Below are 122,125 nucleotides of genomic sequence, written 5' to 3'. Positions count from 1 at the left end.
AGTTTGTACCTTCCTAAGTGCATTTGCATTTGTCCTTATTGAATTTCATCCTATTTATTTCAGACCATTTCTCCAGTTTGTCCAGATCATTTTGCATTTTAATCCTGTCCTCCAAAGCACTTGCAACCCTTCCCAGCTTGGTATCATCCATACACTTTATAAGTGTACTCTTTATGCCATTATCTAAATCATTGATGAAGATATTTAACAGAAACAGACCCCAGAATTGATCCCTGCAGACCCCAGTTGATATGCCCTTCCAGCTTATCAGTGGTTCACAGTCAACTACTCTCTGGGAATGTTTTCCCACCAGTTATGCACCCACCTTATAGTAGCTCCATCTAGGTTAGATTTTCCTAGTTTAGATCTGAGACGGTCAGGTAAAACAGTAACAAAACCCTTACCAAAGTCAAGATATACCACATCTACCTCTTCCCTCCCCATCCACATGGCTTGTTACCCTGTCAAAGAAAGGTATTAGGTTGGTCTGACATGATTTGTTCTTGACAAATCCATGCTGACTGTTATGTATTATTTTTTAGGTGTCTGCACATTGATTGCTTAATTATTTGCTCCATTATCTTTCCAGGTATTGAAGTTAAGCTGATTGGTCTGTAATTCCCTGGGTTGTCCTCATTTCCCTTTTTATAGATATAGTTACTCTATTTGCCCTTTTCTAGTCCTCTGGAATCTCACCTATCTTCCATAACTTTTTAAAGACAATTGCTAATGGCTCAGATATTTCCTCAGTCAGCTTCTTGATTATTCTAGGATGTATTTCATCAGGCCCTGGTGACTTGAAGACATCTAACTTGTCTAAAGTAATTTAAAAACTTGTTCTTTCCCTATTTTAGATCTGATCCTACCTCATTTTCACTAGCATGAATATTGGATTAGGCACTTCATGCTAAAGGATCAAAATAGTTAACAGCTGAAACTTCACCAGTACTCCTTGTGTCCCCAACCCTCAAGGAGAAACCATCTCTACAGTCAGGAACTGGAAGCTGGACCTCCCATTGGTGATAATTCAGCCAAGCCCTTCCCTGGCCCAATACCATATAAAACAGGGCCATTGTACAGGCACACCTCCATCCATGCTTTACTCTGCAGATGCCATTTGTGCAGCAGTGTTGGCTGCTGAGGGATGAGCCTCCGAGTCCCTCCGTGGAGGAAAGCTGTAGCAGCAGAGCCGCAAACACCACCAATTGTATAGAAACACATTTATCGGTGGGGAGGAGAGAAAAAGTATACATGGTACTGTGAAGGGAATACTCACTGCTGGCACTGCCCAGGGGTCAGGCAAGGGCATGGCAGACGTTTCTCTTCCCAGGCACTCCCCTTTTTATGGCTGCTCTGGCCCTGCAAAGATCTGCTCCTTCATCCAGGTCCTGTGTTCAAGTCCACCTCATTCAGAGTACATGTAAAGAGCCCAGCAATGGGATAGCCTTCTGGGTTAGGCAAGGGACCCTGGGCTTCACCTTGGGTCACAGTCTCATGATCTGCGCTCTTCTAGCTTCAGGGCCTTCCCTCAACTATATTCCCCACACCAATCTTAGGCTTCCATAGTCAACCATTCCTGAGGGTTTGGTAGGGAACCCAGTTCCAGTCCAGGGACCACTGGTAAGCAAATAAGTCCCACACCCTAGAGTGCAATGCAGCTGCCTCTCTGGATCACTTCCTCCCAACCTTCTCTCTTTCCAGTGGGTAAAGATCTTACAGAACTGAACACAAAGATAAACCTTCAGACAGCCACAGGACCCTTCTTTGTTGGCTTGGCAAAGTCACTACCACCAGGCTTCATGCAGCAAGAGCTCCTGTGGGACTCCTTCCCAGGAGTTCAGAGTGCAGGTCATCCCACCTCCATTCTTTACCATTACTGAACTCCTCAAGTCTGTGCAAGCTTTGCATGTGGAACAGGGTGGAGTCACCTGGAGCTGCTCTTTAATCCCTTCCTTTCCATAACAGGCACATTTTACTAGAATTTGACACAAGTGACTGACAAGGCTAACACAGGAGTAAAGCAAGCAAAAAAACAAACAAAAAAAAGCATCCCTCCCACTGGTCCAGTATGTGAGCAAGCAAAGATAAAGGTCACTGCTTACAGGTTTGAAAGGGACTCATTCACCTGCAGCCCATATGTAGTCAGGTCAATGTGGTCACCCCAATCCAGCCAAATCATGGACCTGGCAAATGGTTGCTTGGAATGTGTGCAGCCACACCTCCCTACAGGCATAATAGTATATACAGTGGCCTCGCCATTCTGCAACCTCCTAGACAAAGGGTGGAAAGCTTTTGAAACCCGATCATTACTTGGTAATCTCAAATGATACCATTTGAAACCACATGAGCATTTAAAAAAAAAAAACAAACCACTACCCGCAGGAAAGTCTTTAACTATGGGAAATGTAATCTTCCCCTAGCATTAAACCTCCTCAATCCCATTGTGCAGCTATACTAAATCCCAGGGCAAACATTTGCAATGCATTGCTTTGTACATATTTAAAGAATGCAGAAAAACAACAACAAGTGCATTTTTAAAATCTTAAAAATAGTGAAGTTCTTCAAAACACCTCCATTTACAGTCAAAGAGGAAAAACAAACAGAAGGAAAGCCAAATGATTTATTTGCACTGTTCTTCACCCCAGTCAAAGGTAGGGGAGAGGGAGGCCATATCTACACACAGGTTACTTTTTTACAGGTAAAGAAGGGGACACACCGTCAGAGGTGTGTGTTTAAAAAGGTAATGCAAACGTTAGCGAGATTAAATTCCATTACATCACCGGGAGCAGGTTATAGGAGAGAGTTCTCCGAGAACTAAAGAATGAAGTAACTAAATTTCTCACTACAGTCCTGATCCAGAACCAAGTTAAAACAGTGGAAAAGGGTTTTGGATCAGGCCTTTTACTATGTAATTTAGAAGGACTCAGAGGAAGGTGAAAATATAAATGCTCACTTTTAAAAGAGGAGCCAAGGTGAATTGTTGAATCATATAGACTTGTGAGCCTGACCTCAGCATTGGGAGAAATAATGCATTTCTAAGGCAGGTAGATGAGTATATTAGAATAGAGAAACAACCATAACATTTATGATGGCAAATCAAGTCTAAGCTATTAAAATTATTTTAAAAATAAATTAAAATAATGGATAAAGGAGAAATGTGAATATAATTTATTTAGACCTTCAAACTTTTGATAAAGTCCCTCTCAAGAGACTACATAGGAAACTTGATAACCAGGGGTGAGAGGTAAAGTCCTGTCATGAATTAAAAACTAGTTTGGAGAAAGAAGGAATAGATTACTAGTTCTCAGTATAGAAAGAGGTTATTAACCAAATGCCCCAATGATCAGTGTTGGAACCAATGTTCAGTATATTATTTCTGGTCTGCAAGTGATGATAAAGAGTGAGGTAATACAATTTGCTCAAGATACAGAATTATTTTGGTTTGTCAAAACTAGGCAGGATGACTAAGAGCACCAGAAGGATCTAAGAAAACTACTGTAAGTAGTTGGAAGACATAACTGTAAATGAAATTGTGGAGAAAGAGGTGATGCTCATTGGAAGGAACTTACTTGAACTACAGCACACTGAGTTCTGAATTAGCTGTACCTCTCAAGAAAGAGCTAAGTGTTACCATTTTCAATGAGCAGTCAACATCTGGCTCAGCAGATATCAAAGAAAGAGTGAGTGAAATGTGGAAATGTATAAAGAAGGGAATCATGAGTAAAAACCCCACATAGCACAATGTCATTCAATGCTCCCCTCTATTCTCCTCCTAGGAGAGAAACAGAGAACTGCTACAGAAAGAGTTTGAAACTAAAAGGCAATTCAGGAAAACATCCCTATTCATGAAAGCATTCAAGCACAGGCTTAAGTGCTTTCCTGAATCAAGGCCTATGAGTGCAGTTTCCCCCACTCCTTTCATTCCATCAACCCCTGCAATCACTTATTCCCTCCCTCCCAGCCCCCATTCATTCCATAACCACATTCACTGTCTCCTCTCTACCATTCCTCTCCTTCTCACCCATTCTTCCTTTCCAGACACTCTCCCTCACTTCTGAGAGAGACTTCACTTTGAAAGACACCTTGATTTAAACAGGCATGTAAAAAACATCCTAAAATTTTAAAAGCAGTTAAATTTCTACACAGAACAGATCTACAAATCAGACATTGTTGAATATAGTCAATTGACAATATGTCTGTAATCAGGAAGGTCATCTGAAGTGTTTCTAAATTATACACTTATAAAATGCATACTCTGTGTTCATTCTAGTTATGATTTACATATGAAATATACCCTGTATGCCTTAGCTCCTGCTTAAGTTTTTCTTTTGCCATTGCAAAACTGCCAAATTTATCCTAAGTGCAGAATTGGCTAAGCACAAAGTATGTGTGTGTATCCACGCACACACACACACACACAACTTCCAGAATGAAGGAAGAAAGAGGCATGGACAATCAGAAAAAAAACACACCTGAAATATTCTGGTTGAGATTCTGTGTGGTCTCCCCCAGTGCAGTTCAGGGAGAGGGTGCAGATAAAGGTGGCTTTAAACAGCTTTCTGCAGACAGGAGATGGAATCATACAGGGACAAATAAGTCCGCCAAATGGTAGTAAGGAAATCTTTAAGCAATGGATATAATGCTGCAACATTATACAGCCACAAAACTGTTTCTTCCCCTTCTATGATGGGTGTACAGTCCCGGTTACCATCTTTATATATTTATCCTCATAACCCCACTGTGAGGTCAGGAAGTGCTTTTGTCCCATTTTACAGGTGGGGAACTGAGCCACAGAGAGACTAAACCCCAGATCCTCAAAGATATTTAGATGGCTAACTCCCACTGCAATCAATGAGAGTTAGGCGCCTCTCTCATTGAGGATCTGGGCCACAGTGACTTGCTCAAGGGCACACAGGGAGTCTGTGGCAGAGCAAGAAATTGAACCCAGGTCTCTGTAGTCCCTGGCTAGTGCCCTAGACAATTCCACTCCATTGTTGCACATTAATCTCGTCCACTGAGGAAGAGTGAACCAATGAAGGAAAAACAGCATCCTCTCTCTGCTAAAATATTCTCCTTGAAAATGTGCTGGAAGAACTGAGTAGCCTGTGGAGGATTTTATCCAGAAAACAAAGATCTAATCCCTGTCTGAACAGCAATGATTTCCTCCAGTCTTCCAACCTAAAAGATCAAAGTCATTCACATGAGATAGCTTTGCTAACCCAGCATTAGTAAAAATAGCAACAAACTTTAAGGGAAGAAACCCCAGAAGGCAAGAGAAAAGTAAAAAACAATGCTCCTCTGAATGCCATGGGCCGTTGTGTTGTAGGGTCTCTTTTCAACCTGAGTACACGACATTGTAATCGTTTCCAGGCATTTAGAAGATTCTATTTTACAGGGTGCAAATTCCTGCTATACAACCCACTGTTATCCCGCTGAAATAAGTGTTTAAATCAGCACCCAGCAGGACAGAGGAAAGAAAAAGCAAAAGGAGAGTGTAAATGCAACAACAGAGCAGACTGCACGTGAAATGCTGCCACCCTAGCAACCTGATCAATCAACTCCTGTCTTCCTTTAGCCAATGTCAAACACAGTGAAGTGGATTTTAACCAGTAATAAACATTACAAAAAGAGTAATGTCCCAGCAGCCCCCCCGAGGACAGCCTACATACACTCAACTGTGCCCCCACATGGAAGTTGTCAAACTATTACTAGCTAAAAGGTTTTCCTCTGAAAGAGCCCAAGCAACAGTTCTGCAATGAGATCTTCATTTCATGGCTCCTCCCAGTTTTCAGTCATAATCTGATCGCACCCAAAGAACACCCCAAGCAATTGCCATGAGGAGTAGCTGGCGAGCTGCCGCCCTGCCAAGAACTTGCTAAAAGGTATTCTTTTTAGCCCAGTTTGGGCAGACAGAATAGACTGCAAACAGGCACAGAAGTAAAGAGCCTGCATATCAGTCTGTGGAAATTTTTTTAAAAAAAGTGACATGATTACCCTGACAAGCAGATGTGCCTATTGACCTACCTCGCACAGAAAATTCACCCGAGAGGCTTATCAACAAATGCATTAGAGACAGTGGACACTGGCTGAGGCCTTTATTAATCTTTAAAGCTACCTACATTGTGCTACAGTACTGTAACACAAGAGGTAAAAACTGGTACCGTTCCAAGAGTTCCGATCAACCCCAAGAAGCGCTTTTTCCAGATGTACTGAAAGGAGCTTAATGTTATGAAGTCTGCAAACAGTTAAATCATGTCGGATTAAAAACAATTTCTCAAAAATTGGATTTACAATGCAATAAGATGGATCACCTGGTGCTGCTGAGCGTGTACCTTTTTCTGCTTTAACAATTTGCTAGAGTTTAACGATAGCTTGTAATTGGAGCTGGGTAAAGAGTTAGGTCTCCAGTTCCTTAAATTACAGATCTCCTTTCTCTGGCAGCAGTGGAGAGGCAGCTCGTTCTCCTGAATACATTCCTGGAATACATAATAAGTCATTACCAATTATGTGCAAAGCTGTTTAGAGAACATACTGGACCAACCTTAGCTGTCAGAAGCTCTCGTTACACAGATGAGGAAAAACCAACTGATCATTCAGACGGGAATTACAAACCAGGGCCGGATAATTCTGGGTGCAGCAGCTCCTCCATTGCCAGTGCTTCACAGTCCTGAATCAGCATGGGCAGCTTTTGTAAATTCTGCAGCACCCGCTCTCTCTCTTGACCACTGGCCAGCTTGCCATGCTTTGTGTTCCAGGCTTTCCAAACCAGACAAGAACCCTGCTGCAGCCCATCTTTCAATCTGGTAAAATGGGCCCTACATGGAGCCTTTGGTACCTCTCCAGCAACAGGCTTCCCCAAAGTGGTTTCCTCTCTTATAAGGTCTGGTATAGCCTCATACTAGTCTCCCTGCTTAGGGTATTGTCAAGTTCCAGGATACCCCATTCCAGACCTTGCATGGCCTGAGTCAAGTAGATTTGTGAATAGTACATCCAGCTTACCACAAACAGTTGCATTTGCGGTTTCCCTACATCCCACCACTGTCTCAGAGACGCAAAGAAATGTTTCTGCTGTTGACAGTTCTCCCCCAAAGTGTGAACACTTCTGTGAAGCTGAAGTCCTTAATCATAACACTGACCTGCCAAGAGGGAGAAAGACCACTGACCTCTTATTTTCGGAAATACAGAACTGATCCAGTCTAGCCCCTGATATCTGACTGGAATTAGCTTTGAGCCACGAGTACTGCCAGGTGAGAGAACAACCACACATCAATCAAATAGGAAACAATTCTGTGCTGGACTACCAGTGTAGGGCTTCAGCATTTCTGCCTTAACTGCACTGATGCTCATGGTTTAGTCTCCTGGAGAACAACAGTATTCTCAAGGTCACTGCTAGATAAGACCCGTATATTGTGTGGGTTTTTTGCAAATTTGCACACCATCCCAACCCAGAGTACACTACTGGTCTCAATTTCTACCTGTAGGAGGCAGCTCTGTACAGCCTGCTGTAAGAAAAGGAACTATGATGAACAGAACTACCACCTGAGCACTCCCCTTAGAGTTGTGGCTCAATAATACCCTCTCTTTCCATTCTCTTACCTCATTACTCTGGTTTTCAGGATGCAAAGCTGTTTTCTTGCAAGAAAACACTGGCTCTTATTGTGTTAAAAATTCAAACAGCTTTGCCCTTTTGCATCTGTCCCTCCAGCCACTGCTGTTAAAGAAGCCAATATAACAGAGAATGGAAATCAGGATTTGGGGAGGGGGGGAAGACAAGAAAGGAGAAGTGAAAGAGACCAAGTCATTAACAGGTGCATTAATATACTGTTTAGCATGCAATCCAGCTTCTTTAAAAGAGAAGTATTTTGGGCATTCAGGACTGTCAGATGAAACCTCTTTTAGAATAAAAACACACATCACTATAAATTTGGGAAATAAAGCCTCAATCTCACTGTTTCTTCTTACCAAAGGCTGCAGACTGTCTCAAGGGCCTCAAATATCATAGCTTTATTAATGTTAGCGGTACTGATCAATTCTACTCACCAGGGTCCATCTCTGCTTGATCTACCAAGTACAAGTAATTGGTGTATACTAGGGAGCCCCTCCAGAAGAATTAATCCCACCAGATAATATTAAGAGAAACATTTTAAGATTAAGAGAAACATTAGACATTTATAGGAGTGAGTGAATCACCTCCAGTCACCCTAGCGAAGACCAAATGTACAAGAGCTCTCAGTCTTTACGCTTCACAATGAATCCTTATAACATTAGCACCACCACATCCACAATTCATTGGAGCTCTGCTTGCACAGTGAGGTCTGTCCATGCAGGACATTGGACAGGGTTGGGGTCAAAGCCTGAAATTCATAGGCCAACACTAAGAAATGAACCTTTGCTCCAACATGGGTAGTCAGATGTACTCCAGAAATGCAGAGGCAAAGAACAAAATCGATGAGACCTTGCTGCTGGCAGAGATATAAGTCAGGGCTGGTCTACACTACCGCTTAAGTGGATGTAACTTACGTCACTCAGGGTGTGTGAAAAAGACCCCTCCCGAGCAACGCAAGTTACAGCGACCTAAGTGCCGTCCACACAGGCACTACGTCGTCAGCAGATGCTCTCCCATCGGCATAGCATATCTTTACCAGACATTCTTCAGCGGTGCCGATGTAGCACCATAGTGTTGACTTGCCCTGAGTGCTCGGAGCAAGAATAGGCAAGGATCATAGTGTATGTTTAGAATACACTACAGAAGCACATAGCAGTGCTGTCAGGTTTTTAATAAAAACCAACAATCAGTGAACTAATTTCCTATGTGCATCCTTTGTTTTCGCAACTTTTTAATTGAGTCTGTAAAATTGGTGACCAGTCTGATTACTGACATAGCTCTCATCTGGTGCTCCAATTTCTATAAATTCATGAGGTTTACACATGGATTATAATATGCAATATGCAGAGCTGTGATAAGCCAAAGGCAGTAATAAACTAAAGATGAAAAGAACAATGTGTTATGGTACTGCTGAGTAATAAATACTGAAGTGCAGTGACAAGAGCATCCTCTAGATGCAACAGCTGTCACACAATCTTTTGACTTTTAGAAAAATGGGAAAGACAACACATACCTGGAAAGGCCAGTGTAAATAACCATATTTAACAATGTTTTACTTTCTCAAATGGCAAAACAAGTGGCTATGGATTTCTTTTCAAGAAAGATGTCTAAATTTTAGAAACATGTACTACACTTTGAAGTAAGCCCCCACAGATCTGCTTTGGTCCGGTTAGTGCAAACAAAATGAGAACTGATGTGGATTTGAAAGGTTTCATTTTAACTCCCACTCTCCACATAGGCTCCTAGCAGCTCCTAATGGAGCCCTCACCAATTTGCACCAGCTGAGGATCCGTCTGTCAGATGCCATAAACAAATGCTACAGCATGGGAGAATTTGGATATGCAGTGGATAATAGTAAAAGTTTCAGAGTTCCTAAGTGATTTAAGAGGCCCCCCCCCCAATTTTCAAAAGTGGCTTATCTGCTTTTTGAATTTTTTACTCCAAAACTTAATCCAGGAAAGGCAGAGAAGAGATGTTAGTAGGAAGAGAAAAAAACATTTGGGAAATATGTCAATATTCTTACCTCAAAAGTGATTAAGGGCATATGACTAAAAATCATGATGCCTCAGGCCATGCTTGAATCATCACTGTTCCTGGATGTACAGATTAGTACAGTAGCAAGGCATTCCTTTATGCATCTTCAGTGTAGCCCACTCTAGTGATTGTATTGCGAGTCGTGTAGTGATTAAGGAAAAAAACAAAAGTCCCAACTCCTGGATTCCTGTGATTATGTGAGAATCATCATTAATTAGAAAAATATGTTTCTAGTTCTTGTGATTGTGAACAAAACAATGAAGTTGTGACCCAAGACTGCCCAAAAGGCTCAAAAACTACAAGTAAAATGAAACCAAAAATGTGCTTTTTGTTGTTGTGGTTTTATCTCAATTTTTAAGTTGATCTCATGAGTGTGTATCTCCTGACTCACGATTTGTGAATGTTTAGGGTTGGTAATGCTGCATCTTCCAGTGGTCTGGAAGCTGCACTCCTGTTTAAGGAGGAGAAGGGCCTAGCCACTGTGGTGATGCTTTTGTCCTTCATGTTAGACTCCAGGTACTGCAACTGTTCCTACCTGATATTGAAGGAAACACAACGAGGCCGATACCTGAGGAGAGTAGCCAATGAGAATACACCACACCTAAGTTTAGAAAATCCCATTGCCTCCTTATCCGTTTCAAGAGATATTTCAGTGACCTAGTCTTAGGCCTTGCCTACACTAGAAAGGGCTTGCCAGAATAGCTGTGCCAGTATATCTATACTGGGGGGCAGGGGGGAAGAGTGCTTTTACCAGTGTAGCGTATACCAGTTCCCTGAGAAAAATAAGCTATATCAGCAAAAGCACTTTTTTGCCAGTATAACTGTCTACACCAGGGCTTTTGCCATTATAAAGATGTTGTCAAAAATGACATTATACCAGCAAAAATTACTAGTGAAAACTAGGCCTAACTCTATGCAGCCATTAATGCAGATTTTCAGCGTGGACCACATTTTAATATAGAGCTGGTCTCATTGATGCATTGTCTCTGAATTGTGATCACCTAGGCATGTACATGAAGAAGTAACATCAGGAAAGTATTTGGCTGTATTAAAAGAAGCTAAAAATACATCAATCTCCTGAAAATGAGGAGAACAGTATCTTGTGACCAGTCAGCTCCCCATGGGGCCTCAGTAAATGCTCCAAGGGCATCATTTGTAAATCTCTGCTTTAATGGATTGGGACCTAGTTACCTCAGACGTCATTATCAGCCATGACTGCCCAAAGCAGTCCCAAAGCTATTCATGGACAGTGCAACAAGAGACCCAAAGTTCAGATGATCAGGCTGGCAGGCAGCATTTGCATTGGCGGGACTCCAGGTGTAGAACTCCTTGCCAGAAGAGGCTTCCACTGATATCATCATTATAATTTTTACGCCCTTATCACAACTGCACCACAGATGCACAGCTGATGTCAGCTGGTGTAGCTCCCCTGAAACCAATGGAGTTATGTGGATTTACACCACTTGCAGCTCTGGCCCCATAGCCACAGTTCTGTCTGACTGTCCACCCACTTGTTTTGTAACATACCACAAAAATAAAATAAAGCCACCATCTCTTGGCCATTTATTTTCAGAGGTGTTCCTTTTCTGTCTAATTATAGGGAACAAGTTAATTGAGTCTTCAGTTCTACATGAAATATGCTAACTATAGCATCCTCTGAATAATTTCAGAGAAAATGATCAAGACTGAATAAGGGAACGAATGAATGCAGGAGAAAGACATTTGGCGCATACAGCTGTCTCAAGCCATTACGTAATCCCTCTAAGTCACCAGCATGAGTCAGTCTTTTCAGAAAGTTTGAAGGGTTTGGTAAATTGTTCTTAATGCTGAACTAAAGAACCAAAATAAAACAACAATCAAACAAACAGCCTGTTTGCCAATACACTTCAGTAGGACTGGTTTCCTTATATTGCATCCAGCATGTAAAACTAGTCAGTGAAAGTCAGTGGCTGAAGAGAAGGAAGAGTCAGTGCCTTAGAAGATGGGAGGGAATTTCAGACAGATGGGGAAGGAGAAGTAACACAGGAGTCCTTAACTGTGCATGTGACACGAAGAGCCCCTCTATTCACACCCTACTGCAGTAATATTTGTAAAAAAAATATGCCAGGGTTGGGCTTATGGGCTGCTGGTGGGGTCAGAGCGCTGGACCAAAGCTGCACAGCCACAAGACACCCTGGGTTACAAGGCAGATGGTGACTGAACCCTTTACCGGCTTGGGTAAACCCCAAAATGTCACACTGCAGCACAGGGAGGCAAAGGAGATTCAGGGTATATCTGCACACCAGACTATACCTGACTCACACAAAGGCAGACATGTATTAGCCAAGGCCGCCTCAGAGCATCCACACTGCAGAGTGGCATGTGCCTCATATCCTACATCCTCACATGCATTTAAGGGCTTTGAGTGTGGATGGTAAGGGGGTTTGGGCAAAAACACATGGCAAGCCTGCAGTGTAGATATACCCTAAGTTTGAACAGGATGTATAGATGTGGTAGTCAGAATGATAGGGTAGAGAAAGTCTCTGGTAAATTACACATGTGCCTTTTCACCCAGTGCTAGAGTAAGGAATCCTGGATACAGCTTAATATTAAATATTCATTCATAGAACAGGTACAACAAGGGCAGCAATCATGTTAGCTTCCCCACACTGCCTCCTGCTGATGTGTCACAATCCTGACCTAAGACCACCACCCCTGGGGAGGACAGGGCACTTGAGTCCTCGGGCACATCCAGTTTGTGGGCCTCACAGCTGAGACTGTAGATGAGGGTGCCAATGAGTGCGAGCTATGTTGATTTCTGCATATGAGCACCTGTCCACTAGGAACTGGACTGAGAACACATGTTAATTTCACATAGGCCAAACAGCTGTATCAAAGGACTGTATCATGAGCAGCCAGCAAATTGAAATGAATGGAAACCAAAAGGGGAGAATTCCAGTCCCTTCTCAGCCACCAAGGGCAGAGGCAGCAGGGAACTGCACCTTACACACAAACATCCCCCTCCCTCTCAGAACAAACTCAGCCTCCTGCATTTGCTTTGGGTAGAGTGCACAGTCTAAGAGTTGCCACTTTAAAGACTTCAGTACTGGGCCCTCAGGGGTGATTGTTTCAAAACATCCCAGTGATAAGAAATTAACACATTATTTTCTAATGAGGAGAGATCCAAAGTTGGGGCCTGTCAGCCGTGACATTACAAGAGTTACAAAGGCCCAGATCTTTACTTGTGGCTAGGCAATTTCACAGAGAAACTTCGGAGGGGGTTGGGATGCAGACTGGCATTAAATCATCTCTGCACTATCCAGATTTGGGCTTGCTGTGCACCAGGCTAGTTACCAAGGGGCTGTTTCAGCAATCAGGGATTGCTGAGGTACAGCAAAGCCCTGCTGAGGTGCCCGTTTCCCCATATCATGTCCCCAGTGCTAGCCACTGATCAATAGTGGGGGTGTGTGAATGTGGAATACTCCTGGGGCTAGCCATGTCAATTTAGTGTGCCTTTAGTGCAAAGGAGCCCTAAGGCAGGGGAGAATCGGGGTCAAAAAATCTCTCAACAACTGATTCCAGCTGCAAATCACAACCATTCTCATCTCATTATATTCTGCTCATCACTGTAGAGGAGAATGTCTGGAACATTTGGTTTAAGTTTCACAGTGGAGGTTGTGGAAAGTCAGGCAGGACTGTATATGTTCTGGACATTGGGTTTAGGAGATACACAGATAGACATATTGCTCCCTTTTGAAACTGGCCATTACCTTATGTCTAAACATTAATTGTGGTTGTCCAGGAGAAACTGAATCATAAATCTAATTCGGTGCTTAGGAAAACTAGTATGGCCTGCAGGCTGCTACCCACTGTTAAATTAGATTTTCAAGTTGTTTATTTCTGCATTGCAGAACTTGCATGGTCACTATCCTATTGCCAAAATAGAATTTCTATGTGTTTGGGTGTATGAAAGTAAGTATTCCTCAGAAATGAGTTTCTACATTGAATCTCCATATGGTAGGTGTCAAACATGGCCCTCATATGCCCCAGAATTTATAGGGTACATAGCAATGCACAGAAGGCAGGAATATCTTGCTAAGTTAGACCTGCCTCAGACCTTGATCTAGCCAAATAATTATGCCACTTGCACCACTGTACACACTTACAAAATTTGGCATGATATTCAATCTCTCTCAGAAGATGCTCTGACTGGAATAGAAGAGTGATTCAAGCAAAATGGAGGGGAAGGAGAAAGATTGTACATGCTTTCCCTGCATTAGGCCTGGCAAAAGGCATTCTTATCAGTTTGATGAGTACGGCACTAATTTCACTTCGTTGAGCCTAGACTGGAGCAGATCTGATATTTTCTCTAATGTGTCTTTTTGAGGAAACTTGACTTGGATTTGTGATGCCTCTGAACAAAAAGAGCGAAAGCTTTTCTTAAAATTCCTAATAGGAAAAAAAAGTTGACAAAGAAGGTACAACAGTTTTTAGAAGAATTTAAATATTCCCCTGTAGCAACATGACCTCAGACACCACGAACATTGTGTCAGTGCCTTGGAACTCACTCATGGGCAAGATACTGCTACCCTTATGCTGACTAATGCTTTACTCCATAAGTTGGCCCCAAATCAATGAGGCTACTCAGAGTAAGGTACTCCTCATTAGGAATGAGGATGGCCAAATCTCACCTTATAGATTCGCAAACCACTTGAAACAGCCACAGGTTGCTTGTGCCTCCTTCAGAGCCAGTAAAGGAGAGCATACCCCATCTCTGCTCAGTCTAAGATCACATAAACAGTGCCCAGATTAAGGCTGCCAATTTTCACACCCTCTAGCCCCTCTTCCCCCAAGATAGTCAGATGGGGCACACAGGAGTTGCCAAGGTCTCCCTACAGGCCCCACTCCCTTTGAGCACAGCTAGGACCATATACACTTGCATAATGGTGGAGAAAGCCACCTTTTGAACATGGGTTGCTAACATATGCACTGACCTGATGACTCAGAGGGAAGACTATGGAAGCAGTCAGGAGTGTTTTCCCTCCCAAAGCAATATTTGGTACCAAAAAACCCAAACCAAAACCGTAAGTTAAAAGCAGACAAGATCTCCCATCTAGGGCTTAAGCCAGAGCCTGGAGCCCTATCGTCCCGGGGTATTTTCCCTGTTTCCCAAGCAACAATTCTTAGATACCTTCCTTTAAGCACTTGTGCCAGGGCAGGGGGTGAAGCTGAGCTGGTATTAACCCACTGTTCACCAGAAACTTAGTAATGGCCCTGCATTGTGTAATACCCAAGAGTTTCTTAAATAATTTTAGATGACAATAAAAATAATGTCCACCAAGATCACCTCAGACATTACACATTATCAGGAGATATACCGCATCATACAAACTTTACACACACCTTTGTACTTAATGTCTCATTACTTACCACACTATAGGCCAGTATTATTAAACAGGGATAATGAGACAATACATCGTGTCATTTCCCCCTTCCCCCATGTTTTTCTCAAATCTTTCTAATGAGACTTTAATTACAGTAGACAATCGCTAATTTGTACCAATGGTTGGAAGATCCATTGACAATTACTAGATTTCTACAGGTTTCAGAGTGGTAGCCGTGTCAGTCTGTATCAGCAAAAACAACGAGGAGTCCTTGTGGCACCTTGGAGACTAACAAATTTATTTGGGCATAAGCTTTCGTGGGCTAGAACCCACTTCATCAGATGCATGAAAGGCTTTAATCCTATAGGGCAGTGGCTCTCAAACTGAGAGTCGTGACCCCATTTTAATGGGGTCACCAGGGCTGGCATTAGACTTGCTTGGTTCTGGGGCCAAAGCCCAAGTTCATGGGCTTCAGCCCTGGGTATGGGGATCAGGTTACAGGCCCCCTGCATGGGACTGAAGCCCTTGGGCTTTGGCTTTTGTCCCCCCACCTGGGGCGGTGAGGCCCAGGATTCAGTCCCCGCTCCTGGGGAGGTGTAGTAATTTTTGTTGTCAGAAGGGGGTTGTGGTGCAATGAAGTTTGAGAAACCCTGCTGTAGGGTGTTGTATACCTCAAGATACCCAGCATGCTCAATTTCCAGTGGAGAAAATGGAGTCAGGAGTGATCAGCCCCTCCAAGGAGTGATGAGGCAACTTAAGGATTAAACATGATACAAAAACAAACTGTATCAGCAAAATGTAAATTGTTCATTCATTTTAAGTGAATTATTTACTCTTGCAGTTCAGTGTGCCGGGAAGTATTCTCCTGTAGTATATTTTGCAGGAGTAGTGAAGCTTTAGTAATATTAGACTTCTCCATAGTAGTCAGCTATTCCATCTTTGCTGGCAGGCAGGGTGAGGCCACACGCATCTGAGAATGATCATATTGTCAGATGAGCAAAGTGAGAATTAGGCTCCAATCCTACAATTCATTGCCTGGGGGCATGAACTGTGCTGTGCCCATGCAGAATCCCTTTTCCTTCTATGGGGCTCTGTGAGGGTGTGGCAGGCCACCTGCCCACAGCAAACTGCAGGATCAGGGCCTCAGCGGAGAGCTGGTGCCCGTTGTTGCCACCACAATAAGAGGTCTCATACTGCAAGGAGCATCTCAAAAGCCCTTTACAACAGAAAAGAACAAGTACAATTCAAAAGCTCTATTTCAGTTTGATTTTCCTCTGTAAGCAGTGGGGGAATCTGTCAACTTTTCAGAATGAAAAATGAGGCTGATCTATATGGGGTTTAAAGCAGGTTGAATCAAGGGAAGAAAACAACCAATCAGCCATTAAGTCAGAGGTGTAGAATGCTGAATAAAACAAATGTTCAATAAAACAGAAATAGCTTACTGAGGCATTGTGGGATCTTCCTTCTTTGTGATTGTCAGCCTTAAATTCTTCATTCCCTTTGAACATTTATTCTTTTTTTCTCTCTATTTCTTCAGGGAAAAAGCCTTACCCTTTCTTTAAAGCTTTATTCTCTTTGACGTAACATTCCTTCAGTGCTGTCCCCCATTAACAGCACCATTCACTGCTCTGATTTCTTAACTAATTCCCTTGTGGTTTCTTTTCTGCTCTATGTCCCTTCTCCACACCTTCCACAATCTCTGGTCCTTTCCTTCCCTTGGATCCCCTTCCTCCTCATGTAGGTCCCTAGCCTTTCCCCCCCATCCTTAAGCCTGCCTTTGCTTCTGTGTCCCCTTGGTCCTGAACACCCCCTCCTCTGCCAGCCAGTCTGTTTCCCCTACCCCCCGTTCCTCCTGCCACGGTCACAACTCCTAGCATCCCTCTCCTCCATGCTTGCCCGCTGCCCCTAAGGACAGCCTCAGAAAAATCTTGGCTGTTTCAATGGTGTCACTGCTATGGATGTCACAGGGGCCATAATCTAAAGACATTCATTAACATACAGAAGTAACAGAGAAAGGGAATGTGACCTGGTAAGCTGCAAAGACAATTCTTCAACAGATCCCGATAGTGCTTCAGCCCCATTATTGCCCCTATCCACTTAAAGGACGGGAGATATTTCCACAGTAAGTGACATTTTAAAAATGGATTTTGTCCATTTTTATTAATAGCAGCAAGAAATTGGATGTGAGAGGGAGGTGAGCACTGAAAACACAAAGTGGAGGCATTTCAATTTCCCATTGGAGATGCTCTTCTCCTTCCATGGATCTGTCTTCCTACCACTGTGAATCCCACCTCATTGTAACTAGCCTGCAAGAAAAAACTTACTTGTACCTTTCATGTATTTACATTTCAGCCTTTTTTGCTTTACTCCTGTTTTACATATGTTTTCACTCCTGTCTGGTGACAATTGCAGAACCCAACTCTGCAAAGTGCTCCAGATGGGACTGTCACTCCCTGCTATGGTCCCCATAAGTTGCTGTGGCAGCAGACAAGGGCTATCCAAGTCTGTTAGCTGAAATAGGGGGAAGAGTGCTCTCTGCACAACCCCTCACAAACCCCAGCATAAAGGGTGTGTTGGGGAGGGCAGGACGTGTGCAGCATTATGGGGATGGTCCAGAAGGCGGCGTGCCAGAACAGACAATAGCCCCTAGGGAACCATCTTGGCCTCAAGAGCAGCCCAGAATCAGAGAGGGCACAAAAGGTTCAAGTTCTGAGCTGCAACTCCTGGACACGCATCACAAACTCTCAAGTTATTGCTCTACTCCATTTCCCTCTGTTAAGTGCTTTTATAAATAGCTGGTCTGATGGCAGAGGCTGACTTGGATCATCAGATCAACCACTCACCCCAGCCTAATTTGGGAGGCTTTGAATTCAAATTCCTGCATCAAAATCCTCCTTATTGTTCTGCTTCCTAGGTTGGGTCCAGAATCAGAAGTGGTCCTCGTTCCACCTCCTGTTCGGATCTAAAAAAAGCTCATATGGTCTTACAATATTTCATCAGCTTCAGGCCAAGATCTTCCAAAACTGGCTTGCCCCAACCCTAGGTCTGGCTTGGCATCGACCATATTTTAATCTAAACCCAATACTGATTCAGTACGGCCTCCTTGACTCCTCTCGGGGGCAGATTCTTTTCAGACTTGACACTGGTTTTACACCTGTGTCATTAAAATTATGCCTGATTTACAGCAGTGAGAGAAGAATCGAGCCCTACAATTGTAAACAAGAAATCCCCCGAGATATGATACAGCGCTTATTAGCTTTTTTTCATTCACAGGCAAAAGTGGAAAAGGTTAACTGAAATGGATGCCAATTTTCTCAAACATTTTCTTGCTATCTTAAATCAAAGTTGTTAAAACTACCAGTGTATAAATTATACCGAACTGAAAGAAAAAAAAAATCACTTGGCAAACAAAGAGACTGTCGCAAAACCACTGCTACACTGGCTGGAGACGGTGGCAGCGTCTATGGGCACTAGAGTGGCACAACTATAGGGCAGCAGCGGTGCCCCTCTAGTGCCACAATGTAGACACTTCCTAGAGTGATGGAAGGGTCTTTTTCATCACTATAGCTAATCTACACCTCCAAGCAGCGGTAGCTTGGTTGACGGAAGAATTCTTCCATCTACTTAGCCACGTCTACATTGGGAGTTAGGTTGGCTTAACTCTGGCACTCAGGGGTGTACATTTTCACCCCCGCCTACCCCAGAGCAATGTAGGTAGGTTCATCTAATATTTAAGTGCAGACCAGCCCTGAATTGCGGTGTGAAATATCCAAGTGGTGGAGTAACACTAACTCCTAACTTTTGGTGCAGAGTAGAGGGGCTGCAGACATACAAGCAGTTTGTCCCCAGAAGGGGGGACAATGCCATGACAGCTAAACTTCAAAGCAGCAGTGAGAACAGCCTTGGAGAAGGTTCTCAGCTAGCTACAAGTGAGAGTTCATAACCAACGTCAGCTAGCACTGCAGGAAGCAGATAGGAAGATTATGTAAGTATTGTGTGTAGAGCTGGGGACAGAGGAGAAACAGAAAGTAATAAAAATTGAGAGATGACTAGTACCCTGTGGTCACAAACTTGAGTCAACCCACAGTAAAACTAGAAGAGTTAGAGAGCAGCAAACCATGCGTGTCCTTTTAATAGTGTTCTCACTGAGCATCATTTTAAAATAATATTGAGCATCTGTGACAGGGTTGGGACTCACCACCGCAGCGCCTCCTGCCATTCACTCTGGAAATTAGCTCAGTTCATATGGAGCACCCTCTGCTGGTGGGTGTCCCATCTGTCTCTCACCCTAGATTGGTGTCTCGACCCGTGTTGCTCCTGGCGTCCTCTTCAGAGGGCAGTGTCCACTGCTCTGGTCTCACCCCCTTCTGGGGGTTTGGTGTTATCAGCAGTCCTTTTCTTCGCCCCAGCCACAATGGCCAACCACGCCCCAAAGTCTAACCCCTTTTGGCAGGGGTCTGGTGCAGTCCGTGATGGCCACTCCAAATGGCCAGGTGGAAGTGCAAGGGGGAGGGACCCAGGCCCGCCCTCTACTCTGGGTCCCGACCCAGGTACCCTTTGGCAGCAGCCTTCCTGCCTACCCTCCTTCTCTCCCTTTGTCTCTCTCCCTGGGCCATTTCCCCTTTGGTCCCTTTGCACTGGCTAGGCCCTTTTTCTCAGGGTCCGCAGCCCGGCAGGTACTGGGCAGGAGTTCCCTTCTGCTCCCCCTGCCTGCTCAGCAGTGCGCTGTCCCTGGTGCTAGTCTCCTCACACAGGAGGCAGACCTTCACCCTCTGAAGGCCTGGGAGAGACTGCCTGCTCCCTTCCTGGGCAGCCTTTATATAGGGCCTAGCCTAGCCCTGATTGGCTGGCTGTAATACTGGCCCTGATTGGCTGCTGCCTTGCACAGCCGCTCTGGCCTGTTGTAGCCCAATCTGGTATGGGGGTGGGGCACTTACCCACCACAGCATCATTTTAAATAATCTTTTAAAGAACTATGACACTTGGCAATATGATTAATGAGGATGCTTATGTTCTTGCCTATGGTTTAATTATAGACCAACATTAGTGATATATAATTAAAGCCACAGGAAAGAACATAGATCTCCTTCTGTGGTTTTAATTATACATCAACATTAGTAGAGAACACACTAGATGCAGAGACATCCTCGTCAGATATGACGGACAGCTGTGATAGACATTAGTAATACCGAATACTCTGCAATGCCTCCTTTAAGTAAAAAATGAAAATGATAATGGTCCCTCATATCATTTAGAGATGAATGTTATAGATTTACAACTTGGCTTTTAGAAGAGATGCTTGGAGCTCGATTCTGCTAGAACATTTCATTTGACTTTCATAAATAACTAAAAGGTGTTCATTACAGAGACAAGGTGGGTGAGGTAATACCACAGTGCCACAGCTAAATGTAAGGTGGAACAGATTAATCTTCTTTTTAATTGTGAGTACCTTTCCCAGACCTGAAGAAGAACTCCGTGTAAGTGCAAAAGCTTGTCTCTCTCACCAACAAGTTGGTCCAAGGAGAGGTATTACCTCACCCACTCTGTCCCTCCAACATCCTGGGCCCAACACAGCTACAACACTGCAAACATAAAAGTTGTTCATTTTCACTGACACATTTGCCAATCTAATGCTTGTCTTCCTGTAAATACTAACTAATGCTTTTGATGAAGTCATGATTTGCTAATGCACTTTCAATTTGATACTTGGAGCTAATGGCAGAGCTTTTCTGTATTTCAGTCTATACTTTTGGTGCCATACCTTTCTATTCTAACAGCTGTGCCTAAGTTTTATATTAGTCATGAAACTTGAATACCAACGACTGCCCTAAGAGAACAGTCATACTACATATTGTATATGATTACCAAAACCTTTATTGCTCAAATGTTTAGAAAAGGGAGTGGGGTGTAATGATTAAATCCCAGAAAAGCAGATTTATTTTTCCCTTGAGCGTCAGAGACAGATCAAGAAAATGGAAATGAGTAATTATGAACTGAGTGACACAAACAGGGGAGCTGATTAACAATCCCATTGTATGGATATTTTTACTTGAATAAATACCCTACACTATTTACATATAGGCATTCGGAATTAGTAGGGGCAATTTTTAAAATTTTTAAATATGAGAGAATTTTAAGTATAATAAGATTTCAGTGTATATCCATATTTTTGCAGACATTTACTCTAATACCACTTATATGTATGCTGTAAAGCACCTCTAATGTAGCCATATCTGGGGTAGCAATCACTGAGCATACAGCATAGCACACCCAACACATTCGTGCCACCTTACTAAACACACATGCACAAGTGTGCATGTAAAGATATGCTAACAAAATGGATATACTTGCTGTCAAGGTTCCTCCCCCACTCTGAACTCTAGGGTACAGATGTGGGGACCTGCATGAAAAACCTCCTAAGCTTAGCTTTACCAGCTTAGGTCAAAACTTCCCCAAGGTACAAAATATTACACCCGTTGTCCTTGGACTGGCCGCTACCACCACCAAACTAATACTGGTTACTGGGGAAGAGCTGTTTGGACGCGTCCTTCCCCCCAAAATACTTCCCAAAACCTTGCACCCCACTTCCTGGACAAGGTTTGGTAAAAAGCCTCACCAATTTGCCTAGGTGACTACAGACCCAGACCCTAGGATCTTAAGAACAATCCTCCCAACACTTGCACCCCCCTTTTCCTGGGAAATGTTGGATAAAAAGCCTCACCAATTTGCATAGGTGACCACAGACCCAAACCCTTGGATCTGAGAACAATGAAAAAGCATTCAGTTTTTTTACAAGAAGACTTTTAATAAAAAATAGAAGTAAATAGAAATAAAGAAATCCCCCCTGTAAAATCAGGATGGTAGATATCTTACAGGGTAATTAGATTAAAAAACATAGAGAACCCCTCTAGGCAAAACCTTAAGTTACAAAAAAGATACACAGACAGAAATAGTTATTCTATTCAGCACAATTCTTTTCTCAGCCATTTAAAGAAATCATAATCTAACACATACCTAGCTAGATTACTTACTAAAAGTTCTAAGACTCCATTCCTGTTCTGTCCCTGGCAAGAGCAGCATACAGACAGACACAGACCCTTTGTTTCTCTCCCTCCTCCCAGCTTTTGAAAGTATCTTGTCTCCTCATTGGTCATTTTGGTCAGGTGCCAGCGAGTTTACCTTTAGCTTCTTAACCTTTACAGGTGAGAGGAGCTTTCCCCTGGCCAGGAGGGATTTCAAAGGGGTTTACCCTTCCCTTTATATTTATGACACTTGCCTTTGAAAATCTGGTCCTCGGATAACAAAAAAGGGATAGTGATACTTCTGTGAAGTGACAGATTTTATTTATCAGTAAATCAAAGACAAAAATTCCCAACCGGAAAAAAGCCCGAAGGAGGAAGTGGTTAGAATTAGGTAGTGGGGTGGGGGGGTCAAGACTCCCGCACGTCCCCATCCCAGTACCACTAACTTTAGGTTCATAGAAACAGATCTGGCATATACAGGAATGTTCTCAACAAAATATGTACGTTTTAACCTCTGTAAACTGAATACAATGTTTGCAGGTTCTACAGCAAATATTTCAGTATATTAACAGCTCTAGAGCAGTGGTTCCCAAACTTGTTTCGCTGCTTGTGCTGGTGGGCCAGGCCAGTTTGTTTACCTGCTGCGCCCGCAGGTTTGGCGGCCAGTGGGAACCACGATCAGCCAAACCTGTGAACGCGGCAGGTAAACAAAGCCTGCCATGGGCTTTCCCTGCACAAGTGACGGAACAAGTTTGGGAACCACTGCTTTAAAGAAAGGGACCTGTAGAAGCAAGAGGCAGAGAAAGAGTTGAGAGGGGCACTGCAGGTTCCAGGTGCTTGGAATTGAATGAATATTTTCTTATTTTTAGATTAAAAAATAATTCTTATTTTTAGATTAAAAAAATAATCAGAGCTGTGGGTCTCTCTTCTGTGGCCCAAAGGTTTTGTTTATACTGATGCATCTTCTCCACTGAAACTATTGCGAGTTTTCTCCCTTTCAGTCCTACTAAACAAGTTCTAGCTGTATGTCTGTTGGCAGCAACTTGGCCAGTCTGACTTCAGGCCTGGTTGTTGCCTCAGTTTACCTTTCTTCCCCAGTTAATCAGATTTCACACTGTAAGTGTTTTCTCAATAATCCTTCCATTTTAGAGGCTTGGCTCAAAACAGCCCAAATCTTCCACTCAGCCTTCCTGGCTGACTCACTCTCTCAGGGATCTTAGACCTGTCCCTGCTGAGGTTTTTCTTCTGAAAACATACCAGCTCCTTGAAGTCTCTCTCCTAAATGACTTCAGGATGCATCCACACCCCTCAGCAGGCCTGGATTTTAGTCACATGTTTCCTATCACATGAAGCTTGAATTAATTCCTCTTTCTGGTGAAGGGGGCTAAGCCTACCACAGGTGAAGCTGAACCCCAATCCCCTTGAAGGGCTAGCTTACCCTGTGACAGTTTGCCTCCAGACATTAGCTAGTGCCAGAGATGAAACTCATGCAGGGCCAAATCCTATTCTTCCACACAAGGACAAATCAAGCAACGACCTCAATTTGGCCCTCAGCATTTGCATATATCATTAGAAACCATATGACTTACTAGGCCGTATTGTGTGTTCAGGAAAAGTTCTCAAGCTGATATGTAAATCTCAGCACAGTAACAAACATCTAAGTCTTGAAGTACCATGCAAAAATAGCTGGCAGAATGACAGATAAAAGGAATCTGAGAAAATTCTCTCATTGAAATCCCTTTATCTTGAATGCTATAGAGAGAGATTTATAATTAGCTTTAGTGAAATTAGGAGCTTCAGGAGTTGTATTAGAAGATAAATTTCTTTCAATTAAGCTATCATATCATGCTCACTGCCAAAATGAAATCCTGCAAATTGAGGAATGGCAATTTCTTACCTGATAATTTGGTTTCTTCAAGTCCCTCTTTGCCGATCCTGATCAAGAGGGTTCTCCTACCAGCACAAAGAAAAAGTCTTTACAGTGTAATTCCTTTTTATAGGGAGGTTTGGCTGAATCAGATCATGAGTATGTCTGCACTGAAATTTTTTTTTAAAAAAGTGCTTTTAACTTGGGATAGCTAACCTGAATTAGCTAACCTCCCCGCACAGCCTGGCCCCCGCCCCCTATCCGCCCCCTCCCATTTTCCACCCTCTGACTGCCCCCCCCGAACCCCCAACCCATTCAACCCTCCCTGCTACTTGTCCCCTGACCGCCCCCCTCCCAGGAACCCCCCCCTTAACCGCCCCCCCCCAGAACCCCCCCCATCCAACCCCCCTCTGCTCCCTGTCCCCGACCCCTATCTATACCCCGCCCCCTGACAGGCCCCCCAGAACTCCCATACCTGTCCAACCCCCCTGTTCCCCATCCCCTGACCACCACCCCCAGAACCTCCACCCCATCCAACCACCCCGCTCCCCACTCCCTTACCATGCCACTCAGAGCTCCAGGACTGGCAGCCATAAGTAGTACACCATAAGTAGCACATTCCTATGGGGAGCAATTTAATACACTACATGTGGCCTGCAGACCGTAGTTTGCCCACCTGTGCTCTAACCCAAGTTAAAAACCAAGTTGCCATATCTTCTCTGCTATTTTAACCTGGGTTAGCTAACTCAAGCTAAGTGCATACTTTTTTGTAGTCTAGACATACCCTTAGAGACTGCCCAAGCAAAACAAATTCCATTAATTTTAATTCAATATTTCAGGAAAAGATGGGCCGAAGTCTACCACCATGTGACAGGGTTCACTCACCAGAGCAGTGCCTCCTGCTGGTTGTCTCAGGGATTAGATCTCTGTCATCAGCATGCCCTCTCCTGTGTGGTGCCTTTCCTGCTGCCTTCACCTGCAGATCCATTTCAGCCCAGGAACTACAATGTCTTTTTCATGACTCAGCCCTCCAGCCATGCCACCATCCATGTTTCCCCGCTGGTGGGGGAAGGGGAGAGGGAGTGTCTCCTGGTTCTATAGTCCAGACACTTCCCCACTGGCAAGAGGAGGGGACATCCCACCCACCACTCTGGGTCCAACCCAGGCACTTTGTAGATAGTAGCCTCCTGCTTCCTCTCCTTAACTTCTCCACCAGTGCTGCTTCAATTCTCTGAGCTACTTCACTACAGCCCCAGCACCTTCTTTCCCCCCTTCTCAAGGCCTCCAGCCCACAAGTCCCAGCAACCAGCCAGGAGCTCCCTCCTACTCCCCCAGTCCATGCCAGCAACTGCTCTGTCAAAGATGTTACCTTCCTGCAGCCCCCTAGGAACACAGTCCTTGCTCCTTAGACTCGCTGAAGCAACTCCCAGTCTCTGGCCCTGCAGCCTCTTTTATGTAAGCCCACTGGGCCCTGATTGTCAGCCCTTCCCTGATTGCCTGTGGCTCATGCAGCCTCTCTAGGCTGCTTGGAGGACTCACCTCCACTCTGGGGCTAGGACAGGGTTAATCCCTTCCACACCTGTGTGGGGCAAACATCCTATCACACAACAAAACAAAAAGCAGATGGGATAACTTGGCTTGCCTAGAAGGACATAAAGAAAACAAATGAATAGAAAAGAAATTGGTATTCTCCAACATCCTACTGTGCCAGTCCACCGGGTGAGAACGAAAACAGCAGTGGCTAAGGCCAGAACAGGCGCAGGCTATCCGGAATAGCCAAATGAGTACAGCATACAGGACCCAACTTTCAATTGGGGCACCAGCAGAAACTGCCACCACAAGTCTTTAATGGAAATTATATGGAATTATGCTTTATACTACTTTAGGTGGGAAGCACCCCCTTTCTCATCCTGAGAGACAGACTGCTTTCATGGAATTGGCCTTGAAAGAAAGTGAAGCATTTGAATCCTGAACAGAATAAAGTTTTGAACCCAGTGAGGCTCAGAAATCTTTGTTGAAGCCAGTATTATCAGATTAATATGCAGTCCCCTCTTCACATAAAGGTTGTTTCTCATTTCAAGATGACAAACAGTCAGGAAAGAGGCTTCGGGGAGGAAATGAAAACAGGCTCAATTTCAAAGTTTGTTCTGACGACAAGACCGATGGCCCTGTACCCCCTAGTAACCTACATGGATTCCTCTTCCAAAAGGTTCATTTCCATCATGGTGGACCAGAGAGATCGAAGGACAAATCCTGGTGAATATTCTCATCGTGTAACCCACAGATTACAGCAGGCTTCATTTCTAGAGGCAAGGAAAGGTGAGCCAGTGGAGCTTGGTTGAAGAGATACAATGGCTGAGATGCCAAAGCAGGACTGGTTGCATATACCCAGGGCAGTCGCACCAGAGACCTCCCCATGTAGCCCAGCACTTGAAGACCCAGCCAGGCTCTCAGACTCATTGAATCAAGGAGATGACTTCAATCTTCAGTTTCATGATGAAATGCTCTGGAAGGAACCCCTTGTTGACCTGAATATTGGACTTGGCTCCTGAGACAGAGAGAGTTCTTGGCTTGATTTATCACCCTGCTCTAAGATTCCAGAAAAAATGGCATCCTGCTAACTGCCAGGGTTGCCTTTCTTCTTGATTTTAGCTGCCCAACCAATCATCCAGGGCTCTCCTGGAGAGCAGTGACCAGAGCCACCTAGTTGATTGTATGGGATATTGTGGCCATGAAGAGAAAGCAGGGTCACAAATGGAGGCTGCTTGCTCACTAGTTGATCTTGGACAGCTGGATTGTGTAAAGAGTTATCACTTTGGATGGGCTATCACCAGCAGGAGAGTGAATTTGTGTGGGGGGGTGGAGGGTGAGAAAACCTGGATTTGTGCTGGAAATCACTTTAGATAAGCTATTACCAGCAGGACAGTGGGGTGGGAGGAGGTATTGTTTCATATTCTCTGTGTATATATAAAGCCTGCTGCAGTTTCCACGATATGCATCTGAAGAAGTGAGCTGTAGCTCACGAAAGCTTATGCTCTAATAAATTGGTTAGTCTCTAAGGTGCCACAAGTCCTCCTTTTCTTTTTGCGAATACAGACTAACACGGCTGTTACTCTGAAACCTGTCTCCATTTAGAAGACGTAGCTTCTATTTGCCAGTAAAACACTGACCATTTTCCTACTCTTCCCCTCCAGGATGCTCATTAGTCCAAATGATTGCGATGGAGGTAAAGAGGTATGTGCCTATTTCCCCCCATACCAAAGTGGCCCTATATTTACAGTGTTCAAATGTAAAAAGGCCTTAAACGTCTTAAACTACTCTGAGCAGAATTAAAAAATAACAACAACCTCTTCACTACAAGAGTAACCTATTCAAAACCTAAAAATAAAGGAAAGAGTTAGGGAAAACATTTATTAGAGAAAAGGGTAACACCCCACAATCTAACCTGATAAGCCAAAAGAGCTCCCTTAATTTCCTGGAAATGGAATAACAACTAAGCCGAGTCAATCGGGGAGTGAGCCAGACTCTGCTGTTTTGGGAGTGAATTCACAAGAGTGCTGGTGGTTTTTGTCTTCACTTATCAGTAGGACTTGTATCCAATACCTGGAATTGGCACAGAAGGACATTGAAGGATTGGTATTATAAAAATTGCACTCTGCAATAAAAAGGTATCCTTTATCAAAAACGTGGAAAATATTTTTGATAGGAACCAGAGGTTGTTTTTCATATTAATAATAATGTACGACTCCTTTTTTCTGAGTTCTGTTCCCTCTTCTGTCAACTATTTCCTATAAACTAATGACAGCCAATGGTATCACTGTCTGTACCACACAGAAAGATCTGATCTAGAAGAGAAATCTAAAGTTATACCATCAGCTGTGTTGCCGGCACCCAGTGCCGAGAGGCTGAACAACAGCTTGAGTTGGTTCGTTACCCGGTGTGCTACACCCAATAATCACAACGGGGTGGAGAAGCAGAAAAGTTTATTTGAAGCTTCAAAAAGGTACAGGGAGATTTGAATCTCAAATCCTGTACAACAGAGCAGGAAGTTACACAGGCTTTTATACATCCTTTTTTCCAGCATACTTATCCAATAGCAAGCTGCTCCAAGTATCCATATAGCCAGCCAATCCAGTTCCCAGCTAGTTCCCTGATTCTCTGTATCATTTGTTAAACTATACATAAAGCTGCTTTATTCAGCATTGTTCTTCCATATCTCCCCTGTTTGGCCTTGCTTAGTTTCAGGCAGTCTGACTCTGCAACATACTGTTGCAGATTCTCAGCATAACTGCTGTGTGTGCCTCCAGGCGGGGGGGCCAAGGACACTTGGGCCTAGCACACAGAGCTGCTGCGAGTGCCTCCAGGCAGGAGGGGGGGGGGGCAAGGACACCGGGGCCTAGTGCGAGGGGGCTTCATCGACACTTGTGGTCTTCCATCCCCTCGAGTTACCTAGTGGCCATGCCCCAGTGTTCCCAACAACTCCCCCCTTTGAGAACACTCAACAGCCTTGGCTCTGAGTTTTCTCACTTGGGCTACTTATTTCTTTACAATATGACTTTGCATAAGCACTTTGTGATAGCCCTGAAGAGAATGACTTATTAACTTTTGCAAAAGGGCCCTGACACATGATACCGCACAGCATAATACCAGTAATACAAGCAGTACAGGAAAGAGAAATTTCAATAGCAGGCTAAATAAACCACCAAGCCAAGATGACAAACCCCAGCCTGAAAACAAGGTTTGCAACCAATCATTCTCTGGGGCAGTATAGGCAACCTGTGCTCCGGCTCGGGCATGGGCCTCAGCCTGTACCACCTTTTCATAGATCTCATAACTGCTATCATTTACATATACACAACATCGGGGCCCGATAAGGGCACAAACCCCTCCTTGGGATGCCAAGAGATAGTCCAAAGCCAGCCTGTTTTGGAGGGAAAACGTCCTGAGCTGCTGTACCTCTTTATTTAATGTTTTTACTGCTGACCCTAAATCACTAACCGAGTCCTCTAACTCTAAGGCCACTTTCTCAAGTACCATCTGCAGCCTTACAGTATAGCGGCCTATGCATGCCAGGGCTGGCCCGGTAAACAGTGGCGCTATTCCCAGTACAGAGCACCCTACCAGCTTCTCGGTTGTGAGGGGATTCTTCATATTGCCCGCCAATGCCTTAGTCAGTTGCCGCAGGGTCTTTTCTCGTGATTCAACAGAGGTGTCTCGGGCATTTCTAATCTTTTCTTTGGGCAGTGTGGCAGTTATGGAAAGATGAGGAACTCCATGAGCTATATAACAGCTACCTGTCCAGTTGGCTGGCAGCACCTTGTAAGCCTTTCGGCCACATACAAAATAGTGACCCTGTAGGGCCCAATAAGGACTGTTTCTTAAGGGGATTCCTGGGATATTTAAGGCTGCTTTTCCAAACAGTTCATATGCCCCTAGGGGGCATCCCATCCTCCTGATTGGGTACAAGTGGGGGCATTTCTAATTGTGCCGTTCAAATTACACTCGCCATAGGGACCACTACAAACCCACCATTGGCTTGCTACATTGGAGATATTAACTGGACGGCAAGTTACATTTCCAAACCCCTTTTTTGTGGTAAGATTATTTGTAAGTGTTTCCCTAAAAGGGGAGGAACCATTACACCCACACCGTTGGCCTCCCCTGTTGGTCTTTATCCAATACCCATCAGCCCACTGTGTAATAACACAGGAGCTCTTTCCCACAGGATGCCCATAGGGATCAGATTGGTTTCGGGTAAAACATAACACTCCCTCAGTGAGTACTGCAACTGAATACTCCTGGTCCTGATAGGTGGCTTGCTGTAAAGAGGTCTTGTTCCAGAACGGTGAGTCCGTTCTTTCCTGCTCTTTGGTGGTGGCTAATTCTGCTAGGGTCAAGGGCAGCATGTCAAGGGGCATTCCCGTTTTGGGGGACAGTGGAGTCGGAGCACACACCCAGCAATCAGTCTGGTTTGTTAAAGTAGCAACATGGTGCGCAAGCAAAACAAAGGAGTTATGCACCCGATATGCACAATTTGGAAATACCAATACAAAGAATAACAATGTTACCCAATTAATTATTACCAGAGTCTTCCCAACCCAGGGTCTCCAGTACCTGGGTGGGCCCATTTTAGCATTAAGGTGCCCGCTATTTGTGTCTTTTAAACAGTAGCTTTAGCCCGAGATCGTCACTAGATGAGGAGTCAGCAGGTTGGACGGTCCACTGTTCTGCTGATGAGGGGGCAGGTACTGCCTTCAGACGAGAGTGATGGATCCAGTTCTTGTGTCCCTCGATCTTTGCCGCTGTATGGGAGATCAGCAGGACGGTTTAGGGTCCTTTCCACTTTTCCTGGAGAGGCTTGTCTTTCCAGGTGCGAACAAGCACAGAGTCACCGGGCTGTAAGGAGTGAACGGGAGAGTCCAAGGGGAGAGGCTGGGAATCCTTGGTATACCTGTGAAGAGACAAGAGAACAGCAGACAGGGAACACATATACTGTGACAAAAAAACATTACCCAACTCCCATTCCCCTGACAGAACCGGGGTGCCATTCATGGGCCATGCCCTTCCAAACATAATTTCAAAGGGACTGAGCCCTAATCTACCCTTTGGGAGAACGTGGATACGGAGTAGGACGAGGGGCAAAGCATCAGGCCATCACAGTGAGGCTTTTTGGCACACTTTTGGGAGATGTTGTTTAAGGGTCTGATTGGTACGCTCCACTACCCCACTGGCTTGCGGTCTCCAGGGCGTATGGAGTTTCCAGGGGATCCGTAAGGCATGTGAGATGCTTTGGATGATTTTTGACGTGAAGTGTGTCCCGTTGTCAGATTCCATCCACAGGGGGAGTCCAAAGCGAGGAATGAGCTCCTTAACAAACTTGAGGGCCACTGTCCTGGCAGTGCAGTTACGGCATGGGAAGGCTTCTGGCCATCCGCTGAACCGATCCACTATAACAAGGAGTTATTTGAACCCTTGAGTCCGGGGAAACTCAGTAAAGTCTATTTGCCACACTTGTCCGGGGCCCGGAGTAGGTTCTAGGGCAGCTGGTGGCACAGGATGTCCCGGTCGGGGGTTATTCTTTTGGCAGACTAAGCAGTCCGCTTGTACCTGGGCAGCCAGGGGTCGGAGTCCGGAAGTGATAAAGTATTTTCCCATTAGCTGGATAAGTGCTTCCCTGCCAGCATGAGTGGTTTGATGTAGTTTCTGCAGCACTGGCCGGATTAGGCCCTTTGGTAAGAGGACCTTCCCTTCTGGGGAATGGAGCCATCCCTCCTTTTCCCAGAGACCGAGTTTGTCAGTTAGCTGTCTCTCCTCCCCAGAGTACTGAGGGGTTGGAAACTCCTCTACTGATGGGATAAGGGCATGCATATGGGCGTTCTCAGCCTGAGGGGATGGCAGGGTGGCAACATGCTTAGCCTCTCTATCTGCCCGGGCGTTACCTCTGGCCACATCTTGATCCTCCCTTTGATGGGCTTTACAGTGTACCACCGCCACTTCCAAGGGGAGTTGTACGGCTTCTAGGAGCCGGAGGATTTGGGGCCCGTACTTGACTGGGGAGCCTTGGGCTGTCAGCATTCCCCTTTGCTTCCATAGGCCAGCATGAGCATGCAGCACACCAAAAGCATACTTTGAATCAGTAAAAATGTTGACCCGCTTTCCTTTTGACAGTTCAAGTGCACGGGTCAGGGCTATTAGTTCGGCAAGCTGGGCAGAGGTCCCAGCAGGCAAACCTTCAGCTTCCACAGTGTCATGGAGGGTCACAACAGCATAACCCGCCCTCCTTTGCCCATCTATTACAGTACTGCTACCATCAGTGTACCACTCATAATCTGCATTTGGGAGGGGTACATCCTTTAAATCCGGACGGCTGGAGTACTGGACATCTATGATCTCTAAACAGTCATGTTTCTGTTCCTCTGTTTCTGGCAAGAGAGTGGCTGGGTTAAGGGAGGGGCAAGGCTGTAGGGTGACTTCAGAGTTCTCTAACAGCTTAGCCTGGTACCGAGCAATCCGAGCCTGGGTGAGCCAAAGCCCTCCCTTTGCATCCAATAAGGCTCGGACCATATGGGGAGTATAGATTTGCATAACCCCTCCCAATGTTAGCTTCTCGGCTTCCTCAAGCAATAGGGCAGTAGCTGCGACTGCCCGTAAACATGCCGGCCAACCCTTTGTAACCTGATCCAATTGCTTAGAAAAATAAGCCACAGGACGCTTCCATGCTCCTAACAGCTGTGTAAGCACTCCTAGCGCCACCCCCCTTCGTTCATGTACATACAACTGAAACAGCTTAGAGAGATCTGGCAGGCCCAGAGCCGGGGCTTCCATCAATTTTCTTTTCAGGATTTTAAATGCCCTGTCAGCCTCTGGGGTCCAATAGAAGGGGTCATGATCTGCTCCTTTTACACAGTCGTACAGGGGTTTAGCCCACAGTCCAAACTCTGGGATCCATATCCTGCAAAAGCCTGCCATACCCAGAAATGCCCTGAGCCGCTTACGGTTACTTGGGGTAGGAACTTGACAGATAGCTTCCTTTCTTTCGCTTGAAAGCTGACGCTCCCCTTGCCGTATGTGAAACCCGAGGTACCGTACCTCTGGGAGGGCAATTTGAGCCTTACTCCGTGCTACACGATATCCCCGGAGTCCAATAAAATTCAGGAGGCTCACGGTGGCTTTAAGACAGGGTTTTTGGCCCACAGTGGCAATTAACAAATCATCTACATACTGCAGAAGGAGAGCCTCCTCATTATCCCACTCCTGTAGGTCCCTGGCCAGAGCCTGGCCAAAAAGGGTGGGAGAGTTTTTAAATCCCTGGGCCAACACTGTCCAGCAAAGTTGCTTTTTAACCCTTTTTCGGTCCTCCCACTCAAAGGAGAAGATCTCCTGTGATGGGGTGGCAACTGGGATGGTAAAGAAAGCATCTTTCAGATCAAGGACTGAAAAATGGGTATACTGTCCCCCTATAGAAGCCAATAAGGTGTACGGGTTAGGGACAAGAGGATGCAGAGTCTTAACCCGTTCATTGACTGCCCTTAGGTCCTGTACCAGCCGATACGTGCCATCAGGCTTCTGTACGGGTAGAATGGGAGTGTTCCAGGCTGACTGACATTCCCGGAGAATACCATACATTAGGAATCGATCTATAGTTTCCTGTAAACCTTCTCTGGCTTCCCTCTTGATTGGATACTGTTTTACTTGCACTGGGCCTTTCCCTGGTATGAGCTGAATAGTAATAGGGGTCTGGTGGGTGGCCTTTCCTGGAATCCCTGATGCCCACACGAGGGGGTACACCTGGTCTTCCCACGGGCTCCATTCTGGGGCTTGCATGGCTGAGGGCTCAACTGCAAGGGTCATGATCCAGGCATTCTCAGGGGGTAAGGTAAGGGTTATTTCGTCCTCAGTAAAATGCAGGGTGGCACCGAGGCGACAAAGTAGATCCCGTCCCAGCAGAGGTGTTGGACACTCAGGGAGGTATACCAGCTTGTGGGATATAGTCCTGTCTCCCAAAGCACATTCCGCTGGGGCATACACTGGGCACTTGGTGTCCCTGCCTGTGGCTCCCACCACAGTAAGGGAATCTGCTACTGGCAACTGAAGAGGCTGATTTACGGCAGTTCGGGCCGCTCCAGAGTCCACTAAAAAATCTATTTCTGAGCTTCCCACCCGCATCTTTACTCGGGGTTCCGGGGGTAGGGTGGTCCGTCTCCCCTGACACCCCTATTCCTGCTCCACCATCGCCATCATAGGGGCACCCCCCTTTTCTTTCCTCTTTGGGCACTCATTTTTCCAGTGTCCCTCCTGTCGACACAGGGCACACTGGTTGCGACCCAGTCGTCTCTCCTGCAGGCCCGGACGGTCGCGTCCACGGCCCCTTCCTCCCCGGCCACTTCTCTTAGTGCCGACCTGTACCGCTGTTACCATCAATCTCACTTGCTTTCTCTCCTTCTCTGTCTCTCTCAGACTATAAGCTCGGTTTGCAGTCTCTAAAATTTGTGCCATGATCATACCCATTAAATCCTCCTTTTTCTGTAACTTTCTCTTAATATCAGGGGCTGCTCTGCTCGTAAAAATTCCCTTAATAATTGACTCAGTTGCCTGATCATCGGGGTCTGCATTAGTGTTCTGTCGAATGGTGTCCCGAATACGCTGTAGAAAGGCCCCTGGGCTTTCTTTTAAATCCTGCATTACTTCATATGGCTTTGCCCAATTATTATGTCGGACAGCCGAGTGACGGAGTCCATGCAAAAGCAACTCCTTATAGGAGGTAAGGCGGGTCATATCCCCATGATCATTTGGATCCCACCTGGGGTCTGCTCGGGGGACTTGTGCATCCGGGTCAGGGACATTAATACGATCCCGGTCGTACCGTCTCTGAGCCTCCTCCCTTGCCTTGGACACAACCTGTTGTCTTTCAACCTCAGACAATAGGGTTCGCAGGAGGACGTTACAATCATCCCAGTCCGGCTTGTGACTACTGAGGCACCCCTCAAAGACTGATATAAACCTGCTTGGGTTGGTGGAAAACTCTCCTGCCTGTGCTTTGAAAGCAGCCAAATCCACAGGATTAAAGGGCACATGAGTATAAACCTGCATAATTGTGGCAGGACGCCTGTCTGATCCAGACCGGGTGACTTTAGTTTCAGTGATTAAGGGGTATAGGCCAACCATTGGGGACTTACAAGGTGTGGGTGTAGGGGCCGAAGGGGACACCGGCTCTGCCATTACAGTGGGGGTGGGGGTCTGGGGACTAACATTAGCTGCTACCAAACCAGTTGGAGTCAGATTACAGCGCTGTGAAATATCTGGTCGAGTACATAAAGTCAGAAACAAATGCGCATACATATGTTCATTCCATTTCCTTGTTCTCTGACAGAACAGGAGTAACTGAAGGATCGTGTTGTAATTAATTGACCCTCCTGGTGGCCACCACTCCTGGTCCTCTAGTTGATATTGAGGCCAGTCAACTGTACAGAATCGTTTTAATTGGCTCTTAGTCATCGGATCCGCACCAAATACCTTCCAGTTTGCTAGAATGCACTCTAGGGGCGTACACCGTGCCCTAACCTCTGAGCTCTGTCCCTGTCCCATACCTACAGGGTAACTCTGGGCGTCCCCAGGTTCCAACAGAGCATATAATCCGGATTTTAAAAGGATCCTACCTTATCCAAGGGACCGGTTCTTCACCGTGGCCTGCAGCTGCTCCTCCCCCATGTCTAAGGGACCGGTTCTTCACCGCCGTCCACAACAGCTTCTCCACTATATGAGTGCGTTGCACCGTTGTGCCCTCTGGGGTCGATCAAATCGCGTCTCCTCCGAGGCCCCCGATGAACTCACCGGTGCGCGCTGGGCGTCGGTTCTCGCTGCAATCCTCGACCTCCAGGAGGGGTCCGGGCAAGGCTAAATTGCAGCCTCGAGCCCACCCAGGGACGCCAAAAGCTGTTGCCGGCACCCAGTGCCGAGAGGCTGAACAACAGCTTGAGTTGGTTCGTTACCCGGTGTGCTACACCCAATAATCACAACGGGGTGGAGAAGCAGAAAAGTTTATTTGAAGCTTCAAAAAGGTACAGGGAGATTTGAATCTCAAATCCTGTACAACAGAGCAGGAAGTTACACAGGCTTTTATACATCCTTTTTTCCAGCATACTTATCCAATAGCAAGCTGCTCCAAGTATCCATATAGCCAGCCAATCCAGTTCCCAGCTAGTTCCCTGATTCTCTGTATCATTTGTTAAACTATACATAAAGCTGCTTTATTCAGCATTGTTCTTCCATATCTCCCCTGTTTGGCCTTGCTTAGTTTCAGGCAGTCTGACTCTGCAACATACTGTTGCAGATTCTCAGCATAACTGCTGTGTGTGCCTCCAGGCGGGGGGGCCAAGGACACTTGGGCCTAGCACACAGAGCTGCTGCGAGTGCCTCCAGGCAGGAGGGGGGGGGGGGCCAAGGACACCGGGGCCTAGTGCGAGGGGGCTTCATCGACACTTGTGGTCTTCCATCCCCTCGAGTTACCTAGTGGCCATGCCCCAGTGTTCCCAACAGCTGTAATGTAACTCAATCATGTGGTGTAAATGGGGACATTAGACTCTAGCATTACAGAGGAAGGATCAAAGTCTAAGGCTCTACAAAACGTCATTTGATACACATAGCAAGTAATCCTCGTACTCTCTCTAAACCAGCTGATTTACTAATGTGGGATATATATCACCAAAAGGTGGGATAAAAGGGAGTAAAATATGGAACATTGAGCCAAGATGGCTGATTTCAGAGGGAAATCTGAACATAACAGGCAACTGATAGAAGGAAGATGTAGGAATAGAACAGACCTCCCCAAACTATGGGGCGCGCCCCTGGGTGGGGAGGGAGGTTGGAGGAACATCCATGGGGGCAGAACAGGGCCCAGGCCAGCCCCCATGGGGGGGAGGTGAGGAGGGAGTGCCACCCAGCCCCTCTCCATCCCCAGCTGTGCTCTGGTTCTGCCCACAGCTGTGTCCCTGGCTCCTGGCCCTGTTCCTAGCCCCATGCCAGCCCCTGCCCACAGCTCTGTCGCCAGCCTGGGGCTGAGGCTGGGGGCAAGCCTGGGACTGAAACCACACTTGGCTGCCGGCCTGGCTGCCAGCCCACATTGCAGCCTGGCTGCGGCTCCATTCCTGCCCCCAGCCTCAGCCCCCGGCCATGACCCCACTCCCAGCCCCAGTCCCACCTCTGGCTGCAGCCCCAGCCCCTTTACCCTGTCCATTTCCCCCTGACCCCAAAGCTGTGGCCCCAATCTCAGCTCTGGCTCTGGGGGGACAGGGGGGCATGGACAGGGGTAAGGGGGGGCCATGACCAATGTTCCCTCTAATTTTTGACAGGCCGTGTGCGCAAAAATTTCTTCTGTGCAAATTGTTGTGTGTGCAGTGTTTTGCTGTGTGCATGGAGTTTAGGATCTGTGTGTGTGTGCACATGCACACAGCTTAGAGGGAACAGGGGCGATGACCCTCAAAAGTTTGGGGACTGCTGGAATAGAAGAACGGGGGGGGAGACAGAATTAAAGAATTCCACCTAACGGGACCTTCATTTAACACATGCTGAGATACCAGAACCCTCAGTGAGAAGAGTGATGTGTGTTACTGCTATGAGTGCTTCCACGGGTTCTCATATTAGGTTGTGATATTTGGCACCTTCCCAATGAGCTAAAGCACAAGCATGGTGCTAATCTTTACAGCAGCAGGGCACGAAATGTGATGGAATATTTCATCCTGCACCAAACTTTATTTTTCGTTCTCTTCTGAGCATGCATTTTACCTTGATTTCAATCTTTTGATCCCATTCATGTGCAGAGAACCCACCTCCTCTTCTTGATTGGCTTTCTGACTTAGCACTACATTTTACTGCAAAACTTTCCTTCTGGATTTTTTCTTTCTTGGGTGGAGGGGAGGAAGGTGGTTTTGTGTGTGTCATAATATTATACTGAGATGTCATATCACTTTCATGAGGGCTCAGATTGACGCAAACACGTTAGGGCTTGATCTTTCAAGGTGTGGAGCACATTGGCCCTGATCTAGTAAGGCACTGAAGCACGTGATTAACTTTAAACAAGTGAAAAGTCCCAAAATATGCTGAGTACTCCTTCCCAGATCCATCAAAACACTCAGAGTGCTCAGAATCTTGTCAGATTGAGTCCTTAAACATTGCAAAAGGTGTCCATAATACAGTTTAATAGAGAACATGCCTCCTTAGCATACTTACATTCAGAACCTTATTTCTATTTATTGCACTCTCAGCAAATTTGCGGATGATACTAAACTGGGAGGAGTGGTAGATACGCTGGAGGGGAGGGATAGGATACAGAAGGACCTAGACAAATTGGAGGATTGGGCCAAAAGAAATCTGATGAGGTTCAATAAGGATAAGTGCAGGGTCCTGCACTTAGGAAGGAAGAATCCAATGCACCGCTACAGACTAGGGGCCGAATGGCTAGGCAGCAGTTCTGCGGAAAAGGACCTAGGGGTGACAGTGGATGAGAAGCTGGATATGAATCAGCAGTGTGCCCTTGTTGCCAAGAAGGCCAATGGCATTTTGGGATGTATAAGTAGGGGCATAGCGAGCAGATCGAGGGACGTGATCGTTCCCCTCTATTCGACATTGGTGAGGCCTCATCTGGAGTACTGTGTCCAGTTTTGGGCCCCACACTACAAGAAGGATGTGGATAAATTGGAGAGAGTCCAGCGAAGGGCAACTAAAATGATTAGGGGTCTGGAACACATGACTTATGAGGAGAGGCTGAGGGAGCTGGGATTGTTTAGTCTGCAGAAGAGAAGAATGAGGGGGGATTTGATAGCTGCTTTCAACTACCTGAAAGGGGGTTCCAAAGAGGATGGCTCTAGACTGTTCTCAATGGTAGCAGATGACAGAACGAGGAGTAATGGTCTCAAGTTGCAGTGGGGGAGGTTTAGGTTGGATATTAGGAAAAACTTTTTCACTATGAGGGTGGTGAAACACTGGAATGCGTTACCTAGGGAGGTGGTAGAATCTCCTTCCTTAGAGGTTTTTAAGGTCAGGCTTGACAAAGCCCTGGCTGGGATGATTTAACTGGGAATTGGTCCTGCTTCGAGCAGGGGGTTGGACTAGATGACCTTCTGGGGTCCCTTCCAACCCTGATATTCTATGATTCTATGATTCTAGTTTCAGTTGTGTATTAACTGATTGAAGGAATGGTGCTATGGTCTTCTAAATACAGCAGAATGTGTTATACTTTGCGTTATGCTAGAATATCCATAAACAGAGTGAGATAATATAGCAGTAAGCAAATTGGACATACCTAAAATAAAAGGCTGACCCACAATTGCAACTACTACATATTCTAACTTCTTACTTTGTTCTGTCAGAGTTTAAGGCCAGAAAGGATCGTGAGGTCATCTAGTCTGACATCCTGTATCATAGGTCACCAACACTACCCAGCACCCGCACACTAAACCTAGCAACTGAAACTAGACCAAAGTATTACAGCCCACAGTAGATCAGACTGTCATGTACCACTGAAAGAGAATAGGAAGAATCAAGGTGCCTGAGGCCTCTGCAATGGCAGGGAAATGATTAAGTGAGAGATAACCAGGTAATCCTTGCAACTGACCTGCATCGAAATGCTGCAGAGGAAGGCTACCCCCCATAGGGTTGCCAGGCATCTGGTTTTTGACTGGAACGGCTGGTCGAAAAGGGACCCTGGCGGCTCTGGTCAGCACTGCTGACCAGGTGGTTAAAAGTCTGGTTGGCGGCGCAGGGGGGCTAAGGCAGGCTCCCTGCTTGCCCTGGCCCTGCACAGCTCCCCGGAAATGGATGGCATGTCCGGCCCCTAGGTGCAGGGGTGATCAGGGAAGCTCCACATGCTATCCCCGCCCCCAGCGCTGGTTCCACATCTCTCATTGGCTGGAAACCACAGCCAATGGGAGCTGCGAGACCGGATCCTGCGAGCGTGGGCAGTGCACATCTCACAGAGCCCCCTGGTCTCTCCGCCTAGCGGCTGGACATGCCATCCACTTCCGGGAGCGGTGCAGAGCCAGGGAGCCTGCCTTAGCCCCGCTGCACCACCAACTGGGAGCCGCTTGAGGTAAGCGCCGCCCAGTCAGACCCTGCACCTCGAACCCTCTGCTCCAGATCGGAACCTCCTCCCACACAACTCCCTCCCAGACCCCGCACCCCCTCCTGCACTTCAAACACCTTGGCTCCAGCCCAGAGCCCACACCCTCCTAAACCCCAAACCCCCCATCCATGGCCACACCCCCAGAGCCCACACCCTCAGCCAGAGCCTGCACCCCCTCCCACACCTCAACCCCCTGCCCCAGCCCTGAGCCCACTCCTGCACTCCAAACCCCTTGGCTCCAGCCCGGAGGCAGAGCCCCCTTCTGCACCTCAAACCCCTCATCCCCAGTCCCACCCCAGAGCCTGCACCCTGCAGCTGGAGCCCTCCCCCCCTCCCCACACTTCAACCCCTTGCCTCAGCCTGGAGCCTGCTCCTGCACCCTGAACCCCTCATTTCTGGCCCCACCCCAGAGCCCACATCCCAACTCAGTGAAAGTGAGGGTGGGAGAGAGCAAGCGACAGCAGGAGCAGGGCTTGAGTGAGTGGGGGACGGGGCCTCAGAGAAGGAGCAGGGCAAGGGTGTTCTGTTTCGTGCAATTAGAAAGTTGGCTATCCTAACCTCCCACCCAAGGCCATTCCCAGTCTGACCTGCTGGAAATTCCTTCTTGACCTCGCATCTGGCAATCAGTTAGGCCATGAGCATGTGAGCAAAAGAACCAGCCAGCCAAGCAACACACAGAGAAAGAATACTCACTGCAACCTCAGAGAGGGGCAGCGACTTATATGGGCCCATGGTGCCCGGGCTCCACCAATGTTTGGGGTCGGGTCTCTCCCCCAACCCCACCTGCCGCCCACGAGTGCCTCCCCTGAGTGTCCCCGAGTCCCCACTTGCTGCCCGCCCCCCCCCCCCCCCCCCGTGCGTCTCCCCAGGGCCCTGGAGCATCCCTGCCTCAAGCAGGTGGCTGCCCCCATGCAGCTCCCCCTCTGCTCTGATCTGCTGGCTCCCGGCATCAACCGCCACCACAGGGTCCTAGTACCCCCTATCCACTAGTGCTGTAGGCCACCTTCCTCCCCTCCACTAGGCAGGCTGACCCCGACTCTGCCCTTTCGCCTCTGACCCTTCCCTTTTCCAGCGGGACCCTCCACCAGCACAGGGGCCCTCCCGCTTGCAGCCACTGCTCCTGCCCCACGCTGGGCAAGGGGCAGCCCCATCCCCCACCGCCAGTGAGGCTACAGTGATGGGCAGCACCAGGGGAGGAGGCGGACATGTGATGGCAGCCTCTGCCCATCACCCACCACAGGGGAGGCAAGGGGGCTTCCTGGATCTGAGAGGAGCCCTAGGAGCATGTGCAGTGACAGTGGGGCGAGCTAAGTGTGCAGCCGGGAGGGGCGATGGGGGCCCAGGGGCTGCCTGCACCCCATAACTCCTCAGCCCCAGCTCTGCCCCACCCCAGAGCCCACACCCCCAGCCAGAGCCCTCACTCCCCTGCACCCTAACCCTCTGCCCTAGCCCTGAGTCCCTCCCACCCCCCAAACCCCTCATCCCCAGCCCCAGAGAGAGCCGTCATCCCCCCACACCATAATCCTCTGCCCCAGCCCTGAGCCCCCTCCTGCATCGTGAACCCTTCATCACCAGAACCCTCACATTTTTACATTATTTTAAAAAATATATATCGGCTAACAAGGCAGGAGGGCGGGGTGGAACCTGGACCTGTTCTGGGCACCAGCAAAAATTACACAAAACTGCTGCCCTGGACCTCAGAGCACTGGACCACCTTATGCAGTGTCCCACCTGTAGCCATGCCCACCTCTGTTGCTTCTGAGGAAGGAGATTATTGCTGTTATATACTAGCATTTTATTACAGTACATTACCATAAGCCCTAATGCACTTTCCAAAAGAATTGGAGCCTATCATCAGATACTACTCACAAGATATTATTAAAAACCAATATCAAAGTGCATTTTTAGCTAGAAAAGGCAACATTCTTCTATCTAATCTGCAGTTTGGCTAAACTACATTACAATCTCTGCATTGTTCCAGGCACAAAACTTCAACTGACGACATCAATGTAAGTTCTACGAGGAGAACAAAAGCAGAGTGTGCATTAGAGATATGCTGTTTAGATAAGAGACCCACAGTGTAGTTCAGATAGATGAGTGTTGCTTTACAATTAAATTACATTAGCTCCCAATGCTCAAATACTTTTAGGTTTATATAAGATTGTATAAGATGTTTAGTCTTCAGAAGAGAAGAATGAAGGGGGATTTGATAGCTGCTTTCAACCACCTGAAAGGGGGTTCCAAAGAGGATGGCTCTAGACTGTTCTCAGTGGTAGCAGATGACAGACCAAGGAGTAATGGTCTCAAGTTGCAGTGGGGGAGATTTAGGTTGGATATTAGGAAAAACTTTTTCACTAGGAGGGTGGTGAAACACTGGAATGCGTTACCTAGGGAGGTGGTAGAATCTCCTTCCCTAGAAGTTTTTAAGGTCAGGCTTGACAAAGCCCTGGCTGGGATGATTTAGTCGGGGATCAGTCCTGTTTTGAGCAGGGGGTTGGATTAGATGACCTCCTGAGGTCCCTTCCAACCCTGATATTCTATGATTCTATGTTTAACACTATGAAATGTGAAACACTGATCAGTTCAAGGGTCCAGAACATTCCAGACTATCCACACTATATGAATGCACTTTTCTATTAGTCTAGTGACGATATAACATTTTTTTTCTTGTGCATTTTGTAAAATTGTCACTTGGTAAAAATCAGCTTTGCTCTACTCTACTTTAAACATTCAAAGGTTGATTAAAAATGGTGGCCAAAGACAGTTATAACTAAAAAGAAAAGGAGTACTACAGCTCGCTTCATCGGATGCTGTAGCTCATGAAAGCTTATGCTCAAATAAATTGGTTAGTCTCATAAGTACTCCTTTTTGCAGATACAGACTAACAGTTATAACTGTCACATGTAGCTTTTTCAGTACTTTGGCTCCCCCTTGTGGTCACTATGTGCAAACAAACTGATCAAATGTAACTTTCGGTCAAATTAGAGAAGCAATTTATTGACATATTAAACAATTGCATTTTAGAACAGCTAGTTCTAAAGCCCACAAGGAGAGAGGGCTATTCCCAATGTAGTCCTATGCAACATACAATAGTTGGTTCAAGATGTAATTATAATAGGGCCACAAAATAGTAGAGACCATGATATAAGTAACTTCAACACTCCAGCCAAGGGTGTTGATAGTACCAAAACACAGGAACATAAGAATGGCCATCCTGGGTCAGAAAAAAGGTCCATCTAGCCCAGTATCCTGTCTTCTGAAAGTGGCCAATGTCAGGTGCTTCAGAGGGCATGAACCGAACAGGTAATCATCCATCCTCTGTCACCCATTCCCAGCTTCTGCTAAGCTTCAAAAAAGAAGAATTCAATCAATGAGAAAGCTAGTCAAAAAGACAAAACACAATGAAATTAAAATCTTTTGACTCCACATGGAGGCTATTAAAGCATACCAGAACAAATTAAAAAACGGAAGCAAGGGAAAAAAAAGTATAAATAGCAAGTTGTTATTCAAGCCAAACAGCAAAAGAAATCTGTTGCTAGTTAAGCCAACAGAAAGAAGTGTAAACTATAGCAGATAAAATGGAAATGGAAAATAAAGGGGGATCCCCTGGACTACCAGAGAGTAAAAGGGTCAATTAAGAAGGTTAAGAATGTTGCAGAGAAGATCATTTTTTTCTCTGAATCTGTTTTCATCACAGAGCAATTGGGGGCTCTCTCTACCTTAGACCTACTCTTTTGACGTAATTAAGATGTGGTACTATCAGAGACTGAAGTGTCAAAGGAGGAGCTCTATGAAATGGAGCTGATAAATTAAAGAGCAGCAATTCACCAAGACCGGAAGGTAGAACATCCAAGAGATCTGAAGGAATTAAAAAATGAAGTGGATGAGCTGCTAGTAAAAATATGTACTCTCAATAAAATCAGTGACTATACTGGAAGTAGTAAATGGTGTAAACTTTCTTTAAAAAATTCTGCAAGAGAGGATCTTAGATCTATAGACAGTGCATCTAACTTCAATCATTGGTAAAATAACTGACAATAATTAGAAATAAAATTATTAAGAACACCTTGATGAGCATAGTACATCAGGGACAGTGCTGCATAGTTTCTGTAAAAGAAAATCCTCCTCCTCTCTTGTTTGAACAAGAAGTAGTGGGTAAAGAAGAACCAACTGAAATACTTGGACCATCAAAAAAGCCTGTTGACAAAGTCCCTCATAAGATAATTAAACAATCAAGGAGTGAACAGTAAAGTTCTATCATGGATTATAGAGTGCTTAAGAGACAAAAAAAAAAAGTAACAATAAATGATCAAATTTCAACTAGCAAAAGTTTAACTATTGGGCACCCAAAGTTCTGTAGTAGGACCAGCGTTGTTTAATGTATGTATTAATGATTGGGGGAAAGGAGTACATAACGAGGTGGCAAATTTTACAAGTTTAGGTTAGTTAATAGCAAGGAAGACTATGAAGAACTCCTAAGGAAACATATGAAAGCTCAGTGATTAGGCAGCACAATGGCAGATAATATTCAATGTTGACAAATCTGAAGTAATGCAGATTGCAAGGAGTAATTTGAACTCACACACATTTCTTGGTTCTCCATTAATTAACTTTGGGGCACCTGGAATTGGCCACTGCCAGAAGATGGATCATTGGTCTGACCTAGTATGGTCATTCTTATGTTCTTAACCATGCGGGAAAAAAATGTGGGTGATATTATGGATGACTCAGTGAAAACTGCTGTGCATTTGTGGGCAAAAAGCAAACAAAATGACTGAAGGAAGGAGAACAGAATGCAAATACTAAATATATTGTAATTAAGGTTAAGATTTTGTTCTTAATCACTGTTATTTTTAGTAAAAGTCAGGGACAAGTCACCAGCCATAAACAAAAATTTACAGAAGCCCATGACCTGTCCCTGACTTTTACTAAAAATTACTATGACAAAATGGGGTTGATGGGTGGGGGGAGGAATGAGAGCTTGAGCCCTGCTGAGGGAGGGGAAGGGAGGGTCCAGCACTCACTGTCACTGCCAGCTCCGGGGGCCCCTCACTGCCCATGGTGGCTTGGAGCTCTGGGACCAGCAGCTGGGAGCTGCTGGGTCCCCCTGCCGAATGTGGCAGCTGGGAGCTGCAGGACCGGCGACGGCTCACAGCTCTGGGTCTCGCTGCCTGTGGCAGCTCGGAGCTCTGGGGCCTCCACCAGCTGATTGCTCCAGCCCCACTGCTCCAGGGCTGAAGCGGAAAATGTCATGGAGGTCTCTGGAAGTCACAGAATCCGTGACTTCCATGACCTAATCTTAGCCTTAATTCATTATATATCAATGGTACATTATCATGTGGAATATTGTGCTCATTTCCAGTCATCCTATCTCAAAAAAGACCTAGCAGAAATACCTGAGGTTCAGAGGCAGCTGAAAAAAAAAAATTAGCTGATGAGAGTCTTCGGTATGAGAAGAAACTGAAAGGATTGGGGCTGTTAAGTTTAGTGAAGAGATGAACAACAGGGGACATGATATTTTTATACAAAACAATGAATGGTACTGAGATGGTAAATCAGGATCTTCTACTCATCCTCTCTCATAATCCAAAAACAAGTGGACATACAATGAAATTAAAAGACAACAAGCTTCCCACTGATAAAAGGAAATACCCTAGTCCTTCCATGGCTTGCACCTTCCTCTTAAGCATCTGGTACTGTGGCCGCTGTCAGAAAAAGAACAGGAGTGCTTGTGGCACCTTAGAGACTAACACATTTAATTGAGCATAAGCTTTCGTGAACTACAGCCCACTTCATCAGGTGCATAGAATGGAACATATAAGAAGATATATATAAATACAGAGAACATGAAAAGGTGGAAGTTGCCATACCAACTCTAAGAGGCTAATTAATTAAGATGAGCTATTATCAGCAGGAGAAAAAAAACTTTTGCAGTGATAATCAAGATGGCCCATTCAGACAGTTGACAAGAAGGTGTGAGGATACTTAACATGGGGAAATAGATTCAATTTGTCTCATGACCCAGCCACTCTCAGTCTCTATTTAAGCCCAAGTTAATGGTATCGAGTTTGCAAATTAATTCCAGTTCAGCAGTTTCTCATTGGAGTCTGTTTTTGAAGCTTTTCTGTTGCAAAATTGCCACCTTTAAGTCTGTTACTGTGTGACCAGAGGTTGAAGTGTTCTCCTACTGTTTTTGAATGTTATGATTCCTGATGTCAGATTTGTGTCCATTTATTCTTTTGCATAGAAACTGTCCGGTCTGGCCAATGTACATGACAAAGGGGCATTGCTGGCACATGATGGCATATATCACATTGGTAGATGTGCAGGTGAACGAGCCCCTGTTAGCATGGCTGATGTGATTAGGTCCTGTGATGGTGTCACGTGAATAGATATGTGGACAGAGTTGGCATTGGGCTTTGTTGCAAGGATAGGTTCCTGGGTTAGTGTTTTTGTTGTGTGGTGTCAGCAACCACATACCACACAACAAAAACGAACAAAAACTAGTCTTTTCTGCCTCTCTTCCCTGTCTTCATTCAATTTTTTTCCTATCCTATATTCTTAGTTCAATTATTACTTCTTCCTCTCCTTTTCCCATCTTTTTTTTTTTTTTTTTGGACTGGCTCTCATACTCTCTCCCAACTGTCCATGAGAAGAATCTCCCTGTTTAACAAGGATCAGTACTAGGCCTGATACGATTCAACATTTTCATCAATGATCTGGAAGTAAATCTAAAATTCCTGCTGATAAAATTTGCAGATGATACAAAGATTAGCAGAATAGTAAATACTGATGATAACAGGGTAGTCCTATAAAGCAATCTGAATTGCTTGGTAAACTGGGCTCATTCAAACAAAATTATTTTTAATACAGCCAAATGCAAAGTTATACATCTAGAAACATTCCTACAGAACAGGGGACTGTATCCTGGAAAGCAGCAACTTTGAAAAGAATCTAGAGGTCATAGTGGACAAGCAACTTAACAGGAGCTCCCAGAGTGATGCTGTACCAGAAAGGGCTAATGCAATCCTGGGATGTATAAACAGGGGAGTAGAGAGGAGTAAGGGGTTGATTTTACCTCTGTATAAGGGAATGGTGAGATCGATAATGGAATACTACATACAATTCTCATGTCCACATTTTTCAAAGAATGCTGACAATTTGGAGAGGGTACAGAAAAAGAACACAAATGATTCAAGGGCTCAAGAAAATGCTTTATAGCGAGAGATTTAAAGAGCTCAACCTGTGGAGCTTATTAAAAAGAAGATTGAGAGGTGATTTGATCCGTGTATAAGTACCTTCACGTGGAGAAAATACCAGGTATTTAAGGCTCTTTACTCTACTGAAGAAACACATAAGAACAAGTAGCTGAAATTCAAAGCCAGACAAATTCAAATTAGAAGGAAGACAATTTAACAATATAGGTGGTTACCCTTGGAACAAACTACTCAGCGAAGTGGTGGATTCTTCCATCTCTTGATGTCTTCAAATCAAGACTGGATGAGTTTTGGAAAATGTGCTTTAGCAAAATGCAAATTAGTCTTTAGTCAAACAAATTATTGGGCTTGAGACAGGGGTAACTGGATGAATTTTAATGGCCTGTGATATGTGAGGTCAGACTAAATGATCTAATTGTCCTGTCTAGCCTTAAATGCCACAGGTGGGATGCCCAAAGTGATTTGCAATGCTGAGTGTCATGGCACCTAACTATTAGGCATATAGAAAATCAGAAGACCACCCTGTGATCCATAAAGCCAAATTAGATGCCTAGGCTCTCTTTACAATGCACGGGAAGTGTTAGGCACCTAAGAATGAGATCAATGAAAGGCAACATGCTAAGTGGGGAGCTGCCTAAGATAGCCAATGGGAGATGCCAGTCAGAGGAGTGTGGGTGTTAAACCCTGCCTCTCTCACAGAGCCAATTGCCTAAGGCCAGGTCTATATTACAGACATAATCAGTGTAATTACATTGTTCAGGGATGTGAAAAATCCACATCCCCAAGCAACGCAGTTATACCAACCAGTGTAGATAGTGCTATGTCCACAGGAGGGCTTCTCCTATTGACATAGCCACTGCCTTTTGCAGAGGTGGATTAACTACTCTGACAGAAGCTCTCCTGTCAGTATCATAGCATCTTCACTCGCGTGCTACCAGCTGTACTGCTGCTCTGTTTAAAGTGTAGAAGTGCTCTAACTCTGAGCTACAGGGAGGTGCTTATCTCTGCTTAAGAGTCCACGAATAGGAATCAACTGTCTCCAGGTGGCTTAGGCATGTAAGGCATTTCTTGCACGAATGAGTTATACCCCTGCCTTGCTCCACACCCAATTACTAGAGGAGAAAAAGGTGGTGGCAGGTGCTGTTGCCCTGAACTTTTAACCCAGTGGTTAGAGCATTCACCTGGGATACAGGAGACCTGGATTCAATTCCCCGCTGAGGGGAAGAAAGAATTTAAATGTGGATCTCCTTCCACCTTTCCCGTGGGTGCTCTAGTCACTGAGCAATTGCATATTCTGATGTGAGTCTCTCCTGTTGAAACTGTTTTACTGCATCTTAAATAACAAAAGAGGGATTGGAGCATGGGCACTGGACCAGGGCTCTCTATCTCCCAGGTGGGTGCTCTAATCACTGGCCTATTGAGTTATTCTCACTTGCTCACTCCCTCTTTCCCCCCAGCCCACTACCTGTTTCACTGTGGATAAATAATGAAATCAATGGGGCATTTAGAATTCAGCAGGAGTTTTCTAGATTGCAGTGGAGCCTAAAACTGGGATTTAGGCATCTACCTTTGCAGATTTAGGCACTGTCTCTGTATCTGAGCCACCACTGTGTAAGACAGAAATAAATCTCTGTGGGTATTTCTTCTGTGCAGGTATTCTAAATGAAATTTAATGTGTGTTAATGTTGCAGTAGCTCTAGATGAAGTTGTTTTATGTCTGACTAAGTATTGCTGCTTTACTGAGCACAAAGTCTTATTTGCACGCTTTATGATAAAAGTACTAGCTGGTACATGAGTGCATAAAGGGCTAAAGTGATCTTTCCCCTCCTGCTCCCTTAAGTTTTAATAATTCTTTAGCAGTTACAGAAGTTACACCAGCATTAAGAGGTAACAACACTTACCTTAGGCCAGCCCTGGAAGGCTGTAGCTTCTCTGCTGTTGAGTGCTATTAGCATTTCCTTTACCATTAGGAAGACAAGATTTTTTTTTTTTATTAAGTATTTGTTACTTAAACTGTTTTCCATGAAAACTAAAGAATGGATCATGGTAAGATATAAATAAAGTTAAGGGGTACTACAAGGGGAAAATTCAGAAATTGAATATGTACTGTAAGGAATGAAAAGCATCAGAAGATTACATTAAAATATACTGCAAAATAAATCATCACTTTGTTATGGAGAAAAAAAAAAAAAGCTTTCCAATAAAGACATGTTGCCCTGTCTAGGTGATGGGCTGGTAGACTTCCCCTTCCACACCTCGTCACATGGAGTTTTTTCATACCAAACCACTGGTTTACCTTTTTTCCCCATGCTAATCCCTCTATCCCTCTTGCTTCCTGGAAGCCTAGTGCCACAGTGCAGCCATACAGCTTTGAGTTATGACCTCATTACTTAGTTAATAATTTCACAGACATTCAGGAAGTATTATGCTGGGAAGGTTTTTTAATTTGTAGTATCAAGCACACTTAACCTCATCATGTGTCTGAATGGTGGTACACAATAAATACATTTATCTTAACAATTCAGTTTTGTCTATGGAGAAAAAAGTTGAACCTTCTAGAGATTCCATTTTACACTGCAAAATCAAGTTTTCAGAAGTGAGCAAACAGCAGCATTTGCAAAAGTGAGGCAGAGAAGACGACTTAATTTCCCTCTTCAATACTGCAAGTGCAATTCCTGCGCCTGTTGAACAGAAATTTCCTCTGTCCAAGTGGGTAGAGATATTAATAAGAAATATTAGCTAGATAAGAGTCCTTGCTCACAGATTCAAGCAGTTGTTTTTACGTTGTACCTTGGTAACTCCCAGAGCACTTGTTAATAACCTTTTTCGCAACAGTGAGGGTCCTTCTTTCAGAAGCCATAATAGATATCTAACATCTAGGACTGTCATTAGGCTCTGAGCAGTTTTAAGTTAACTATCCCTTTAAAAAGTTCCTATGAAGCAGAGCATTTCAATGATTATGAAGAGGATATTTTTGAACACAGGGCATGGGTTGTATCATGCACCATGAAATCAGAATAATCTGCATAAGCCAGGTAAGGCTTTCCGATAGCAGACACTATCAGAGTAGCTGGGACTCCGTCCAGTTTGCCTGTCAGGCTATGAAATCAAAAAAAGCTGCATTGCTAGTTCCCACAAAAACAGATGTCTCCCTACTCAGTCATATAGCTATATTAAATATTGTAGTCAAATTCCCTTGTTTGTTATTCTTTTTGGGGAGAGACATGATGGAGAATGCCAAGAAACTGCTCTTCTCTTTTTTGAAGAGCTGACCTATGTCAGAACAGCCGCACTATTGACTAGTGTCTACGTGTATTCTTTAGAATGAAGGAAGCACAAAAACACTTCTTTTTTTAATTGCATGATCAGGAATGACTACAACACATAGAACATGATTGTACTCATTCAAGCCCAATCCAATTTACATGTATTCCCATAAGTTACGACTGCCAAATAAATGTATTATTTAACAACCATCCATGAGCAACATTCTCTAGCTGATGAGACAGATTTTAAGAGGTTTAATATAGTGCATGTAAAAATAGAAAATTTAAAAACCAATCTCATCACAGAGACACTTTCATTTCCTTCTCTGTTGTGAAATAAATAAGGCAGCAGATAACTATTACTTAGAAGTGGCATCTTTGAGATATGCTATCAAGTCTGCCCTCTCTGTCTTCTTCTTTATGCCAGCAAAAATCATCTTTGTTCCTGGGATGTACTTCTTAGGATTTTCCAAGTATTCCATCAGTGTTTCCTCATTCCAGGTGATTCCTAAAAACAATTTAAGTTGTTAATATATATTTATAAGATGAGCCAATTACATATTTGAACTAATTAATCTTCTCCTCAAAAATCACTTATCTAAAGGCAAACATTTTAAATTAAATCAAACATAAAATACTAATAGAACTACTACCATTAGCAGCTGAATGTCATCTATTGTCTATTAGATGCCGTCTAAAAGAAAAGGAGGATACAGGCTAACAGGGCTGCTACTTTGAAACCTGTCTATTGCTCAGTTACCATTCTACACCTTCCATGTAACTTGGAAGAGTAACACTTTAGTTTACCTTTATTCTTGTTTGCTTCAGTGTAAGAGAAGTTCTCAGCTTGGCCAGTCTTCCGTCCAATTAGGCCATTCAGGTTAGGTCCAGTCTTGTGCTTGCCTCCCTTTTCAACTGTGTGGCACTGCGCACATTTCTGAACAAAGATCTTCTTACCCTTCTCAATGTCTCCCATTTTCAATGCTGAAAATGAAAGAACCCCAAGGTCAGGTCTTTTTGGATGGACTTTAGAAGAGACAGGAAAGCACATGTATATTCTTAGGCGAGGCCGTTCTGGATAGCACCCAGCCGTCTAAAAATCCTCAGATATAATTTTGCACACCCAACAAGAAAATGAGCAGGGCTTGACAACACTTCTTTTTGGTTGCCGGGCTTAGAAGCGACAAAGCTAGTTCTGACTAGAAAACAGCTGCCCGCAGAGCTCTGCCTGGCCCCGAGGAGGACCTGTGCCACCGGGGCCCTGGCAAGCGCCCCGCGCAGGGAACGCCGAAGGGGCCGTAAGGCGCTGCCATGGAACCGCGCCCAGCCCAGCCCAGCCCCGGGGCCCGCAGCGTGTCCGGCACCACGCGTGGCACTAAAGGGTCCCGGCCCGCGGCGCCCCAGGCTGACCTTGGCGGTGGCCCCAGCCAGCGGTCGGGCCCAAATGGAAACGGCTCTGTCGCCGGGCCAGTCATCGGGGGGGGGGGGGGGGGGGCAGCCGGGTGCAATGCGGGAGGCGGACCCGGGCAGGGGGCGCGGGAAGAGCCAAGGTCGGCGTGATGCCGGGATGGCGCGAAGCGGCCGCTGCGGCCCGGGCCGGACCCGCTCCCCATCCCGCGCCCCGCACCGGCCCGACGGAGACTAGGGCAGCAGCAATCCCCTCCCCCACGGGAACCCTCCTCGCGGCACCCACCTGGCGGCCTTCTCCGCCCTCCGACCACTATCGTCTCTGCCCCACGCTCGCTGTCTGAGCCCAAGGACACGCCGTACCCGACCCTTTGTAGCCGGTGCCACTGCAACCAAACCGCATCGGCCCTCGGCCCACCCACTCGAAGCGCTGGCCAATCGGGTGCCGCCGTGGGAAACTTTGATTTGTTTCTCTACGGGTCCATCAGGACAAACGTCACACAGCGTTTACACCAGGGTAGGTGGCTTCCAAGTAGACCCGGTCTCCGCCTTTTTCTCTACGAAATGGCGCATGAAGTACGTCAGAATACGTAAGAGGTACGACTAGGAGGGTAAGACCTTTGCGCATGCGTAGGATAGCGAGACGCAGAGGTCAACGGAGCAAGGTGAGGCTGCGACCTCAGCCTCTGCCTCGGTCAAGTCACGAGCTGCCTCTTCCCGCGGGCCCCGGGGGAGGAGCCTAAGCAGCGATGCGAGCCGAGAATCCCTCCTCGCGCGGGGGCGAAAGGGAGCGCCCCTTGCTGCGAGCCCCCAGCGCCCGCCCGCCCGCCCGGCCGCCCGGCCGCGGAGCGGGCTGCCCCATGCGGCGGTGGGTCAGGGCTGGTCGCTTGCACGGCGTGCTCCCCGGCCAGGGACCCGAGCCGGAGAGCAGGTGATGTCCAGGCCGGGGCTTGTCTCCTTGCCAACGTGCGTGGGGTTTGGTGAGCTGGTTGAGCCCAGCCCAGGCAGATCCCTGTGTGGGAGGGCTTCGCTGGGTCTAAAAGGGAGTATGCCGGGTCAGCGTGCGGCCAGACCAGCTGACGGCAATGTCGGTGTCCACACACAAAAGTTGCGCTGATTTCCCTGTGTTGGGTTAAAATCACGGCTGTGGTTAAACCAGTGCAACTCTGTGTGTGGACCCAGACTGTGTTTTACATCAGTGCAAAAGGCTGCTCAGGGCTTGGCTACTCTGAAAAGTTAGACCAGTGTAGCTGCGGCTCTCAAGGTGTGATGACGGGATGCTTCCTATCATGGTAGTTAGTATCAACACTGACACCTTACACTGGCCCAGCTCCAGTTTAATGGTTTAAGTGTGGACATAGCCTAAATCAGAACTGCAGTTTTTCACACTTGCTCTGCACAGGTCTGAATGGTCACACATGGTGCAAGACAGAGGAGAATCGTGGCATTCATTTTCACATGCTGATCCCTGGCACATACATGTGAAACTCTGGTGTTATGCTGAGAGGAATTTTTTAAAGGATTTTAACAAAAATTGCTTCAGTTCTTTTGAGTTAAAGAAAAGCTTTTTAAAAAGAGTTTCTACGATAAAAATAAAAATATTGCCACTCTTCTAAACACAACTCAGAAACAGCTTAACCTTGAAACTCAGTATGTAATGTTCACCAAAGAGCATGTCATACCTATGCTTGGAAGCCAAAACACACTGTATATAAGTGAGGACTGTGCCCTAGGCAGACAAAGAAGAGAGCACTTTTGAATGGATGTCAGTGGGCACCAGGCCACTTCAGAGACTTAGAGCAGCTTAAGACTTTATGCCACTATAAGTTCTTAAAGCAGCTTAGAGGGTGTTTTTAGCCCTTTCCTCTTTTAAGGACCGAGGAAATTAAAAGCAAAACCATTGTCAATACAACATGAAGGTTGAAAAATTAAACTAAAAGGTCATAAGCAGCGTTGCCAAGTCTTGGGATTTTATTGCAGTTTTTGTGGTATTTGGTATCAGAGGGGTAGCTGTGTTAGTCTGGATCTGTAAAAGCGGCAAAGAGTCCTGTGCCACCTTATAGACTAACAGACGTATTGGAGCATGAGCTTTATGGGTGAATACCCACTTCGTATTTGGTGTATCTCTTGAGGGAAGCTCTGGAACCGTGATTATGTGAGAATCTCAATTTTAATTTAAAAAAAGTCTTGCAGCTCTAATTGTGACAAAAACCTTGAAAACATGACCCATGTGGATCTTAAATATTCAAAACCAGCCAGAATGCAAATAAAATTGATCTAATTTTTTTAAAATCATGATTTTAAAAACCAACCTAGTCAGGGCCAGCCTTACCCATACACAAAGTATGCAGTTGCATAGGGCACCAGGAAATTTGGGGCAGCTGTGTGCTGCTCCAGCCTCTGCTCCACCTCTTCCCCATGGCTCCCGCCCCTGCTCCCCCCCCAACCCCACTCCACTCCTTCCCCAAAGCCCCCGCCCTGCTCCGCCCCCACCCTGCCTCTTCCTGCCCCTACTCCGCCCCAGCCCTGCCCCCACTCCACCCCTTCCCCTAAGGACTGCAGCAGGGGTCAGGCCTGCCCTGCACTCACCGTGCCGCTGGCTTCCAGCTACACCACCAGTGAGTGCTGGGGGGCAGTTCCCCTTGTCTTTCAAGTCCAAGGCTGGGAGCCAGGGGAGAAGAGCAGAGCAGGCTGGGCGCCAGGTCACTCTACTTCCCGCTGCCCCGTGAGTGCGGGATCAGGCCTGCCCTGCACTCACCAGGCAGCAGGAAGTGGAGCGACCCGGCCGCAACCCGCTCCGCTCCGCTGGCTCATGCTGGGCGGCGGTTTCTGCCCTGCCCCGCAAGCCTGCTCCTGCCCGCCCCTCCCCCCAGCGGAGGCCTGGGGACGCCCCTGAACCTAGTGGTATATTGGGTCCTAAGTCATAATTTTTGAATGGTCATCATCATCATGTTCCCATTACGCTTCTGGTGTTTAGGGCAGTGACGAAGCTCCTTCGCTTCTGTCTGTTTCTGGCAAGTCTTTCAATGGTTCCCCAGCTGTGCCCCAGGTTTTTCAGCTCAGCTTCCAAAGCTCTTTGCCATGTTGTTTTTGGGCAGCCTCATTTTTGCTTGCCTTTGGGTGTTCATCTTATTGCTGTTCTGGTGATGGAATCAGTTTTCAGCCAAAGCACATGGCCAATCCATCTCCAATGCCTCCTGTCAATTATGGTGTTCATATCCTCTTGGCTGCACTGGGTCAACAGATCTTGGTTTGAGATTGTTCTGGGCCAAAAGATACGGGGGATTTTTCTGAGGCAGGTTGTATGGAATGAAGACAGTTTGGACATGTCATACTTTCTCATTCCCCAGCATTCTGCACTATAAAGTAATGTTGAAAGTATGCAGGCGTGGATGCACAGACCAGATCTTCACTCTATGAAACATAATAGAACAATGCTTAGAATGGCAACGGCAGTTCTACATAAACTTCATAGACTTTGAGAAGGCTTTTGATAGTATTCACAGGATCAGCCTATGGTGCATTCTGCGGGCATATGGAATCCCTCTCCATATAATCAACATCATCAAAAGCTTTTATTTCAACTTTACATGCAGGATTGACTACAGTGAGCTCAGTTTTGAAGTCAAAACAGGAGTACATCGGGGTGTGTCATGTCTGCAATCCTCTTCAACATTGCCATTGACTGGCTAATGCAGCGTACAACAGAAGACATGACATGAGGCATTAAATGGACACCCTTCTCATCCCTTGAAGACCTGGACTTCGCAGATGATCTCGCTCTCCTATCACATATCCAACACCATATACAAGAAAAAACTCGACTCAACACATTCAGCCAGCAAATTGGACTGAAAATCAATCGTAATAAGACAGATATCATAACCTTTAATATTGCCTCACCATCACCAGCACGGATAGAGGATTCTGTTCTTATCAATGTAGAAACGTACTTGGGCAGCACCATCAGCCAGGACAGTGGAACAAGCCAGGACATCCGGAACAAAATCAGTAAAGACAGGAAGACCTTCAGGAGTTTAAATACAGTCTGGAAATCATCAAAGTAGAACACCAAAACCAAACTCAAGAATGGTAGAGGTTGGCAATGATGGAGATGCAGAAACTTAAGATTCATATAATTAAACTAACATGGCCATGTTACATGCATGCTATATTTTTGTGATGGGATCCCTGGGGTACCACCTGGAATTGTGGGACCACTGTGCCCCCTTAACTCTCCAGCCTGGGCTGTCTCTCACAATGCTTTGCCAGTGACAAGCAGGAAACCCCTCCAGGCGCTGTTACCGCTCAGTCACCAGCATTCAGAGGCACACCCAGCTAAGTTGCATGAATACCCTCTAAGCCACCCTTGAACTACACAGCAAATTTCCCAAGCCCCCAGCCTTACACCCTAGAAATATACCATCTTACACTGTTCCAGACCTTTTGAACAGTGCAAGCTTATTTATTAGTATGCCACTTCGCCAAAGGAAAGTGGACATGCACCAGCTTTTCTAACTTGAACAGATTCCCCAAGCACTTTAGACAAACTCACTGGTAAGGACAAAACATTAAATTACATTTATTAACTACAGAAAGAGAGATTTTTAAGTGATTATAAATGGTAAGCATAAAAGGTCTTACTTAGTTACCATAAGAAAATAAAAAGTAAATGCATTCTAAATCCTAAACTTTAGACTAAGCAAAAGTTGAATCAAACAGCTTTTCTTACCTCACTGGATGTTGCAGGTAGGTTGTAGTTCTTAATACGCAGGCTGAATTTCCTTCTTATCCTGGGACCAGTGTCCTGAGTTCAAAGTCTTTATCTCCCCAGCGGTCTTTTTGCCTTCAGCGTAGGCAGGTGACGAGAGAGGTCATCTCATGATGCCACTGTCCGTTATTTTATACTCTTAGTCCATGTCCTTGGAAAGAAACTGTCCCAGGCATGTCCTGGAGGGCCTTGCTGAGTCACAGAGTTGAGCAATCCTCATTGTGTGGTGCTGGCACAACTGTCTCTTATTGGCATAAGAGACGACAGCATCTGCCATATGCTGTTCTGAAACAGTCCAATGCAGAGCATTGTTTCTGGGGGTAGGTTGAAACCTGAAAGTTATTTTATGGGGTTGGTAATGCTGGTTGGTTAGGAAAATAGCATTATCCCAGAATTGTTTCCAATGTGCCTCGAGTTTGAATGAAGATGCTTTAAGAGCGTTAGCCTGATCTCAAAAAGAGTGCAGAAGACCTCATAAAATGATAAGTTCAAATTGGCCATGGTTTGGTTATACTCACAAGCTGTGTGTGTTCTTCTATGGATTTTGTTTGGTGGTATGTATGCCAGAGTGGGCAACCACTGAATAGGTGTTGATGTTAATGTTCCAGTTATGATTCTCATTGCTGCATTAGGCTGTGTGTAAGTGGGAAGATGGTCCTCAATTTGTGGAGAACTGTTTTGGCTTCTGTACTCCCCTGGTGGAATCGGATAGTGAAAGGATCTGAGTCCCTTTACCCAGATGCCTTTCTGACTTTAAGGACTTATCTTCTATTTTCCCATATGGCAGAGTCCTCATAATCCTGGTAAGGCTGGCCCAGGATTCCTGGAAGGCTTAACCCTCAATCTCGTCATGGTCACTTAGGACAAGAGCTAGGATGTCCCCACTCTGGGATACTTTCTTCTTACCCGCTACTTCCCTCACCCACTGATCAGTACATTGTTTAAACCAAGTACAATTTATTAAACAACATCAGTAAGCAAAATAAGGGACAAATGGAAAAGGTTAAAGGAACAAATCTCTGCAATTTAAGAAAAGTTCACAGTCTGTTCTGCACAGGTCCCAGGCCTTCTTCCCAGGACCTGGTTGCACTGCAGTCATACTGCAGGTAAGACACCTGCCCTGGGGGTGGCTACATGGCATCAGGTTCTAGGTGGCGGGACCCTTCTCCCCCAGCATTGGCCCTCCTGTCATGTCGAGGCCCTCTTGTCTGGTGATGTCTCCCTCTGCTGAGCAATTGCTGCCCAGGGTCCCACCTTGCTCTCCCCAGCTGCTCACAGTGCTTAGCCCTGGTATTAGTTGTGGCACGGCCAGCATCCGCTATCCTGGCTCTGGCCCCGCAGCTCCTCGTTGAAGCTCCGGCTTGGCTCACTGTCAGCATGGCTGGTCTCCAATGCTCCAGCTCCCCAGTTCCAGGCTGCTTCAGCTCCGCTCTGCCTCAATGCTGCTGCTGCTGTTCTGGCTCCAGCCCAGCTCTGTCTTCTCTCTCTTTGGGCTGCTGCTCTCTCCTCAGTGGCTGCTTTGCTTCTAGCTCAGCTCTGGCTGCTGCTCTCTCCTTATCTCTGCCCAACTCTGGCTCAGGCAGCTCCAGCTCAAAGGGAGGACGGGCCCCAGGCTGTTGACTCCTTCATTGGCCTGCCTGCTCTGTCAATCTGGCTGACTTGGAACATTGCTCTTTCCCCACTGGCCGTGGGGATTGTCAGTCTTAGGATCCTGATTTCTTTTGCACCCTTTCTCCTGGTATTGGGTGAAGACCAACCAAAAAAGATCCCCTCAAGTTTCAGTAAGTGGCCAACAGCCCCCTTACATGTGCATCCAGAGATCTAGTATATGAACTGCCTGCTCAGACTGGTGTGCAATATTCAGCAGTTGAGTATACCAGTGCTGGAGTCACTGGTTAAAGGGTGTGTGCATCACATAAAGTGTGTGTGCATGTTGTGCCTACAAGTTTTTGGATCGATTTCAATGGACTACTCTCAGTAATAAAGTTAAGTGTATGCTTTAGGAAACAGGCCTAAAAGAGACAAGCCACTTGTATGTAAGAGAAAAACGGGAGGAGTTAAAAAATCCCAAGGTAAATATAGTAGAAATAGGTATATTTCACTTGCAAACATCAGACCCTAAATATGATTAATGAAAACTATGTAGCCCTTTGTTCGATGCCTGCAAACTTTACAATACTTTTGTTAATGCTGTAAATTTAGTAAAAATATCAAGATAAGAAATTGAAACAGAATATCATTGCTTTCTGACCCTGTATAGTGTGTTTTTAGTAAGAACTTTGGATAATGCTTCCGTGCTAAATTGTTGGATTAGATATGTGGGAATTGAGAGGACTGATTGCTGGAGAAACATCAGACAGCATTAAATGCAAATCCTGCACATAGTATGTAGTGTGCTTACAAGAATTTAATGTGTACACTGTGTATTATTTTCCAGAGCTGAAGAGAATAAAGTCGTGGCTTTCCCTGCCAGAATCTGTGTGTCTCTGAATTGTAGGAGTGGGTTAAAATTAATCTGAGTACATTTACAATGTAGTATTCATTTGTTCCCATTGTCTGAATTTTAGCATCAGTACGGCATTTGTTTATGAATTTATCATTTTAATTTTTCAACTATTTTCACATTCTAGGTACAACTGAAATACTCCTAAAAAAGGACCCTGACTGTTTTTCTAACACCTCAAACAATTATGCAAGAATGATGTACAAAAATTTTGAAACAAAATTTTTTTTTATTAAATTAATTTTTTTTGAAGGGAAAATAGTGAAATCAAATAAATATGTACAGAAGGTTAGGTCCAGTTACTAATTTAAAAAAGGGAGAAATATATTCACAGTCAGAGTTTTTTTTAAACAGAGAACATGTAGCTAAGAGAGGAAGTATAGTTTTGTGGAATTAGGATGGGACTCAGGCAATCTGGATTTAGTTCTCAGCTCTGCTACAGCCTGTGTGTGTGTGATCTTGGGCAAGTCACTTCATCTCTGAGCCTTGGGTCACCACCTGTAAAATGGAGATAAGTATACTTCTCTACCTCTCGGAGATATTCGTTATCATCAGTGAGGTGCTCAGATAGTATGGTGATAACGGCCGTAGAAGTGCCTAGGTAGGTAATGTATACAGAATGTTATATATATGAAATACAGTATGTATGGAAATTGGGCACTTTGTTTCTGATATTTATTAATGAATGTGACTAAAACTTCAGCCATTTTGAAAGAGGAGGATTGTGACATCTGAAAGTTGGTAGTAAAAAACTCAACCCTGGAAAGTGTTAAATATCAATCTGTTGAATAGTCACTTTTTTTTTTCTAGCTGAGGACCCCCTTCCTAACGTAATGGTAATTTTTTTTTTATAAATGTCTCCCTATCTCACGCTAGGGTACTGAGTAGTTCCTAGCTCAGTATGTGATCAATGGGAAAAATAGGTAAGTGTTGCTTCTGCTTAAAAATGACTCCTAGGAGTATCACAGATACTTTACTTAAAAAAAAAACAACAACCCTGCTTCTGTGAAGAGGCCGGCTTATGATTAAATAACACACAGAAAAGTGCATCCATCCTCTGAGCTCTGCAGAGTGCAGCTTTTCAATAGCCAACTCACATAATTTTATTGTGAGTCTCTCGCTATGTGGTGTCTTTCTTAAATCTCCAGTTCCTGGAATCTGTTGATTTTTCTGAGAACCTCTGTTTTCATCTAAAAAAAAAAGAAAGTATGTTTTTTCTCATGGCTGTGGAGAAAAGCTTGGAAACATGAACTCTAGAGACTCAAAAACTCGGAGGGCAAATAAAGAGAATCCACATTAATATTTTTAAAATGTCATGATTTCAGTACCAGTCATGATATTTTGGGGTCTGGCGCAAGATTTTTAAAAACTTGGGGTTGGTCTTAGAGTTTTCTGTTTGTACAGCACCTAGCACAATAGGGTCCTGGTACATGACTGGTGCTCCTATGCTCTACGGTAATACAAATATTAAGAAATAATAAACACCAGTGCTTGAGTAGGTCAGATTCCATCCATCAGAGGGCACAATACAACTGCGGTAATTGCAGTTGGCCTATCTTTCTGTATAGCTGGTCAAATCTGCCACTTTTTCAGTCTACTTTTTAATCATTTTTGCTAATGGATAAACTAATTGGGAATAGGCTGTTCAGACTGTCTCCTGCTGTGATTAAGTGCCTCTGCAGCTCTGTTATGGTCAGAGATTATTATCCTGTCACTCTGTTATCATTTGGTAGCGTGTTCTAAAGTAAATCTAAGTTATAGCATTGTAAGTAGTTGTAGCAGAAGAGTTGGCTGTCAAATTATTCTCCAGGGCATCAACCTACCCAAGAAAAGCTTCAAATTAAGTCTACTTTGTAAGATTTATATGGTTCGGTCTCCTTATGTCATGATATTTTAATCTTATGTAATCTATAAAGCCTTTGCAGTTCTTTTATTAAACTGGCCAAGGCATCAGGGCATTTCTTAAAATAAGAGCACAAGGATGGTGCTACGACGCACATTAAGAGTCATTAAAAAAAAAAGAGAAACCTGAAGTTGACCTTTGAAGAATTTTCTGTGAAGCAACCCTGATGACATATGTAGGACAAAGTCCTGTCTTCTACCATGGAGGGCCACAACCCAGCAGAAGTAGTGCTGGTCTGCTGCAGAAAGAGGGGTGGTGCAGAATTTGGAGACTTTGTGCTGGTGTCCATACACCCTGTGCCCTGTAGAGCTCCATAGGGACTCCCTGTGTCATGTATACAAAGGGCTTGGAGCTGGAGACTGACCATGTGAGATGGTGGATACAGTCCAGTCACTTGCTGTATGTTAATTCCAGGATTTGGGGCTAGATCCATAAAGCATTGCAACATCCAACTCCTTAGGGCCTGCCGCTTAGTGAAATCCTCAGCCCCAAGTTAGGCAGCCAGACTCACAAAGCATCGTACAGGGGAGAATTAGGTGTTTAAGAAAGGGATTTATTGAAGCCAGCAAGCTGAGCAGGGAGATGCCTCTGCCAGCCAGTAGAAAATGCCTAGGCTGTTAGGCACCTCCCGCCACTCAAGATGCACAGCTGTGAGGCCTCTCCTGGAAGTTCATCTGCTTAGATAGCCCATACCCTAGCACTGGAATGAGCAAGAGCAAACTGGCTCACTATAACCAATAGATAGGTGTTCTCCTGGGACGTGGGAGAGCTGGGTTCAACTCCCTGCTCTAGCCTGCGGATTCAAACATGAATTACTCCTGGGGAAATTCTGTGCGTGTGCAGAATTCATGCCCCACCCTGCAGATTTATTTGCTTCCCTGGAGAAAAATGACTTTCTGACAGGGAAGCAATGGGAAGCTGCAAGAGCAGTCATGCTTCACTTCCTAGCAGAGCAGGTACATCGTTTCAGGCACCCGGAGCAGCTGGCAGAGAAGTAAATCACCGCAGGGCTGTGGACACCCCAGCCAGTGGCTCCTTCCCTGAGCTGGGATCAGCTGCTAGTCCTGGTTGGGCTGGAGGCAGGAGAGGATGGAACTTCCTCTTCCCCTGCAAGGAGTGGCTGCGGCTGTGTCAGACCCACCCCCAGAAACTTCCCCCAGCTGCAGGAAGTTCAGCATCCTCCCCGGCTTCCTGCCCCCATCGCTCCTCAGCTGCACAGGGAAGTCACTGTACGGGGAGCTGCACCCACATCCGCCCAAACCCCATGCATCTGGACCTCCCATACCCAGACACCCCTGCCAAGCCTCAGCCCATACACCCAGAACTCCCCTAGCCCTCCATACCTGAACCCCACCCCAACTGAATCTCAACTCCTGCGTCTGGAACCCCCTGCACCCAGACCCCCGCCTCCAGACTGCCACCCTTGCACCCAGACCACTCCCCACTGAGCTCCCTGCACTCAAATCCCCACCCTGATGATTCCCACCCCCCTGCACCACCCTGAGCTCCCACATCCAGACCCCCACACCACTGACCCCCAAAGAGCTGCACCTAGACAGCAACCCCACTCCCCCAGCACCCAGACCCCTTGCTGAGACCCCTAACCATTTTTACCTGGAAGCCCCGGCAGAGTCCCATTGCCTCTGCACTTGGAACCCCCCCCCACCCCACGAGCCTCCAGATCCCCCCACACCTAGACTCCCTGTTGAGCTGCTTGCACCCAGATTGTCCCACACAGAATCTGTTCATCCCACACCTGAATCCCCCCACACTGAACTCCTCCACACTTGGATCCTGCTTGGTTGAGCCTGCCTGCCCCACACCTGGTGCACGTGGCACAGAGGGGCAGGCCCAGGCCTTGTGCTGTGTCAGGATTGGATGCAGCCTCACCACCGAGTCTGCATCCCCGGGGTGGGGAGGCTGCAGGGTGATCTCCAGCCTTCATGCAGTCAGTGGCCCACTGCCATGCTGGAGCCTCTGCATTTATTTATTGACAAATAAAACTTGCAGAATTTTAAAATACTGTGCGCAGAATTTTAAAATTTTTTGGTGCAGAATGCCCTCAGGAGTAATGAATCCACTAGATGAATGCCCTAACTATTGGGCATATACATACACACTCTCTCTCTCTTACTACCTGACCTGGTCTCCCTCAACTAACTTCAGATGGGTTATGTGTGCTCAGAGCACATCTACCAGATGGGGCCCTGCAGGTGAGAGAGTTTGAAAATCCTGTTGGGGTTTAGGTGTGAGGTAGGGCCCTGAGCAGCCAGTAGCTTGATGGCATCAGGACTTTGGCAGCTTTGCGCTTGCCTACCAGCAGAAATTTAAGCACCTCCATGGTTAGGCGGCAGCTTAGGGGGTTGTTTTTGTGGATCTCAGTGGTGCCTAAATGTTGGGTGTAGGCACCTAAAGTGGCAGTTTGTAGATCTAGTCCATAATAAGACATTTGTGATCAAACTACCTGCCTGGCAGATAGTTTGAGAGTCATGTTTCAATATCATGGCTACAAAATTAACTGCTCATTTTGTCTTGTGAGTCTAGTAATGTGGGAACTGCTATATCAGAAGAGATCTATGGTCCAGTCCTGTCTCTTGCAGTGGTCAATGCTGGATGCTTTAGTGGGCTTTTAAATCTGCCCGTGATCAGCTTATATCCTGAAGCGTAAGGCTGATAGCACTTAGAATGTTTATTCAATTTACTAGAACTGCAGATGCTGTTCTTATGCTCCTAGGATTTGTGTCTAATCCTTTTTTGAATGTTGCTAAGCTCTTTGTGTTAATAGTATCCTGAGCAGTAAGTTAAACAAGTAAATTAGTACACAGTTTACAATGTGCTTCTTTTGATCTGATTAATTTCACTGAGCAAAAGGTCTTGTGGTTTCTCATTATAGGACTGAGAATATATTATAGGAATGGCTGATAGGCCTTTTCTATATGAAATATGTTATGTCTCTTAACAAACTAGTTCTCTTTCCAAATGAATAGTCCTGTTCTTTTTAAATCTCTCCTAGGATGTAAATAACCCTTTCAAGTCTTATATTCCTTGCCCTTCTCTGGACCTTCCTTATTTCTAAGATGTTGCTTATGAACTGTGAACAAAATTGAATGCAGTAGACTGAATATTTTTATGACAACATAACATTCTGTATTCCCGGTGGTTTACCATCTCTTTTGAATGCAGCTTCCCATTGCGTAGAAGTTGCCACTGATTTTGAAATCTTCTCTCTGACAGGTTACAACTAATTTAGAACCCATTAGTGTCCAGCAGTTGTTTAAATTGTACCACTTGCATGACGTGTCTCAGTTAAATTTAATCTGCCTTTGTGTTGTCCTGTTAATATTGTGTTATATCCTACAGGAATTCCTCACACTCATCCTTAGTCTTAACAGCTAATTTAATCACCCCTCGTCTTAATAACCAAGGATCTGATTTTGTCCACATATAGACAGAAGATGCATTGTATGCTGGTCTCCCACTCCCATGGCCAAAGGGGGCTCAGCTGCTGGCATTGCATCATTTCCCCTGATGTCTAGAGAGTCAGAGAGCTCTCTGTGGGTCTGGGGATCTGTGCAGGGAATGGGGCAGGACTGGGAAACACAATCCCTCTTCCAGTCGGCCCCATGGAGTTCCCACACATAGATATTATAAATCCCTGGCTAGATTATCTTTCAGTCACCACCCAGTGCCTAAGGAAAGTCCAAGGCAGCTGCTAGCTGCAGGAAGCCCCCCACTGGGGTCATGAAGTCAGGGAGTGGGAAGGGACTGCCAGGGCCATGTATTCAGTGTGGATATGATTCTATATCCCACTAATTTGTGGGGTCTGTCTGTGGGGAGTGAAGAGGCAATTCCTGCTCCTTCAATGGAACAGTTCAGCAGACAAAAGTGAAGAAAGCCTTGTGGCATCTCCCACCTCCTTCATGTCCTCCTGGGGGCCTAATTTAATAATCCCTGGTTTAAATAACTAATTAAAAACCTATATAGGCTTGTGTCATTAGCAAATGTTGGCACTTTACTAATCCCAATCTGCCTCCTAGCTCCTTAATAAATTTACTAAGACCATGCTTAACCCAGGGATCAGCACTGGAATATCCCACTATTAACCTCTCTCGGCAGTCAGAATAGCTTGTTAGTCTTACATTTTGTGTCCTAATTTCATAGCCAGTTCTTAACCTGCAATAGGGCTTCACACTAAGTTTCCTTAATAGTTTCTCATTTTTAACGGGGGCCTCTATCAAAAGCCTTCAGAATGTTTAAGTACATTCTGTTTAGTGGTTTGCAATTAGCCTCTAATTCGTTAACGTTGTCAAGGATTCCTAAACAGGTAGAGAAGCACAATCCAGCCTTCCCACAACAGTACTGCTCTATTTCTATCATATACTCAAAAGTCCTTTATAGTTTTCTCAACTATTTTTCCAACCACTGAGCTAATTCCCATAATCATCCTTAGACCTTATTTTAAAAACAGCTACTCTAGTGGCTCCTTGCAGTCCTTTGGTGGTTGTACTTAATGGCAAATTACACATTTTGCTTAGGTTTCAGAGTAGCAGCCGTGTTAGTCTGTATTCGCAAAAAGAAAAGGAGTACTTGTGGCACCTTAGAGACTAACCAATTTATTTGAGCATAAGCTTTCGTGAGCTACAGCTCACTTCCTCAGATGCATATCGTGGAAACTGCAGCAGGCTTTATATATACACGGGGTGGGGGGGATGTGAGAAAACCTGGATTTGTGCAGGAAATAGCCCAACTTGATTGTCATGCACATTGTGTAAAGAGTTGTCACTTTGGATGGGCTATCACCAGCAGGAGAGTGAATTTGTGTGGGGGGGTGGAGGGTGAGAAAACCTGGATTTGTGCTGGAAATGGCCCACCTGATGATCACTTTAGATAAGCTATTACCAGCAGGACAGTGGGGTGGGAGGAGGTATTGTTTCATATTCTCTGTGTATATATAAAGCCTGCTGCAGTTTCCATGATATGCATCTGAGGAAGTGAGCTGTAGCTCACGAAAGCTTATGCTCAAATAAATTGGTTAGTCTCTAAGGTGCCACAAGTACTCCTTTACATTTTGCTTAGTGGCTTACCTATTAATTCTAGGGCTCCTTCACAACCGTTGGGTGAATGCAGTCCATCCCTGGGGATTCACTACAATTTATTTTTTGTGTTCCATCACCTTTGTTTTTTAAACAAAAGGTTTTGTGTCTCAGACTGTGGATGTTCTTTTCATTACTTTAACAGTAAAACAGAGGAAAATAGCCCAAAATATAAGCCACAAAACATCAGATCATAAATATAAGAAGAGGGATCGATGGGGTCTTTTTTTTTTAATTTAAAGGGACAAAGGCACATGTCAGTTATAGAAATAAAATGCATTGAAGCCATAGAATGTGTGCCTCCTCCCTTCATGAATATTATCCCTGAGGTCTTTTGCTTCTCCTTTAATAGAATTATGAAAACGTTTGTGTGCTCCTGTTTTAGAAAAGGAATCCTGAAGCTCGAGTAATGATGTCTGAGGTCGAGGCACCCCAGAATTAGGAATCCATTCAGGCAGTGCCATGTTAGGCGGGTTGCCATCCAAATTCAAAGCATATTGGGTTTCCTCTTGATCATTGCACTCAGGTTGAAAATGTCCATCTTCTCCACCAGTTTGATTCTTTGGTACACCTGGCTTACAAAGACTAACTGGGTTGTGCCATACAATGTATTGGTCTAAATGGCTAGGTTTCAAATCTTCATAGTAAAGGGAATTCCAAGACGGTGTGGGAGAAGGGTCAGAGTCAGGTCTGACTGCAAGCTGCCTTCTGTACAAAGCTTCCATTTGCCATGTATCTGTGATTTTCTGAAATTTGTTTACTATACGTCTGTTATCCTGACTCTCATCTCTCTGGTAACATGCTTGAGGCAGATGAAGAGTCTGCAGTGAGTCCTCCTCCCTTTTCTTGGCTTCGTTTTCTGTATGTTTACATTGCTGATCCAGATTTGTCGCTGTTTTCCTATTGCTAAGTATCACGTCTGAGTAACTGGGTATGACAGCATGAACTGTGTACAAAACTGGAGGCACGCGGACATCTGAGGAATCCTGTTCTTGTAAAACTGATTCGTGGGGACGCCGACTTTGGAGGAAACGTGCGATGCGCCCTTCTAGGGGTCTCACTTGTGAGAGACTAGGCAGAAATGTTTCTTTCTGTGGGAGTCAAAAAAAAGGATTAGGGTTGGCATCTAAACCTGTGCATTTAACAAAGGAAAAGTGTCGTGGCTGGTGGTCCTGATCATTGGCTTACTCTGCCAAAAGGGTTCAAGTGTGAGTCTTCATCCACAGCCCCATACTTGGGGTGGTGCGGAGGCGTGCTGCCAGACATGGGCACAGAGTCAGGGGGAATATGGCCACTGCTTCACCCTTTGAAAGTGAGCAGTTAGTGCCCTCCCGTAGACACGCCAACTCTGGTGGGCTAGGCGAGGAGCCTAGACTATGATCCCACCCCTACCCAGAGCATATTGGAAGGCTATAGACCTTTTCCTTGGGAGAGGACAATAAATGTATTGTGCCTAGCATCTATGTACAGGACACAAATGGGAGGAGGCTTCTCCCACTTTCTGTGGTTACCATCCCTCCTATTTGTGATCTTATGACATCCACGTTGCAATACCAACAAATACTTATGTTAATGTATATTGTTTAGCTTCTTTTAATGTAATTTAGCAGTTGGAAGCAATGAGGATCATTAAAACCATATGGCCAGCCAGCTCTCTGCAGACCATAGTTTGGAGAACCACTGATCTATCGTCATTATTAATTATTTGCATTGCGGTAGCACCAAGGAGCCTCAACTAAGTCAAAGCCCCATTATGCTAGACACTGTACAAACAGAGTAAATGACCATCCCTGCCTGGTACAGCTTGCAGTCTAAAAATTACTCAAATAACCCAAATGTTTTATTTCTGCTATTTATTTTAAAGTACTAATGTTGTTGGGACAAACAGGTCTGGCCCAGAGTGGACACAAGTTCTGAGGCCAGAGGGCAAGGAAAACTGACCTGTGTTTGAATTAATGAGAGCTGCCATTTTGGATTTTCTCGTCTAGAAGCAAGTTGTTGAAAATACACTTTTCAAGCCTTCTTTATACATCATAAAGAAGGAGAAAAAGGGCACAAACTATTTTTTTCCAGGTCACCTTTAAGAGAACTCAGCATCTTTTCTGTTTAAGATATGGGGTAAAATTATTATTATTTATTGATTACAACTATTTGCACTGTAAAAAAAAGAAAAACAAAAGACAGTGCAATCTACAAGTCGAAGCATGAAGGGGCATACAAATGTTAAGTATATCTGGCACGTGAATACCTTGCAATGCCAGCTACAACAGTGCTATGTGAATGTCTGTTCTCACTTTCAGGTGACAATGTTAATAAGTAGCAGAAAGCATTATTTCCTGTAAATGTAAACAAACTTTTTGTCTTAGCGATTGGCTGAACAAGAGGTAGGACTAAGTGGACTCGTAGACTCTAAAGTTTTACATTGTTTTGTTTTGAGTACAGTTATGCAAAAAAATAGTTAATCTAATTTGTAAGTTGCATTTTCATGATAACAGGTTTCAGAGTAACAGCCGTGTTAGTCTGTATTCGCAAAAATAAAAGGAGTACTTGTGGCACCTTAGAGACTAACGAAAGCTTATGCTCAAATAAATTGGTTAGTCTCTAAGGTGCCACAAGTACTTCTTTTATTTTCATGATAAAGAGATTGCATTACAGTATCTGTATGAGGTGAACTGAAAAATACTATTTTTTTGGGTTATCTTTTTTAAAGTGCAAATATTTGAAATTAAAAAATAATACAAAGTGATCACTGTACACTTTGTATTCTGTGTTGTAATTGAAATCAATATATTTGAAAATGTAGAAAAACATCAAAATATTTATAATAAATCTAAATTGGTATTCTGTTATTAACAGTGCGATTAAAACTTCAGTTAATTGCAATTAATTTTTTAATTGAGTTCATTTGTTTTGAGTTAATTGTTTGAAGTAACTGCAATTATCTGACAACCCTAAACATTTTCAAAAGCATCTAAGGATATGTCTTCACTCCTTAAATATTATCCTGTCTGAGCCCTAAGCATTTATGCAGGTGACTAACCTGTCCTTCTTCCTGCACTGCTGCAGTGACACTGTTATTTTTGGCATGCTAGCTCAGTCAAGACTAGTTTGTGTATGTCTGCCTTACCTTGTAATTACACTTCCAGCTGCAGTATAGACATATGCTTTATCTAAAAGTCCCATTTTTAAAAGTGACATAGCCACTTAGACATTTAAGTCCCATTGACTTTCACTTAGCCCTGGTCTACACTAGGAGTTGGTCGAATTTAGCAGCGTTAAATCAATTTAACCCTGCACTCGTCCACATGACAAAGCCCTTTTTTTCGACTTAAAGGGCTCTTAAAGGGCCCCCGACAAGGGGATTAGCGCTGAAATCGGCCTTGCCGGTCGAATTTGGGGTACTGTGGATGCCATTAGACGGTATTGCCCTCTGGGAGCTATCCCAGAGTTCTCCATTGTGACCGCTCTGGACAGCACTCTCAACTCACATGCACTGGCCAGGTAGACAGGAAAAGGCCAGCGAACTTTTGAATTTCAATTTCCTGTTTGGCCAGTGTGGCAAGCTGCAGGTGAGTGCAGAGCTCATCAGCAGAGGTGACCATGCAGAACTCATCAGCAGAGGTGACCATGATGGAGTCCCAGAATTGCAAAAGAGCTCCAGCATGGACTGAACGGGAGGTACAGGATCTGATCGCTGTATGGGGAGAGGAATCCGTGCTATCAGAACTCCATTCCAGTTTTCGAAATGCCAAAACATTTGTCAGAATCTCCCAGAGCATGAAGGACAGAAGCCATAACAGGGACCTGAAGCAGTGCTGCGTGAAACTTAAGGAGTCTGAGGCAAGCCTACCAGAAAACCAGAGAGGCAAATGGCCGCTCCAGGTCAGAGCCCCAAACATGCTGCTTCTATGATGAGCTGCATGCCATTTTAGGGGGTCCAGCCACCAGTACCCCAGCCGTGTTTTTTGACTCCTTCAATGGAGAGGGAGGCAACACGGATGCAGGTTTTGGGGACGAGGAAGATGATGATGATGAAGTTGTAAATAGCTCACAGCAAGCAAGCGGAGAAACCGGTTTTCCTGACAGCCAGGAACTGTTTCTCACCCTGGACCTGGAGCCAGTACCCCCCGAACCCACCCAAGACTGCCTCCCGGACCTGCCAGGTGGAGAAGGGACCTCTGGTGAGTGTACCTTTTAAAATAGTATACATGGTTTAAAAGAAAGCATGTTTAATGATTAATTTGCCCTGGCATTTGCGGCTCTCCTGGATGTACACCCAAAGCCTTTGCGAAAGGTTTCTGGGGAGGGCAGCCTTATTCCGTCCACCATGGTAGGATACTTTACCACTCCAGACCAGTAGCACGTACTCGGGAATCATTGTAGAACAAAGCATTGCAGTGTATGTTTGCTGGCATTCAAACAACATCCGTTCTTTATCTCTCTGTGTTATCCTCAGGAGAGTGATATCATTCATGGTCACCTGGTTGAAATAGGGTGGTTTTCTTAAGGGGACATTCAGAGGTGCCCGTTCCTGCTGGGCTGTTTGCCTGTGGCTGAACAGAAATGTTCCCTGCTGTTAGCCATGGGGAGGGGGAAGGGGTGAGGGGCTACCCACGTGGTGGGGGGAGGCAAAATGCGACCTTGGAACGAAAGCACATGTGCTTTGAATGTAATGTTAACAGCAAGATTTACCGTGAAAGAGTGTACCCGTTGTTCTATAAAATGTGTCTTTTTAAATACCACTGTCCCTTTTTTCCCCCTCCACCAGCTGCATGTGTTTCAAGGATCACAGGATCTTCTCCTTCCCAGAGGCTAGTGAAGATTAGAAGGCGAAAAAAACGCACTCGCGATGAAATGTTCTCTGAGCTCATGCTGTCCTCCTACACTGACAGAGCACAGACGAGGTGCTTCTCTCCTTCACCATCCCTCCTAGGCTACCTTGGCAGTTATCCCCCTATTTGTGTGATGAATTAATAAAGAATGCATGAATGTGAAGCAACAATGACTTTATTGTCTCTGCAAGTGGTGATCGAAGGGAGAAGGGGAGGGCGGTTAGCTTACAGGGAAGTAGCGTGAACCAAGGGGCAGGGGGTTTCATCAAGGAGAAACAAACAGAACTTTCACACCGTAGCCTGGCCAGTCATGAAACTGGTCTTCAAAGCTTCTTTGATGCGCACCACGCCCTCCTGTGCTCTTCTAACCACCCTGGTGTCGGGCTGTGCATAACCAGCAGCCAGGCAATTTGCCTCAACCTCCCACCCCACCATAAACGTCTCCCCCTTACTTTCACAGATATTGTGAAGTACACAGCAAGCAGTAATAACAGTGGGAATATTGGTTTTGCTGAGGTCTAAGCGAGTCAGTAAACTGCGCCAGCGCGCTTTTAAACGTCCAAATGCACATTCTACTACCATTCTGCACTTGCTCAGCCTGTAGTTGAACAGCTCCTGACTACTGTCCAGGCTGCCTGTGTATGGCTTCATGAGCCATGGCATTAAGGGGTAGGCTGGGTCCCCAAGGATAACTATAGGCATTTCAACATCCACAACGGTTATTTTCTGGTCTGGGAATAAAGTCCCTTCCTGCAGCTTTTGAAACAGACCAGAGTTCCTGAAGATGCGAGCGTCATGTACCTTTCCCAGCCATCCCATGTTGATGTTGGTGAAATGTCCCTTGTGATCCACCAGTGCTTGCAGCACTATTGAAAAGTACCCCTTGCGGTTTATGTACTCGCCGGCTTGGTGCTCCACTGCCAAGATAGGAATATGGGTTCCGTCTGTGGCCCAACCACAGTTAGGGAATCCCATTGCAGCAAAGCCATCCACTATGACCTGCACGTTTCCCACGGTCACTACCCTTGATATCAGCAGATCTTTGATTGCGTTGGCTACTTGCATCACAGCAGCCCCCACAGTAGATTTACCCACTCCAAATTGATTCCCGCCTGACCGGTAGCTGTCTGGCGTTGCAAGCTTCCACAGGGCTATTGCCACTCGCTTCTCAACTGTGAGGGCTGCTCTCATCTTGGTATTCATGCACTTCAGGGCAGGGGAAAGCAAGTCACAAAGTTCCATGAAAGTGCCCTTACGCATGCGAAAGTTTCGCAGCCACTGGGAATCGTCCCAGACCTGCAATACTATGTGGTCCCACCAGTCTGTGCTTGTTTCCCAGGCCCAGAATCGGCGTTCCACCACATGAACCTGCCCCATTAGCACCATGATGCCCACATTGCCAGGGCCCGTGCTTTGAGAGAAGTCTGTGTCCATGTCCTCATCACTCTCGACACCACACTGACGTCGCCTACTTGCCCAGTTTCACTTTGCCAGGTGCTGGTGCTGCATATACTGCTGGATAATGCGTGTGGTGTTTAATGTGCTCCTAATTGCCAAAGTGATCTGAGTGGGCTCCATGCTTGCTGTGGTATGGCGTCTGCACAGAAAAAAGGCGCGGAACGATTGTCTGCCGTTGGTCTGACGGAGGGAGGGGCGACTGACAACATGGCTTACAGGGAATTAAAATCAACAAAGGGGGTGGTTTTTCATCAAGGAGAAACAAAAACAACTGTCATGCAGAATGGCCCCCTCAAGGATTGAACTCAAAACCCTGGGTTTAGTAGGCCAATGCTCAATGCCTCTGGTATTTCAGGCAGGACTGAATCTCCATTAAAGTTTTCAAGGTGCCCCTGACAGACCTTACCAAAACGATTGTCGGCCGTTGATTTCATGGAGGGAGGGAGGGACGGGGGTGGAGAACAAATGAATACAAAACAAATCTGGTCTATTTCTTGTTTTGATCCACTCCATCTATCTTTTACATCTTTGGCTGGCAGCAGATGGTGAAGTAGGACTGCAAGCCATCCACATCTCCTGGCTGTGCAGCAGAAGATGTTGCAATAGGACTGCTAGCCATCCTCATCTCCTGCCTGCTCACCATAAGATGGTACAATAGGACTGCCTGCAGGACTAAAGAGAATGACCTGGTTGAGTCACTCCTAATTTAGTCCCTGTGCCCATATCTGCCCAGGTGCTCCTGACTGACCTTACCGAGGCGGCCAGGAGCTCCTCAGACACGATGAGGATGGTTTTCAGGCCTATTGCACCGTCTGCTGCCACAAGGCAATGGGTTGCTGCTGCTGTGTAGCAATGCAGTACCACGTCTGCCAGCACCCAGGAGACATATGGTGACAGTGAGCTGAGCGGGCTCCATGCTTGCCATAGTATGGTGTCTGCACAGGTAACTGAGGAAAAAAGGCGCAAAACAATTGTCTGCCGTTGCTTTCACAGAGGGAGGGAAGGAGGGAGGGCCTGATGACATGTACCCAGAACCACCCGTGACCATGTTTTTTGCCCCATCAGGCATTGGGATCTCAACCCAGAATTCCAATGGGCAGTGGAGACTGTGGGAACTGTGGGATAGCTACCCACAGGGCAACACTCCAGAAGTCGACGCTAGCCTCGGTACTGTGGACACACTCCGCCGAGTTAATGCACTTAATGCACTTAGAGCATTTTGTGTGGGGACACACACAATCGACTATATAAAAACGATTTCTAAAAAACCGACTTCTATAAATTCGACCTAATTTCGTAGTGTAGACATACCCTTAGTGACTGAGTCACTTTTAAAAATGGGATTTAGGAGCCCAAGTAACTTAAATGCTTTTGAAATGTTATCTGTTTCTACTCTTAAAACTGACTTTGTAAAATATGGTACTGTCTCACTCAATAGATCTGCTTCGTGTGTGCATTCAAAATCATCTGGATCTTTTAGTGACAAAAGGAGTTTGAATAACTTCTTTACTCTTGCTAGCACTGCAGAGCCAGCACAGCTGTGGGACAGTGAATTGGAATTGGTTCCTTCTTGTGCATTATCAACAGAATACTTTACCTAGTTCCAATCAATTACACCTGTGCAAAGTCACTGAAGACAATGGGACTGCATGTGTCACTGAGGGCATAAATTGGCCTGCAGAACATTTATTATAGGTAATGATGCATGAGAAGAGAGCAATTCAGCTTGATTTTCATATCCGATGTTTAGTTTGCATGGCTGGCAGTTATGAAAACACATTTTTACTTGTATCCTGAGCACATTTAATATTAAAATTATTGAGACAATAAACATGGAACCTCCCAAAGCCATTTTACCCTTTGCAGAATAGAACTGCACTTTAAAATAGAATCAGAGAACTTTGAAGGAATTGTACATTCTTGATTCACCTTAAAATAAAAAGGCAAATTACTTACATGAAAGTAGCAGAATGGAAAACTATCTCAAAAACCTCAGCTGATTCTTCTTGGTAGACAAACAATAACATGTGATGCTACATGGACTTTTACCAAATGGAAGCTAAATCTACATGTTATCAGGAAAGACCGAGTCTGATAAAGGCCATAGGCCAGATCCTCAGCTGGTGGCTTCAATGGAGCTATGCTGATTTACACTAGCTGAGGATCTGACCCAATGCATTTCAGCCTCTGCAATGGTGCACCACTCACAAGAGACCTCCCTTCTGATTTTAAGGGTGGCATTACTAATGTTTTTAGAGGCAAAAGGTACTGTAAAGTGTTGTCATGTGCTGGTGACAGCTTTGAAAGATGAGAGAGAAAATTCAACTAAGCCGGGAGTCACAATCAAGAAAATTGGTAATTGAACACATCTTTGATACATTATACAACTTCTGTCTACAAAATAGATGACCACTGATTTTAACTTATGAATAATTTATCTCCAGTTTAGAGTAAACCTGATCTTGTAAACACACATTACTGGGGCTACTACTGCAAGTCATATCTGGGTCTACTCCTGTTCGTGAACGCTATGTCTGGTTGCAGGATGAGGTTCTTAGTGATTGCAGTACTTACCAGTTCCACGTCTTCCCCTAATTCTCCAGTTACTCTGCCAATTAACTTCATGTTGTAATCATCCAGTACAAGGGGGTTCATGGGACCTCTACCTTAATGGAAACATATTTTATTTTCTAGTCTGCTTTGGTTAGACAAATGAGAAGAAATGTTTAGTCACGTGTGTGGAAAAACTCAAATAACTGTTACCCTGTGTAACATTTATCATATATGCAGCTGCTTTTTAAAAATACTCCAAATCTTGAAATAGGACTCAAAAATGGAAAACTAAATCCATTGGCTAAACCCTTCTGCTGACATCATGTTATCTTTTCTTCTTTATCTCTATTCGTTTCTATTAAAAATAATGCATACCTGTGAAATCGTGGTTATATGTTGTTATCCACTGGGCCCTCTCTACGTTTCGCAGCATGTTGGTTGTCCTTGAAGAGAGATTAGGTTCCAGTGGGTTGCATGTAGCGTTCGGAGCCACAGTCTTTGGTGGCTTTGGATAGTATATCTGACTGCTTCCCTCAACAAATTTAGGAAACTGGAGGGAAAAAATAAAATAGGTAAAGTATAAAAATCTTGCTGCATCTAGGTGAGGTGTCTTTAAGACATGGGGTATCTGTATGTATTTTAAAGTTCTGATATGAAAAAGATCAGAAAATATGGTCTTTTTAGGAAACATTAAGTGGTAGCATGGGTGAGTTGGACATAAATTTATTTCTAGAAAGGGCCTACGCACCCCTTACTCTTGTGAACAATTTTCCACACTTCATCCAGCAATCTTTCTGTTAAGTTTACCTGATGGAATTACTCATGGGCGTAGTTCTGCACCACTGGAATTCAGCCCTGCATTACAGTCTAATTAGAATATTTAACATCTGCATAATTCACCTGAAACAATACACTTCGATTTAAAATCTTCATGTGAGGCTCTTCCTTGCTCTCATATTTTCAAGGACACAGGAGGCTGGACTCTACATACCATTCATACGCATTCATATTAACAGGGTGCTTCATAGGGATTGTCAAGTCAACAGGCTTGTATCTCTCAATATCCATAGGAAACTGCATCTCCAAAAGCTGTATCTATATCCTCCTTTTGTTTACCACTGGCCTTCCTATACTCTTCATCTTGTCTCATGTATGTCTTTCATCTAACTTAGGCTGAGCAGAGACCTGATCTTTCTATTCATCTGAAGACAAACATTAGCAGAAGCCTTAACACAAGTGCTGGAACAGGACAGGTCAGGGGGCCATGACCTTGTCACTTTTAAAAGTGGGAGGGCTAAGCCCCTTCCATTTTTTACCATCTGTAAGGACAAGCAACGAGGTGGAGAGGAGTGAGTGGGGGGCTGGGTCTTGGGGGAAAGAGGTGGCACAAGGGTGTGGCCTAGAGTTGCCAATTTTGGTTGGACGAATTCCTGGAGATTTCATCACATGACATAATCTTTAATTAAAGATTAATCTTTAATTCCTGGAGACTCCAGGACAATCCTGTAAGGTTGGCAACCCTAGTGTGTGCTCAAGGAGAAGGGGCGGTGTGAGCTTGGAGGCTTGGGGAGAAGGGGTGGTGTTGGGGTGTAGCTTTGGGGAGAAGAGGTAGTGTGGGGTGGGGTGGGGAGCAGGGCCACGGTTCGGGCCCCTGTGGCCCCTGAGGGAGCCTCCGCTGTTCCTGAGCCTTAACGTTTAGGGGCAAATCCATCTACTCATTCTGTGTTCACGCAGGACCCCCCCGCAATGGAACCAGTATGCATCAGCTGTGTAAGGCAGAGCTGGATTCAGAGATCTGTGTAGGGGAGGTGCTCTTCTTGCACAGCATGGAGATGAGCTCTGCTGGGAGAGGCTCCCTGTATGGCAGCATGAGGACAGGACCAGGGCAAGGCAAAAGAGTATCTGTTGTTACACAGATCCTCCAGTCATGAGGGGCTGCAGAGGAGTGGCTCAGTGGCCATTTTGTTAATCTAGCATGAGAAATTCCTCCTCCTACATGTCTCTGGGGTACTAGATTGGGCACTGGATTTTTATCCCTTAAATCAAAAAGAGCCTTTAGCCTGACAGCCTCTCTTAGCTTCTGATCTTATTTACATGTTTTTTTGGTGAATGAAAAATCTCTCCTAAAATGACGGCTGTTTGTTTTGACTACACTGTGCTCTATGCAGGGCTTGAATGGGTTTGTAACTGAAATTAATTTGAAATGCAGTCAGGCATCTTAATTTCTTCTAAATCAGTTTTACAAGGGTTTGGTTTTGTTTGATAAAAAATGTAAATTTTCCTAATCACAGGAACAACTACCTACATGAAAGTATGCATGTTGTCCTGGCCAATGCAAGGCCTCCTTCTGGGAGTCTGATGGAATGTTGATGACTTCATGTCTATATGGATTACCTAAATAGTTGAGAAAAAAATAACAGGCTATAGTATAATATCCATCAGGCAGAGCCAGGGACAGAAGAAGAGAGAAAAGTTCATTGGTGGCTGAGGTTTGTACACAAATCCTCTCTGGGTTGGGTTTTATTGCAAGGGCTCTTGTTTAATGCAAATTGACACCAATTTGGCAAGACTCTCGCTGCATTCTCCCTGTATAGTTTTACAAGTACAAACAAAACACTACAGGATAAATAAGAACTGGTGAATTAGAACGTTGGGCCTCTGCCCATAAAACCTCACCCAGAGGTGGAACTGAATGCCACTGATCAATGAAGTAGCCTAATTGACTGAGCACAGGCCTGGAGCAACTGAGCCCTGGTCTATGCTACAAATTCATGTCACTATAATGACATCACTCAGGGGTATGGAGTGATACAGTTATACTGACTGAACTCCCGGTGTGGGAGTGACACTGTGTCGATGGGAGAGCTTTTCCCGTCAAAATAACTACTGCCTCTCGGGGAGGGGGAGTATCTACGGTGACGGGAAAAGCTCTCCCATCGGCATAGGTAGCATCTTCACTAAGTGCTACAGTGGCGCAGCTGCAGCGCTGCAGGTATAGACGAGCCCTTAGTTCTGATCCAGGCTCTGCTGTGTGGCCTTCCTGCACCCAACTCCCCCAGAAATCAAGTCAAGTCAATGGGAGTTTGGTGCCTAATACCTTTGCGAATATCACTGTAGCAAGCCGCCGACTCACCGACGCGGCACCTCCTGCTGGTTGTCCGGGAATTAGCTCTTTCCAGCCTCGGAGTGCCTCCTGCAGGGTGGTTTCTCCCTACCGGTATCTGCTTCCTCATCACTCTCCACCACTTATACTTCGGGCACTTCAGGCCCCCTTATCTGGGTCTCTCCTCCCAGGATGCCCACCTTGCCTCAGTGGCTACTGCCAGTTGTCATCTAGCTCCCTTTCTCTGGGAAAACTGCAGTCTATAATGGCCACTCATCATTGGCAAGGGGGTTGGACCGCTATCTTTCTAGCCCGCAGCTGTCTCCCTGCAGCCCCAGTACCTCCTTAGGCTTTCCTGCCAGGCCGCAGCCTGGGAGGTAGCCAGGCTTGAACTCCCCAGCTCAGCCTGCCCTTTCCCCAGCACTGCTCTATTGAAGGTACCCTGTCTCTCCCAGGCAGCTAGGTCCTTCTCACTCCAGGGCTGGAGTGAGACTCTCACAGCCCTCTTACCAAGGCCAGCTGTGGCCAGCTACCTAGCCAGCCTCCCTCAGCTGTTCTCACTCCTTTTATCCCAGGAGCAGGGTAACCACCCCGCTACAATCACCCAAAGTATTCTTTATATCGTAAAAGTGATAAAAGCCACCCAAGTTCAGTCTAGGTTACCTGAGTCCTCAGTCTAGATTTCCATCTTCCCAACTAAAAGCAAACTGCAGTAAATAAGTTTTTGTCCCAGCTTGCCCATATAAGTAAGATCATACAGAGGGAACAACGAATAAAGTCAAAGAATTTTTGAAGAGCAGTCATTTGCTGCTTCTAAAGTAATTCTTAACCCAATAAATTTTGTTGGGAATAGACCACAGCTTCCAATGATCCCCTGTTGAGCGAAAATAGGTTTTGCAAACCCACCTCCACACATCTGATTAGCATTGTTTAGTTTGAATGGAGAACTGTAAAAAGCGGAAGAGAGGTCAAAAAAGTACTTCCAATGTTATACGCTTTTTGTGAAAAGGTTTTGTTTATGGCTGACCAAAGTAGCCCCATATCATACAACCCTCTTAAACATCACTGTTCAGCACAGTGACAGTGACTAGGGAAGGTGGCTGATTAATGCAAATTGACCTGCTGCTTAATGTCATCAGCTTCTTATCACTCCAGAAAATGCTGCTTCTCTTTTAAACAGAGAGTGCCAAACTGTGCTTGGCTCGCAGACATGGAGCAGAGAAGCTGGCAACGGCACCAAGAGTCCTGCTATTCTGGAAAAGAAATGTCCATCCTGCCCCCACACCTAAATGCCATGGGGTGCTAATGACAACACGTGTGCTAGTTAACCCAGACAGGAGAGCTGCAAAAAGCATACACACTTCAACAAAGAGATTGTGATCTGGAGAAACGGGGGCAAAGCCAGAGTACTACATTTTACCAGAGCCCTGGGCCAGATTCTGAGCCCCTTACTCGCATTGAATCCCATTGGGACCATTGTGGAGTAAGATGCTACTCAATGTGAGTAATGAGTAACAGTAATTTACTGCTTCTCTGAGCAGCATTAGTTTGCTGTTAGAAATAATTTCACCTTGGTGGGGTAAAATATAAACAGTTCAGTGACTGTTCAAACATACAGGAGTCATCCGCAAACAGTGAGTGTGGGGATTTCAGCTTAGCCCTGGTCTACACTACAAACTGATGTCGGTATATCTATGTCACTCATCCACACTTCCGAGCGATGTAGTAATACCAGCTGAACCCCTGGTGCAGACAGCACTGTGTCGATGGGAGGACTTCTCCTGTCAACATAGCAGCTACGGCAATGAGAGAAGCTCCCCTGTTGGCTTAGGCAGCGTCTTCACTAAGCACTACCCTGGCACAGCTGTGCTGCAAGTGTAGACAAGTCCTCAGACTGCAAGGGGCCTGGAAAAGTTTGCCACATGTTTTTGTACCCTGTGACCTCTCACTGCACATTCTGCCGTTTGTAAACATCTGGGTCTCTTCCATAGTGTAACTATTGTGGTCAATGGAGCTACTACAGGGATGAATTTATTTGGCCCAGGATTTGCAAACTTTTGATCTCTGCCATAGCTTTTTCTAGCCCCTCTCACTGCCTGTAACTACCAATAATTATTCCCATGACGGGAGAAGATTGTACACTAAATGTTATGCTTTACCTTTGTAGGAAATGGAGAGCCATGATGGCAGCATGCTTGGCACCAGCATGCAATGCTCCAGCTTAAGCCAAGCTGCTTAGCTCTGTCGCTATTATTTTCACACACTGGCTTCATTTCAACCAAATCACAAACATTTGAGAACACCAAACAAATGCCAAGTGCTGTTTTACCTTTGGTCTTTCTCAAAACAATCACATCATAAGCCTTTGTAGGGACGTTGGCATGAAAAGGTCGATGGTTGCTTGCTTGGATGCCAGTGTCTTGATCCTCTGGTGATTTAAAGTTTGGGAATGTGGCATACCTGGAGATGTGTGTCTGGTAGGGGTGTGTGACTGGAAATGGCAGGGATAATTGTCTTGGATTGAATTTAGATGGAAAGAAGAGCAGAAAGAAACAAAGTTACCTTACTTTAAATAAATATAGATTTGTCTTAATAGTAAAACAATATATTGTATATCCAACTGGGCCAAATTCATCCCTGGAATAATTCTGCTGAAGTCATTGGAGTTACACCTGGGAGGAATTTGATCTTCTCTGTTTAAAACAGATATTGGGTCATTGCTTGTCAGACACTTGTAAGGAGATGCAATAATTGCTCAGCTGAGAGGAGGCATGAGAAGCAAAGAGGAGGGGGTCCTTTAGTTTCTTTAACCTCTCCTGCCCTTAACTCACCAAGACTTCCCACTGTTCCCCCCTATACCTCTGAGGCTCTTTGTTCCTTCCCCTTCTTCCTATGTAAAAAAGATAATTTTTCTTTGTAGTTGCAACACTTGGGGCCAGCATTTGGGCCATGGAGATGCCACTACAGGCAAAGGGGCATCAAATAAAATTGTATAGTTAGCATGTCCTTAGGACCAGCTCTGCAATTGAGGAAGCATGAAGACCAAGACTAATATCTGATCTCTACTTGCTAATTAGAGATGGACCCAAATCAAGACTTTGGGAGGGGGTGGTGGTGTTTGAAATCAGAGCCCAGATCCAGATCAGAATTTTGTAAGAGGTCCCTACCAACATAATCTTCATGCTACCTAGAACTCTAACTGGGCCTACACTGCCTTCCTTGGGGAGGTCACCCACAGCTTCAGCCTGCACAGTAACACTACCCTTTCACGCTCATGAACACATAAACTTTACATCCGTCCTCTCTGTTCAAAGGTGCTCCTGTCTCTATAATAGTACATGACAGGAGGCTCTGTGGAGACAGGTACCCACAATAGGGCAAGTAAAAGACTGAAGAACTCATGTGAGAAACTTTCAGGGAAAGTATTTTCCTACAGACTCAAGAACTGGCATGTGGGGGGACAGGGTGGAGGACAGCGGGACAAGACAAAAACCAGACACAAGGAGCAGTGACAGAAAAAGGTATGGAGGGAAGGAAAACAAAGAGAGGAGAAACCAATCGCAATAGAAATAGCAGGCACCTGCCTCACACATAAGAAGTGCAAGCTTCAGAAAAGCAAATACAGGCCATAAGAAGGGTGTAAGAAGAGTGAAGGCTCGTGACGGGAGATGCCATCTAACATAGGAACACTGAAATCAACTGAGGTACTGTCAGACAGCCAAAAGAAGGATGGAAAAGAGGAGAGTAGAAGGGAAGACAAGGCCTGCCTAGTGGCCTAGCATAGTAGTAATGCACTGCTCTGGCATGTGTGAGATCAAGGTTCTTTTTCTAGACTTAGGTCTGTGTGTGGAAAAAAGGGGACTGTAGTTTTGTTGACTGCCTCTTGTTGGGAGAACACTATCGCTTTCCCCCCTTACAGTACCATTGTCTAGGAGGCCCCACTCCAGCAAAGCCCTTAAGACCGGCACTTGAAGTTAAGCATGAATAGACCCACTGAAGTCACTTTGCTGGATCAGGGCACTGGTCAATATAGAGGCAACCCCAAAGTGCTTAACTGCTTTGGGGGCTTTACATCTTAACGCTACAATTCAACTATGGTAACTGGAAACTATTTTATCGATGTAAAATAAAAAGTCAAATACAAACTGAACAGGTCTTCTAATATTAATTTTAACTCACTACTGCAGAAAAGATCAGACACATTAGCAAGCAGAAGAAAGCTAGTAAATAACATGTGTTCTAAAGACTTGGAGCAACTTACATAAAAAAAAAATTAAAAAAAAAGCAGGAGGAATGAGGAGGTGCAGCTTCCTTACAGGCTATAATGATCTTTGGCAATAAACGAACTTATGACATCTAAACTCAAAGATCAAATATTTTAAGTGCATGGACTTTGTACATAATGAGTCACATTTACTAATGTTTACTTTTAGGTGAAAAAGAGGGGCAAATTCTAGCCTCAGCTTCTAGCACAGATCCCACTGAAGCTAATGGGTACCAGGCCTGTGCATCTAAACTCAAAATCTGGCCCAAAGAAAACGTTTTTTCTGGGTGGAGGGTGCTAAAAGAGAGTGCCACTCTGGACACCAAGAACTGGGATTTCACTGAGTGTTTCTCATATTGCTGGGGCTGCTATTTTCAGCTTTCAATTATTGAATGGTGAAGAAATCAAAGACCTAGATAAAAAATCCTAAAACATTGTGACAAGAGAAATAACAGGGATCCAGGGATCTGTCCTGAGGGAAACAATCACTGGGATTCTATTTCAGTATGAGGGAATTGCATGATCTGGGTTCTCTAGAAAACTCTAACATGAAAGTTTACGCACCTTATTGTGAGCAAACACCTTTTCCAAACTGCTTTAAAAAACACAGCCTACACAATATGTATAGGCCAACCTCACCCCTTTTCTGGGGCTGTACTCCACTAACTAAAATATCAACAATAAGCTAACAAACAATAGCTTGGCCACGGGTTCTCACAACAAATATTTGGTGGCCTCAGAGAGCAGTCACCAACTCTTGCTGATGGCCGCTCCCACAATTTTTCCTAAAATACTTAATTAACTTCAGGAAAAACAAATAAATATGTACCTGCCCTTGTCCAAATCATAATTTATTTATGTAGGGTTTTTTTATTTTCAGACTTAATAATAAAAATAATGTATAGTTGTCTCTATTCTTTAATGGACCTAAACAAATAAGGTGCTTTGTATGTTCTTGTACTTTTTGTTGCTGTTTCTTTTGCTTTTTTGGTTGCTTTTAAAAAAACTTGATAGCTAGTAAGTCTGCTGCTGTGAAAAGTGATACCTGTATGTTAATGCATGGTGCCAAGTATCAGAGGGGTAGCCATGTTAGTCTGTATCCACAAAAACAATGAGGAGTCCCGCGGCACCTTTTATCTTCTATCTGTTAGTCTTTAAGGTGCCACCGGACTCCTCATTGTTTGTATGTTAATATCACTTTCCAGGGCTTCCCAGCTAGCTACTAAGTCTGTTGTAAAAAGTGATATTAACAAACATACAAATATCACTTTTCACAGCAGATTTACTCAGCCCCGGATGTCTGGGGATAAATTAAGCCTTGGATGGGGAGGTGGGTCGGGCAGCAACAGAGGCCGGGGCAATGGTGGGGTGGGGTAAGCCCATGGCTGGAGCCTGGAGCCCAGTGCCTGGGGGTTGGAGCCTGAAGCCCCATGGCCATAGTCTGGGATCTGAGGCCCAAGCTTGAAGCCCTTCAGCCAGGGGACGGAGCCCACCACCACATAGCCAGAGCCGAAAGCCCCTTGGCCGGAGCCTGCAGTCCACCACCCCTGGGCTGAAATTTGACCCCACTGCCTCCAGGAAGATGGGGAACTCACTGGCTGCCTGTTCCTCCAGAGTTTGTCTCTCCAGAGCGGGGCTGGGCCCAACCCCTGCTGGGGACTCTACGGGAGGGGCTGCTGCTTTCCTCCCCACACCCCATCCAATCACTGCCCAGGAGGGACAAGAAAAGTCCCTGGTGGCTGCATGTGGCCACAGTGGCTGCATTTGAGAAATGCTGGCTTAGACTTTCTGACCAAGCTTGGCTTTACCTAGTCTACTATGTCCATACCCTAGATACTTCCTTCACTAAACAGGAGCTTCCCCTCCTCCCTGCCCATATATCTAGGTGGGGTAATGAGGTGTGACCATAAAAGCCTTTCCATGCCCACTGGCAAAGGGTTCAATGTCATGTAACAGCAACTTCTATCAACCCTGACCAACACATTGCTGTCATGATATTTATCTATAAAGTATGTTGTGTAAGATATTAAATGAAAGCTGGTGACACAGTGGTCATTCATATCATTGTGAAATGTGTGTCTTGACACTATCTAAGGCATTATGGATATTTACTGATATTATGCTTTAACACCTGTAACCAAACAAACAGAGAAACAGGTTTTCTTCCAGACAAGAGGGAGGCTAGTTATCTCCCTGTCTCTAATGTAAATTGAGCATGGTGATGTCAGAGACAAGGGTCAGTTCATTTGCATGGGAGGCATGCAGGAGGAGCCAATTAACACGAGGATGTGAAATCAGGATGAGAAGACACTGGAGTCTGAACCCCAGGGGTTCATCCTGACTTTACTGACAAAAACAATAAACTTTGAGGAATTTAAGGGGAAGCTAAAAGACATTTTGGATCCATCCCTGAGGGAATAAAGAGGTCAGTGCTCTTTGCATCTGTGAACGATGGATCCCAGACATGTGGGCTGGTGACACAGAGAAGTGGCTTGTCATAACCATACAGCTAAGGGTAGCCTAGAATTCCTCCTTACCTGTAAGGGGTTAAGAAGTTCAAATAACATGGTTGGCACCTGACCAAATGGGGAAAGGACCAATGGGGAAAGAAGATACTTTCAAATCGGGGGGTGGGGGAAGGCTTTGTTGTGCTCTTTGTGTGTTCTCTGGGGAAGCAGAGAAGCATCAGGTCAGAAAACTTCTCCTAAAATCATCCTAAAATGAGTCTCAATATTGGAAAAAGAGTAAGTAAATAAGGCAAGGTGTGTTAGATTATCTTTTGATTTTAGTTTGTGAATTTTCCCTGTGCTAGAAGGAGGTTTTTTCCTGTCTTTTGTAACTTTGAACTAAGCTTAGAGGGAGCTTCTCTGTGTTTGTGAATCTTTTGTTACCCTGTAAAGTTATCTTTCATCCTGATTTTACAGAGGTGATTCTTTCACCTTTTCTTTAAATAAAATTCTTCTTTTAAAAACCTGATTGATTTTTCAGTGTCGTATTGACTCAAGGGATGGGTCTGTGCTCACTTTGTAACCAATTGGTTAGGATATTATTCTCAAGCCTCCCCAGGAAAGGGGGTGTAAGGGCTTGGGAGGATATTTTGGGGGAGATAGGGCTCCAAGTGGCCCTCCCTGAATGCTTGTTTAAATCCCTTGGTGGTGGCAGCATACTGTCCAAGGACAAAAGGAATTTGTGCCTTGGGGAAGTTTTTAACTTAAGCTAGTAGAAATAAGCTTAGGGGGTCTTTCATGCAGGTCCCCACATCTGTACCCTAGAGTTCAGAGTGGGGAGGGAACCCTGACATGGCTGTAGGTGAGAAAACTGCTTTTGACAACAGTTGGAGTCTGCTAAGGTTATATGTAGTCTCTTAGAAGTGAGTTAAACTTTTCTTTTATTTGTTACCATTTCTGTTTCTATTATCTTTGCTTAGTGTCACTTAAATCTCTGTTCTTTATTATTAAACTTTTTCTTGTTTTATTATCAATTCATCTCAATGTTGTTATGTTAGAGTAAGGTGGAAATGCTCAGCTGAACCAACAGGCTGGGTATTCTGTCTCTTTGGAGACAGCAGACTTGGTATTTCTGTCAGTGACAGGCTCTTCCAAGGGGTTTGGGGGCTAGGGTGTATCAGGTGTTAGCCACAAGGCAAAGAGGGCTGGGAAAGGTCCTAAGGAGTTTGTTTGGCAGGCTAACAAGCTGTGGTGGCAGGGAGCTGTTACTCAGTTTAACACCAACAAATCTCTTATGCTAAAACAAAGGTGTAACAAGATCATTCATAACCCAGAGAAAGTATCACATGGCACTAGCAAGAGTGAGTCAGCAAAATGCATTTAGACCTTAGCCATCAGCCAGCAAGATCAACACCTGCTAAGAGGGTGGGGTGCTTTGGACAAGCACTAATAAATTTACCATTGTATGTGTTCATTCTGTAGTGAGATCTCTCTTTTTTTCCTAGTGCTAACTTTTCCCTTATCTATTGCCAGAGTACTTAAATTATATCAGTGCGGATATAAAATAGAGGAACTGCCTTTCTTTTAAGGCATAAAGAAAAAGGTACAATATAAATGATATAAACTTACTCGATTGAATTAGCTGGAGGTTCAGGAAGCCTGTATTAGAGAAAAGAAAATATTAGGTGACTAATTTGGAGTGATCAATATTCATTGTGATTCTCTCTCTCCTTTTTATCTAAATCAGTACAATCAACAAACATTAGAGACAAATTAATGTGTAATAAACACAGATAATACTCTCACTGATATCAGTCTCTGGGTGTGAAAGTCCTTTACATGTTTAGGTGCCAAAATATGAAAGCTCAATGGGCGGTGGGGGTGTGTCAGTTTAGAAGAAACAGGAAAAAAAGTCACCTCTAATACTTCCTTGTCACGAGCCCTACCTTAGTAAACATCACTCGATAGTACTTTTAAAAAAAGGAAGCCTTTTTATCAGTAATGCAAAACAGAAGAATCTGAAAATATAGCCACTCTATTCACAGGATTAGTAGAGAAATTATATAATCATTTTTCAATGATAAATTTTTTATTCTTCACAGTAGAGACTTATTTTTTTAAAAAAGCAGTAAGGTGGAGGATGTTTCCCAAACTTGGGATGCCGCTTGTTCAGGGAAAGCCCCTGGCGGGCCGGGCCGGTTTGTTTACCTGTCATGTCCGCAGGTTCGGCCAATTGCGGCTCCCAATGGCCGCTGTTCACCGCTCCAGGCCAATGGGGGCTGCGGGAAGCGGTGGCCGGTATGTCCCTCGGCCCATGCCATTTCCTGCAACCCCCATTGGCCTGCAGTGGTGAACCGCGGCCCGTGGGAGCCGCGATCGGCCAAACCTGCGGATGTGGCAGGTAAACAAACCAGCCCGGCCCATCAGGGGCTTTCCCTGAACAAGCGGCGTCCCAAGTTTGGGAAACACTCGTCTACACTATAGAGTTAGGCCGACATAAGGCAGCTTATGCCAACCTATGTCAGTGTCTATGCTACAGCCTTGCTCCCGCTGATGTAAATGCCGTGCAACATAGTAACTCCACCTCCAAGAGAGAAATAGGGCTTATGTCCGTGTAGGTAGGGCAATGCAGTGTCTCTATAGAGCGCTGTAAAACTGACAAGAAAGCTGGCTCCCAGCTCCCCAGCCCGGCTGCTGCGCGGTCTCCGCTCTGAGCTGCGCTGCTACACAGACTTCCAGCCTGGACTGCCACCCGGGCTCCCCAATGTCAGCCCTGCTGCCCCCTGGGGTCCTGGCTCTCCACTCACTGCCAGGAGCACATCAGCTGACCGGGCTCCGGGTGCGGATCCGCTGGAGGTGAGAAGCCCCAGGTGTGGACAACAGTATGGACATCACGCACCGCAGTAATTACTGCGGTGGCTATAAGTCTACCGAACTGTCCCAGAGCTATTTCATTACTTCACATCAGTCATTATGGGGGTACCCATAGCCAGGTTCTATTCCAGCCTCTGGCCTGCAGGGTGACCTTGGGCAAGTCATGTCACTGCTCTGTGCCTCAGTTTCCCCATCTGTAAAATAGGGATAAGAAACTGACTTCCTTTGTAGAGTGCTTTGAGATCTACTGATAAAAAAGCACTGTATAAGAGCATGATATAAGGTATTAGTATGAATTATTGTTTATTTAAATGAAGAGCTGTCTGTCAGGCAGTATAGGATCTAAAGTATATGCATTTGGCTTTTGCACAGGGCTGCTGATCTCTGAAGAGGAACACTGGAATATTATGGGCATTCCTTGAGGTGCATTCATACACATGGGCATGTGTATCTAGGGAGGCTTCTGGAGGGATTACTTTTCTCTGGGCAAACAAAACTCTTTTTAGGGCTTTCTCCTTGCCCCAGAAGGACAGCCAATCATTAAAACCCTGAGTTTCCATATTTTCCCTTTTGAAATAATCTCGGATTCCTGTTAAACCTATGAATTGGAGAAGCCTGTACAATTCATCTCCTTGTTAGTTCTGTTTCATATCTTAAATACCAGGCACAGTCAGTTATGGATCTCTTTAAGGCCATTACACTTTTGATCACTAAACAAAATGTAGGGAGAGGGTCGTGTCACACAGTAACACTCAGTATAATCACTGTGTGATGTGATATCTCACAAAATTTCATCATAAGCTAACTCGTGCCTCCACTAAAATGAACAAAGATAATTGCTTTTCTTTTTTATGTGTGATATTTACAGAGATCATAGGACTTCAACAAATGTCAAATTCTGACAATCATTTACATACTGTTATTTTTGTAACCACCTGGATTTTCAGGACATGCTTGTTAGTTACAACTCAGAGCCTGACACTGTGCCTGCCTTGGAAAACTAAGCAGTTACAGAATTAACTGCATTTACACAAATGCAATTTTTAAAAGTTTATTCATCCTACTAATACCTATATTTGGTTTTCCACCTTTTCAGTTAGATAAATTAATTTTCTGGCCACAGGCAGATGGAATTGTGTAAATACCAGCATAGGGCTTGATTCTCCTTTCAGGTGCACTGGTTTTACATGAGTGTAACTCCACTGACTTCAATGGAGCTATTTCTGATTTACTCCCATGTAAGCAAGAGGAGATTCAGTCCCGTATGTGCTTTGGGGAGGGAGGATTATTTATTTGTAGATGTTTCTATAGCACTCAGCACTGGAATATCTAAACTCTAGGTAGTAAGAAAGTAGCAGTAAACTTACACTTTCAATACCAGAACGTACTTTATAGAAGCTTTTAGGGCCTGAGAACATAAACAGTCAAAAAAGCCTGAACCCCACATTTTCAGAAGTGTCCACTAATTTGGGGTGCCTTCATTTTTCAAATCTCAAATTGGGGAACCAAACACTGATGGCACTCAAAATTAGTGGATATTTTTGAAAATGTGGGCCTAAGCCTTTAAAAGAGAGGAGAAGGGAATAGTAATTGGGCCAAATTTGGCTGTCACAGTTACATCAATATCTTCACTGGAGTTGGTTTGGGTTTATGCTAAAGTTCACAAGCATTATAATAGATTTACACAGCTGTAAACAGGAACAGAATTTGGCCTTATATATATGTCACACGTTATAGTCCTTCAAACTAACCAGCTGTATCAGAATATTAAATGCAATCTGTAAAGAAAAGTACAGTGTGCCTATTTACTCACACTTATAATAGAGGAATGATAGTTATGGGACTGTCAGCTTTTACTTATATTTGTGTGTTCGTGGAGTTTATAGTCAGCCTAAAATTTACTCTGGTCTGAAATTTTGGTGTAAATTATTTTTCCTTTTTTATGTTATAAAAGTGCAAAACAGAAGTTTTGCTTTCAGATCATATTAGATTGTATATGCCTTGGGATACCATATGTTTGTGCAATCCATTGGTCAGTGCGTGTTACAGTTCCCCTCCTAATTTGCGCAGGCCACAGCACCTATGGGTCTGTTACAGCCCCCAACTACTAGGCCTAACTCAGGCTGTAAAAAGACTTTGCTTTCTAGCTCTGGAAGTCCTCAGTCCAGTCCCTGGTTGGTCAAGATGGTTGCTGTCATATGTGTGCAGCAATGAGCATGGTGGGGGGGGGGGGCAATCAGCTAGTAGCAGCCACACCATTTTTTGTACATCAGGGCACAGACATGGTTTCTTTTCAGACACAATTAGTCTATTCAAAGTATTGGCTTTGTGTACTTTTGCAGTTTTTGGAAACAATAGTTCCTTCAGCTCCCTTCACTGTATGGTGCACCATGGGGTGGCGGCTTAACAGTTCAGAAATACTGCTGGGGGGACACAGCTCGAAGGCAGCTTCTTGGGATGCCTTCCCCCAAACACTCTAGTGCACTTTGAGCACCTCTGTAGAAAATGGGCTGCCTGGAGGCAGTCAGCTGAGTGTGGTAGGAAGGTGTCAGGTTGTGGTGGGGGGGGATGGACCTGAGGAATGGCCGCTCTAAGTGGTACATTCCACCACTCCTGCACACTAAGTCTGTGTGAAAAATCTAAATAGATTAGAAATGGCATTTACTCATCCTATGCACAGTGACCCTTTGGGATGGATTACAGGTGATGCCTGGCAGCCAATGGTGCGACAACTACAAGCCTGTGAGGCTGACACTGCTGTGGGGGCAGGACCAGAGAGGAGTGCAGTTGGACATACCATTTTCTAGTGGGCCCCAGATCACTGGCACAAGGAGAAGGATTTTCTACAAGGCTGTCATAAATATAAAGGGAAGGGTAAACCCTTTAAAATCCCTCCTGGCCAGAGGGAAAAGTCCTCTCACCTGTAAAGGGTTAAGAAGCTAAAGGTAACCTCGCTGGCACCTGACCAAAATGACCAATGAGGAAACAAGATACTTTCAAAAGCTGGGAGGGGGGAAAAAAACAAAGGGTCTGTGTCTGTCTGTGTGATGCTTTTGTCGGAGACAGAACAGGAATGGAGTCTTAGAATTTAGTAAGTAATCTAGCTAGGTATGTGTTAGATTATGATTTCTTTACATGGCTGAGAAAATAGCTGTGTTGAATAGAATGAATATTCCTGTCTGTGTGTCTTTTTTGTAACTTAAAGTTTTGCCTAGAGGGATTCTCTATGTTAGAATCTAATTACCCTGTTTAAGGTATCTACCATCCTGATTTTACAGAGGTGATTTCTTTTTACTTCTATTAAAAGTCTTCTTGTAAGGAAACTGAATGTTTTTTCATTGTTCTAAGATCCAAGGGTTTGGGTCTGTGGTCACCTACGCAAATTGGTGGGGATTTTTACCAAACCTTCCCCAGGAAGTAGGGTGCAAGGATTGGGAGGATTTTGGGGGGAAAGACGTGTCCAAACTCCGTTTTTTTCAGGAACCCAGATAAAGTTTGGTGGTGGCAGTGGAAATCCAAGGGCAAAGGGTAAAATTAATTTGTACCTTGGGGAAGTTTTATCCTAAGCTGGTAAAAGTAAGCTTAGGAGGTTTTCATGCAGGTCCCCACATCTTTACCCTAGAGTTCAGAGTGGGGAAGGAACCTTGACAAAGGCCTAGATGGATTTTTGTGGCCCCACCCCTTGCACAGCATCCCTGGTGGCCTCTTGGATTGGGAGGATAAATGTGGGTCTTTGGTGGCACATCAAAGCTCCTGCGAGGGGCTGATTACCTTGTTCTCCTGTGCGTGTTTTTAACTGGGAGGGAAGATATGGCCCACAGTTCATTTGTTTTGAAAGGCACTTCCTGTATATGCAAAGCCATTCATTGTCATGGAAAACTACATAAGGATTTGTGGTTATGACAAACGCACAGTAATCCCATTATGGTACATGACATCTAGTTACGGCAAATGCACAGTGAATCATTTTCCATGAGAGACTGTAATGGCTCAAAAGAGCCATCACAAGTGATAATGGCAATACACTGAGTATTAAGAGCTCCCTAGTAAGTCTCCAGAGCAGCACTCAGCCAGTGGTTTTCAACACAGATTTCGCAAGGCTATCACTACCTTACAGTCTGATACCGCGGGGAGAGTACTGAAAGTTACATAAATGTCTTCGCTCTGAAAAACCTGTGAGTATAGATGTGACAAATTGTCTAGGCATTTAAAAAAAGATCTGCTCTTTCTTTACAACATAAAAAAAATCTTTCAAAGATGAAATATGAGTGAATATGATCGTATGGAAACAATGAACAGAGACTGAATATTAAAAAGAGCATAGAAACACTGGAAGCCTTATCTTTCAGGTTACATTTTAATTTTAAAAATAATTAAGAAAATTTATCAACGCACTCTCAATTAAAACATTCCGGGGCCATGGCAGGATTCTATTCAGTATGCACTGGGCCAGATATTGATCTGTCCCTGTGGCAACATGCCTCCTCCCCTTATGTAGCCTGCCCAGATCATAACAGCAGTCCCTGGAAAGGGATCATGGGCCAACAAGCATGCAGAGTGGGGCTAGTATGTAAGGGGAGCAACTTGCACTGCCTGCACTCGGGGTGGGCCAGAGTAGAAATGACTGAATTTGGGATTATGAGGATACAGTGGAAAAGGTGGAAGAAGCTGTTGCCTGAGTAGCTGTTCTGTGCCTTGGGTTGGGGATGTATTTCACTCCACAACCCTCCCATAGTTCACCTGGTGTCCCAGCCTTTACACAGGCAGAGTGAATTCTCTCCAATATGAATTACCATTTACAAGGCATTCATGTGGTCATCAAAATACAAGAGGCCAAATCCTTGCCTGGTGTCATTCTCGTGAAATCAATGGAGTTACATCAGAAATGGATTAGGCCCATGAAGTGTAAAATAAAACCAAGTCAGCTTGCTGAACATTCCAGGTGAATGAGAGGCGATCTGAAACCCGCCCAAAGAAAAAGACGGAGTTAAAACTGAAACTCTTATTTATCTTTAATCCACTGGGCCTGATCCTGCATTTCTTGCATACCTGCTGGGGTATAGTGCAAAGGTTGGCAGGGCTGAACTCAGTGTACATAGATTCTTGTATTATACCAGTTTCCAAATGCTCCAGCAATTACAAAACCCCACGCTGAGGACAAATCCTTGTCACTTGTGCAAAGCTCAAGCAAATGTGCTGTGTGTGTGTGTGTGTGTGTGGGGGTAATATGCAGAACTTGTAAGGAAGGATTTCGCCCCACGACCTGCAGTCACAGTTCGCAAGAGCTGCACAGCCAATACCTTTAGGCTGCATTATCGGTCAAGGCCCAGTAAAGGTGAGCTTTGGCCAACACACTCTTTCAGTTTACCAAACCCACCCTCCCTTGGCCTACTTTCAAATCCCTATTGTGTGGTGCCACGGAGGCAGCCGGCACACAGCCCTACACCCTGGGGCACAGGGCTGCAGATTCATCCTGTGCAGTTTCTTTGTGGCCTGTCTTCACCCTCACACAGCACAGCTGTGTAGTTCTGCTGCCCTTCCGGCCCTCGTGGCTCACACAAAATGCCCAAGAGGATAGCATGCTTTGGAATTTGGCAGGCACTATAGATGGGGAGGGTTGCTTGCCATCTGGCTGGCTTTTAATCAGCCTGGCTGGTTTTTGTACGGCGTTGCCGGTGAAAAGATTTAGTGTGCTCCCCCTGCCCCTTGGGACCAGCATTCCCTGTTCGTTACATGCACATGTGGCTATGCAGTGGTTTTGTAATTACTGCACATCACTTGGCTGGGAGCACAGCTGGCACCTGCCTCTGTGTGCTGGCCTCTCAACCTGCTGAGCCGTAGCATCTCCTCCTGACCTTGGGGGCCAAGAAGCAAGACGGACCGAGGCTCGTCATCAGAGAGGGATAAGGAACGGGGTAGAGGAGACAGAGGCTACTGAGAGGGGACAGTAGTGGGGCTCCCTCAAGTACTGAAGCTCCTGTGAGTGGGCGGGTGTAGAAGCTCATGCGGGCAGAGGAATGGGCAGCTGTGTGTCTAGGTGACCAAAGAGAGGGCTGTGGCCACAGGTGTGGGGTAATAATTAGCTACTGTTAGCACTAGGACCCTTTTTGTTGGTGGTGGCGGCGTGGCCAGGGGCTAATTTTTCTGAATCTCGGAGATGGCAATCCTGCTGAGGAAGGGGTGAGGGTGAATCACGTACTGTTCCCCTCATTGGCCAGATAACCAGGGGAAGTTAATACAGCCTTAGCCCTAAATAACTAAGCATACAGGATATGCAACACGGCTAAGTTAACGTTGTGAGGACCGTAACTTGTTCATTTCCTGACTTTTGAGTGTTTAAACTCATAATTACTGTTACATTAACCTAAACATTTTGGGTTTTGAGCTGGAAGTTTCAGTGTTTTGTTGGTGCCATCATGTGGCAAAATGGTGTACTGCAGGTTTAACTGGCAGCATTCAATCTCAAGTAAACTAGCTACTCTTTTAAATAGTAGCAGTGAAAAAAGGAAACAATATCTTAGTCAAACCCCCTCTTAAAATACACCTAAAGATACCAGAGAAAACTTTAATATGATGCACACACGATGTTATGGTTAGCTCAGTGCTATTCTCTGCTAATCGGGACTCCGCCCAGTAGGAGAGAGTATTTCTGAGTGACACAGGTTGACAAATCAATAAAACCAATTCAAATCTCATTGCTTAAGAGATACTAAACTGAGTGGGGCACTGATATCTCATTCTGAACTTCCTTCCAAACTGTGTGTTTTCTGTAGTCACTCACCAACCACATTTTATACAAAGGTCATATTTCATTATAAACGTTAATCCACAAGGTCATTAAGGAGGAATGAATATTTAGCTTGCCATTGCATTTGTCACACTAAGTACATTATCTGGTCTATGCTGTAATGAAACTTACAGATCATCATTCATACGGACATCACTTTTTTTCATCTGGGTTACATCATAATACTGTTCAATGGGAAGACCTCTACAAAAAGAGAGAGAGAAAAAAACCCACAAAATAACATTTTACTTATTGGTTATTAAAATCCCAGGAAACACATATTGATTTATTTTCTTGTAAGAAATGTAGGCATAGTATGTAATTTTTGCCTGCAGTCCACAGTCTGCCCTTACCACCAATTTCAGAGATACTGGAAATGTGGATACTTACTATCAGACTCAGACCTTAACATTTAAGTTACACAGGGCCTGCTTTTCAGAAGTGTCGAGCAGTGTTGCCAATGATTTCAATGGGCACAGGATCAAGCCCTTAGAGCCTGATCCTATGAGGGGTTGAGCGTTTCATAGAAGATGCCGAGCATCCTCCATTGAAGTCAATGGGCTGGCAGAGTCAGACGCTTAGCTTGCAGAAAAACGGGACCTTTCTCAGTGATCTTTGTTGCTGCTGAAAAGACACATGACCGCTGAGTGAGATGACAGCATTTTAGCTGCCTCTGATGGAACAGATGTGGGTTATCAGCAGCTAGCATGGGGCAGGACAGAGAAAGGGAGAGCAAAGGGGACAGCCAAATTGAAGAACATACAGTCAGAGTAATCAGTTTTAACTGATAATGTTATTTCTGGAGTTAGAACAGCTTTGGGGCTTCTGACCTCCACCTGCAAAGGCTAAGCTTGTCACAGAGGTATCACTTGGAGTTTTAGAGTCTGTTTCAGAGTCCTCCACTATTTAAAGTCTGGAAGCTGTGGCTTTAATTGCATAGAAGGAGAGGAGATATGGCCTGGAAGAAGAGAGAGGAAAATGTTGGTTCAGAATGGCAAGGCATGTTTTGCTGTGTTCTGCTTGGCTTAATATGATGTTTGGGGTTGTTGGAAAGTTGACAGTCGTCTCTCCATGCAGTGATGTTGTAGCCATGTTGGTCTCAGGATATTAGAGGGACAAGGTGGGTGAGGTAATATCTCTTATTAGAGGTTTGTCCTAAACAAGCTATTACCTCACCCACCTTGCCTCACCAGTAATCTCTCCATGACATGCAGAGTGTTCTGCACTTTCTCTTCTCCAAAACCAATGTGGATTGGATCACTGCCTTCCTTCTTTTCATTTACTAGCTACTGCTGACACCTGACATCCATCTCAGAGACCAGGATGCATACTCCCCTCAGGCAATGCTTTCAGCACCATTCAGTGGACTACCCCACATGGGGGACTCTTACGGAGTAGTGATGCTTGCGTTAGCCATCCCACCCACCCTACTACCTGTACATTTTCTCTGATAAATGGCCAAGTTGCACTCAGTGTCCTGGGATATGTTAGACTCGAACACAGATCTCAATGAGAACACCGCACATAGACGATCTCCATGATGTGAATTCCCTTTTCAACTTTAAAATAAAAATGTAAGGATGACCTGGAACTTTTCATTTTTTGTCTTACTTACACTTCAGAAGTATTATGCTGCAAAGATGCATCTTTAGATTCACACAGCCTTTGTAACTATTCTAGCCGAGTGGAATAACTCAGTTAATGAGATACGGTGTTTGGGATTGGAATAACCTTTGGTTCAGTGCATCTGTAGGGAGTCATTAGTTTTGTCTGTAGAGGAAGATATTTTGGCTTCCTATGCATTTTGAGTCAGTTGACAACTGAGCATTTTGCATTGGAAACTGCATCCCCCAGCACTAAGAGGATAAATAATTGTAAATAATGCAATGCTTCTGAAAAATGGTCTTCCCTATATTATTAATGCACACTGACATCTGCTGGTCAAAACTGCACATTACCTCAGTTCTTTTTCCACATAAAACCAGCTCTGCCAATACACAGTTTCTCAAACTTAAATCTTCCTTAAGGTGTGCTCCATTTCATATATCAACCTCATTATAAGGAAACACCGAGAATATTTAAAAGCCAGAGATGTGTTAGACAGGAGTGTGCTGGAAAAATACTTTTTCCACTTTTTATCCTTCATAAACTTTCTACTGAAATTTTATAAATTGGGTTGGGAAAATTAAGCAATGAAGCATTTTGGTTATAACCACAAATTTTGGAATTACAGTACTTATACTGTTCACTATACTTCCCTATCAGTGGAACAAACAAATATATAGGAGATACCAAAGTAGAAGTATACTCATTTACAAAAACAAACAAGTAAACCAACCCCTAAATGTGGAATTTAAAAAAAAAAACCCAAGTACTTTTGTATAGGGTTCACAAACAGACAACAGCTCCACTACCAAAATCAACTATCTCAGACTCTAAATAATTTTGTTTGATATTTTAAATACAAGCTGCATAGTATGTGTGTGTGCGTGCGCAAATAAATTCAGGCTTCTTATACTTCCAGTGCTGGCATTCACCCCTCTATGGGCACAGTCACAGATTTCTAAAGTACTTCCCTTGCATCTTTCCTACTTTCCACTTTCTGATCCAGACTAAATTGTACTGTAATAAGCACATAATACACTTCTAACCTACAATCCTGGTAAATTTAATTGGAATCAACCTGCTAAGGTAGCTGCTAAGGTACCTGCAAAGGGATGCTGCTTAAACAGCCAGAAACCAATAAGCTCGGCTCCTACAATGTGGAGAAGGATATAGATAAAAGGACATAAATAAAACTTTCCAGGCAATGTAGAATTAACCTTTAGGCTTCATTGCTTCTCTGTTTGGATAACGATATGAATGTTTAGGGAGAATATTCCAATCTTAGGACCAATCCTCAGATGTATTGTAGCTCTTTTGGGTATTTGGGGACTACTTGGGCTCCTCCTGTAATTCAGAGCAACCAGGGATGCTCTAATAGCACCTGCAGTTATGGCCCCCAACGGGCCATTGAACTGGCCTACGATTACGAGATCTCCTTCCACCTTGGTACGTTCCTGAAACACCTTTTATGCTGGAGGCTAAAATCAAGTGGCTATGCTGACCAGTTTACTGTTAAAGCTAGTCTTCTGTCCCCTTTTCACCGCCAGAGCAGAACAGAATGGGATGAAGCATTGGCCAGGATCTGGCCCAGTGTGTCTATACGCTGAATAAGTCTAGGATTTATATATTTAAAAACAAAACAAAACCAAGAGCAATAAAAATTCTTGTTTGGAGTCATTCCAAGGACCTGTCACCATAAAGTCAATTTCTATAAAGAAAATTGATTCCATGATGGGGGGGACAGGACAATGGCCTTGTCTCCTCTTTGTCCTCCCCACCTCATTTAGCAGCGAGTAGCATCGCTGAACATTATTTCATAATTCCGTTACAAAAGGAATGAGATCTCTGAAGTCATATCTGTTTGCAAGGCTCCTCAGCTGGTGCTGCAGACCCAGAAAGTCAGTGAGATATTCAGAGTGGATAATGCAGTTTATTTATCTTAGGTTTAGTAGAATTTTCAGAGATTTTTCTTTTTTCCTCTGTTTTGGTGTTGGATGAACCTGGTGCTACCTGTGTTGGAGGCACTAAGCTCAATGAACTTCACCACACACTTCTTGGAGGTTATGCAATCTTTGGAGACACCTGTGATCTCTCTCTCTCTCTCTCCTTTGTATTGTACACACAAATATACCTGTAGGAAATTATCTTTTAGAATGGTAAGAAGAATAGTCTGGGGCTAGCAGAGCCAAGGGAATGCACCACTACATATTCTGAGCCTTGTTCAATTTGACTAGGCAGGGCTGAATGGCAATTTTCAGATAATGGGCCACATTCTGGCAAAGCAGCCAGAAAGCAAGCTTCCCCAGCTACCTGGGCACTCATTTTGCATAAAGGGGAATTCCTGAGTGGTGTAGAATTCTCTGCTCTCTCAGCCCTGGGTGCAGAAGGCATGTCCATGGAAACGGCTCCCAAAATGGCTCCTGGGGTTGGGAGAAGCTGGGTGTAAGTCAGAGCAGCCTTCAGAAAAATGTCAAGAGCCTACAGTTCCCATTGACTTCAGTGGGATTTGTGGATTCTGAATGCTTCTGAAAAATCAGGCCATGAGTGAGACTTATCTAATGTCACAGAGGAAGTTTAGGACAATAGCTAATAAATACTACACCATTACCAAATGATAGGAAAAAATAAACTACACAAAGAGATCCAAAGTGCCAAGAGTTTCAATAAATACCCTGGTTTCAGAGTAGCAGCCGTGTTAGTCTGTATTCGCAAAAAGAAAAGGAGTACTTGTGGCACCTTAGAGACTAACAAATGTATTTGAAAGTGATAATGGACAGTACAACTCAGGCACACTACAAGTTAGAGCATTGTCCAAAGTGGGGGTAACTTAAAGTCTATCTCCAGAATGCAAATTATCTACATAGCTCAATCTGCATTGCTGTCCAGACTGTCCAAATAAATTGCATTCCACTAGCTGTTTCTAGGTTACAACACTTTAAAAAATTGGAATGTGTGAAGCAGGCAACTAACCTACCTTGGCCAGGAATCTCCACCATAACTATAATGTTGATGTCCTTTAGCAAACAAACAAGGAGGCTCATTCTTTGGTCTATGATCTTCTGGCAATGAAACCTGTGCAATTCCTCCATATTCTCTTTCGGTTCCCCAGGGAAGCCTGCACCACTGAAATGAATCTCTTAACTCCTCATATCTGAAACAAAAAAATAATATTCTTAAATAGCAGCAGTGACTGAGCCTTGAATGCCTTCACGGATGTCTTAACAATGGAAACATTGGATTTATTATTCTCCTGGCTATTAGCTACTCAACTTTTTGATCAAAGTTGTCATAATGAGCCTGCTCCAGTTGAATCAATGGGAGCAGAAGCAAGTCCAATATACTTTGATTGGCTGAAGGAAGAAGATAGGTGAATGTATATGCCAATATGCTGCATGCATGTCTGACCTCCTGCAATGTACATTGAGTGTATGAGCTGCTGAAACATGGTTCACCTGCCTTTTCTTCTAGGTGCTAAATACTACTACACAAACTCATATGCTGATGGATTTTCAAAGAGCCAAATGGTAGCAAGGCATCTAATTCTCACTGACTTTCAAATTAGGTGCCTAAGTACAACTGTGCTTTTGAAAATCTTCCCTTACATCTCTAGAGAGTGGGTGAAAGATGTCACTTTTCAGTACCTGCAGCCCACCAGGGCATACAACTCTATCAGACACGTCACAAGTTTCTGTGAATGGATGACTAGTTCTAGCACAATTCAGTGTGTCTATATCACCAACAGTTCTGCAGTACTATGTGTGTCGTTTACTTCATTTGTTTTATGAAGATAAGCACCAAGAAGAGTGAACATTTTACACGATTCCTTTCCCTCTTGTTTTATTCATCTGGCAGGAATTTCCCAGGTAATAATGCAGGCATAAAGCCCACCCTATCATTCTTACTGATGGGGAGATAGGATGGGAAAATGTAGACTCAGTTTCTCCCAGGTATGGTGGTTTCCTCCAACACCTGTCCATTGAACAGACCCATAAAAATACGTCTAAAATTCCCGCAATAAACAAATGATTGTACTGGCCCTGGGAGTAGGAGTCCAGAGATCCCTCCCAAACTCAAAAATGACTGGTTATACTGCTGTGCGAAGGACCAGCCATCTTCATCTTTTGAGTTTATGTTATGTTGAGTTGGCAGGGCAAAGGACTAGGAGCCAGGTCTCTTGGGTCCTATTTCCAGCTCTGCCACTAATCCAATGGACATGATTCTTCTCTCATGAAGGCTATGTCTACACTACAGACTTCTGCTGGCATAGCTATGTTGGTCAGAGGCATGATTTGTGACCAGGGTGGATTGATTCAAATCATGATTAAATCACCAAATGGAAAGTCTGGATTTAAATCAACTTTTCCATTTGTACTTCAGTTACTTTCTGAAGAATGGTGCATTCTCACTGGTTGATATAACCATTAAAACAAGTTGATTTACAACTAAATACACCCTTTACACTAGATTTTGTACATGTTTTTGCTGCCTAGGAGGTTACACGATAACAATATACATTTATTTAAGCAATTATATAGCTTAATATTTTCAGTATGTTAGAAAATGGTGAATGATATATTGCTTATTTACTAGATAATGAACTTTTTGCTCAGGATTTGCGTCAAGCTGCATTAGGGTGGTAACTGGAATTTAATTAAACACAAACAACAGCACAGAAAACTTATTTTTATTAAACAAAACAACCTGAAATATTTTGGATACAGGAACTTCTCTTATCAAAACATGTTTCACATTTATAAATAATTGATTTATTAAACAGAGGGATTAACTGTAGTAAGTGAAAAAATTGATTATATCAGGTCAGCCTGGGAAATTTTCAAATGTGCCTAAGGGAAAGGGACTGGAGCTTAAGTTCCTACTTGTCGGCGTGAATGTCCACTGCAATAAAAATCCTGCAGCACCAAGTGTCCGAACTCAGCCAGCTGACTTGAACGCATGGTGCTTGGGCTGTTCGGCTAGACACTGCAGTGTAGATGTTCAGGCTCAGACTGGAGCCCGGGTTCTGAGAGACCTACCACACGCACAGGGTTTCAGAGCCTGGGCTCCAGCCTGAGCCTGAACGTCTACACTACAAATTTTCAGCTGTGCAGCCCAAGCCCCATAAGCCTGAGTCAGCTGACCCAGGCCAGCTGCAGCCATGCCATAGGTCTGTTATTGCAGTGTAGATGTAGCCTACGTCTCTGGACCATGAGACAGTTTCGTAAGTTACTTAGGCTGTCCTATTGTGCCATATTAATAAAACTTGATCTCAAAGGTTAGATGTTTTTCCCCCTGATTCTTTCTTTATGTAGAAAGGCAGTCTTCAGATCAAAGTTGTGAACAGAGGCGTATAGATTCAGCATATTTATTTTTTATTTAAATGTTTTAAGAGATTAGAATAAGTTTAGGCCTTAACATATTTTGTGCTAAATTCAGATGCCATTTTAAGTAGGTTTATTTTTTCAAAAGAAAAACTTCTTATAATGTAAATAACTAAATAAAAAACCATTTAAATTAAAAATCTGATGTTTAAAATGTTTGGGTTTTTTTCAAGAAAAATAATTGATTTTTATCCACCCTGATTGTGACCGACGTCGCCGTGCTGACAAAAGCCCTTAGCATAGATGCAGTTATACTGGCAAAACTGCCCATTTGCCAGGAGAGCTTATTTCACTGGGGGAGGTGTTGGGGGGGGGGAGCTGGAATAAACTATGCTGGCATAAACTGAGTCCACCCCAGCAGCACTTTGCTGATATAATATATTGGAACAGTACCCCAGCAAAGCGCTCCTAGTGTGGACCTGGCCGTAAACCAGTATGATTCAGAAATAACTTCACTAAAATCACTGGAGTTACACCAGTGCGAATGACAGGCACCTCACTTAATCTTTATGTGCCTTGGTTTATCCACCTGTAAAACATGTAATAATAATCCTGATTTAACTCAGAGGTTATTTATAAATTATATTGAAATATTCTGATCAAGACTACTATAGAAGTAATAAGAACACAGTATTATTATTTGTTGATGGAATAAAATACATAAACACAGGGTGAGTAAAAAGCAAGCAGTGCTTCACAGACGTGGGAAATACATGCAAAGAGTTTTTAAACAGCTCAGCACTCCCAAATAGAGAATGGTTTGTACAGAACTTCCTTCAAATTTTATCTGAAATGTAAAGTGCTTTCTAAGGGGAACTGATATTCTTCCCAAAGTACACAGGATCACAGTGAAATCACAGAAAGTTCAGTAGGGTGTATGGTACCTTGTAATATAAGGGCCAAATTGTCCTCTTGCACATTTAAACTGGAAGAAGGCTTTGAGGGAGAAAAATCTCTGTAAGGATTCCCTTGCAGAAATTCTCTCAAATCATCCAATTAGGAAAGGCCACGGGATGCTGACTGTAAACCTGGAAGATTCCTAGGCATCCATATAGATCCTGCCGGAGGGGTGGGGATGGGGGAGACCAGGGCCATCAGTACAGAGAACGTATACTTTGGTCTTCACCCCACATCATTCCCTGGCAACCCAGCTCTGTAGCATTGCTTATTTCCCAGCATTTCTCATCTGTGTCATGCCATAATGGTGTTGCAATACTAAGTCATCCCTTCATGACATTGTGTCACAACATGATGCAACTTCATGAGGCAATGAGTTTGTCTTGCAGGACAAATTAAAATAACCCTCTGGGCTTATCAGAACCCTGTGGGTTATCAGAACATTTTTCTATATTTAATAGCTGAATGAATGTTAGCATCTAATTTTTGAACAGCTCTGTTTAAGATTTTGTTTTTCCCCTGAAGGTTTGAAGCCAGATATCGAATCATTGTGTATGCTGGCTGTGTCAGTAGGTGGTAAACTGAACCCAAAGGAAACATTAATGAATCATGAAAATGCTGACTTCTATCTACCTGTTACTAAGATGTGGAACAACCACTTAACCCGAGACAGAAAAGACAAACATCGCACACAATGGTACATGAATCTGACTGCCCACCGAGACCTAACAGGGCTTTGTTAAGCTTCTAATGTTTACAATCTTTCACACAAAGGAACAGTTGTAGTCAATATCAATCCAATGGGATTTATGGTTTTCAAGGACACAAACAAAACTGTGTCTCTGCAAGAGAATATCAAACTAAAACTATACTGGACAAACTGTTAAAAAGGTGTAGAGTAGGAAACAATCCTGCACCAGCAGAGAAATGAACTAGATAGCTTAAGAGGGATTTTCCCTCCTTAACTTCCATGATTCTAGAATTATATTAAATTCTGACAGGTTTCAGAGGAACAGCCGTGTTAGTCTGTATTCGCAAAAAGAAAAGGAGTACTTGTGGCACCTTAGAGACTAACCAATTTATTTGAGCATGAGCTTTCGTGAGCTACAGCTCACTTCATCAGATGTTTACCGTGGAAACTGCAGCAGACTTTATATACACACAGAAATCATGAAACAATACCTCCTCCCACCCCACTGTCCTGCTGGTAATAGCTTATCTAAAGTGATCAACAGGTGGGCCATTTCCAGCACAAATCCAGGTTTTCTCACCCTCCACCCCCCCACACAAATTCACTCTCCAAGAATAATACTTAGAACTAAAAACTACTTTCCTTGCTTTTGATCACATGAAGTTGCCAAGTCAGCCATCTGTTTACTAGTGCATCCTTTATTTAAACTATATTTTTGCCTGCAAAATTTTCTTGTTTTCTGGCGTTCATGCCAACAGTTTATGAATATTGCGCCATAGGATGTGAGCTCATCAGATCTCATAAACAAAACAGGTTCTGACTTGATCAGAACTTGAAACTGAGATCTCCAAGGGAAACAAAAATGCTGCAGGAAGCTGTACTGGTGGTGAGTCTGTCTGAGGCAGGATTAGGGGCTTGGCCCTGGGTGTCACTCACATTGATTTCTAATTCAGTGGGCATGATTCTCCGGTGCTGTATGCCTTGCATCATCATTTACCCCAGTGTAAATCAGAATGACAGCCTTTTACGTCCAATTTACACTGGTGAAAGGGAGTGGAGAATCAGTCCCAGTGGGTGTGCAAAACTAGTATAACTTACACACTGAGTGGCATATGAGGGGCATACGCGTCAGGATACAGTTTGTGCTATAATATGAAAATCAAGAGGCGTACATAAGAGCAATCAGAGACCCCACACTTTTATGCCTGCACCAGGTCCAACACGCCCATTGCAAATCCACAGGGCCTGACTTTGGGGGTCAGTGAGCTGTGCTCAGTGCGGGACCCAAGGAGGGTGGAATAAAGTAGTAGGCATCCTGTGGAAGAAATAGTATGTGAACATGTAAGTAAAGACTCCTCATCCCAGCTCCTCGCCCAGGCACCTTGCCCAGCCAATTTCAATCTCCTCATCCAGTTTCAGTCTTTCCCATGCTCCCAGTCCCACTCTCCTTTTCCCAGTCTCAACACATGGCCCCACCTCCTCATCCAATTTCAGTCTTCCCCACCCCACACTGGTTACCAGTCCCTGTTCCCCCCTCATGGGCTATCAGTCACTATCTCCCTTCCCTCAGCTCCATGTCTTCCTCGCCCCATGCAGCTCCCAGCCCATTTCTTCTCCCTCTGCTGTGTTGCCCTTCCACTTCCCCTGGTCTCCTCTGCATCTGAATATGCAGGCTAATATGGTGCCAGAGGGAGGGGGAGAAGGAGGGAGGAGATGCTCTCAGTTCCAATGCCCAACACCTCAGCAGCCTGCATCAGCTGGAAGGAGCAATTGTCAGGAAAGTCCTGCTCTGCCCCCACTGCTCTAGGGTAGAGCATGCCCAGTACAGAGAGAATCTTCCAAGAATTCAGCTGCCATCCTATAATAAGTCTTTACTGAGCATGTGCAAAGTAAAACTTTTCAAAGGCTTATAACTTGGCCAAATTTGGTGTTTTCCCCCCCATAGTAACAGCAAATGGCATATCTCCGGGACCAGGGTGACCCCTCCTACCAAATTTCAAGTTCCTGCTCCAAAACATGGCTGTGATAGAGCTTCTCAATTAAGTAGCTGAAATAATTTTTTTAACATGGGAAAAACATCATATTTTTTCCTTATTTGCACGAAAGCTCATGCTCAAATAAATTGGTTAGTCTCTAAGGTGCCACAAGTCCTCCTTTTCTTTTTGCGAATACAGACTAACATGGCTGTTACTCTGAAACCTGTCAGCTGCAATAGACGTATAGTAGATATATTGATATACATGAAGTTCAACCCAGTAAAGAGAGCAGATTTCTAATAATGATTAAAGTTCAGATTATTTATTATGTATTATTTAAAATAGTTGAGGCCAACCATTTTCTAAGATTTTTTTCCTTGTCATAAAATACCTATTTGCATCATTTTAAAAAACCCTGTATTATAACCTGATTGATATCTAGGCTAAGACCTGGTGCCAACTTCTTTTCTGATATAATGGGTGTAGCTCTACTGAGTTCAGTGAAGTCTGCACATTTATCTCGACAGAGAATTTGGCTCATGGTCCCTTAGTAAGGACATAACACTAACATTTCTCTATCCACAGAAAAAGACATATTATGACATGGCTGGGGTCATGATCATGTTTCTTTTCTATGCTTCAGCATTGTAATGTTTTGTATTGCAGAAAGGGCCTAAAAATGGTGCTTATTTTTAACAGTAAATGTTACTTGCTTTTATAGTGTTTTGTGCCCTTAGTTTTTGGCCTTTGTGCCCAGCCAACTCATCCTATTGTGGGGCACTGTCCAATCAATGAGGGTCTTTCCTCTGAGTTCAATGGGATTTGGATAAGGCCTATAATTCTCCTAGATTTTAAGTCATCAGCCATTATAACATTTCATATGCAGATTCATCTAACCTTCTATAACTTTATACGTTCACAACACAAGCCACGATGATAGTGAAATAGCCAGCACCTTGACTAGGGAAGATACCTCAATCAGGTGACTCAGCATACAGTCTGACAGATCCAATTACATCAAATATGCTCCTGCTGAAGACTTAATATGGGATGCTAGCCTTCAAAGGACAAAATCAATGAAAACTAGTAAAACACAAAGCTCTAAGTGATATGGGAACTATAATTTAGTTTCCTATTTCTGTAGATAAAATATTACGTAGAGGAACAGTGGAGAACATGAGGACCACTACAGGTCTACTGTATGTATAAAGGTGAGAAATGTGGATCCAAAAAGGATCACTGTCCTAAATAATGAGCAGCTGAGATGTATGATTTTCTAGAATTATAAACCCAAATTCTGTCTTGTGTGGCACCCCAACTAAGGGTATAATTTGCCCCATAATTTGTCTCTGTAAATTATTGACTGAGGTAAGACAGTTTTGTGTTATAGAATTTATGGCAAGCCACAAAAATTCAACCTATGCAATCTATTTTATAGATACAGATACTTAAGGCCAAATTTTGTAATTTCATTGAAAGCAATGGGGTTGCACTAGTGTAAGTGGGAGCAGAGTTTGGCACCAATACTTTAAAATTTTCAGCAAAACACATTTTCCTTTAGTAGCTATTTCTTACCTATCCTGGGACACAGTTGGGCGTGAAGGAATTTGCAGCGGAGTCAGTGTCTCATTAGACTCTAAGGTTTTCGATAATATGTCTGTTCCCTCCCTTTCTCTATAGTAGTATGGCAGGCCATGTAACAGCTCCATGCTTCATATTTGCACGTTGAGGCCTGCAGGGAAGCTACATGGATAAAAGATTAAATCATCAAAAGAATCAGACAGTGCATCTGGATACAGTCTGAGCAAGTAACATGGGTAGCTTCTGCTGAACTTTGATACCGTTCAGCAGAGGAAACAGTGGCCACTTTGATACTGCAACTGATCCTTTGTATCAGATTACAGTGTAAAACAAGAACAAAAAGATTGTTTAGAGACAGAAGTATAGCACTATGGCTTTATTCAATTCATGAACAATAGCTAGAAATACATTTTAACCAAATGGCAGGGAAAAGAAAATCTTCCCATGGAATATGGACTCTGAAAAGATTCACTTGTTATTTTTCAGATTTACCCTTAAAATCCAAAGTCTTGCTTGCTCTGTATAGACATTAATGATCACATGACACGTTTCACAACAGAAAGAGTTTGCTCCCTTGCCAAGCTTTTCCTCCTCCCACTTTTGTTCAGTGTGCTGAGTGGAAGGCATTTTGCACCCTGCATTTCAGTGATGCTGTGCATACTGTATAGACTATGGAGCGTGGAAAGCATTTTGGGATGACAGGTGATGTAACAGAATTAATACAGGATTCTCCACTGCCTGGAGCCATGTGCAGTCATTTACAGAGAGTAAAGTGCGACAACTCTGATTTCAAAGGAGCGACTCAAGCATGCAGGAGAAGATGGCGGGGAGTAAGCACCTCTGCTTCCCTTCTCCACCCAATGAAGCTCCTCTGGCTCACAGCACAGGAATCCCCTCTGAAAAGCCACAAGTCCTTCCCCCCCTCCTTCTGCATCATAAACTACATGAGTGCCCTCTCCCTACCTGAACTCTACTGCTCCTGGCAGAACCCTCATGCCTCTCAAAAGATCCCCACTCCCCTGATGTTCCCATGCCCTTTACTCCAAGTCCAATGCCAGGGTGGAGGCACTCAGCAGAAGTTCAAAAGGACAAGATGGGGTTAGCTCTAGCATTCCCTCCCTTCTACACCTGATGAGCCCTCCTCTGGTTTACATTAGCAGGACTCTCTCCAACTAACAACAGAAGATTCATTGGGTGCAGAAGGCTGGAAGACACTAGTGTTTCCCCTCTTCCACCTTCTGCACACCCTTTCTCCATCTGCACCCTATGCTCTTGGAAACCCCCCAACCACTGCGTGTACAGTTCACAAGGGAAGAAGGCATCTGAAACGGGACATGGGGAAGAGAGAGGAGATATGCAGCATGTGAGAACTTGAAGGAGACCATGTCCGTAGGTAGGGATCAGAGGAGTTGGGGCTGTGGGAGACATGAGGGGAAGTGGGTGTTTCTTGCTATGAGGAATGGGGGAACTCTGGGGAGCAAAGGGATCCAGGCTGGAAAGGAGCAGCTCAGGCAGGGGTGGAGAGGACATAGGGGTTGGAAAGCATTAGAGTTTCTTCACCTTCTCCACCCAACAAATCTCCCATTGTTTGTCAGAGGGAACTTCTGCTGCTGAATACAGCAGGAGCTTTGCATGTTACATAAGCCAACTATGTGCTGCTTCCCCACCTTCTCCAGCAGCACTATGCTGCTCCTCAGCTTGTCAACTCTGCTCTTTCTACTCCATCAATGTTCTCCCTCAGGCTCACGGGACAAGCATAAGACCCCAAGGAGACTTTGTGGGGTTCCTGGAAATGTTAGAAGGCTCAACAGAGGCACTTATCCAGGCAAAGCCAGATTCTTGCGCACCTCCTAAGCTCCACAGGAGATGGGCTGCTCTCCTAAGGAAGCGTACATTAGTAGGGCTCCCCAACTCAGATATCAGGAATTCACAAAGAAGTGCGAGGGGAAGAGATCCCCTAACCTTTGCTCCCTGCTCTGATGTTATGACTACACAGTACACATACAAGATTTTCACAAATTAGGCAAACAGGGTACTGAAGGCAACCATCCATCATCCTTCATTAAGGGCCAATTCTTCTGAGCTGCTGAAGGCACTGAGTATCTGACAGGATTAGGTTCTGACTCCATATGGTAACCAATTACCCAAGTGTCACTAGACACAGAGCTAGCTGTCTCTGCCCAAACAACACTATCAGAGAACATACAGGAAAGAGTAACAGTTAGTGCTCAAATCATCATGCTTACTGAGACGTGTGTGTGACATGAATTACTAAGCCTGTGTTCTATGGCCCCCATGTTTGATACTCTATATGTAACGCAGGGAATATGGTAAAGTGGCATTGTTAAGGGGCAGTTAGGATGCCTGTTTTGAGAGGTACAATTTTAACTGCATTCTGATTTCTACTCTTTGAGGGGTTTTAACACGAATGTTCTTGAAAAGCAATATGCATTCACACCACAGACATATGCCTACAACCTTAACTTCAATTTAACCAGGGTTATTGTGTGGTTTATTTTTATTGAACTGCCCTCTCTCATTTCAGCATTACTGCAAGTTAATGAGAACCAAATATTTCACTCTTCTTTGTGAAAAACATTAGTGCTTCTCTTGTATCTATACAACTTTTACAATATATTATTTTTGTCTGCCTTATGGACTAGGAACATAGTGTAGGAACTGCCAGATCAGATTCATAGTTTGATATCTTTCCTCAGATGGTAGTGGATATGGTAATCTTCAAAGAAAAGCAAAAAACTCTCCTGTAATACACATGGGGAATGCTTGGTGTGCATACTGATTTGGTGTGTGTACTTGTCTGGTATTCATGCATGAGGACCTACTTGACCACTACTGTGACCCCATACTGAAGCGTGAGATTCAGTCACTACCACCTTGCAAAGGAACCAATGATCATAGCTGTTGCCAACAACTTGTGGGTTTGAAATTTGCAAAGAGATAAGAAATAGAGGCCTGATTCTCCTCCTAGTGATACTGGTGCAACAAGTCTGTAATGATCATATAAAAGTTCATGAGTCTGGATTCCCACTGGGGGAAAAATCCAGTCCCCACTTACCAGAAATGGACCCTAGCTGAACCACCCAATGTGTCCAACCCTCATGTCCTTTCTGGGGAACTGTGTGAAGGGTACTTCTGTGCCATGCAGGAAGCTACCACTTGCTCACTTCTCCCCATTGTGAAGACTGGTCACAAGCTCACTATACCCAGGCTCGTGCTTCCATGCCCCACCCCACACTGCACTCAGCCTGGGCTCCACGACAGACAGCCAGTCCCACAGCAACAGCTCATAGCACCCAGCCCGCTGGGGACCTGCCCCCTGCACTGCACAGACAGCACCCGCCCCTCCACGTGGTGGGCTAAAAACCTCGGCGGCGCCCCCTGTGGCGCATCATCCTGGAGCCCCTTCGGCTCACGCGCGTCGTGGCCTGCCCAGCCGCCCCACCCACGCAGCTCTCGTTTCCTGGGAAACTGGATCCGCCTTCCCTAGTGGAAGAATCCAATCGGATTTCAGCTCCGTGAGCCACCACGGCCAATCAGAATCGAAGATTTGTTATTGACGGGCAGGCAAGGAACGCGGAGGCAGGGGGCGAAGCTGGTACTCAGTCCACATGTCACTTGTTCACACCACCCCATCTGGGGGCGGGGCCAGTACTCTGGGGAGGCCTCAATAATAGGGCACGATGGAATTAGCATCCCGCTCACGCCCACACAGGGGAATCCCCAGTCTGACCCCTCCAGCTCCCATTGTCCATGGGAAATTCAACCCCGCAGGGCAGCCGGCACCCCCGAAGGCCTTATTGTCCCCAGGGAAGCCAACAGCACTCACAGTGTCCGTCCAAGCCCCTATTGTCCCTGGGGAACCCCCCAAACACTCAGTGTCCCCCCAAGGCCCTATTGTCCCTGGGGAACCCCCAACACTCACAGGATCCCCCCAAGGTCCTGTTGTCCCGGGGAACCCTGGGATGACCACCCATCCCTAATTAGGCCGGACAGACCCGAAAGGTACATTTCAAGTCCTGGTTCTGGGCTGAATGACTCTCCGGGACATTTGTCCCGGGTTCCCTGCAGCGCCACTCCACATGTGCTTGAGGCTCAGGGGTGGTGCCTGGTGGGGGTGGGAAATGAGGTGGGCCTTAGCCCCCGCTTGCTGTGAGGCCCCACCCATGCTCCTTCTCTTCCCTCCAAGACCCCAACCCTAACCCAGCCAGAAACTGGAGCTGGGCAGTAGTGAGAGCCGACCAGGGAGCCAGGGCAACTGTGCCAATTCCCATATTCTCCATCTGCCCTGGGTGGTGTGCCCTGGGGGCTGGGGACACAGGCTGGGGGCTGTTCTTGGGCACCCCAGCCTCCCACCCAGGACAGGTGGAGGGTCTGGGACTCCACACAGCAGCCTTGGTTCCCTGAGCAGCTCTTAGCGTAGCCTGGCTCCATCTTTCAGCCTGGCCTCGGGACAGGACTTTGGGGGAAGAGGAGGGACAGGGGATGGGGACACAGAGGGGCTGCTGCATGTATCCTGCTTTTGCCTTTTGGAAAGGTGGTCACCTTAGGGAACCACCCAACACTCACAGGATTTCCCAAGGCCCTATTGTTCCTGGGGAACCCCCCAACACTCACAGGGACCCCCCCCAGGTCCTATTGTCTATAAGGAATCCTTTAACACTCACAGGTTTCCCCCAAGGTTCTATTCTCTATGGGGACCCCCCCCCAATACTCAAAGGGTTTCCCCAAGATCCTGTTGTCCATGGCAGTGGTTTTCAACCTGTAGCCTGCGGACCCCTAGGGGTCTGTAGACTGTCTAAGATTTCCAAAGGGGTCTGCACAATTTCAAATTTTTTAGGGGTCTGCAAATGAAAAAAGGTTGAAAACCACTGGTCTCTGGTGCCCCCTCACACACAGGGTCCCAAGGCCCTGTTGTCCATGGGGAAATCCCTCTCCACCACACATATACACTGGGTCCCACCAAGGCCCTATTGTTCAACAGGAGCAGCAGGGTCCCCTCCAAATTCCCATTATCCAGGAGGAAATCCCCAGCTGGGGGCAACAGCCCCCACTCCCAAGCCTCTCTAGTCCATGGAGAATTCTCAGCAGAGGAATTGGGCCTCAATCCCAGAGTCTATGTAGAAGCCCCAGTAGGGGACAGCACAGTCTCTACCCCCTACAGTGGGGCCCAAGGACCTTTTACATTCCCTTTTCTCCTCTGCTCCCCCATTCCCTCCCCCAGATTCTCATTCCTGTTGCTGAAGACCTCCCCCATTTACAATATTGCCACCCCAAGGATACAAAAATCATGTCAGGCTCTGCAAATCATGAGATTGGCCTTTAATTTGGCCTAAAATTTAACGAGATCCTTCAAAAAAGAACGTTGGGTGCTTTATATTTACCTTCTGGCTTTGCACATGAGCTCTTCTCTGCAACCAGGTGGGCTAAAAGGTTACTTTTTTTGTTAAAATGAAGGCTGAGATTCCCACCTAACAACCTTCCTCCAGAAGCTGGGTCTTTACAAAATCACCTAACATTGTGAGACTCACGATCAAATACCAAGTTAACAACAACTGTATTAGCTCAGTGTAAAGTAATACCCCAAACCAACTCCTTTGCCTAATAATAACTCCCACCTTGTCCCCCCATTCGGAGTCACTGGACACCTGTTTCTTGCTCTCCCCCAATCACTGAAATCCTGGGGAAATCTTGTAGTGTATAACACCCAGTCTACTTAGTGGGGATGAGACTAGCTTTTTCCCCAGCTCCCAGGAGTTTCTAATGACTTTAGAGAGGAGGATAGTAGCTTCTTTCTTTCATGCATTCACACGCTGTCCCCTCCCCTACATTCAAGGCTAGTATTTCCTTTCCTAGGGTGGGATTGGGCTACCTGGTCTGGGAGATTTAGCTGCTGCATCTTGGACCTCCTTATTATAATTATTATTTATATTTCAGTAGCACTGAGAAGCTCCACTAATGATGGACTGCACAAACACACAGTAAGAGACAGTCCTTGTCTCAAAGAATTTTCATTCTAAATAGACAAGACAAACACAGGGTAGGAGGGGGCCCCTTAGATAAGATTCTCCCCCAAGAAAAATTGTATGTGGGAGTAAGTTATTATGTGGGAATAAGTTGTTTAAGGAAATTGATTTGCTGGGGGTAAAAGATGGTTTGGCTTAACTTTTGACCTCCCGTGCCTTTTTTGTTTTTCACAAATATAATGGACCCAATTCTGATCACACACACAATCTTAGTCTTCCTAACCTCACTGACGTCACTGGTATTACTCCTGATTTACACCAGCGTGAGAGAAGAGAGTCAGGACCTGCATAACTTACAGTATTACCCTCTACCCTGCCCACCAAATAGACACCAGTCTGTATAAAAAAGAAAGTAGCCCAACATCAACAACTTGGCATTTATTTATCAACCCTACTATAATTAACCAGTATCGTCCCCTGATGGAATAGCAAAATAATGGATTTAAAAAAAAATACAATTGGTTTCAGGCTTCCTTCTAAAGGGTTGTTACAAACAGCACAGAGGGATAGAAATTCTAGTGAACATTCTGACGAATGCTAAACCCATTGTTTCCTTTGAATAAATACAAAGATCTGTATGAATTTAAAATATAGTAGATGTTGCAAACATTGTGATAACCCATTCTCTAGGGAGCTCTCAGTCCAAGGGGCCAGTTTGCAGTGATCCGTCCCCCTTCTCCCCAACTCAGTGTCTGGCAGTCTGCAGAATGAACGGCTAGTGGGCAATGGAATGGGGCAAAACCATAAACTCAAGCCTACCTTCTGGCTCAGTGCAGTATCCTGTGAGTATATTTTGGCCTGCATTCAGGGTAGGCTCTGACATCACAATGACAGATGGTTGCAGCTTTGGGGTATATACTATATAGTATAGCTTGTGATGTAGGCAGCATCACAGTATCAGCCCCTGCTGTTTGAAGAGGCATGTGTTGCAGCAGTCTTTCTGTAGGTGGTTACTGGTATCCTCAAGATCTGGAGAGAAGGATTTAAAGGAAGGGGTAGCTCATGACCTGCCCCACTTCTCCTGAGACAGTAAAGGTCATTTTATTTGAACAAATTGGGAGCATCAAGTGGGCAGACCTGGTGCAGACTGGGGCCACACCGCCTGCCCTCCCGGCACTCGGAGCTGGGGCTGCATTGCCCACCCTCCTGGTGTTCCGGGGCTGGGGCGGGGGAGGCTGGGGCCACGCTCCCCATCCTCCTGGCGCTCCAGGGTTGGTGGGGTTGGGGGCGCTCCTGCATTGGGGGCGCTAGGTCGGGGTTGGCGGCCATGGAGGAGGGGCTCTGGGCTCTGGTGGGGGTCCCGGAAGGGGCAGGGCTTTGGGCGGAAGGGGTGGGGCTGGGGGCTAGCCACCCCAAGCCAGCAGTTCACATGCCACCCATGCCTGCACAGGTTTGGAAACACCAAGTCCACAAGTTTGAGTTTACAATGCAGTGTAGACATGCCCTAAGAAAACAGAAAGTGAACTTACAAGCAAATGATTCAAGTTTTTAAACCACAGGAAAGTTAGAGACAGAAGTGGTGATGAGGCAGCATTTTCAAAGAATATGAAAATTTGAGGATTTCTTCCAGGCTATTCGAAAGTCTCGAGAAATCGTGCCTTCCACATGATTTTGAAAAAGCAGTGAACAAACTGACAGCTGTACTGCAGGCTACAGCACTTAATGGTCATAGTGGGATTCCACAGCAATTTTTCTAGCTCTTATTTCCACTTAGGCTCACTCTGGCTCTTTTCAGGGGCTTGCTCATTTGGGGATGCTCCATTCTTGTAGATTACTTAAGGGGATGTTTTCATCCTTCTTCTCAGGGCTTTGCAACTTTTGTCTTCCCACACCCCAAAAACTACTGCCCAATTGTTCCCTATGCCGGGCGCAAGTCAGTGGAAAGGGGAAAAAAATAGGGCAAAGAAAAGGCAGAACCATGGCTCCAAAACTCCAGCGTGCCAGTCAGCAGAGCTGACTGACTGCTTTGGGCAGGGGAAAGAGGAGCACCATAAGGAGGTGTTGCAGATTGTTCTGCCCACAGCACAAGGAGGCAGTCTACCTCTCTGTGCCGTAATGCCTCCTAGCGACTTCTCCAGGTTACTGTAGCTCCACATCACCCCTTCCTATGGGCTCTGGGCTATTAGCATCATCTAGCATGTAGTGCTGAAGTGAAGCAATCAGGAAAAAATAAAGAGCCTTAGCAGATCTGAATGGCAAGTTGAATAGTCATCCATCTCCGGGTTCAAACTCACCAGTTTCTAATGCAGAAAAGATCAAAGATTGCCAAAGAAGGTGAGGTGGCAGACATTAAATTGTCACCCACCCCCACTAAAACTGAACGAGTTTAATGTGGCATAATGTATTTTAATAAATGGGAAGAGAAAGAAGCATGATAATTTCTTATCAAACAAAAGAATGTTTCTGTTACTTACAGGGAAATGACCTAATGGGAGAAAAAAGTTTGTTAAATTAAATCAAGAGAAAACGTATTTTGCAAACTCAAATTTATCTCCACGTTTGCTAAAAGAAACAGGTGGATGTCAGGATTTAGATGGGAAACTATTCAAGTGCCATTATCCTGCCCTGGTGCTGATTTTTTGCTTTCTTTATGTGGAGAGAATCATACACACTTCAGTGTTCAAAAGGAATCTGCCACAGAATTTTTTTATAGAGAAAAGTGGTATTATTACCCAAGGTGATATACATTATTATACTTATGCCAATGGCAAAAGATAGAAGATAGACAGCACTGACTCAGTGGTTTTGCAGCCTATATTTGTTCTGTTCCAGGTTTTGGGAAATGGTTTCAAAGTGTAAGAATGTAAACAATAATATAACTAGACTTCATTTATGGCAAAGTCTTAAGATAGCCAGTGTGAAAATAACTTTATATGTGTTTGCATTTTCTTAAGTCTAGGGCCTCCATCAGAAGTCTTCTATCCCAATCTACAGTATGAGGTGAAAATGTTTTAAAACAATACTTCATTCTGTCTGAAATAGTAACTGGATGCTTCAAAAGCATTTCTCATGTTTAAAAATAGTGCGACTTCTGCCCTCCTGTGGCAGTAGACTAGTTTTGCAGATGGCCTGGGATCATGACTGCAAACGTCTGTATTAGATTTTATAATCACAGATTCCTTTATTTTTCTTTGTGGAAGAGATATAAAGAACTGTGTTCACAACCTGCACTGCTTTATAATTATTTGATTTTAGTACAAGCTTCTGGTATTTTGTTACGAAAAAGGGAAATTAATTAAATAATTCAGTACCATTTTTTTAACCTTACTATAAGAACACAGAGTCTGAAAGTGTGAAGATTATATAAGAATAAATGGTTTGGGATAAATTTTTGTGGTCATTAACATAATTTTAGCTTGAATGTCTATGCCCACATATTGGATAATTTGCACAAAAGATAGGAGAAGCTTCTATGCTATCCTGTTTAATCATTCTATAGTTTATTTAATGTAAACCCCTTTTTCTTTAGAAAAGATGTCCGGTATTAATGTTTGGAATACCAGGGTCTGATTCCTATCTTGTTTTTACACCAAGGCCATGTCATTGATTCCAGTGGAGTTACTTTAACTCTACCCATGTGTACATGAAGAGTCAGTCCCATGCCGTCTAGTTACATTAAAAAAATCATTAGCTGTAGCCCGATAGGCAGTTTTAAATGTACGGATTTATGCATAAGGTGAATCAGCCTTTCAAATAAGACTTGCACATGGCTTGACTTTCAGAGGTTCAGAGCACCTGAAACCTCAACTAACATCAATAGGGGCTGCAGCTGCTCATCACCTCAGCAGATCAGGCCCATTGAATATATTCATGGGAAAGTGGGCGAAAGCAAAATATTACGGAAGTGGATGGCAGTGGTCAACTGAGAGACACCAGGAAATACATGCTGACAACTGTTGCTGTTTTTTCCACCCTTTGTTTCCATGAAGCAGCTCTTCTTGAACACAGCACAAACTTCCAGCCAAGTCGCAGATGTTCAGCATCATCTGCATTCACACGTCTCTATTTCAAGACCCAAACAGGCCAAATCAAAGCCTGGTTTCACCACACTGAAGTAAAATTTACCCTTCGTGTATCTTTATTTTGGTTTAACTAATTTCTTCACATGCATCTAAATCAAACCACTTTCTCTTGTAACACTATTGACGCTGGAAATCAGTGCCAAGTTTCAGTTGAAATGCCCAACAGGAGAAATATCAGGGTTCCTTCTTGCACTTCTGGTGGCCTCTTATTTCCTAGCAAAATTCCAGCACTCAGAATTTGATTAAAATCCCTAATAGCGACTATGCATACACTTCAGATGCATACACTTCAGAACACAGCTACATCCAATGTGTAAGTCAATACCAATCATATACTTTTATCTTATTTTTCATTCCCTGAGCCTATTTTTTCTACACCCAGGGGAAACCAGTCCCACTTCCCCTTTCAAATCAATATCTACATGTCAGTAATACAGTGTAGCTTAAGCTATGCAATTTTAGGAACCTTTTTAACCATCAGATGAAGGTGACACATTTATTTTTAGCAACCAAAGAAGAGGTATTTGTTATATCAGATGTTTTAAAAACAATTCTCTCCACACTTGCTCATGAACTCCTGCGAATAAATCTCATCACTGGCCCAATTCAGCCCGACTGTGAGTGAGTGCCATTCTAGGGATACATTTGGTCCCATGTCTCTAAATCATTGCCTCCCTGAATTGCTAATACATTGGTCTACTACCGAAGTATTTCTTATTTTAAAACCAAAATCAGCTATTCTACGTCAGGGATAAAGGTGATGCGCATACATCTGTAATGTGGTCCTCTGTAAGATGAGATCAGGATGATTATGGAGGAACTTCTGTAGCTGAATGTCAATCCTGGAACAGGGTTTCTAGGGATTCCCCTGTTTCTGCTGCAGAATGCTGTGGGCTTGATCCAGAACTGTGTTACTTCAGTTCTATGCTAGTGAGAGACCACTGATGTCACCCCTTCTGTGATTAAATTAATCACTATTGCGTTGTAAATGATTTTTCCTGTTCCTATTAGTGGTTTTCTCTTCTGCATTTTTTAAATCTGGGTCGCTGTGGCCCTGCTCTGGGCACCTCTCCAGAAACAGGTGATTCCAGCAAACCTCTTCCTCTACTGCACTGTTGCGCTCCCTTTCTGTGAATTTAGAAAAGAATAAAAAGTTGCAGTATGAAAGCATGTGGGTTAAATATGATCTTTCATCGACTGCACACTTGGATGTAACATGAGCATGCAATATACAAAGTGCAAGATTTTGCTTCTGTCTCTAGTATTGAGCCTTTTAATAATTAATTGGGAGGAATGGGTCTGTGGAGGGCAGAAGAGGAGGAATTTTTAAATAGACAGAATGTGAAGATTGTGGTGGAGAGGATTATAAATAAGCTAGATTTCCGTAGGACTCTCCATTGTCTCTCCCCCGCACTATAGGGATCTGAGATCATCTTCCAGTTTTGGCTGAAACTTGGTAGCACTGAGATGAAGCTCAAGGAGGAGGTTTTCCCTTGTCATTGTGTTTTCAGCCCTTCTGTTAGGTGGTTCAGAAACTGGCTTTCACCCTACTGAATTACACTGCTCCTTTTCAGTCTGTTGCAGACAGGAGTGTGGATGGATGCCGTTGTGGAGAAGATGTGAACGGCACTTGCTAAGTAGTACACTGGCTGGCTCACTGACTGAGCACATTACCTTTTATTATCCTTACCACGGAAGCTTCAAAGCCGGGATAAATACTCTGAGCACAGAAGCTTCAAAGATAGGTTGAGTACACACTGTTCTAAGTGTCACAAAAAGTGGATGAACCCGTTGATAACAGTCAGTGAATTCCTGAAGTAGAGAGTAATTAGATTACTTTACCTTCCTACATTAGAACTCTTCTGTTCATTCTATTACTCAGTCTTCTGCTGTAGAGACCAGATTGGCAAGGGCGGGGGGTTGTGGGGGGGGGAGTTTAAGGCCCATAAAACTGTGTCATGACACAGAGATAATGTAACATTCTTGCTTTAATGCCACATTTTCTAAGCATAAGAAAATGAGTAAAATGATTCTTCCTCTTTATGTTTCTCTTGACCTATATCTGTACTAATCATTCTGGTGCCTTTTGGGCTTGGCAGAGAACAGGACCAACTTAACCCATATCTATCTATAGCTATATAAAGATAAATCAGACAACCTGTGGGTCAAAGGTTCAAAAGAAGGGATGGTGTGGCAGCTGTGCCGGAGCAGAAATGCCTGTGCTGTGAGCTTGGCCTGAGTCTTAAACAGTTAAAACAAACTCAAGATTTGTCTGTCTGCCCTTCTAAACTAACAAACACACAAGGTAACTAGTTAGCTGCAGTGCTTAAGCAAAGAGCCTGACCTGGCCGTGGTGTTTTGGGCTAATACTGCTCTGCTGTGCTCCTTTTCTGCCACAATTCCACTCAGCACTGACCTTCAGAAGAAGCAAGTGAACTTTCTTAACTGACCTGTTGGCACCTTATTGGTCAGTGTCTCTTCTTAGCCCTTCCACTCCCCTGGGAGACTCAATCCCATTGGTAACCTGGCCTGAGTGGATTTGCCTTAGGCGGAGGGTAATTTCTAGCAGGGGGCAGAGAAGCCCTGATAGATCCCCCCACAGACAGTTTCTTGAGGAGAAATGCCTTCTGACATTTTATGCACTCCCATATGTTTCCCAAAATGTGATTTAAAGCAGGGGTGTAATTTAAAGCTGCCAGAATGGTCTGGGGTGTAACTCTGGCACCTGATATTCAGGATGGAGCAACACTCCAGCACTTCACCTGGCACATGGGGTTACAATGCCATTCAAATTTGGTCTGGCTTCCTGCCCCCAGCATGATACCTGATGGAGAGGCTGCCAGGCCAAATTTGAGTGAGTGGTGTTGCAACCTGACACACGGGGTTGCAATGCCAATCAGGTTTGGCCCAGCTACTTGAGTAATGGCCTGGTGCATTGGGTTGCACTGCTGCTCAGGGCTGGCCTAGCCACCCACCCATCATAAGAGAGGGACTGCTGCCTGGATCAAATCTGAGCAGTGCTGCAACCCTGTGTGCCAGGTTGCAATGCCACTCATCACTCAAATTTGGCCCACATTGTTTGAGTGTGGGGCAGGTGGTGGGAACAAGTGGAACCACTGGGTGGCCGTAATCAGAAGGTGCAGCTCTAGCCCAGGACAGGACCAGGGTGCTGAGCTGTGGGGGAGGAGTCGGTGAGAGTCCAGGAAGGTTGTGGGGGTAATGAGCGCGGTGCTGGGGACAAGCTGTTGGTGGGCTACAGGTGAGTGGGGAGTATTGGAGGGTGAGGGGAGGGGAGCTGTGGCTGGTGGGGCTGAGGTGTTGGGGGCTGTGGTGAGTGGGATATATTTCAGATCTTTTGGGATGTTGTGGGGGGCCATCAGGATAAGTGGGGCGGGGGCTGGTCTGATCAGCCAATTAAATTGGGGTTATGGAGTGCCCCAAAAGTAGCTGGAGCATACAAGTGAATCTTGCTCTTATTTTAAATTTGCAGAGAATATTAATATTGTGAAAACAGTATTTTACATGCACCGCCAATGGGCTTTTTGACTAATTACATGTCCACTTTGGATGTGACTTGCTACTTAGTTTAAAGTTTGACACATAAGAATTGAGTTACAAGTATTTTACCTTGCTATGATATGTGCATTTGTTATTAATGTGTGAAATCTCATATTTGCAGTTTCACAGATTGTTGATGAGATAACATTTACTGGTAAAGTGTAAGTTAAGTTTTTAATATGTGTACTTTATCTTATGACATCACTCATAAGATAGATTGTGGAAGCCTGTGTGACAGAATTACCAACTTCAGATCACTTTTGCAGGGTTTCTGCATTATAAAATTTAGCACTACATCACTTGTTAAAAGGACTATGCTAGGTTAAAAATAACATACCGTAAAAGAACCATGTGTTAGTGTAGTAACCGCTCCAATTAGTAAAACTGAAACCAGTTTTAAAATCCTACTTTTTTTTCACTGGTTTATGCTATTTGTGTACTTTTTTTTTTTTTTTTGCATTTTTCTCTTGCTGGACAAAGAGAATAGACTAGGCAATTTCATTTTTGTTTTTTGACATTTTCTAGTCAATTTCATGTTAAGGTTTTACGCAGTAGCACAATGTGATGATATCTGGGTTGCAATGACAGTAGTGTAGTGGAATGATTATTTATTTAATTAAATGGTTTTGGCTGGAATTTTAAAATTCCTGTTGATTTCACATTTTGTGGAAGCTTATTTTTGTGAAACCTAAATGTTAAGCTGTGCCACCCTTTAAAAAAATCGAGGTTGTTGTATGCCTTGTATGGTGTAAGTCATTGGGGCTTCACAGACAAGATGAGAGTGACTGGCCCTCTGCATTTTGGGAAATGTGAGAAACTGGTTTCCTTCCCTGATGAAAGATGCTTGAGAGTCTATGGCTTCTTCTGGGTAAAACTATTGTCTTTTTACACTCTACTAAATCTCTCCAAACAATACATGGAACTCAACCGCATGCCGAGGCCTCAGACCTTTACATTTGGCAGTAAATTGTCACCTGTCCACTTTATAAGCTCAGGTAGGAATTTCAAGCGAACATGTTGGTTTTGCCTGGTGAGTTTAATGATAAGCATAAATATTGTTTGTGTAGCAGGAAAGGAGAGGAACTCCTGAACCCTCCTAGAATTAATCCCTGTGAGTTTGGATGGTCTGCTACTTGATTTACTTTAATCTTTCTTGCTTTTTCCCAATTCATGAATAATATCAATATGTGGATAATAAATAATCTGGTGAGTAATAGCTGTAGCTATGTATGTAGCTCCTTCTCATCCCTTTACACTAGTCAGTGATTGTTTTCCTGGCTCACACACTCTCAGACCAAAGCAAAATTTTGCTTAGCATCACATAATTTCTCCTTTATGTACTTTGCTCCTAGCTTTTTATCTGCTGGGAGGAAATAAATCAACATCTCTCCTCTCTTAGATCTGTGCTGCAGAGCCTGTAGTTAGAATGCATCCTATTTATACTTGTAGCAGGGATTGCTTTCAGGCTACTGCTTTTCTCCCATTGCAGTCACAATTAATGCCAATCTGACCTTGTTGCTAGGTGGTATGTCCCTTAAGCGGACAGTTGCTATTGCTGCTTAGGGATTCTTGCAAATGTTGTTTGCTTTTTGTTCACTTGACATGCTAGAAGTGTTCAAGGATCAGTACACAACTCACCATTTTGGGAATTTCAGTTCCAATGCTCATTCACTTATAAATCAGTAACACATTCCATGGTTTTACTGACTTCAGAAAGGGTGAAATTCTGGCCCTACTGAAGGGAATGGCAAAACTTTCTTGGACTTCAATGGGGCCAGGATTTCTCCTTATGTGTATGCTTCGTTGACCAATGTCCTTAAGTATGAACATGGCAGAATAAGTTTCTATGACTGCTCTTAAATCTGATACATTTCCGTGCTGTATGTCATGACCAAGTTTTGGGTCTAGCAGTAGCTAGTAGACATATTTCATTTTTTTAAAAAACATTACAAAGATCAGAACATTTATTTCCTTTGATCCTACAAGGAGTTCTACACAATGCCAAGGGAAGTTCCCCATTGACTTCAGCGGGAATGTGGGGTGAGAGGTGTTCAGATTGAACACAGAAGCCTGACTTTAGGCTCCTACTTTTGAAAATCTCAGTCTACAATGTTTTGCTGCTGACAAAAATACCCACATACACTTTGACTTTCACAGTGTTTATTGAATATGGATGAATTTCTATGTAATACCTAAATATTCCCCACTTTGCAGGGGCTCTGTTTATTTAGGATCAGATCCTGCCACCCTTAAGGTGAGTAGAACCATACTCTGCAAGTAGCCCCAATGAATTTAGAGTGGTGCAAAGGGGCTGATTGCAAGTCAGAATCTGTCCCTAACTGTGAAATTATCAGAGCACAAATAAAAGGGATCCATTCTTTTTCCCG

The 122,125-nt window shown here is 44.7% G+C and overlaps 2 protein-coding genes and 1 long non-coding RNA gene across 3 annotated transcripts; 1 reads left to right on the top strand and 2 right to left on the bottom strand.

Moving 5' to 3' along the window:
* Positions 1-49,146: 49,146 nt before the first annotated feature.
* CYCS (cytochrome c, somatic) lies at positions 49,147-51,768 on the bottom strand. The gene is made up of 3 exons (XM_073333692.1): positions 51,685-51,768; positions 50,799-50,975; positions 49,147-50,499 (listed from the first exon to the last, which is right to left on the bottom strand). The coding sequence occupies exons 2-3, from the start codon at positions 50,965-50,967 to the stop codon at positions 50,351-50,353; spliced, it is 318 nt and encodes a 105-aa protein (XP_073189793.1). The 5' UTR covers positions 50,968-50,975; positions 51,685-51,768; the 3' UTR covers positions 49,147-50,350.
* A 269-nt stretch (positions 51,769-52,037) lies between these two features.
* On the top strand, positions 52,038-58,644 carry LOC140907526 (uncharacterized). The gene is made up of 2 exons (XR_012157514.1): positions 52,038-52,329; positions 54,749-58,644. It is a non-coding gene; the product is annotated as an uncharacterized lncRNA (long non-coding RNA).
* A 7,281-nt stretch (positions 58,645-65,925) lies between these two features.
* SPMIP4 (sperm microtubule inner protein 4) lies at positions 65,926-106,242 on the bottom strand. Its single transcript, XM_073329667.1, has 9 exons — positions 106,109-106,242; positions 98,566-98,742; positions 94,119-94,190; positions 85,955-85,984; positions 79,944-80,128; positions 76,817-76,905; positions 74,887-75,061; positions 74,533-74,624; positions 65,926-66,759 (listed from the first exon to the last, which is right to left on the bottom strand). Exons 1-9 carry the CDS (start codon positions 106,240-106,242, stop codon positions 65,926-65,928), a joined length of 1,788 nt encoding a protein of 595 aa, XP_073185768.1.
* Between the last annotated feature and the right edge of the window lie 15,883 nt (positions 106,243-122,125).

Source organism: Lepidochelys kempii, chromosome 2 (assembly GCF_965140265.1).
Source record: "Lepidochelys kempii isolate rLepKem1 chromosome 2, rLepKem1.hap2, whole genome shotgun sequence".
Lineage (NCBI taxonomy): Eukaryota > Metazoa > Chordata > Testudines > Cheloniidae > Lepidochelys > Lepidochelys kempii.
This window is presented reverse-complemented; position numbering and strand designations above follow the sequence as displayed.

What these genes read in the sequence shown, in the direction of transcription:
- CYCS (XM_073333692.1), bottom strand. Translation starts at nt 50,967, where the DNA reads ATGGGAGACATTGAGAAGGGTAAGAAGATCTTTGTTCAGAAATGTGCG. An exon ending in TGAAGCAAACAAGAATAAAG is followed by an intron (nt 50,500 to 50,798) that starts GTAAACTAAAGT and finishes AATTGTTTTTAG; the next exon opens with GAATCACCTGGAATGAGGAA.
- SPMIP4 (XM_073329667.1), bottom strand. Translation starts at nt 106,242, where the DNA reads ATGGAGCTGTTACATGGCCTGCCATACTACTATAGAGAAAGGGAGGGA. An exon ending in CCAACTGTGTCCCAGGATAG is followed by an intron (nt 98,743 to 106,108) that starts GTAAGAAATAGC and finishes TTTTTGTTTCAG; the next exon opens with ATATGAGGAGTTAAGAGATT. An exon ending in CCTCCAGCTAATTCAATCGA is followed by an intron (nt 80,129 to 85,954) that starts GTAAGTTTATAT and finishes ATTCAATCCAAG; the next exon opens with ACAATTATCCCTGCCATTTC.